The following is a 144,179-nucleotide window of genomic DNA, read 5'->3' as shown; positions in this document are numbered from 1 at the left end:
TTTCGGAGCTCTTGTCGTTTCTGGTGGCTCGTCCTCGTTCTCTCACCAAAAACAAATGTCTTTCGTTAGCATCGGCCCCAGACGTTACCTTCACGCTTGGACGTGATTTCAGGAGTCCTAGCTCAGACAGGCTTTTCTTCGGATATGTCAGCTCGCATCGCCCGATCAATTAGGTCTTTCTCCTCTGCCGCCTTCCAGTCACGCTGGAAGATCTTCTTTGATTGGCGTCAGGAAGATTGATCCGGTCATGGCCTCTGCCCAGCTGATTGCGAGTTTCCTTCTCTGTCTTGTTTAGGGAGCACAATCATGTACTATTGCAGGCTATCACACAGCTATTGCCAGTGTACTTTCTTTCCGTGGTAAACCAGAGGTAGGATCTTCATTTCTTTGTTTTTCATTATTCGGGGGTTCAATCTGGACAGGCCTAACGTACAGTAGTTAGCTCCACAGTGGAACCTAGAACTCGTTTTAGAGTCATAAATGGGGGCTTCGGCTTCTAATGGGCCTTTAGGATCGGACTACATAAAGTTTTTAACTTTTAACTTTTAAGACTGTCTTTCTGCTTGCTGTTGCCTCAGGCCACATGAGAAGTGATAATTATGCATTGTCTTTTCGCTCTTCGCGTATTTCATGGGCAAGAGCTAGCTCTGCCGTTACCCTTCTCACTGATCCTGAAATTTGGGCAAAGAATTGGGAACCAGGTTTTTCGCCCCATTCCATTAGAATTCCTTTCCTGTCAGTCTCTATTGAGTCTGGGGAGAATTATCAGATGCTTTGTTCCTGTCGGGACCTTAAAACAGGGTCAGCAGGATATCTCCTTCCAGTCCATCTCCACATTGATATGTCAGGTGATCAAGATTGCTTATGAGCCGTCTAATGATCAATCTCATGCGGAATGCAAGGTGAGGGCTCATGAGGTTAGAGCCCTTGCGACTTCTTTGGCTCTCCGCAATAGGTCCTTGTACCAGGACATCAATGTCTTCTGCCGTTTGGCGTGGTCAGTCTACTTTCACCTCCGGTCTCTGTCCTTCCACTCTGATGGACTGTTTTCCTTGGGCCCAGTTTCGATGACTCAGTCTGTGACTGTTCCTCCTCAGTATACATTAAATGCATTTATGGTCTTTTAACCTTATGCGAGCAGGTTTCACAATGGTGCACCTCTTTCCACGGAGAGGTATATCCGTTTTTACCTTTGTTCATTCAACCCTGTTTTATATTCTCTGCCTGGGGCCTGTCCCCTACATTTACCATTTGACTGGGCTGCCTGGCTGCGGACTCGCCATTACGGTAAGAAAGACAAATTCGCATACTAAAGTTATAGTAGCGTATTACTGTAAAGAAATTGAGGTTTTTCAATGTAAAACCAATTTACATGATGTAAAACTAACAATGACTTTATGGGGTTCCACTCTTCTGTCCTCCCTCCCTTTCATTCTCAGTCATTTGGCCTCGGGGCTACATAGAGGTGTTTAGGAAGGGACATCATTCTATATACTCTCGTCGAGTACGAAATAAGGTACGGTAGGGAGACGGGTTTCTCAAATATAATGTTTTCAGGGCTATAAAAATTGGTGTATGTAGTGAATTTGAATTATAAAGTTATAGTAAGTATTATATCATGAAAGTGGCTTAACATTGAAAAAAACCCTCTAATTTCCTTATAAAAGACTTCTTCTCTAAAACTAAGCACGATATATAACAACTCATATTGCAAAGGTAGTATCTGTATGGGGCGAGGATACAAAATTATAAAAAGGGTGTGGCTTATCCCCTTGGGCCTGAGGGGCGGGGCCAAAAGGGGTCAATTTGTTTATTTCCATATAAACGACTTTTTCTCTGAAATTAAGTATGGGATCGTACTCATATTGCGATGGTAGCATCCTTAAACGAATTCAAAATTGTAAAAATGCTGGGACTGACTCTCTACCACTATTGATTTGCACTCATAATCATATGATATTGAAAGCATCATTATATGATGGAGATTTAAATTAAGCAAATCGTGAAGCCTGTTTTGCTATTTCCAACTGTAAGAGTTTTTGTGACAATTACTTCATAAAACAGGTGATTCTTCGTGATCTATTTTGTTGACTCACGGAAGGATATTCTTAACCAAGATCAATAGGTACAATATACATGTATATTTCGAAGGCAGTTTTGGTTTATGCTTGCAGTTCGATAAAATGCACATCAATTTAACAAGATATTAAAATATCAGAAAAATATTAATTTGAAATACTCCTTCACATAAAAATAAAAATAAATGGAGAAAAATAATCTGGAAATCTAAATATTTCGATGAAACATTGTTAGATTTAAAATTAAAAATAAAATCCTTTTACCATGGGGATTAGATAAAGATATCTGTAAATATGGCAAGCCAATTTAAAATTTATTGAAGAAGCAAGGTCCATCCAGAATTTGATCGAACTATATAAGATATCATATATTATTATATTCGATATCAGGCCTTCAGGTCCTAGTAGATACTTTAACAATGTTTATAACGGAACTGGAGTCTAGGTGTCAGATCCGTTTAAGGAAACTTGTGTTAAGGAGATTAATTCTGTGCTGTATTATTCATGGAAGCTCTAAGGATTCCTGTATAATAGGTAATTGAACATGCAGTTAGAGATAGGAATCCAATAAACGGAATCCACTCGTTGGCCAGTATGTTTGTTAAACGGAACTCGGGTCTGGTTCCTAGTTCCGTATAAGCTTAAACGGAACTCGGGTCTGGTTCCTGGTTCCGTTTAAGTTAAACGGAACTGAGGTCTAGGTGTCAGATCCGTTTAAGGAAATCTGTGTTATAGAGATTAATTCTGTGTCGTATCGCTGCTGAAAGCTCAGAGTTCGATTCCGATATATAATATGTAATTGAACATTCAATTAGAGGTAGAAATCCTAATAAACGGAACTCGGCTCGTTGGCCAGTACTTTTGTTAAACGGAACTCGGGTCTGGTTCCTAGTTCCGTATAAGCTTAAACGGAACTCGGGTCTGGTTCCTGGTTCCGTTTAAGTTAAACGGAACTGAGGTCTAGGTGTCAGATCCGTTTAAGAAAATCTGTGTTATAGAGATTAATTCTGTGTCGTATCGCTGCTGAAAGCTCAGAGTTCGATTCCGATATATAATATGTAATTGAACATTCAATTAGAGGTAGAAATCCTAATAAACGGAACTCGGCTCGTTGGCCAGTACTTTTGTTAAACGGAACTCGGGTCTGGTTCTGGTTCCGTGGGTTGGTTCTTCCGTTTAAGTTAAACGGAACTGAGGTCTAGGTGTCAGATCCGTTTAAGAAAATCTGTGTTATAGAGATTAATTCTGTGTCGTATCGCTGCTGAAAGCTCAGAGTTCGATTCCGATATATAATATGTAATTGAACATTCAATTAGAGGTAGAAATCCTAATAAACGGAACTCGGCTCGTTGGCCAGTACTTTTGTTAAACGGAACTCGGGTCTGGTTCCTAGTTCCGTATAAGCTTAAACGGAACTCGGGTCTGGTTCCTGGTTCCGTTTAAGTTAAACGGAACTGAGGTCTAGGTGTCAGATCCGTTTAAGAAAATCTGTGTTATAGAGATTAATTCTGTGTCGTATCGCTGCTGAAAGCTCAGAGTTCGATTCCGATATATAATATGTAATTGAACATTCAATTAGAGGTAGAAATCCTAATAAACGGAACTCGGCTCGTTGGCCAGTACTTTTGTTAAACGGAACTCGGGTCTGGTTCCTAGTTCCGTATAAGCTTAAACGGAACTCGGGTCTGGTTCCTGGTTCCGTTTAAGTTAAACGGAACTGAGGTCTAGGTGTCAGATCCGTTTAAGAAAATCTGTGTTATAGAGATTAATTCTGTGTCGTATCGCTGCTGAAAGCTCAGAGTTCGATTCCGATATATAATATGTAATTGAACATTCAATTAGAGGTAGAAATCCTAATAAACGGAACTCGGCTCGTTGGCCAGTACTTTTGTTAAACGGAACTCGGTCTGGTTCTAGTTCCGTTAAGCTACGTTTGTTCTAAAGTTAAACGGAACTCGGGTCTGGTTCCTAGTTCCGTATAAGCTTAAACGGAACTCGGGTCTGGTTCCTAGTTCCGTTTAAGTTAAACGGAACTGGGTCTGGTTCTAGTTGTCAGATCCGTTTAAGGAAATCTGTGTTATAGAGATTAATTCTGTGTCGTATCGCTGCTGAAAGCTCAGAGTTCGATTCCGATATATAATATGTAATTGAACATTCAATTAGAGGTAGAAATCCTAATAAACGGAACTCGGCTCGTTGGCCAGTACTTTTGTTAAACGGAACTCGGGTCTGGTTCCTAGTTCCGTATAAGCTTAAACGGAACTCGGGTCTGGTTCCTAGTTCCGTTTAAGTTAAACGGAACTGGAGTCTAGTTGTCAGATCCGTTTAAGGAAATCTGTGTTATAGAGATTAATTCTGTGTCGTATCGCTGCTGAAAGCTCAGAGTTCGATTCCGATATATAATATGTAATTGAACATTCAATTAGAGGTAGAAATCCTAATAAACGGAACTCGGCTCGTTGGCCAGTACTTTTGTTAACCGGGAACTCGGGTCTGGTTCCTAGTTCCGTATAAGCTTAAACGGAACGGAACTCGGGTCTGGTTCCTGGTTCCGTTTAAGTTAAACGGAACTGAGGTCTAGGTGTCAGATCCGTTTAAGGAAATCTGTGTTATAGAGATTAATTCTGTGTCGTATCGCTGCTGAAAGCTCAGAGTTCGATTCCGATATATAATATGTAATTGAACATTCAATTAGAGGTAGAAATCCTAATAAACGGAACTCGGCTCGTTGGCCAGTACTTTTGTTAAACGGAACTCGGGTCTGGTTCCTAGTTCCGTATAAGCTTAAACGGAACTCGGGTCTGGTTCCTAGTTCCGTTTAAGTTAAACGGAACTGAGGTCTAGGTGTCAGATCCGTTTAAGGAAATCTGTGTTATAGAGATTAATTCTGTGTCGTATCGCTGCTGAAAGCTCAGAGTTCGATTCCGATATATAATATGTAATTGAACATCCAATTAGAGGTAGAAATCCTAATAAACGGAACTCGGCTCGTTGGCCAGTACTTTTGTTAAACGGAACTCGGGTCTGGTTCCTAGTTCCGTATAAGCTTAAACGGAACTCGGGTCTGGTTCCTAGTTCCGTTTAAGTTAAACGGAACTCGGGTCTGGTTATAAGAATAATTATTTCTTGGAATGGGTTTAGAACCTTAGCTGTTTATGCAAAACAGAGACACAAATGTTCCGATTTGCTTACTTACGGTTTAGTTATTCTGTGTTATCCAAATACAGTAAAACTAGTTTTCAGAATAAAAAACAGTCGTATTGAATTAGTTTTTTAATTCTTACAGGGGATATTAATTGTGTTCGGAGTTAAATTTGTTTGAATTCATGGTATGGTTTAGAGGATCCATTTGATATGTTGTCTTTATTGTAATCATTGTTTGGATATGAATTTTTTAATTCTGTTGTTGTGAATAAATATGATGATAATATATTACGTATACAATTCAAAAGATTCATCGATAATGTTTTGTTCAGGTAAAGATAATGTATTTGTAAATATATATAGAATAGTATATACAAATTTCAGATACGTTAAAATGTACGTTTCCATTGATATTTCCCATATCGGAATAATTGTTTCATCAACTGTAAATCAATACACTAGGTTTGTTCTGTCATATTTAGACAAAAGATTCATATAAGTAACTTAAGTCACGGTATTTAGGCATTCGGAATGGTTACGGTAACTCTACTATTTGGACATTCCATGTTAATGTTTATGTAATACCCAATTGGAAAGATCCTAATTAGATGTTTCGTTGTGGAAAAGATAATGATACAATAAAAGTATGTGAATAATAAAATAACATATTTGAATTACTAAATTTCGTAAATATTAATTTATTCATTACGATTGAATCTGATGGTAAGAACTGTAATACAATGTGATTGGATTTAATCAAACAAACTACAATTGTAATTGTTTGTCTACATTATGTGAAATAACTTAATTGCGCTCATGGTTAAAATAATGACGTAACAATTATATTACCCGCAAGGGATGCTAAGTCTGTAATTGTTCCATGTAAAGATTGTCCAATATCTTACAAGTATAACTACCGATGATAATGTACAATTAGTCAAAATATTTGTTTGTAAATTTTAACATCTTACAAAGGAATTTGTCAATGTATAGTGTTAATTTTAATCAAAATTGCTGAAAGATATATGCATAATAAATTTAATCAAACATGCAACATATTTTCATTATTGGTAACATAGGAATCTTGATAAAATAGCATTATTTGTGAATATATAAATGTAATCATATAATGACATGTGAGTTTTTTTGCTCCACATTGGACTGAATATAATAAAGACTGTAAATGAGGAAATAGCTGTTAAACATGTTTTGACAGCTTGTAAATTAATTTATGAATCTGAGTTTTGGTCTTTCAGGAAATAAAGTTAAGGGCAACATCTGTCTGAATATTTAACGGTAACTATTCCATAAAAATGAGAGATAGGAAACCTATTCTATATTTTGAATATCGTTGTGACAAGCATAAAAATACCTAATGTTGTGTCTTTTCTAGACATACTACCCAACAAATTCTTGAGGAATTGTTGAAAAGTTTTTGGCAAAAATTGTTCAACACATTCCATTAAATACTAGTTCACAAAAAACACATTTAATGACAATGTTAATGTTAAATTAAAATACAAAAATGCTATATAAAAATATAAAATATTATTGAATACTGTTCATACACTTTCATATTTTTTCAAAATAACAATTAAATGAAATATTTTATGCATTACCTTACTTAATTGTTCGAATACATAATTGTTAGTAATTTTTTCCAACACTACATTTAATATTGAATTCACTTGGGTTTGTCTATAATTCTAGTATCAAACAAATTTTGCTAAAACTCATTTATTAAAAATTTACATAACGTAACATTGTCTTAAACTCTGTCAATTAAACAATTACCTTCAACCAATCAAAATACATTCCTTGAAGTTAATAATTATACAGTCGCAGACAAACGAAACTTTTGACATATTCCAATATGGAAAGTGATCTTACCCCCCATTTATGTTTTTTTCTGAAATCAGATGTTTTGTTATTCTTCCAGGGACTATGGGTTTGAATATCTGTTTCACATACATGTCTGTCTAGAATTGTGTCAACATAGTTGTTAAAATGCATAACTGTAAAAAAATAATTGATTTTTTAAAATTACTTGTATGTATGTAAATATTACAATTTATTGTGATATTTCTCGGCAATGTTTCATGATACCTGTAACATGAGAGTAATCTCCCTTGATCCACATAGTTGGAGTTATTTCCCGTTTGTGTAAATGTAAAGCAAACGTCATTTTTTACATTGGAATTTTATTAAAAGTGTATTAAATGTTAAACTAATGAACTTGTGTAATACTAAAGTAACAAGTTTTCTGCCTTACAATACGCTATTTATACAAGATCAATTTTTAACAAACATCCAAATTAATTTTCGATGTTAAAATGTAATGTAAATTCCTAAAAATTCCGTATCGGTATGCATCAAATACATTGTACAAATTTTTTTATTTTAAGAAAATTAAAATTTAAATTGATAATTTACGGCATTTATCTCAAGATTAATCGATTTCATGTCCCAATAATTATTAATAAAAGTGACATCAAATATAGATAACTAGATATGAAAGTTACATGGGATTAGTATTTCAGGTATTTACTGCGTGGTAAATTGCAGCTATACAAACATTGCAATAGTGTTATAAGAAACTGGTTTTTTTGGAAACATGTATCAAGATTAATTAGCAATGTAGCAACCATTGTAGGATTGTCTCAGTAACACTAAAAGTTTTCAGTAATGTGACAAAATGATACACAAACACATAAGATCTATCATATAGATATAAATTTCAAATTTCAAGTTTAACTTTATTTCACTGATTTAACATTGTATTATGAATACGGGTGAATTTGTAGAATCCTTAAGACTCGTCGATCTGTGATATAAAATTGTAGTCAAACTCGTTGTCAATTTAAATTAACCTTACATATCACATTCTCCTTAAGTCTTGTCGCATATCAACTTATGTAATTTCCGTTAGTATATGTAAATGGAATTACATAGCCAGCTCATCTGTAAGATCCTCTATTTATCGGATGTTATTGTTTTTGACCCAATAGATTCACTGAGATATTATCTCAATGTTCATAATTAAAAGAATGCAGGTAAATAATATTACTCTTTTAGAATACTGTGCTTATCTCTTTCACATATTCCCAGAAGGTAAATTTTAAGTAGTCTTATCAAAAAACATGTAAATTACAGGTTTTGTTATACATACAGAGTATGAGAGGAAAGTATCGTCATCTGCAAATGCGCATGTAGATTGTCAATCTGAAATTCCCAGTGACATTGATTAATTTCTAAACGAGGAATAAAATTCTTGTTAATACAATGCATAAGTAACCAATCTAGAAAGGAGACTCTAAATCGGATTCATTTTTATGTCGAAATAACAAGGAACCATTGTTTACACAGACAATAAGAAAGAAACTTTTTATGAGGGTTATGTAAAGTTTCGTAAGCATTTAAATAGGATACATATATAAAGAATTGTCTTGTAAATTGTCTCTGTTCCAAACTATTTGATTAATATGTAGGTGAATCAACTTTGACATCAAATATATAAGATCTTCTAGAAGCTTTGTAAACTGTAATGTTGAAACACAGAATTAATAAGATGACCTCCTTGAACACATTTGTTAAATTCGGTAGGTCAAACCGATATTAGGTACATGTTTCATTCGTGGGTATACCTGGACGTTATAAGTTACTTAAATATCATTTTCTCTGCACGATAAACGAAATTCAATATAAATTGGATCAAAGTAAAGCTTTAAGAAAGAAATAATGGAAATTTCTACCATACATATGTGCAATTAATTAAAATTTACTTGTTAAATTCCAATGAAAAGTTTCAAATTACTCACTCATGGATGAGTATAGGGATTATCATTAAGAGTTCAAGCTAAAGAAACAAAACATAATTTTTGAAGGAACTAGCATTACGATTTTAACTCAGTCTCGTATATTTAGGTGCCTCGAACTCACAATATATAGTACGTCACATGACTCTATTATCGGGTAACATAAAAAATTGTTCGTCTCTACATGTATGCACAAACTCTGTGAGGATTGTACACTAAATTCTAATGTGTTAGTTAAATCTAATTAAGAAATAGGCAATTTACCAAGTCTGATCATGTACAATATCATGATTAAAATAAATGTTTTCAATCATTCTTGATACTCGAGCCTAGTATTTTGATTTAGAACGTAAGTCTAAAATTTGTTGCAAGCAACAGATTCCCTTGTCTCATTACATTTTTAAAGTTCTCTACCCTTAAGTTATTTAATTTTGATTATTAGGGTTAAATAACATAGACAAAATCTTTCTATACCTGGTTGTTCCATTCACCATATGTGACCAGTACAATTTTCTCGTAAAACGTCTGCAAAAGCATATTTTAACAATTGAAATGAAAACATGGAATCTTGTTTAATTTTACAAATCTTTTAAGTATGGACCGGATATCATGCTTGATCAAGATTATTTTTTTATCAAAATTTTAATGTAATAACCTATTAGTCCATCTTCTTAAATCACCGGCAGAGGACTTCAGTAAATAACGGAATATATATGGAAAAATATATGAAACTTATAAACTCTGTAACTTCCAGGTCAAAGTAAAATTTTTACCAAAAGATATTTAAAATTGTATATTAGTTATCGAGGTATTGATGATACTGTTAATCAAGCAAAGGTTATGCAGATAGGATATTTAACCAAATACGTTATCATTCAGATGATCTTGTCATTACGCAAAGATCCGATTGAACTATTTATACAAAGGAATCGATGAGATAAATATCAAATTTAATTTCTCTTTAAAAACCTACTATTGCAATATGGATCATGTTCTATAAATATATATACAAAATACTCAAAGGTAATGTTACTCTTTCTATAATCTAGACATTACATACAAAGTATACATTTGCATTCAAAGTGCTTTGTGGTTCATTTTTCAGGAAATATGTTAACTTATTCTGATGGCAAGTTCATATATCATTTTCTAGTAATTACATTTGGACAAATTGGACAAATTATGCATAATAATTTCCCATTTTAAACGGGTCTTTTAGAGATTAATATAAAATGTAAATAATCATTATAACTAAATCCATTATCATGAATTTATCCATCAATACAATAATTCAAATATCTATATACTCTAGAATCAACAAAACTTTATCAAAATGCATCAATTCATTGTTATTTATAAAACTGTTCCTAAAACCACCCTTTACTATAGGAATTGCATTAGTGCAACTCAAAAGCTTTCCACGTTACAAACAAACTTTTTAACGAATTTTTCTTTAATGACTAAGCAATGATATTGAGTGCCTTTAAAATGATCCGATATTTTTACTACAGAAACTTACCCAATAGCAATATGAATCGGAGCATTTAAAAATCCTTGATGATACCCCGCACCATTTTTTTAAACAAGGTTAACACCAGTGACCTATCTCATTCTATTTGTTCAGTGCGTACTTAAACCATTGAATACATTTAATTACATATCTATTCAGACAGTCTTAAGAAATCTTTGTTAAAAACCCATCACTAATGTTTGACATTTTTTAACGTAATTGAATTTTAATATGTGTATTATTGTTGATATCACTCGAAGTTTCAAATTCATGAGTGAAATATATTTCTTTTAACACTTCTGAGAGTATGAGGATTTCAGATCAAATTATCTGCTAAATATTTGAAATGCCTAGAAAAAAAGAGCAATGATCTTATTGTTTGATTTGTTACATGTATTAACGCAAATATAGGGTCACCAACTTCCTTGTATTTCGACTGAATACTTTCGATGCCTGCCATAGGAAAAAGTTTCAACGTTGAATGTTTTATTTATAAAATGATTGGAACCACATCGGACATAGTGAATGTCCATATACTATGTGAGCCACACTAGCTCAACTCTTTCAATTGGCTAAAGATACAGTATTGTACAAGATTCTTATAAACAATTACCATGAAATGTAGCACATAGGTGCATTCGATCTGCCATACATTATTGAAGGACTCGAGACATAGATAAAAATTGTGCTTTCCCAATTTAGATAATCTTTGTGCCATTTTTAACTTTGTACGGTTTACAGTAGAGATATTATAATAAGTGTTACAGTCGGTAATTAATATATTGCAACTCCCTATGATCATTTTTCAATTGTTTGGCGCATTGTATAAATACGGAATTTTTAGTACTTTTTGTTAGTCTGGGTTTTGTTTAAGCTATGGGAGCACAGTTCGGGTCGACAAGATAAGCCAATTTCAGTGAATTCGATAATGTACATTTTAATATGTGTACAATGACATCAAACTACAGATTTGGCTGAGTTTTTTACCCATTTTCAATATATATATCATGTAATCATGAAAAATGTAATCTGTGAAGTCTAATGTATTAGTTTAGCCACTTTACTACTTCCTAATTAGGAAATGCTTAACCTGTAAGTTTGTAACAGTTTGGCGTAATGTTTTTACATGATCGCGCACATGTACAGTCTGTCATTATTGTGATAATCAGTTATTAGTTGATTTGGGAACAGAATTTAAGACGCTGAAATATTAATTGAGTGTAATATAAGACAACTCTATTATTTAGATATCAATCATTTCCTGCCTTGTGAGTTTAGTAAATCTGTCACCATGTATTAAATTCCATAACGTTTACTAAATGCCCATTTACATCGACAATCGTGTATTTCGAGACTTGAAATAAGTTTGCTTTGAAACATCACACATCTTATAAAAAGTTGCATATGCCAACGCATTAAAAGGCTTGCACAGCCATTTTGTGCACTCGATTTTTAGGTAAATATAGTTGACCTAAATAGTATATTTATTAATTTTATACATTGAATGTAAATCAGTGGTTAAATACGTATATTATGACATCAGTCATTATATGCTTACATGTGGACACTTGGATATATTATGGCATTGACGTCCTTTCCAGTTGGTAATTCGTTATAGGCAGTTTATAGGGTTGCATCGAGATTATTTTGAAATTCCTATGGTGGGCGACGTACTATTCTGTACTTCAATGTGTGAATTTGAATAACTGTAGACCTTCAAAGCCGGTGTGGTTGTTTTATGTGAACATTCATTTATGCATTTTATGTCATGCTGATGCCAACGACGCTCAATGAACTTCGACTTTGTTGACTTTGATATGTTGTATGTGATGCTTTTCATCATTTATATCAACGTTTTTTAAAGAATTTATTGTCGTCAATACAGACCGTGGATTTTACAGACACGACAACTCCAGTGATCCTATTGCTGACACGACTGTATTTATTGAATAAGTAATTATATGTAATAAGCTTTTATAGTACTTGAGATGTATGCCAATTGTTACTTTGTGTACATAATGGCAATAATAACATTACATTGGATCTGGTATACTATAAGGTTAAGTATACAAGTTGACATATAAATGTAGTTTAATGTTTAAATAAACCGTAGTATTCATTGTAATTAACAGTCTTAGTAACATTGCTTACCACACTTGCATTGCGAGCTCGTTCAATAATTTAACCATGTAAACAATGTATCCTTCGAGGGATAAATGCATTCACCAAAGAATTTTAAATATATCAAATATCTAAGATATCATGCCTTTCGGCCACATCATATGTTGATAGAAAGTATCTACAAAATTTGGAATCACATTAACATAAATATTGTGTAAAGGATTACATAAATTGAACTATGTTTTGAGACCGAGATTCGGGGTCGTTTGTCTGAGACAAATAACAGCTTAATAAGAATTTCAATGACTTACAAAAACCCCGTAAAAAAAACTGCCCATTGAGTTTTTAAGTTATGCAATGATTCTAAACAATACATTTTCAAATGCATATATGTAAATGCATATATTACAAATTGGTTAAACTGTCAAATCGATCTACCACTTTTTTTCCACGAAATACATCCGACGACTTGTTGATATTTCGCTCAAGTTCATTATTACTGTTTTCTATTTAAATGACAAAATTCAAAAAAAATCATACATGATTGTCAAAACGAAAAAAAAGTTACTGAAGATGTCCTATGTCTAATCCAAGTTGCAGATATCAAGTACAGAACAAAATCAGAACATACTTCCGAATATGTCGTGCTGAGTATATCTCTTTACTTGTATACTGCAGTAACTAAAACGCTTGGTGTGTCAACCGAGATAATGAGGGGGCTAACATTAAACCAGATTTTCAGAAACGTAAGAACTAGGTGTTTAGTGACCTTTAATCGTTGATTTAGCTCACGTGAAGTGTCAAAAGTATTGATCACAGGTAAGTTAGATTGAGACACATGTTATTTGATAGGAAGCCCAGATTAACATGTACAGTAATGATATCAATTTGTTTACACTTATAAATACCTTGAACAAATTGCTTATACAGCAGGAAAAAGATACGTTCACAGATTTCAACATACATAGTCAACAAGTTTATAAATACTTAGAATGTATACATAATTGTATATTTCAGAATGACCAATGTATACATTTTGTCTCGTGTATATTTCTAGTTATATGTATATGTATTTTTTTAACAGAAAACTACAAAATTATTTACAAATGGCATGTCGAGAAAGAACAATGCAAATAAGATGCACAATGACAGAATTTGATATTTCTGGTAGTTGCTAGATTTTGGATATGCAATTCTTTGTGAATTTGGTCAATATCGATCATTATATATAATACTATTCTAATAATGATAATCTATATGACCAATAAATTACTGTTGGTATATAATATTGTTAAAATAACATATGTTCTCATACGTGTTACATGTACATGTAGCTTTAAAAGGAAGATAGACTCGTTACAGCCTATAAGTGAATTATGTATTTTACATTCAATTTCTCAAGTGGTTTATTTTTTTTTTATTTACTCCCCCTCCCAATTTATGTCTATGATATCGTTACGTGTATTGAACTATAAATATACATTAGTAATACACATTTTCTTTTCGTTATGCTGATTCTTGAAATCCATAGGCCTAGTGAATTTTTATTTATACAGACACATATTCAAATGGATTATTATATGACCATCATTTTTCGAATTCGTCTCTTTTTATATGACATTATGAAAATTGAATATTCCCCAGGTTTGATAATTTAGTAAGCTGTTAAAACAGAGATAAGATCTCTACTTAAAAGTTTTTACACAAGGTACACCTGGCTTTTACCAGAAACATAAATAACTTATACATGTTTCCGCTAATCTACTTATGTATTTAGCATGATTTCAGTTGCAATATTTCCTATTTCTATATATAATTAAGTCTTCACCATAACTGTATACTGTATGTATATATGTAAAACTCTCGTAACCCCATTTTAGGAATACGTATATGTCCACCTTTGTGCTATAAACCTCACTGCCGTTGTCCTCGTGACGTCACATCCGGTTAATCCCCAAATCAGCGTGAACGGCCGATTCCCTGATTAGCAGTTGATATACAGGTAAAAATCGAGCACTTCGGAGGGCGGTATCACGGTACTGAAGCGGCCGATTTTGATGCGGTTTTCAACATTCTTGTCAGGAGATCAAACAGAATAACATATCTAAATATTATTTTCCATTCCGTGTACACATAAACAAAGACTACAAAATAATTCATTACGCAAATTCTCGTGTTCGTTCTGTAGCAAGGTAAAGTTGGACAGTTATTCGTTATTCGATAAAAACGAATAACTGTTTAACTTTTACTTCTGGCCGGGTAAAGTAAAGTTAGACAGTTATTCGTTATTCAAGCGTCACCTGTTTTGACGGATGCAGCCAAATTACATAAGTTATTTTTTGTTTAACTCCTTGGAATAACTATATTTTTCGGAGTTACGAATAACGAATCAAACTGTCCAACTACCTTGCTTCAAATTTCTGTACCTAGGTGTGACAATTTTATTTAGACCTGGCTTTAGTTTTAGACAGGAAGTTTAGATAAGGTCGTCATAATTCGGACGGCAAAATATATTTAAGATGACTGAACATGGATAATCAGTGATGTTTTTCGAAAATGGTGTAAAATTCAAATTAGTAGAGAAACTTTCAGGCGCGGGATAAGGAATTATGAGTCCATTGAATCATTTGTCATACACATAGTTGTTCGTCTTGTCGAGATCTAGTAATAGAGTCTACACGTGGTCCTTCAATATTTTGCCTCGGACTCGGTCTCTTCATTTGGCCGTCTCTATAATATTAGACTGATTCTTAGATCCCGTTGCTGAAAATTATACACATTCACTATAAAATTAACTTAAAGAATCATCAATTGTTTAGCGGCTATATCTCGTACGTATACATTTGAGGACCCGGTTGTAAACATTCTTCGACCTCACGCTATATAACGTACCGGGCCGGTGATTGACAGCTCAACTACGCAGTAGCACACTAGGTGTGATGCCCCCGTGGCTAGGTAGGACTGACCCGGGGTCCCCGCTCTGCGCAAGTTTGATTGACACTAAACTCTCGAATTTAAAAGAACACGCTGAATATAATCGGACACGCTGAGTTTTCGGTCTTCTGAATATAACTGCATGAGTTTAATCGGACACGCTGAATATGTTCGGACAGCTGGGTTTTCGGTGAATATAACCGAACATGCTGACCACTGAATATAATCGGACATGCTGAGTTTTCGGTCTTCAGAACATTGAGTTTAATCTGACACGTAATAATAATTGGAACATGCTGAGTTTTCGGTCTTCACTCTGAATATAACCGAACATGCTGAGTTTTAATCTGACACGCTGAATATAATCGGACCAGGCTGAGTTTTCACTGTCGAACTAGTTTAATCTAACACTCTGAATATAATCTTCCAGTCTGAGTTTTCGGTCTACTCTGAATATAAACGAACATGCTGAGTTTAATCTGACACGCTGAATATAATCGGACATTGCTGAGTTTTCGGTCTTCACTCTTGAATATAACCGAACATGCAGAGTTTAATCTGACACGCTGAGTTTAATAGTACACTCTTGAGTTTTCGGTCTTCACTCTGAATATAATGTAACACGCTGAGTTTTCGGTTACAATTCTGAATATAACCTGACCACACTGAATATAATCGTGACACGCTAAAAAAACAAGAGTTGTTGCTTAAAACTACCCAATAAACCGAGGAATTCAGAGTTTTATATTCACCAGTGGATGGTCATGACAACCCACCAACGCCTACACAAAATACCATTATGTACATATCGTATACGTTACAGGATGTTTCAGTCTATTCATTCTAACAAAGAAGGACTTTAAAGAATTTGATTTATTGCTGTCTTTCTTGACAATGTGGGTTGACACAAATGGTTGTTACAAAACTACTGCGAATGAATTCAATCCAATCATTCTAAAAATTCTATATTTCCCCTTTACTTATGTAATTTCCGCACCATTCTCGGATTTCTTTTCATATCAGTTGCGGGGGAGGGGGTAATCGGAGTTTGGCCTGAACTAAAGCATCTTTTGTATTTGTTATTCATTTACACTGCAATTAATTTATAAAAGTTCTGCTTTAGTAGGAATGAAGGATTTTGGTCTAAAGCATCAGTACGGTTATGGTAAATAGTTTTGTATAATGTGTGAGTCTGGGCTCTTTTGGGGTCAGGAGGCCTTTATACCAGTGTGTCCGGACAAAAACAGGCAAATGTTCTAATCGTGGGTGCATATTGTGATGTGTGATTGGGCAGCTGAGCCCATACCCGTTGAAAATGCATCTGGCTCCAGCTATCTTTGTGAAAGGTGAATGCCAAACAACTTTGTCCTTGAAACATCCATACAAATTCTTTGAATTACTTACGTGGGGCAGCAGATGTAACATGGCATCGCCTGATAGAGCGCCCACAGCTAGAGCCACCAGGAATGAAAACAGATGATTGTAAAACGATTTCTTCATAATGGGCACCACAGCCACTCCCAGCAAGCCAACCATACTGATGACAATAGTAGCTATAGTCGAGTAACCCCATACTGTAAGTCAAAATACAACATGCTATATAACTATGGTTTAGTATCCCCTATACTGAAAGTCAAAATACAACACGATATATATTAATATGGTCTCATACCCCTATACTTAAAGTCAAAATACAAGATATAAAATTGTGGTCTAGTAATACCCATACTGAAAGTCAAAATACAACAAGATATATAACTGTGGTCTAGTGCCCCCATACTGAAAGTCAAAATACAACAAGATATATAATGTGGTCTAGTACTCCTATACTGAAAGTTAAAATATGCAACGAGATATATAACTGTGAATATAAATAGGGCATAATATGTCATCCTTGGACCATTCCAAAGCATAACTGAAGGCAGTTCAGGGAAAATCTGTCTAATTACAGAACAGCAGAAACTCCCTTTGAAGATTACAAAGAACGACGTCGAACTTCAAAGCAACACAGAACATCATGGTCCGCTAAACCTGCCTTTATTATTAAAGTCCCCCTAATATATAGTCTGTATATAAAGCAAACCAACCCTAATAATTTAGACAGAGTTATCGAGTTAAGTGTATCACTATTGACTTTATGATGTACATCAAAGAACCAGATTTAAAAGAGACGAAAATGAAAAATCTTAAAAATGGCTGAAATTTACTTTTTTATGAAAACTATATGGAATTACATGTACCAGATTGCTATTTTCTGAGAGTCTAAAAGGTTAAAACCAGCCAATCGGCTGAAGATTTTCATCAATGACTGCATGACTACCTGACCATCCATTGTCACACACATTGCCTTCAGTTTTGCTATAACATAGTCCAGGGATATATATTGCGTACAGTAATTGTAACCCCTGGAATAGCAATGATGATAATATATAATGTCAGCATTTTGAAATATTGATCGACATTGTCATAGAATGTGAAAAACATTATTTTTCAATAAGTGAATACAAAATCATATATCACCGTTCATGATATTTTTACCTTTAGTCGGTATGTCGCTCAAGTTTCCTGCGGAGCGTTGCTGAACTTGACTACCATCACCATTCTCTTCTCGACACTTGGCCCGGGAGAGAGTGGATAATATCCCCGGGCACACCTGAATCAATTCTTCAGTAGTCAATGTCTCGCCTTCGTGGATGTGGAAGTCGATGAAAAGGTCATCACACTGATGAAAAAGTAATAGTATTATGGAAATAAATTCGATTAAATATTTTAAGAACACTTTTTTCGAATATAAGTTTTCATCGCGAATGTGTCTAGACACCGGGGGAAATCAGTAATTGTGAGTATATTTAACCCTTCTTGTTATTTCACAATTTCAGTTAACCTATGGCGTTGGAATATAATTTCATTAAAACTGGTGCGGAATTGCTTTTTTATTTCAGAAAGATGGCTGAATAGCGTAAACATTGCCATCATAAATATCATATTTTTTTTTTTGAAAACGGTTAAAGTATCTTTAAGATAAAACCACCGCTAAAGTACCCCAGTTACGTTATGATCGGAATGAATTGATATCAGCAAGCACAAGATTTTAAATTGATTAATGAGGTAATATGTAAGACAACTGTTAAAGTGTTTACCTTTACTTGATCTCTTGTTGACTTGTCATCACTTATTGTTAACTCGTCATCACTTTTTGTTAACTCGTCATCACTTGTTGTTAACTCGTCATCACTTGTTGTTAAAGTTGTTGAGTTGGCGTGACTAGATCGACGCTTTCTTGTGTCGTGATCAGACTCATCTGTATGTTTGTGAATGTCTGTATGATTATCGTGATTTTCATGATCATGATTGTGTTGATGATCTGTGTCCGGATGATGATGATCTGTGTGTCCGGATGATGATGATCTTCATGGTCTGTGTCCGGATGATGATGATCTTCATGATCTGTGTCCGGTGATGATGATCTTCATGATCTGTGTCCGTATGATTGATGATGATCTTCATGATCTGTGTCCGAATGATGATGATCTTCATGATCTGTGTCCGGATGATGATGATCTTCATGATCTGTGTCCGGATGTTGATGATCTTCATGATCTGTGTCCGGATGATGATGATCTTCATGATCTGTGTCCGGATGATGATGATCTTCATGATCTGTGTCCGGATGATGATGATCTTCATGATCTGTGTCCGGATGATGATGATCTTCATGATCTGTGTCCGGATGATGATGATCTTCATGATCTGTGTCCGAATGTTCATGATCTTCATGATCTGTGTCCGGATGATGATGATGATCTTCATGATCTGTGTCCGGATGATGATGATCTTCATGTATCTGTGTCCGGTGATGATGATCTTCATGTATCTGTGTCCGGATGATGATGATCTTCATGGTCTGTGTCCGGTGTTCATGATGATCTTCATATGTCTGTGTCCGGATGATGATGATCTTCATGGTCTGTGTCCGGATGATGATGATCTTCATGATCTGTGTCCGGATGATGATGATCTTCATGATCTGTGTCCGGATGATGATGATCTTCATGTCTGTGTCCGATGATGATGATCTTCATGATCTGTGTCCGGATGATGATGATCTTCATGATCTGTGTCCGAATGATGATGATCTTCATGATCTGTGTCCGGAATGTTGATGATCTTCATGATCTGTGTCCGGATGATGATGATCTTCATGATCTGTGTCCGAATGATGATGATCTTCATGATCTGTGTCCGGATGATGATGATCTTCATTATCTGTGTCCGAATGTTCATGATCTTCATGATCTGTGTCCGGATGATGATGATCTTCATGATCTGTGTCCGGATGATGATGATCTTCATGATCTGTGTCCGGATGATGATGATCTTCATTATCTGTGTCCGAATGTTCATGATCTTCATGATCTGTGTCCGGATGATGATGATCTTCATGGTCTGTGTCCGGGTGATGATGATCTTCATGTATCTGTGTCCGGATGATGATGATCTTCATGATCTGTGTCCGATTTCATGATCTTCATGATCTGTGTCCGGATGATGATGATCTTCATGGTCTGTGTCCGGGTGATGATGATCTTCATTATCTGGTCCGATGATTCATGATCTTCATTATCTGTGTCCGGGATGATGATCATGGTCTTGTCGGTGATGATGATCTTCATTATCTGTGTCCGGGTGATATGATCTTCATTAATCTGTGTCCGAATGTTCATGATCTTCATGTTTGTGTCCGTATGATGATGATCTTCATGATCTGTGTCCGGATGATGATGATCTACATGATCTGTTTCCGAATGTTCATGATCTTCATGGTTTGTGTCCGGATGATGATGATCTTCATGGTCTGTGTCCGGATGATGATGATCTTCATGATCTGTGTCCGGATGATGATGATCTTCATGATCTGTGTCCGAATGTTCATGATCTTCATGATCTGTGTCCGGATGATGATGATCTTCATGATCTGTGTCCGGATGATGATGATCTTCATGATCTGTGTCCGGATGATGATGATCTTCATGGTCTGTGTCCGGATGATGATGATCTTCATGATCTGTGTCCGGATGATGATGATCTTCATTATCTGTGTCCGAATGTTCATGATCTTCATGGTCTGTATCCGGATGATGATGATCTTCATGATCTGTGTCCGGATGATGATGATCTTCATGGTCTGTGTCCGGATGATGATGATCTTCATTATCTATGTCCGGATGATGATGATCTTCATGGTCTGTGTCCGGATGATGATGATCTTCATGGTCTGTGTCCGGATGATGATGATCTTCATGATCTGTGTCCGGGTGATGATGATCTTCATTATCTGTGTCCGAATGTTCATGATCTTCATGGTCTGTGTCCGGATGATGATGATCTTCATGATCTGTGTCCGGATGATGATGATCTTCATTATCTGTGTCCGGGTGATGATGATCTTCATTATCTGTGTCCGAATGTTCATGATCTTCATGGTCTGTGTCCGGGTGATGATGATCTTTATGATCTGTGTCCGGATGATCATGATCTTCATGATCTGTGTCCGGATGATGATGATCTTCATGGTCTGTGTCCGGATGATGATGATCTTCATGGTCTGTGTCCGGATGATGATGATCTTCATGATCTGTGTCCGGATGATGATGATCTACATGATCTGTGTCTTGATGATTTTTGTCGCGGTCAATATCATGGAGATGTGTCTCATGATCAGCATCGTGACTATGACCAGCATGGCTATCAGATGAATGATGTTGGTGTACTACATCTTTGTGTTTGAGTAGTCTACTTTGGCGGCTGATCCCGAAACTTTCCAACAAGTGAATTATACCATCAAAGTCTATTACGCCATTACCACCGAACCTATCCAATAGATCTTGTAAGTAAAAGTCCCGAGCCTGCTTCATTTCTTCTGTGTGCCTTCCTTTGTGGCCATCATGTCCCGTTTGCACGCTATTGTTTAGTATCACATTGTGTTGAGTTCCTGCACTTTTTGACAGTTGCTGGTTCGGTGTATCATTAGTATGCACGGTATGTAGACAGGTGAGCGCTAGACAGATCACACAAAGCCTACAACACCTTGGTGTGTAACACATTTTGGTGGGGTCAAGACTTGTCTCAATGGCCTTATGACCTGAAAAGACATTTTTTTATGATACATTAATCAAATTGGTCTGAAACACTTGCATTACACAGCATGTCCAATTCCCACCGGTTACTATTATTGCCGTTTTATCAACCCATGGAATATGTCATAGCAAAACTGAAGGCTCTATGTGCGACAGCAAAAGAGAAAATAGTTAGCCCTTTTATGTATAACAAAACTATCAAATGACGGTACATCTCGGCTTGCTCTATGGCTTTAAAGTTGGGTGCCGCTCTCTATTTCAAACAAAAACTAGGTAGGCTGGCAATTGGTCAGGTTTTGTTAACCTTAAATGCTTTCAGTTTTTCTATGAAATAGTCCAGGGGTTGGTATCACGACAGTGATAGTAACCCAAGGAGTATCTATGGTGATAAGCAGCAATTAGCGAAAGTACAGTTCGTTACATTGTTAGTAGATTATTATCCAATTAAAACTTTAATATCTAAACAAACAAGAGGCCATATAGGCCTTAACAGTCATCTGACTGTTAATACAATATACGGTAGAACTGAAATACACAGTAAGTTGTATATTTAACAATTGTAACATATTTTACCCCTGTGACCTTGAATGAAGGTCAATGTCATTCATTTGAACAAACTTGGTAGATCTTTATCCAAGCATGTTACATGCCGATTATCAGTAACTAGGGTCTTAGTTATATACAAAAGGTCATTTAATGATTTGAGCTTGCTTGATCCCTACGACCTTGAAGGAAAATCAAGGTAATTAATTTGAACAAACTTGGTAGCACTTCATCCCAGCATGCCACATGCTCAATATCAGGTCTCTAGGCCAGTTAGTTATTCACAAGAATGCGTTTAATGATTTTAGCCTATTTGACCCCTGTGACCTTGAATGAAGTTCAATATCATTCATTTGAACAAACTTTGAAGCTCTTCATTCCAGCATGTCGCAGGCCTAATATGAGTATCCTGGGCCTTTCGGTTATTGAGAAGAAGTCATTAAATGAAAAGTTTACGCACGGTAAACGGCGGACGGCGCAAGACGACGGACGCTGCATGATGACACTTTTTATAAAGTTGCAGCACTAGAAATAGTTTTAATTATAAAAGTAAAATATCTTTAACGTGTACACGTGAAAAATAGGCTCGAAAGATGCCGAATCATTCCGAACTCTTCCGAACATCGTCGCGACAATCTCGTAGCAACGCGAGAGTTGTGAAACCAAGAGGAAATGTCAACAATGTTTCATCAACAAAACATGTGGTCGACCTCAGCAGACGGGATCGACAAAGAAAATAATGCTCGCACATTCCAATATTTGATACATACAATATTTTACGGCAATGATTGAATTGGACGCTTCAAATACTCATTCTGTGGACATATACCAGCATGATTTGTTCATATTAGACAGAAGGAAAATTAAACAAACACACGTGCGCTTGGCTCACCACATGCAGGTCGTGTCGAACGTCAGTCACGTGATACGATTCGGAATCCGACAAAACCCGAAAACACTGAACATTGCGGTGATTGAAGGCGCTTTATTCAAAACCAAAAATATATGATCCCTAGATTTCGGCTCTCTCATAGGCCAACATAAGCTTTTGGGGAGCTAAACCATCAAGTTACATATCAATGTTCAAATATCAAACGTTTAAGTGACATATCGTTACAGTGAAAATAGTATGCAATATAACTTTAATCAAAGTCAATAATTTTAATGTTTAAACAATTTTGTAGACCTCGGAGAAACAATATCACCCATCAAATATTATATTAGGTCAACGTGTACCTCTCCGTTGTGTAGAACACTCTGTTTAAAGCCGTTTTGTGAGTATTCGACCTCATGGCGTTAAAAGAAGATCAAGGATAATCCCCTGAATAAACTTTGTAGCCCTAAATACCAGCAGGCTACATGACTGATCTTTAAATATCAATAGACTACTTACTCCAGTGATCTTAAAAAGACACATCCACATAAATAAGGTGTCATAAATCTTCTAGTCAAATATATTTAATCCGATATTATCCGAACAGGATACAAATTGTTTTTCCTGAAACGTACATTTTTCGCATATTTTATCAAAATTTACACCACACACTGCACATTACGCGTCAACAGTATGAACTATATATGCATCATCCTCGATACTCCAGGGGTTCCGATCACTTACGATCTCTACATCTCTGGACTATATCAGTGTAAAATTGGAGGCAGCTCAGCGAAAAACATTTGATCACAGGCCAGCAAGGATTTTCTTTGAAGACAACAGAGAGAGCGACGCCCAACTTCAAATCCACAAACATAGTGAACCGTTATATGGCTCTTTTGAAGTACATCAAAGGACTGAATTACCTGTTCTGTTTAGTTGCCTCCAGTTTTACTATGAGATGATTCAGGGGTGTAGAGATCACAAGTGATCGGAATCCCTGGAGTATCGAGGATGTATATGCATATAGCCATGTTTTAGATCAACTAAGTTCTGTTCAACTGCACTAAAAATAATTCATAGGAATTCGAAATATAGGAATTCACAATATCCTTTGTGACAGTCAACGAATGCATGAGCGCCTTCGTCCATTGTCTCTCTATTTTATACGTTAGAAGACATACAGAATAAAGCTTATTTGATCGACTATGTTACAGTAACGTCTTGTTTGATAACATCGATAGTTTGATTAAAATTGTGTTGGATCTAAATTTCATTGGGTGATTTTTATATAGAGACTATACATGGCCCTGTGGTCAGACTATCATAATAAAACTGAACGCAGATAATGAGAAAAAAACTGACCAATCACAGGACTTCCTTTGAAGATTACAGAGAGAGAGAGCGACGCCCAACTTCAAAGCCACACAGTCAACTACATTGTACTATTATACGATTCCTTTGATGTACATTAAATGATCAAATTTCCTGTTAGTGTTGTACTGATGATTGGCAAGAATCGATTAATAGTAGATGAACCTCAACTGATCCGATCATCGATTCAAATATTTCATAATCGATTAATCGGGTGATTAATAAAACTCATTGTAAATAAAGAAAATCCTCTTTAAAACAGTAGAATATAGTCTGATTGAATCACTCATGTCCTTAATTTAATCATTCCCTCAATATCTTGTCAAAATATGGAATGAAAAATTTGGTAAATTTTTTGCACAATCTTTTTACAGCCTAAGACTATGCATGAAGAGCAAAATACAATGAAAATCCAACTGATTAAATGAACCAATTATCGGATCAGATTTGAGTCATCCGATTCCAACTGATGATCGATTATGATTTTTTAGCCGATTATTATACAACACTATTTCCTGTGCATTCTGTTGTCCCCAGTTTTACTACGAGATCGTCAAGGGGCGGGTATTACGTCAGTGGTAGTAACCCCTGCAGTATCGAGGATGGCATATGTGTAATACACGGATTTATTCGTCATCAAACTCCTGTTTGATACAAGGCCCTCCCGGATAAATAACATGTCATATTTTTTCTGTATCATTTACAAAGCGTTCGGATTACATAACCGGTTTCATTTTCAATCACGTGTAAATTTAGTAATTTACCTGGCCAGTAATGTACTTATTTGGTAATTTCTGCTTTGTGACTTTTATTTCACTATTATCACTTTCACTGTAATAATGTGTAATATGTATGTGACTTTCATTTCACATATAAATTAAATTATAATTTAACTGCGAATTAGAAACCACAGTTTAGAAATCGAGGCGGTAGGGTAAAAAAGATGTCCCGTCCTCGGCGATTATGCAAATTTTGTAATGAAATTGAGGATGAAACCCATTTCATTTTTAAGTGTTCCGTTAACTCTACAGTGAGAACATTTTTCTTTAATAGTCATAAAGATGTAATTAACCACCATCTATAAACAGATTTTGAAAATTGTAAACTTCTTATACTTTGTTCTTACAACAAACATATTTCTGACAATGCAGGTTAAAAAGTATTTAATTGAATTTAAAAAAAAAAAAATAATACAGTACCCTTGTATTTCAATACTTGTGTATGTGACATGGAGACTTGATAACAGAAAAAAATGAAATATTGCTATTGTGAACTAATACATAGACCAACAAACTTTTAGCAATAATAAAAATATATACTTTAATTACTATAAAAATCTATTTTTTAACATAATTAAGCAGTATATTGTGTCAGATCAGGATCAACGCCTTCCATCAAAATCAATTTATGGAATGATTTACCTTTTTAAATGGTTCTCGTGTGCAAAAGCTGAAAATGTGATTCAAATATGGCGACTGGTTTCAGGATCCACGTGTGTTCTGATCGCAATGAGTCATTGTAGTAACTGGTCCACGTGGTACAACTAGTGTCCGTTAATTCTGGGTGGGTATTGAATCAAGTGGGAGGGATAATAGCGGGTATTGTTACTCTATTGTGAAGTTTTAGTTCATGGTCGGCTTTATGAAACTTAAAAAAAAAAGTTTTTGACTGGTCGGCGACGTACCAGGCCCGTATAGCATGTCTGTCGTCACTAGTCACACACATGTACGGGAGATTTTACTACGCATGTTTAGTTCTCATATCCCCATAGGAACAAACATAATAGTTGGTTCAAAGACATAAACGTATCTAGATATGTTAACATGTGTATATACATAATTATTTATTTCATTATTTACTCAAAATATTAGCTAGCCAAAATAATTTAATCACATAACAGATACGTGAATGGAATTTCCATTGATATTACAGAAATGAACCGGAGACCACGTTATCGATAATATAGCATGCTTATGTATAGTTTCAAGTTGGCATCAGACATCCCTGTAAGTAATTAGTTTTATAATAAACATTAGTGTTATCAATGATCTACATGTACATGTATGATTAATCCATTTCAATTAGCTTTAGTCTTAAGCTACATGTAAATTCATTACTGTATAATAACAAAAGGCCCCAGCAGTCACAAAGGTATAGCTCGCTCATTTCCAATTGAAACTTTAACTATTCATAGTTTTCTTAAAAGTACGTAAAGACATTAACACCTACAGACATTTCCTACATACACATTCGTAAACTACGTAGCCTAAACGCACGTTGATACTACAGTTATTATATATAGATCCGTCTCATCGAAAGTATTCGATATACAATGATGAGACACGTATCATTCATGGTATCCTATTTATCTACAGCATTACCAATAACAATACATTTAGTCTACTTTCACATTTAGTCTATAATGAACCTTTGTAGTGCCGTGTGCAAAGGATGAAATGTGATTCAAGTATGCATATGGCTGCCGGTTTCACGCTTCGTGTACGTGTGTGGGTTACCACGTGTGTACGAAGCAGTCATTCGGAACGGAAGAACTGACTTTCCCTTAAAGGTCTATAGATTAGCAATGCATAAATCAACTGTTTTTAGCTCATTTTATGATTGAAAATATGGGATTGTCAAAAACGTGTTTCACAAATTTAAAAAAAAGTACATTTTTCGCATATTTTATCAAAATTTACACCACACACTGCACATTACGCGTCAACAGTATGAACTATATATGCATCATCCTCGATACTCCAGGGGTTCCGATCACTTACGATCTCTACATCTCTGGACTATCTCAGTGTAAAATTGGAGGCAGCTCAGCGAAAAACATTTGATCACAGGCCAGCAAGGATTTTCTTTGAAGACAACAGAGAGAGCGACGCCCAACTTCAAATCCACAAACATAGTGAACCGTTATATGGCTCTTTTGAAGTACATCAAAGGACTGAATTACCTGTTCTGTTTAGTTGCCTCCAGTTTTACTATGAGATGATCCTGTAGTGTAGAGATCATTAGTGATCGGAATCCCTGGAGTATCGAGGATGTATATGCATATAGCCATGTTTTAGATCAACTAAGTTCTATTCAACTGCCCTAAAAATAATTCATAGGAATTCGAAATAGAGGAATTCACAATATCACTTGTGACAGTCAACGAATGCATGAACGCCTTCGTCCATTGTCTCTCTATTTCGTTAGAAGACATACAGAAACAGTAACGTTTGTTTGATAACATCGATAGTTTGATTAAAATTGTGTTGGATCTAAATTTCATTGGGTGATTTATACATATGTACATCCTGGATACTCCAGGGGCTACTATCCACCCCTGTCAGACCACAGGGCCATGTATAGTATCTATATGGAAAAATAGCCAGAATTACATATTAGTGTGTTATATTTATATGTATTTCTGGCTATTTTTTCATATAGAGACTATACATGGCCCTGTGGTCAGACTATCATAATAAAACTGAACGCAGATAATGAGAAAAAAACTGACCAATCACAGGACTTCATTTGAAGATTACAGAGAGAGAGAGCGACGCCCAACTTCACAGCCACACAGTCAACTACATTGTACTATTATACGATTCCTTTGATGTACATTAAATGATCAAATTTCCTGTTAGTGTTGTACTGATGATTGGCAAGAATCGATTAATTAGTAGATGAACCTCAACTGATCCGATCATCGATTCAAATATTTCATAATCGATTAATCGGGTGATTAATAAAACTCATTGTAAATAAAGAAAATCCTCTTTAAAACAGTAAAATATAGTCTGATTGAATCACTCATGTCCTTAATTTAATCATTCCCTCAATATCTTGTCAAAATATGGAATGAAAAATTTGGTAAATTTTTTGCACAATCTTTTTACAGCCTAAGACTATGCCATGAAGAGCAAAATAAAATGAAAATCCAACTGATTAAATGAACCAATTATCGGATCAGATAAGTCATCCGATTCCAACTGATGATCGATTATGATTTTTTAGCCGATTATACAACACTATTTCCTGTGCATTCTGTTGTCCCCAGTTTTACTACGAGATCGTCAAGGGGCGGGTATTACGTCAGTGGTAGTAACCCCTGCAGTATCGAGGATGGCATATGTGTAATACACGGATTTATTCGTCATCAAACTCCTGTTTGATACAAGGCCCTCCCGGATAAATAACATGTCACACTTTTTCTGTATCATATTTACAAAGCGTTCGGATTACATAACCGGTTTCATTTTCAATCACGTGTAAATTTACCTGGCCAGTAATGTACTAATTTGGTAATTTCTACTTTGCTACTTTTATTTCGCTATAATCAGTTTCACTGTAATAATGTGTAATATGTATGTGACTTTCATTTCACATATAAATTAAATTATAATTTAACTGCGAATTAGAAACCACAGTTTAGAAATCGAGGCGGTAGGGTAAAAAAGATGTCCCGTCCTCGGCGATTATGCAAATTTTGTAATGAAATTGAGGATGAAACCCATTTCATTTTTAAGTGTTCCGTTAACTCTACAGTGAGAACATTTTTCTTTAATAGTCATGAAGATGTAATTAACCACCATCTAACAGATTTTGAAAATTGTAAACTTTTTATATATTGTTCTTACAACAAACATATTTCTGACAATGTAGGTTAAAAAGTATTTAATTGAAATTTAAAAAAAAAATGCAGTACCCTTGTATTTCAATACTTGTGTATGTGACATGGAGATTTGATAACAAAAAAAATGAAATATTACTATTGTGAACTAATATATAGACCAACAAACTTTTAGCAATAATAAATATATACTTTAATTACTATAAAAATGTATATTTTAACCTAATTAAGCAGTACATTGTGTCAGATCAGGATCAACACCTTCCATCAAAATCAAGTTAAGGAATGATTTACCTTTTTAATTGGTCTCGTGTGCAAAAGCTGAAAATGTGATTCAAATATGGCGACTGGTTTCAGGATCCACGTGTGTTCTGATCGCAATGAGTCATTGTAGTAACTGGTCCACGTGGTACAACTAGTGTCCGTTAATTCTGGGTGGGTATTGAATCAAGTGGGAGGAATAATAGCGGGTATTGTTACTCTATTGTGAAGTTGTAGTTCGTGGTCGGCTTTATGAAACTTAAAAAAAAAAGTTTTTGACTGGTCGGCGACGTACCAGGCCCGTATAGCATGTCTGTCGTCACTAGTCACACACATGTACGGGAGATTTTACTACGCATGTTTAGTTCTCATATCCCCATAGGAACAAACATAATAGTTGGTTCAAAGACATAAATATACATAAGTATTTATTTCATTATTTACTCAAAATTAGCTAGCCAAAATAATTTAATCACATAACAGATGCGTGAATGGAATTTCCATTGATATTATAGAAACGAACCTGAGACCATGCTTATGTATAGTTTCAAGTTGGCATCAGACATCCCTGTAAATAGTTACACGTAGTTTATAATAAATATTAGTGTTATCAATGATCTAAATGTACATGTATGATTAATCCATTTTAATTAGCTTTAGTCTTAAAGGCCCACTACCTTTCCGGAGGAAAACATAAAGGTTTCTTAAAAACATTAATAACATCAGAAAATATATACCAATGGCCTAAGCTGAGGTTAGAAAACCAAACATATGCAAGATTTCCTGCGTAATGTTTGATAACAGTGGAGAGTTATTTCGCTGTTTTGCCGTCTGGTGCAGTGATAGTCAACTACCGCGCGGTATTTAGGACGACGGCGGGAAACATAAGACGACCCGCGTTATGAAAATTTACATTTTATTTATTTCAATAAAATTGTTCAGAATGTGATGACACGTGTAGCGTTAATGATAAGTTAATAACTTTAGCGACTCTACAAAAATATAGATCTCGTTTTACTTTCCCATTTTAAAAATTAAAAGCCGTTTCGGAAAGGTAGTGGGCCTTTAAGCTACATGTAAATTCATTACTGTAATAACAAAAGGCCCCAGCAGTCACAAAGGTATACATTATCTAAATGTACTTTTAACTTAGCACGCTCATTTCCAATTGAAACTTTAACTATTCATAGTTTTCTTTAAGTACGTAAAGACATTAACACCTACAGACATTTCCTACATACACATTCGTAAACTACGTAGCCTAAACGCACGTTGATACTACAGTTATTATATATAGATCCGTCTCATCGAAAGTATTCGATATACAATGATGAGACATGTATCATCCATGGTATCCTATTTATCTACAGCATTACCAATAACAATACATTTAGTCTACTTTCACATTTAGTCTATAATGAACCTTTGTAGTGCCGTGTGCAAAGGATGAAATGTGATTCAAGTATGCATATGGCTGCCGGTTTCACGCTTCGTGTACGTGTGTACGAAGCAGTCATTCGGAAACGGGAAGAACTGACTTTCCCTTAAAGGTCTATAGATTAGCAATGCATAAATCAACTGTTTTTTCAGCTCATTTTATGATTGAAAATATGGGATGATCAAAAACGTGTTTCACAAATTAAATATAATATAATTATCTATACAAGTGATTATTTTTCAAAGTGTTGTTCGCTTTCCAATTTTACCTGGAACATTTAAGTTGTTAAATAAAGTCTTAAAAATACTTGTGAAAATGAGATGACTATACACTAGCCCAGGATTTCTTTGGTATCTAAATAACTACTGTATTTTTCATTAACTAAAATATTCGTTAGGTTATGTACATTACAGAATCAAATATTACAAAAACATTATGGGACTTAAGGACATTCCATGAAAAATAATCAAGTAGACTTTTACTGTAACTGTAAAAGCACGTGGAGACTACAGTTACAATATATTTAAACAAGTCATTATCAAAAGTAGTCGACAAACAATGATGAATGAACGTCTAAAAGTACTTAAAACAATACATCAATCTCTCTTCACATTTGTTCTATTTACCTCCAATGGCGAAACCTCGTAGTGCCGTGTGCAAAGGTTGAAATGTGATTCAAGTACGGCTGCCGGTTTCACGATTCAATGTGTGTGGCTTGGTTACCACGTGTGTACGCAGGAGTCATTCGGTACGTTCTGGAGTTTTCGCTATTATGTGCGAGTAAGCCTCGGTCAGCATTAAATGAACTATTTTTAGCCCACACCTGTAGGGTACCTTGCGACTGGTAACACATACCATTGTCGATATGGAGATGGAAAAAATCTGTCACAAATAAATAACAAAAAATGCCAGACAAGTTTCAAACTGGGATCGGCATATCGTTACTAGGGTAATTTAAATGCCTTACATTTTTATCAACAATAAAACAACGAAAAAAGGTCGACAATATAAAACTGTCAAACTTTTTCAATATATGTTGATACATGTATATGTAATTCAATACCAGGATTAAATATTTTAGATTCAAAGGTTAAAGGAAATTGTATTTTGAAAGCCTGACCACTATAGTTGATTGTGAAATTAGAGAATACCCTTCAGATGTCACTAAGACGGGCGCGTGTACATGGCTATTATATACATGTACAATGTACGTGTACTTTAACTGTGATGCGTGCATGTTAAATAAGTCAGAGACACGTGATTAATATACATATACTTATATTAAAAATTAATTAACTTTACACGGCAAATCAGCGAATCTAAGTTGATAAATTGTAAAGGATTTTGAATATTTGTAAAATTAAGATAACAGTTTTTAATCATACATATTTATACGGAATGCGCAACATTATCTAGGGATTTCTTTAGTATTTAAATGTCCGTCCTAATTACTGCCAGATTAACTATTGTATTTTTCATTATTGATTACGGCATTAGGTTATTATCTCTAACTATAGGCAAATTTGTTAGATACAAAAACAAATATCATAAAACAAAAAACTGGGATTTAGAGTTCAGTAACATTCAAAACTTTTACAATAATTAAACGCACATGGAGACTACATGTACAGTTACTATATATATATAGCCCATCTCTATCAAAAGTATTCGATCTACAATGTGGTGCACACATATATTAATGCATGATATAGTCTATTACCTGCAATGACGAAACTTCGTAGTGCCGTGTGCAAAGGTTGAAACGTGATTCCAGTATGGCTGCCGGTTTCACGATTCCAGGGTTACCACGTGTGTACGAAGGGGTCATTCGGTACGCTCTGGCTTTTTCGCTGTGTGGATATTTTTAGCTCACACAAGGGTGTCTGGCGATCGGTAGAATAATGTATAGGCCTGGGGTCTACCAGAAATTGAAAAGTTTAAACACATTTTTATTGTAAAAAAAATAACAACAAGGATTAGACACAAGTTTTCACAGATTCTAAGAAAGTATTTTCCACACAAATAATTATTTACATAAATATACATGTACAATACCATGTATTATATTAATATTTTCATGTCTAAACGTAGGGACATGGATAGGACTACATTTTCCTGCTGAACAGCTACTTAAAGTTTTTTCATGCTGCTACCTCTGTCATAATGGTCTTCATTCTGCATGTCTTATAACTAAAAACCACGCCTACCATTCGGTAAGGTTTTAGCGAATCACAATTAAGAGCTAATGATGAGGGAAGAATGCATTAATGAAGTGTCGTCAGCGAATTGGCGATTAAAATTATCAACAATATTATATATAAAATAAGAGGGGTTCCAATTCACATCCTTGTGGTACAACCGTATTTGTGTAACATTGGTCGGAATGCACATTCTTTAAAGATCACTATCCAAAACCAGGAACAGACGATTGAGTACTTTTCTTCAGTTACTTACTTTACACCATTACCACCATTGAAAAGTTTGAGCTTCTAATTTTAATTCAAGTTAAAAATATATTTAAAAAAAATTAGTTGCCTCCCGGAAAAAAATCGTTGCACTATATCCTATATGGAATGAAATACTGATTGCGCAAGCACCAAAGGCAAACTATATTATTTTAAAATATTCTTTTTGTGTTAATTAAACATATATATATACACGATTAAACACCAATTATTGTTCAAATGATGAATATCATTTATGCTCTGTCGGTGGTGGAGCATCTTTAATAAGACCTTTTGTTTGCGCTCAGAAATATAATTTTTTAGTCATTTCAAAAGATTGCTTCTAATACCATAAGCTTCTAGCTGTGCCAAACACGGTCAAAGCCTTTAGTACTAATGTAAAAGTTTTTATTTATGCATAACGGAAGCCCACAGCCTAATGTCATGTTAGTAAAATAATGACATCTAATTTTCTTTAATTTTGATATAAATTATAGCCGAAGCAGCAATGAAAATCAATGCAAATAATGATAAAGCAAATTTTGTTCTAACGTTTTGTTTATTTGTTTGTTGTTGGGGATTTTTAAAATAGTTTTCACACTATCGTAAAATATTTTGCCGGAATTTCTTTTTTCGAAAAAAATATCGGTCAGTTTTTGCAAACTCGAATAAATATGCCTAATATTTTTGATTTATATTTGTGATGAAAATTTTGTCCGCCATCGGAAAATGTGCAATACCCGGTAACTATATAACGTTTCGACAAGTTCAAGACACCAAGAAACGTGTTGGTACAGGGCATGAAAAGTCATCTAAGTCATTCTTATTGATTACTATAATTTATATGTGGCGGTCATGTGGAAGTAATTGATTATTTGAACTATAATATTACTAGATTATGTGATTGGCGATTACAAGCTTGTTTGTTTGTTTGTTTGATTAATTAACGTCCTATTAACAGCTATGGTCATGTAAGGACGGCCTCCCATGTATGCGATGTGTTGCGTGTATGTTGTACAAGGTAACCAAGCTAACTGTAAAACAAAAATTAATGTCTAAGATTTGAAAAATAGAAAAAAAATATATATATATAAAGAATGGCAGTGGTTGACAACATGGTTAATGATAAAAGTTTGGTTTGTTTATTTTTACGTCCTATTAACAGCCAGGGTCATGTAAGGACGTGCCAGGTTTGTTGGTGGACGAAAGCCGGAGTACCCGGAGAAAAACCACCGACCAACGGTCAGTACCTGGCAACTGCCCCACATGGGATTCGAACGAACTCCGAATAACAGCCAATTCAAAAAGAACCTTGAAATATAGAGGATTTATCATGAGTTTCCCTTCCTATTTAATTTATTATACGAGTTTACAATGTTTCAATTTTGTAAGCAAAAACTGTAAAATTCGAAACCATGAATTTGTATGATAATTGTCAACTCCCTCACCCTAGCTACTACGATAACCGTGAGTTTATTTTTCTTATGGATCTGATCTGGTTTTTTTAGTGATGCAATTTATTATTTTTAATATTTTTATCTTTAAGTAAAACTAGAAGCTCAAACTTTCCAATTTGGTAACGGTGTAAAGTAAGTAATTTTAGAAACTGAAGAAAAATACTAATCCATCTGCTTCTGTTTTTGATAGGGAAAAAATACCATTTGTCAGCGGTGGAGCATCTTTAAAGATAGCTATTTGACGTAAATTGTGATTTTACTGGACTTTCCCTGTTTTGAGCATACACACAACGAACTGAAGCAATATTTTGCAAGTTAGTTGTCTTATCAGTATAAATATTTGCAAAATTGGTAAAAACAATGTTTTCTTTAAGAAAATAATAATATCACACATTTAACCCATCATTTTTGCTCAGAACAGCAGTATGTTTTACCCCTACCCCCTAAATTTTGAAGATGTAAATACCCTGTTTTTTACAAATTTTGGCAGATTCAACGCTTCACAGAAAAAAGTCTTGACTTCTTACTTTTTCCTTAAAAATGCAGTTAAAAAGAAAACGAGTTCCTCTTTCTAAAACTATCATCATAATAGGGGGTCAGTGTGATTGATTCTTTGTCCCGATGCAAAATTGGTTATTTTTTTAGCATTTCTTGCTAAAAATTCAAACAATTTTATTCTCACTAAAATGTAAAAATAAAAAGGCAATAGGTTAGGATTACAACCATAAATGGTTATCATTTTCATCTCGGTGAACCTAAAAGGGTTTACAGAAAAAGTTAATTTGATATAGCTAAAATAAAAATGTCGTAGCAACCACGTGTTATTAAAAATATTGAAGCAAAAAGGGGTGAAATTTCACCTCTAGGTTTTCAAAACGGCCGCCAAATTGGTAATTTCTTAAAATTAATGTAACATTTCTTAAAATTAATGTAACATTCTACAAGCAATAGAAGTATAATGTTTTGACATATTTTCTATATTGCACCTTGTGACAAAATTAAGACAATAAGGTTTTGAAAATTTGAAAAAGTCTTTGATTAATGTTGAAACGAAACTTCAAGGAGACTGAAACCTCACCAGAACAGATCCTTAACAGCCTTTTCACTAAGGTCCTCTTTCAAGCAGATTTTGTTTAAGATAAAACACTTAAAACATTTATTAACCGTCATAATAGGTTTGCTATCCCCTCTTTTAAGAAAACAAAAGACTCCCACTGAGCCTGTTGATGTCGGATATTACGAGGCATTGATGGAACTGTAAATAATGCTACGATGACGGTAAACTCTTGTGTGGTGTATTACAATGTACATGAATGCCAACACAAAGCATACAATGACGTTTCTTTCCACCATCCTTTTCATTAATTGATTAATTTTGGTTACAATGTTTATGAATTCATCAGACTGGGGACTAATTTCGATGTTCAGTTATGAAAAGTAGCAAGGGTTTCGATTGTTACGCAAAGGCGATTCTTATGTGGATAGCAAACATACAAACAAAAAACATCATATTCAAACACTTTCATATGCAGTCCGATGTTCAAAAGATATTCAAATTGCTTTCGGGAAATATTTTGATGAACTTCGTAACGTAATCTATGAATCAATAAACTATTTACATATCAAGAGCAAATGTATTGAGGTCTCTATCGGTATGATCTACTGTTGTATCATAAACCGTGTCTGACGATTGTGGATGCGCTCGACATCATAGGACGATCAAAATTTCTGTCCTTTACCCAAATATCTTTTGGGTGTGTCCATGTTTCTCTTGGAAATGCAGTGGATGGTAAAATGTCTCTGAAGTGTATGTAGCCTTCACTCTGCCCTGTTTATGTCGATCTTTTGTTGACTCACAAACTGTCTGAGTAGTGTGGGTGTGCTCGATTTGACTCACAAACTGTCTGAGTAGTGTGGGTGTGCTCGATTTGACTCACAAACTGTCTGAGTAGTGTGGGTGTGCTCGATTTGACTCACAAACTGTCTGAGCAGTGTGCACGAATTCGACCGCGGCCATAACTTTCAGATTTGTGCATATATCTACCAGGAGGAAAATGCAATGGATCATGGTATTTCTCTTTGGCGTATGTGGCCTACATGCTGCTTCGTATGGGACTTACGAGGACGTCAAGACACTCCTCAATGACAAACTAAATGGTTACAATGCCGAGATTCGTCCGATAAACAACCAGAGTATGCCGGTTGATATAAATATAATATTTAATCTCATGAACATAGAAAGTTTTGATGAGATTGCTGGTGTAATTACAGTGACCCACGTGATGGACGTTACATGGAGAGATGAGGAACTTGTTTGGGATCCACATAGTTACGGAAACTTGACCCAAATGTCGGTGTCCTCAGACAAGATATGGAATCCCAAGCTGTTTTCTATTGACCCTACCACTAACACCGCCCTTATTGGTGATAACAACTTCCGGGTGGCAATAAATGCAATGGGTGACGTTTATTGGAATCCTGGAGGGATTCTTAGGGGCCATTGTGTCGCTAACGTTAGCAAGTTTCCGTTTGACCAGCACGAGTGTGTTATCAAAATACTACCTGTGGGGTACACAGATGCAGAGGTTTCGTTTGAATTGCCGAATATTGAACTATCATTTTTCAGTCAAAACACCGAATACGAACTCGTACAGCACACTGATGTGACATCTTTTGTTTCGCCTGTAACTGCATTTTACCTAACTGTTAAGAGGAGACCACTTCATCATCTGATAAGTCTGATATTCCCAATCACAATGCTCGGTCTTGCCATCCCTTTGGTGTTTGTCCTGCCGTTCACGTCCGGAGAAAGTTCGTCTTACAGCATCACCATGTAATTGGCCTTCACAGTGTATACGACCGTGGTGAGTGACAAAATGCCGGAATCATCAGACCCAATATCATATCTGTCTTACTACATCCTCATTGTCCTCGCCATCAGTACGCTGGTCGTCGCCACTAACAACGTCCAAATCAGACTGTATAACAAAGACGACCAAAAGGATCCCGTGCCGACCTGGATTCGTATCCGAAAGACAAGCAAACGACAAAAAGTAAATCCCGAAAAACAATCGGCCACAGAGGAGGTTTTGAATGAAACCAATGATCAAGATCCAGTAAAAAACCAGACGTCGATTGAAGCGAATTGACGTGGTACAGTGTAGCGAAAGGTTTAGATAAAATCTTCTCTGTTGTGTTTCTACTTCTCGTTGTCATATCGACCACAAACCTATATACATATGTATCTTCACGGCTTTATAGATGCAAAGGACGATTCTGAGACCAAACCAATCCTATCATTAGTCTAAGATGTGGCTATTCAAGTTCTAGTAAGTGATGAACGATAGTTCGCTCGCTCTCATAGGAAAAGTTGAGCGAGAAAAATATATTTCTCACGTGATTCAATGTCTTTTAAATTGTTTGACAATAGCTCACAAATTCACATCGGATACCACTACGTGTGTCGATGAGCATTGTTTTATTCTCACTAGCGGCATTTTGCAGAAGTTATAGCATGTAAGATGTTATTTTGTTTTTCTACACAAGTTTTGCATTTTTTTATTGTATATTATGTAATGAGCCTTCGTTTTTTTACCAAATTCACTAAGTAAGAGCCGTTTAAACAAATTCAGTGTATTTCATATTGAGAAAAAAAATCCAATTTGTTTGGAAGCAAATGATACTCCAGAAATTATTTTCATAAGACAACTAATCACACAAGTGTATAATGTTTGCTGTCACTTTAAATGGTGTAATCACGTGACAAAAATGATACCAAACGCTTCACAGATTAACATTTTTTTCTTTGTTTTCATATTAAATCTGGCTTTCTGATCGCCAACTCTTTCATACCACTATGAAAAAATCAGAGAATGGCGCAAAAACCCGACGCTATCTTGACTTCACAATGGAAACATCGACGTTGCATATTAAAGTGGAAAAATAACCCTTAGCAAAATCAATATAATCGTACTATTAACGTATTTATTTTGATCAGTAGTCCGGAAAATTAATTATAAACATTGATGTCACTATTTGTTTTAATTTCATTGGGCTATAAAATAAAATTTGTTTACAAACCTTTGTGAAAATCAGCTTCATTTGTAAACGTATCGACACAGTATGCAAAAAAAATCTTTCATACCCCGATGAAATTTAAAAAAATAGTGACACCAATGATTAAATGGATCCGACAAATTTCTCATCGATTCCACTTACGATTTCTGAAGTTGATTAGGGATTGTATTTCCTATCATAATGAAAAAGACTTAGGTCAAGTCATTTCTTTTAAGAACAGGTACCACATAGTGAAAAGATGGAAAGTTACTCTGTTATACCCGAATGGTGTAGAAATATGCAGAAATATCTTTGTTTTTCAAACAACTACAGCGGAATATACTTTATGTGCACCTTTTGGACAGTTATATTGAAATACTGCTTAAAGCCGACAATGCAAGTTAAAAAATATACATTTGAGTTTAAAAAAAAAGATTTTTTTTTCTTCAAAATTCATTTTTTAAACATTCCCTTGCGTTTCTCAGGACGGCCAGACGCCATTTTGTTTGTTTGGAAAAGCGCGTGAATCGACAAACGTGCGCTCAGTCATGTACATATACACCTAGCACTTGTCCACAATATATCACCTACTAATACTGTTACATAAACAAATCCCTTACCTGATATATTCGCAGAGCTTGTTTTAGTAAGCAAACATGTCAACTCCTCTAAGCTGTCATTTAAATATTTCACAAATTGAATTTTTCACACAAATGAATATAAATCCCAATAATAATCCGTCCACAAATCTCCACGTATACTATCGTACCCGATGTACTCGACTGGCCACGTGCACATGACCACCTGTCCCGAACAAGTGACGCTTCCATAAATAAACTACCGAAGGTACACACGTGTACATGTGCGTGTAATATGTAATGTATACTAAAGTGTTTTTAGCTCGTTTTTGACATATTTTGGGATATAGCTGACAATATTACTTCAATGAAACCTTTTCATGTGAGTGCAGTGTTTATGTCTAGCTTGACAATGTTATCTGCCGTTACATTTCTGAGTTTGTTTACATTATAATCAAAATGGATCTCGCACGTGGAAACAATGTATGGATTCATTCAATTCTTTTTATTCAACTGTAGAGATCTTATATAATTCTTAGAAACTTTATTTGAGAAAACATTGAACGTACTAGCTAATTTATTCTCATGGCACGGTCTCAGGTTACACGTAAATACGTCTTGGGTATATAGTACAGTAGATCTAGAGCAGGTCAGGTGTTAGTTGTTACACTTTGAACAACGAGCGTTTGACTGATTGCACGTGTGTGTGGTTCACGCGCTTTATATAGGGGTCGGTACCCGGTGTTGTATCCAAGCAGAGTTAAAACAAAATGGCGACTGCCTGTCCTTAGAAACGCAAGGGATTGTCTCAGAAACGAATTGAAAAAAATATTGAATAAAAACCTTTTATCATTTTTTTTAATCTCAAATGTATACTTTTTGACTTGCATTGTCAGGTTTAATTTAAAATGAAATATAAGCTGTCCACACGCGTTCATTTTGCCTTTTTTTATAATGAAAATTAGAGTATCCGAAGACTTCAACATAACCATGTCCAATTGCTATATACAAAGAGAAGACTACTCTCTATCAGATAAGCGAACAAAGCAGCAATTGTTTGTACAATAGAAAAGCTGTGCGAAAAATACCGAGAAAGACAGTAGGACAAATGATGCATCTGTAATATGACACGAAGAATATTAATATGGAACGGATATCGGCGATATTGAGCAAGGCTGCAACTAAACATGTAATTGAAAATTGATTCGAACAATAGAAACATTGTCGTTAATCAACTGTTTTGAAGCTGTTTTGAATGAGAATGTACAGTATTATGCATCCGGTATTGTAAACAATACTGTAATATTGTAAATTTGTTGTGTTTGGATACATCCAAAGGACAAGTATACTGTTAAAAAGGTGGGGTTTATTTTTTAATAATATTCAATTATCAATTCAGATTTACTGAGCTGTTTTGAGTCATATTTATCGGACCACAAGGCAGAGTAGATTTGTTTTTAATGTTAAGGCCTGTAAAATCATGAAAAAGGAAATTATCTGCCAACATATCTGTAAAAAACATCTGACCCTTTCTGTTACCATTTCCCCTAGAAACAGTTTGTCAATATTGCGATTACGATTCCATTGATATTTGGCGAATGCTGGAAAAAGGGGGCAATCATTAACTTACTTTGTTGAAATGATATGATGGAGGCAATGCTGTTTTGTTTATTTCCTGGGGTTCTTTTTCATTTCATTCTCAAATATTCAGAAAGCACTTAATCCATTTTCGGTATGCTAGGTGAACTATATACACTAGCGTTATATAATATATATATATGATCAGTCATGAGTTTCCCTTAGATTTATGATACGAATTTTTGCGAGCCTTTGGCAGTTGCAATTCGTCATGCCATTTTTTCATGAATTATGCACAAGCGAGACCTCTACTGCAATCTCATTGGTTGACTGAAATGAAAAGTTGTCATGCATCTATCGGGATACCTTGTAATTCACTTTTGGCGTAACTCGCACACCAGAAACATTGGTAAAAATGTGCCATGATGAATTTCCAGAGGATATATGCGTGTTATTGTTGTTGAAACGGGACTGTTATCGCCTTAGTGACTGCACTTTGTGTAGTTGTGTAGAATGATTTTGAAAGGATGATTATCGCTCTTTCCAGAGGTAGTAACCGTTTTTGTGAAGACTTGCTAGACATGTGATTTTTAGCCGTTAAAGCTAGGTGGGGTAGACGTTTTGTCTCGAGGAGCTTCCCACCTTTTTACGTGTATAGTACAATGTATAATATATTTTTTACCGATTTTTGATCTAGGACCCTAAAACGTCTAAAATGGACTATAGGCGTAACTAATTTCATATCTTTGTGAGTCCTGGCGGGTGTTGATGCTGTATCCTCACAGTTGGAAGTTGGAAGGAGTTGGAAAATTAAGTTCTTCATTTAAATTTTGCTCGTTGAAATTGCAACCTTATGTTGACGAATTATTCCTAAATGCCCAAAGGATATAAATAAAAACTGGGGTTTTTTTTTTGTAAACTTAATAAAATCACGATCCTTTCCTGCACAGAAACGTGGCCTGATCAATGAGCGACAACCTTTAGAGTTTTCCTGGTTATTGTACTCTTATATTGCATTAACTGCATCAATTTAATGTACTTAGTTGCAGTTGAATATTTCTGGTAGATGAGATATAAATATTGCCGTAATGCTATCTATTTATCTGATATTATTTAGTACTGGTTACTTCAATGAACTTAGTGATATCATTTAAAGATGCTCCACCGGTGACAAATGGGATTTTTTCACTATCAAAAACAGGAGCAGAATATTGGGTATTTTTCTTCAGTTACAAAAGTTACTTACTTTACACCATTACCACCATTGAAAAGTTTGAACTTCTAATTTTACTTCAAGTTAAAAATATGAAAAATAATTAATTGCATCCCGAAAAAATTCCGTGACAATATATCCTATATGGAATGAAGTACTGATTGCGCATGCACCAAAAGCGAAATAAATTATTTTATATTATTTTTTAGGCATATATACACACGATTAAACACATATTATTGTTAAAATGATGAATATCATTTATGCTCTGTCGGCGGTGGAGCATCTTTAAGAAATAAATTTAAATGATTTTCGAATTATTTACATAATCATTGGTAATACGGGTTTTTCTAATAGATAAAGATCACTGCTAATCTTCTATACAAATCAATTCCTAATTAATGTCTAATAATTAAATATCGTTTCATTGAACTCTGCGTAATTTTCAAATTGACGATAATAATTTCATATTAATTTTGAATTCGCAGTATTGATTTCAATAAATAATTGCAACTTCTATAAATAATCCTCAAAAATAACAAAAACTACTGAAAAAACACGACTTTCGATTCAATTGATTTTTTTTTTTCATCGCAGCATTTCATTAAAAAAATCTACAATTTTATTGAAAAACTCGATTATTGAATCCATTTATATACGCCGTGCATATTATTATCGATTATTGCAATGAATCTTCATTTAGTTTATGTTTACTAATATTCGCAAAAAAAAACAAGACAAAAATGAGACGGTGACTATTGATCTATACTGAGTATACATAAAAAATTGTTGAAGACAAATAACGTAACATACAATGTAGTTTAGCAATATCCACTGAAATCTTTAGCAATTAGAATGATATATATCTATATCAGTTTCCTATGAAACATAATGAAAATGATGACAAGTAGATGTATTTCTTCTTCAATGAAAACAATAAGATAAAACTTCACATGAGGTATATGTCAGATATTAGCAAGATATTCCGGTTTTCCTCTACTACTCAAATCTTATATCTTGATTGTTCCCTATGTGTTATATTCGGACATAAAACTGATCACACATAAACATACTTCAATATATTTTGTTCTGTGCATATTTACACAAGCTACAATACATGTAAAGCAGCTATCTAAAATCTTGAAATTTAAGAATATTTATAAGAAATCTGTTGCGAATTCGAAAGTCGTAACCAATCGAATAACGTATCAAAACTAACCGGTGACTGTATTCACTGCGCCACCTGGAAAACGAGAACGAGGCGACCGATAAAGTTCTCAGGTATGTTTTCTATCGACTTTTGTAAATTCGATTTTCCTTTCATGATTATAGATTAGAATGTCAAAAATGGTTGTTATAAAGTTATTTTGTAATGATATTTCAGAGGTAATCTTACTAAAAAGTATCAGACAAAGTCTTTGGATGTTAAGTCTATATGTTGATGGCCATAGCAACAGCAGGTAAAGTAGATTGACAAGGTAAGTAAACTTGAATTGAACTCAACCGTTCTGAGAACATAATAAGGTACTTCGTGATATAAAGAAGGGGTTCGTCTGTTTTAGCACAACATTCTGCAGGATGAGCTAATATTTTAGATAAATACAAAGATATATTGCTTGTTTGGTACTAGTATACTATGAGAACAAGAGTTTACATTGTGGAGGAAGTACTAGGTTATGTGTTCATCTTGGCCCAAGCAACATCAAAAAGACAAAGGTAAATCAACGTATTTGCTCATTTTCCACCAAATGTTAGCAACGATTTCTTTAAAATTTTGAAATTTTTTAAAAATCCTATCTGTTGTAGGATTACCACTTAATAATTATCTTTCTTTGTTTTCATACTAAATCTGGCTTTCTGATTGGACAAAACTCTGTCATACCACTATGAAAAAAATCGTGACGTCACAAAAGAAACATTGACGTTGCGAATTAAACCAATAAAAGCATGCGTTGAAACGTGTTTTATTTTAACAAATTGTCTAAAAAATAATAATAAGCATTCAGTATTTTTTTAATTTTTTATTGGGTTAATAAAAATTGTTTGCAAACTTTTGTGGGAATCCCTCTAACGTCAATGTCTTTGTTCAAATTACAATTTTGTTAGGTTACAAAACATATAAAACAACCATCTGGATTAAATTAAATGGTTGTTATATAGATACGTTCGTTGTTTACGTCGTTGCTGTGAAACCATAAATATAAAAACAACTTTTGGTTTTTATATTATCACTATTGACTCATCGGCTAACCACGAAAATAAATCAAATCCCCGAACCACGAAAGAAAGTACACACGAATATTTCCTGTTATACGGTAACTGACATTTTAACAGTGAATATATTATTAGTGTTCAGTCTAAGGTTCAGTCTTACTGTGGATGTGCATAGTAACGTGACTTATGTGTGTAATGTACGTGGACGAGATAGGTAAACTTAGACCTCACACGATAAGACGCTTCTTGGTATTAGATTGGGGTTCGTCCATATATGGTGATCGTTTTTCTCGCCACACGAAATCAAGCCAATATTTTTTGCAAAGGTCAATGGTCCCTTTAAATCATTGATCGCTGATCTGTATTAGAAAAGCATTCCGTTTAGTTGCGTCTTGACTTTAGATAACGCACAGACATTACCACGACATGCTTATTGATTACTAGTATTTACAATAAGAAATCACGAAAAGAGTTTACATTGCCAAGAAGTATTCTGTTATGTGTTATATATATATGATTTGATATCAAATACAGTTTTTGTATTTGATAGACCACATGTGATCACATAATGGATATATACATGTAATTTTAATCGACAGCCTCATTTAACTTGATTAAATTTTTTTTTTTTGTAAAATAATTTGATTGTAAATAGGCTTTTTGGTATTCTTCAAATATGTGAGTTTAGTAAAGAAAGTGAATTTCATACTCATGCATTAATGAAATACTATTGAATATTTTGATATATTATATGTTAGACAAGAATTGCAATCACATATTAACAACTTTTATTATAAATTCATACCTTTGTATTACAGAAAGATTTAAGTTAAGGCGCCCTGTATCACTTTGCTTGTCGAATGTTTAAAACTGTCAGCATGGCCCAAGCAGCTCTCACAGAAACACAGGTAAATCAACATTTTCCCTCATTTTCCCCACATTTCACCGACGAGTTCACTGAAGATTATGATATAGAAATTTATTTATAATAGTATATAACAATTTATGATAAAAATTTCATTGACTATTATTCTTCCTATGAGTATTATTGATACTGATTTTTATTATCCTGTGTTGTATCTAGTTCCAACGAAAGCTGAAACAACTACTAGAGGAAGATGCCAGAGAGTGTGAACAACTTGTCTTTCTTTACAACAACTTTGCGTCAATTGCAGAAAAGACCCCAATGGCCAAGGAAAATGTCCTGCAATTTGATCCTACATTTTTTGACCGTGTGCATCAAATCGTAACTGATCTAAAAGAAACCTCCAGACCTATTCTTGTTATTGGTAACTACTGTAATTATCTACCCTCTCAATAAAAGGATAGAGTAATTTTATTGAAATATACATATTTAGAAATACTAACTTAAACAACTTCTTTCATTCTTTTTCATTACAAATAAACAATATTTTGTAAACGCGTGTAGTAATTTAAATTAACCAGTACGTTAGTAAAGAAGTTTCTATTCATATGCATTCGATAACTCAGGATAACCCCATCAAATATAACATTTCATTGTTTATTTTTATCAATTTCAGTGCCTTGTTCAATTGATGGATTGTGTTTCGAAGTTATTTCAACTATTTTTTTTCATGATAATCTTATATGCTTTTTAATCTTTAAAGGAGAAACCAGTGCTGGGAAAAGTAGTTTCCTGAATCTACTGATAGGACGAAAAATCTTACCAGAATTAGCTGCCCCGTGTACCCACTGCATGTGTTGTATCAAGAAAGGCAGGAAACTTGAGGCACACGTCACCTCATTTGATGGCTCTAAATCGAGCGAACCCCAAATCATCAGCGCAGATGGAAAATCTGATAAGGAGTTCCGAGACGAATTAAAAGAGTTGGTGAATAGAAACAATTGCGAAGAGGCTCTTAACAGATGTATTGATGTTTTTGTGCCCGGTTCCATGCTAGAGGTAAGAGGCATGTTTTTATCAAATTTATTTATAAATAAAAACATTAAATACAAAATAAATGAAAAAAATACCAATAATCCTTATAAAGGAAAATAGACACACTTTAAATTTCACAAAAAACTGAAGATATTTGTTTAAAAAAGAAATAAAAAGAAAACACACAAAATGCAAAAAGTCTAATTACATATTGCGGAAGGACATTAAGTAGTTCCCAAAGAACAACATAAACAATATTATATTTATCTACAAATACCTATATCATAATTTCATTACCATAGAACCAACAATATTTAAATTACGCCAGCATTTACATATTTCATTCTATTTAAACAGGTCACTGTCATTTCGTGCCTAGATTACGTGTTTCCTTTGTTATTATGGAGTCATTTTGTATTGATCACAGTGTTTACCTTCATTCTTAAAAATTATGACATTATTGATATGCAGGGTTTTAGTGGTATTAATCTTCTCCGAAAGGTGCTGTTGCAGAAATGCCCTAAAACCGCCCACTAAGAAAATAAACCCTTTACCTACCATCTATTCATTTGTGTAATCCATGAAAAAAATTGCGCCTCAGAAGGAAACAGATAAACAAATGCCTCGTTTTTGCAACTTCTACAGATCAAAGTGTTGCCAGTGAAGACATTTCGTCCAGACAAGAAATACGTTATAATATTATAGAAAACGAAGATTGGACGAATTCGACTTTAAGCACCAGTAGAAACAGAGATGTTGTGAGTGAAACATTCCTGTAACTCCATGGGCTGATACTTTCTGAAACTGGTTAAGATCACATGACCAGCAGAATCAGAGATGCTGAGAGTTGGATGAATTCGTTGAACGAAATAAGCACTCGCATCGGCAGCAAAAACGAAGAAGACGAGACAGAGCCATATCCTGAAACTCAAGCAGACGAACTTAGCTGACACTATTTACGACCGCATCTGCAACTGAAAAAAAAGATGCCAAGACTCAAAACTGCCATATCGGCACGGAAAACAATAAACTTCTTTGGACCGCATCACCAGCAGAAAAGTGATGTTGAAAGTGAAATTATTTCGTAAAACGCATTATGTTCGCATCGCCAACAGAAATATAGATTCTGAAAGTGAAATAATTGCGTTGACATCATTAAGCATGTATCTCCAGTAGAAACACAGATGATGTGAGTGAAACTTGTTTGTAACTCCATCAGCATATATTTGCTGAAACTCTTTAAGACTGCATCTCCAGCAGAAACAGAAATGCTGAGAGTGGGATGATTTCGTTGAAATTGATAAGAACACATCGCCAGTAGAAACACAGACGGTTAGACTGAGCCATATCCTGAAGCTCAATCAATGAAAATATTTGCTGAAATTCGTTCATAATGCATCACCAGTAGAAAGAGTGATGCTTAGAACTCCATCAGGCAATATTTGAGATTCTGAGAATGAGATGATTTCGTTGAACTTATTAAGCCGGCATCGCCAAGGGAAACAATGATGTGAATGAGATATTTCCCAGAACTCGTTAAGGCTGCATGACGACAGAACCAACGATGCTGGCAGTGAGATGATTTCGTGGAAATCGTTAAACGCTAATTGACAAAGGAAGTATTGGGGCTCAAACTGAGATGATTTCATAAAACTCATCAAGCCCGCATCGTCAGGCGAAACAGCGATGTTTTAATGAGAGATTTCCTATAACTCCTCAGTATTCGTCGCCAGAAGAAACATATACGGACTGGGATCTAAATAGTTTCATAGAACTTATTGAGCCTATATCGCTAGGAGAAACACATGCGCATCGCCGACAATAAATATGAATGTTGAGAATGAGATGGTTTGTGGAAGTCATTCCTTCAGTATTGCCAGGAGAAACAGAGATGCTGAGATGATTTCATTGATCGTAATAAGTCCGTGATTGCAAATATTTCGCTTAGTCAGAAGATATGTTGCTAATAAACTATAGTATGATGATAAACGATATTCAATATTTCATACATTACACCAGAGTGTTCACTTATCTAAGTTATCCAGAAAATGCTAATTGGTGCAGGTAAATATTCAACACAACTGAGGATAGAGAATAAATTTGTATGAGGTAGATAAACTCATCTGTTTAATTTACAGATGAACCTCATTAACTAGAACTGGAAATAGGTTTGTTTTTGTTGTTTTTTCCAGCAAACCAAATTAACATTACAGCCATACACATGATTATTATACAATTAGAACCTCTCAAAATTCTGGGTCGAGCAATTTTATTGAAATATGTGGACAGTGCATCTCATGTACAACTTTATCGTGATTAACAACAACGAAAGAGACCTAAAATGACATTTCAGACAAGCTTAAACCTTGGCGTGAAAAGTGTTCAAATGAAATGGTATATGATTTGGATATATGAACATAACTACAGAGAAAAGTTTAAAAAAAAAAAAAAAAGTACTTAAAACCTTATTGGGATGAAACTCTAACATTGCTACATAATGAAATGCAGCAAAAACATGAAATCTCAGTTTACTGAAATTGATAAGTCAAGTGAGTTAGATCAGATCTTATTTTGGCAGCTTTACAAACGCGAAAGTAGTAAAAACAAAGGTTCAGCAAACCGAATTAAAATTAGAAGGAAAAATGTTAAGGGATACTGACGAAATTTTAAACTGGTTGGTCCTTGCACTTTCAAAATATCTTTAAAGACCATGGTGCAGTTGAATTTGTCAACTGTTTCAGCATTGTGATAAAAAATCAAGTTGAAATTATTAAAACGAATATCTGATAATCTGATAAAGATATGTTTTTATATGGGAAAAATTTCGTCAAAAGAAATTAGAGTGATCTGTAAAAGTTTAAATGCGAATAAAGCAGGTGGTCATGAAAGTCTTGTATATGAACATGTGAAATATGCTGGACAATCTGTGATTGACCACATACAGAAATTATTTAACCTTGTTGTAAAATATGAAAATATCCCCAAGAGTTGGAAACAGGGTATAATAGTTACATTACATAAAGGTTGTGGAAAGTCAAAAGACGATCCTAACAGCTACAGAGGGATACCAATATTACCAGTATTTTTAAGATATTTTAAATGACTATAGCCAATAGAATTAACAAATAATTTATTCTGATGTATTTCCTAGTATCATGATAATGGAGCACGTGTAAATTATTGTAACCCCCGCAAGAATATCGTTGATAAGCTTATGATACAGGATCATCTCAGTAAACCATTGACTTTCAAAATAAAGCGAGTAATATCCAAATACTACTTTATTAAGTGCCCATTCTTTGAAAGTTGAATATTTTGGTTGATACATCGGTATCCCTCGACAACAAAGGTTGTGTACTTGTTGTGATGGCCATGAGGTTGAAGATGAAGCCCATTTTATTTTATTATGTCCAAGATTTTTAGATTTAAGGGTAAAATATTTAAAACCATATTTTTATCATCGACCATCTGTTTTCAAGATGATTGAATTGTTTTGTAGTACCCATGTAAAAACTTTAAGAAATTTTGGTAAATATTTAATTCGGGCAACGACTAGAAGAAAGGTACTATTAAATAGTTAAGCATAATATTGATATAATACATGTATTGAACACAAATTTCTCTTGGCAAATTGCACACAAGATGTCTCATTACCAGTGCCTATTTTCTTTTCTATGTTAGTAATGCATGTAGTTTGAAAACTGCAATTGTAAATTAAGTGTAACTGTATGATACACATATATTTTGTTTCTTGTTTTCTTATGGCAAACTTATTAATATTTCAACATGTTTTTTGTAACGTATATCATATTTTGTGTTGTATTACATTGGCTGTGTTCTCCGTCATCTTGCACATGTTTAATATGTTGTCATATGTGTGTTAATTGTAATCCTATATGCTGTTTACATTCGGAATAAAATGAATTGAATTGAATCATTATACCACGGTTTATCCAATATTTCATACATTACACCAGAGTATTCACTCATCTAAGCTATCCAGAAAATACTAATTGATGCAGGTAAATATGCAACATACACTCATAGTTTACAAGCGTGTTTACACCATCTTTACTGAAACCGGAGATGGACTGGGACTGCAACGTCTAAAGTGACATCTATTTTAGCGATAATGGGACGAAAAATAAATTCCCGTATCAGGTAGATACACAGTTTAATTTACATGCGAACCTCATTAAATAGAACTGGGAACAGTTTTTTTCGCAGCAACCCAAATTTACATTACATCCATACACATGATTATTATAAAATTAGAACCTTTCCAAATTCCGGGTCAGGCAATTTTATTGAAACATGTAGACAGTGCAACCTATGTACAACTTTATCGTAATTAACAACAACGAAAAGATATAAAATAATATTTCAGACAAGCTTAAATCTCGGCGTGAAAAGTGTTCAGATGAAATAGTATATGATTTGGATATAAGAACATAATTATATACTAGATGCATGTCTGATTGTTATAAGTTGTTTATTCCGCAAAATTTGCCAACTGAAGTATGGTTGTTTACTGTGGCTACAAAATAGCGGACTTACGTTTCTTCCAAAGTATGTGAAGATGCCACGAGGAGAAGAAAAATAACCAAACCATTTCAAACAATTCTTAAAAATAACTTTTATATAAATAATGTTAAAGTACAGGACATATTTGCACACAGCGAAAAAAAACACCGGTGTAATAATTGGCTGCTCACTTGCACACGAGTGACATATAACGTCAGTTTGGCCTGGTAACGGTGTCTGGTAACGGTGTCGCTACGTAAATTAGCTTAAAACGGTCCATATACGTTGTCGTTTGTAGACAGCGATAACACGATGTTATCAAGCACACAAATTATGAATATTCAGTCATTAATTATATATAAGTTATTTTCTGTGAGTATGTCTACAATAGGGTTTGGCCTGGTAGCGGTGCCGCTATATATCGTCGCTACCAGAGAAGTGACCCTTCAAACATCGTTTACCCAGGCATCGCGATATATCGTATCGGCGTGGTAGCGGAAGCGGCATCGCTTCAATGAAGCGACCTGCAGTGGTGAACATTAACTCATGAACGAAGGACAAATCCGCTACATGGTCACTGCCTAGAGCAGCAGCCTACCAAACACTTTCAGACAGTGACGTAGCGATGTCAATAAACCATTGCTTCATTAACATAACGAAAGTAACAATGCAAGATAATTATTCTATTCCAATATATATATATATCTAGCAATGAGATCATACAATCAAAACCAATAATCACAAGGAGTCCATTGCTAAATGAACAAAAATAGCCAAAAATCTCACCGAAGGTATATAAAACAGAATCTTGTGATTTTCTGTTTTATTTTGAGCATCAATTACTAGCAATATATACTAATATGGCTTGTGTGATAAATGGTCATTTTTGCGGAATTATATTTTCGCAATTTTGCATTATATTCGTTTATCGCAAATCTGATCATGAAAATAAACTGTTTAATTATATAGTTTGTTAAAGTAACAAAATCGAGAAGTTTTAGTGGTTTTTTTTCATTTGAAGTGGAAGTTGCGAAATTTTACCCCGCAAAAAATAACCGGCAAAAATAATCACTGCTCATCAATTTTTTCGGTAACAAGCCATAACACTATTTGAATAATGCAATTTCAACTTACGAATCCTTTTGACTTGAGGTCTTTAGACTGCCAAGGTTCCGGTTTGTTGGACCATCAGACCGATCGTCTGCCTTCCAAGTACGAGTCTTCATAGCTAAGGACAGGAAGTGGTCAGCCCCTAACGAAATCAGACACAATGCATTAATGCAAGTACATCAATGGTCCAGGGGAGATAACCTTACATGTACCAAGTGTAAAGATTGCTTTATAGAAAATCAATACGCGGAACAAGAGTCCTGAACTAGAATACTTGATTTCCTGTAAGTGTTTTGTTAAAAGTCATGCTAGTAGCAGATTACACTGGAAAGTATAAAGTCCATGAAAATTGAATATATTAAATAAAATATTGTTTGAGGAAAATGTCTATATTTAGTGTATAACATATCCGATATGTATATTGTATTTCACCAAAATTGTAATAAGCGGGATGTATTTCATCAGAATTATGTGATATACATTTTCTATAAAAGTTGCCAATGAATGTGATGATATAGTCTTTCAAGAGGGATAGCATAACTGCTGTTAGTTCTAAAATCATAGTTGTTAGTATTGACGACTTTTGGAGGAAGATGTGAATGGAGATAGTTTGGTGCTAAATTATTCTCGATTTTGTAGATAAGAAAAAGTTTTCTACATTTGCGTCTCTCGAAAAGTGCTTCAAGGCCTGTTTCCTAATATACATGTAAAGCTGAAACAGTTACATATGAAGTAAGTCAATAATAATTCGTGCTGTGTCACGTTGAGCTATTTCTAATTTCATAGAATCTGATACCAAACAACCGCCACAAAGCTCACATACAAAATCTATATACGGAGTAGACATCTGTTTTTTAAATTAATAAAATTCCTTCACATTTTAATTATTTCCATAGCTGAATCACAGGCGTTTGGCTCTATAGACCATTTTCTCTGTATATATGTAATACTGTGTCGACACAGTTTTAGATATATATAGAGAGAAAAAATCATAGAGCCAAACGCCTGTGCATAGAGTTCATGTGATCCCCACTTTTAACATTTGAACTAATGATTAACCCAATGTGTTTCTATGTTTGTAGGTAAAATATAAAAATTAAACATTAAAAATGATATTAAAATTCTCGTCAAATTGTTCCAATTTATAATAAAATCCTTTCAGTTGTGCCAGGATTAAAAGTCACTAACCAAGATTTAACCCAAGCGTTCAAAGATCCTTAGTCTCTGTTTACAAATTGTTCAACATCTATGGCAGGAATACGAAGAAGAAAGGAGATGGGTATCGTCAGCGAAGAGTCGTGAAACTGATTCTAGAGTGTCTGCAACATCAGTTATATAAAAAAAAAAAAAAAAAAAAAAAAAAAGGAAGGCCCCAGAATCGAGCCTTGATGCACTCCTCAGATTTGCTTTTAATTTTACAAGAAATATCACAGAATGTTATTCAAATGTGCTTTCTTTCTTCGAGGGACATGCTAATGTTATATGATACAATTAAATTAGTTGAAATACTGTATAAAGCCCCAGCATGAAACCAAACTGATGGTGATAAAACTTGGATTTTCAAAACAAAAAATATAACTCTCTCAAAGATATTGGTCTATTACTAGATGGAGAATACCTATTATTTTTCTAGTATAATGACAAAACGTTAGCATTATATAAACTGTAACTAATACTCAAATTCCTGTGATTGAGATAGCCTTGAAACATGGAGTGCACGCTCTTATATTCAAGTGATAATTGGAATTTCTCTTAGGTCCGGATTGGGAAAAGATTTGGGATTTAAATCGACATACATCGTAAAATCAGGATAAAAACTACCAGTTCTAATTGTGGACACAAGATACAATGTGTCGCAAGAAAAATGCAAATGCAAAAAATGTAATTGGCTATAAAAAAAATATTTCTAATTCAGAATTTTTACTAATATTCAGAAGAAAAAAAAGCAAAATTTGATTTAACTTACAAAAGCATATGCTTTGGAGTAAAACATCGATCGCCATATAATGATTCTCATGTTAGTTAGTAAAAAACTTACGTAGATGATCAGTAGTAAATTCAGACAATCGTGCAGTTCAGTAATAGATAGAAAAAAGGTCTATGGTCACTCCCCCTCCCAAAAAGATTAATTTATGTTTAATATATATATATATATATATATATATATTATGAATGGTAACATAATCTTAGATTAGAACATTGTCCAGCTGTTTTATGTTTGCAAATATGAAATTTTGAAATGTAGGTTGAAATCTTGGTGCTTACTGTCTACCTTGAACAAAATATGAAATTTTGATAATGCAACATAATTTATGGGGCACCCTGTATACATAAAATATACTACAGGGATCTGAGAATTAGATACAGTTTATACATGTTGTAGACTCATCAGAGTGGTCCAAAGACCATTATTTAGAAATTAGGTAAATGTATATATATTGGTATAAGTTTTGTTGATTTTTCTTAAAACGCATAAAATGGTCACTGGTGGTAAGATATAAACTGTAAATAATTCTCAGACCCCTGTGCTACTGACCATTAGTTTGGACACGGAACTCGTCCATGCGTAAAGTGATTGGGAGTTCATCGCGATCGAACTCGAATACATATGCAATATCTATACTTACACATATATACAGATGATTTAAAATTTTAGTAACATGGATATAAGTGTATATATATAAAATACTATGGAAGATATTTTCTGTTACATTATGTCTGAACATTACTAGACAAGAGACTACCATTCATATGTGTATGGTCCTTTTTGGTGTACTAGTTATTAATTCTCAATCTATTTTCTAATTTCAATTACCCGTATAACTAATATCAGAAACGCAGATCTATTCTACAAATTGGAACAAATTTAATGTTAAGTTCATTTATAATTAAAAACAATTGAGAAACAGACTTACATGATCTCGATCTCTCTAACGGGTTCGTCCGTGGCACAAAGAACCTATATATAGCTACATTGTACTACCTTTGGTCAAGCCGTGTGCAAATTACCGGTAAATAAAATATAAACGACCAATGAAAGAAGAGATCTACTATAACGTGACTTTGACCACTAGGACATTTCGGACAAAAACATCTAGTATATTATATATAACGATAACTCATCACTGATACAAATGTAAATTAGTAAAATGACCCTTACAGACGCCAAGTAATAAAATGACATACGTATGGCTATAATTATAGAAAAGGGACCTTTTTACATCCCACACTCAGGCAAATAAACTGACCAGGGGAAATAAGCAAAAAAAATGAAGAAAAAAAAAAAAAAAAAAAACATTTGTAAAAAATACGTGCCGTAACTAGGTGAAAATTTTGACATGCTATTTTTTCTTCATCAATCTTTTGAAAGCCATAAGGTTTGATGAATTAAGTCGTGAAAATCACTTACATGACTTCATATGCCTTATGGTGTTAGTTACAACACCGAATATATGTACTGTCAAATTGTTGTTTTTATGCCTTATATATGTTTATATGGAAACATACCTGCATAAATCATCTGACAATTACTAATAACACGGTAAAAATGTTAATTGAAATTGTAGACTACAATTTTGTTTCATGGCCTGACCGTATATATTCATTTTACTTCACTATAGATGTAAATATAATGATTTTTGGCAGTACTGTCATTTGTTGGTTAAATGTTGTTAACTTTTGTTAGTGAATATAACATATTAAAAGCTCATCGTGCGCATGAAAAATACGGCGCATATAACTTTAAGAGGATCCTTCTAACCATATCGATATTTAAGGGTTCAAATATATCCAATAACGGCTCTGTGGAACGTGCAACAGTATTAATGTTAGAAGGAAGTGACGTGCAGAACTATATACATACAGATGTTCTTTCTTGTGCTCACTCTTAATTATCTCTCCATGTTCCGTTTGAAATTGTATTGATGTAATCCACGTCTCAGGTCTGAGTCAAACCATACTTTGTCATTTTGTCTAATTAATATAATTTTGGATTGAATGCATATTTCTGCTACGCTTTTAAAAACATTTATCTGAAAAAAAACCTTCACACAAAATAGCAGATTTTATATTGTTAATTTTTTAGAAAATGGTTGTTCTACACCAGTCGCCTGATGGTCGGCGATGTTACGACCTACACCCATCCGATATAGTCAAGCGAGTGTGACTACACGTGTCAGAGAAAGTATGTAACTTCAAGGAGTGTGTCGCACGTGCACCCTATTCTTGACGGTCTGTCTATTGCATTGGCGAGGTGAATGTGATTCATTATGTCTAGAAAGGCTGATTTTTGTGTTTTGTGAAACTGTCAACATTTACATCGCCTACAATGAGCTGATGAAGATTCTAAGGAGACTCGGAAGGAGTTCCAAAAAGCGTGTGTGCAATTCAGAGGTATATTGATGGTACAGAAATGTATTTCTATTTGAAAACTGGATCTCGATCCACACAACTTCACCAATATGAAATTCAAAGTAGACTCTACGACGAGTGCACAGGACATTGAAAGTGTAAAGTGTATACAGCATCACGGTCTTTACGGGGCATATACCAATCTAGATGATTGTCGTCGTCAGCTGTCGATAAATCAAGGTGAGTTTCAGTAACACAAACTTTATTCTCTAGATATGCCAATTTTGAATATAAAGATGATATAGGTATATCTTTGAAATGAGGAACAGGTCAAGGCTTTTGAAGAACACCATCACTGTTGATAATTAATAGCTGAACCTGGTAAACAAGAGTGGATAGAGAGAGCTAGACATCACAGCTGTAACAAGTATTAATCTGTTAGCATAGTGCTTCAGATAAGATCAAAGTTTAGTACTGTACATAATCTCAGGAGATTCATGTGTAGAATACATATGTAGAATGTCTTGTCAAAAATTATTGCGATCAAACACGACTTTGACAAATACCTAGATGTTAACAGAGGATGCTCTTCTAGCTGAAGACTTCAAGTTTTTAACTTTATCACCAGTATTTCAATTACCCTTGTAAATAGATGCGTTTGAATCTAATGTTGACAATTTCTCTGCTAAAATCGACCGAAATTTTGTAAACATCCGCCGCGCAATTCCGCGTGGTCATTTACTCACCCAAAATCAAATACCACGGGTTTAATGTACATAAATGTACGCCGACATCCGCAAAGAATGTTTCCAGAAAATTTACTTCCGGAACCACCACCTTTATCGCATCAAACCATCATAAATATATATTCAGAAAATCATAAATAATGATATACAATTTTTTAATTAAATGAAGAAAAAAGTCAAATACCAAGAGTTGAATGTACACCCGACGTAGACCACGTCTCTAACGGAACTTACAATAACGTACCATGGAAATGACTTCCGGCATCACCTATATCTCCTTAACAAATATGGCCTGGATATTTTAATTGGTTATATTCAAGCGTTTTTAAGGTGGTTCGATACAGTTAGGCCTAAAAAATTTCCCCTCGTTTAATTTTCTTTAAAATTTGCTCACTGAAAGATTGGTTAATAAACTGTTTATTAAGGCTTTTATTTGAAATTTGACCGTGCGGTTTTGGAAATATTGTACTCTCAATAACCCTACTTTACCGTCTGTTTTTCTCAAAATACAATTTTACACACATATTTTCAAAGCTTGGTAATTGACTGAAATATTACAAACAACAACATTTTTTATCTTTAATGTGTAAGTTTATATGGCTATCAATGACCTCAATGTCGTTACCACTCTTAAAAATACAATAATTGTAAATTTTTCACGCGAATGCGTGTAAATGAGGCCTAAAAAGGCCCAATTTTTGCATTTGAATTTCAACTTAAAAACCTAATTTCAAAAAATTGTGTCGTTTAATTTTCTTTATTTTTTGTCCACATAATAAGACAGGTGTTTGGGTTATGATGAAAGAATATTAAAAAAATTGACCGCGGAATTTTTGAGTAATTAGCCTTTCTATACCCCTACCCCCTAAAAAATGACTTTTTTCACAATAATATTATTTGACCGAAATCGAGCGGTAATATTTTTATAAAGAACATCTTATATATTGAATATTAAAAGGTGTAATAGTCTGATAATATAAAGTGTTATACCAGTTAATTTTATGTGACGATGCCACCGATTTGATGCTATACAAAGCTAAGAAATGGCACAAATAAGCCATTATTTTGCCTGGATATAATATCTGAAAAAAATGAATATGGGAAATTCCGTGTAAAGATTCTACTTTAATTACCCTTTAGACAATTCATGATTTTATATTGTTTTAACGGAAAAATATTTTATCAAAATCTATCTTTCTATCGTCAAGATATCTTAGCTTCAATAGTCGTTTGAGGCAGATATTTAAGCATGAATTTGAATTTCGCCAAAATTGTAACGATGAAAAGCGTCTATGTGACAACGACAACGATCCAAGTTGATAACTTAAACTTATCACACTTGTGAACAATGTCGATAAAACCGATGTCATCATACACAACTGTATGTCTTTGTATGTTTTTTGAGGAGATATCTGCATATCTAATAAATGTAGATATATATTTATTATCCGAAGTAAACTAAAACAGATTTTTGGAGCCTCGATATAAACTATACGGCAAGTGTACGCCTAAGAAAAAAATCTCTTATTCTGAATCCTCGATCTACGTTCAGCTGATTACTGTAGACAGGAAAATAATTAGTCTATGCCTACATGTACATGTTTAGTTTCTATATCACAGATATATACTGATGTTGACACTAGCTTACATATAGTATTTGATCAACTTAATTAGAGTACTTCCATGCATTTTCTCAAAACGGGAAATACACGCATCATCTAATTACAGTAGGTAGTTAGGCCAATGTCTTATCGTACATGTATACAGTAAATAAAATGTTGTTTCCCGAACGTGTTAGTGCTTATTGAGGATCATATTAGCTAAACATGATACATGTAGACATCTACATACGCAATATTCATGAAATATACTAGCTTGTACAAATTGAATGAAAAGCAGGGTTGGGCGATGGAGAGATGAAAATATTTCTGTATCTGTAGTTTTATACTAGAGGATTACTCGGCAAAATTGGAATATTTTGATTTAATTATGCATCTCCCTTAAAACACATGTATATTAAGTGTCAAATAGAATCTATTCACAGATTAACGGAGTTGAACAGAAAATGTTTTACAAATACAATAATTTTGCTGTCTAGTAAACTTCAGTTACATCATAAATATCCTATATTAAGATTAAGGAAGTCTTATGAAAGTAGACACCACGTTGTCGTTTCCCGGTGGCTAGCATCGCTTTTAGTTTTTATATATTGAAACATTAAATTTAGATATGTAAAACTAAGTAAATATCTGTTAAATCAGGTCCATAGAGGTCATAAGTCTTAAACTCACTGAAAAAAATATCAAAATTTTTTTTGTGTAGACTAATAGATTAATGTAAAATTTCATTAAAATGACAAGGGTCATTAACTTTCTTTGAAAAGAGTTGATCTTAGTTATGTCAAATTTGTCAACAAATTCATAGTAGAAAAATAAATTAACAAAAATATCTTGAAATATTTTGAAAACAATTGATTCAATGTAATATTAATTTCATTATAGAAATACAAAAAACCAGAACAAATCAAAAACAAAGCTCATAGAAAATTATCGGATTAAAATGGCATAAAAGAATACATATTGTGAAACAGGTATACAAATTAAAAAATGAAAAGAAAAAAGCAAACAAGAAATTTGATTTTTGTAACTGGAAGCCCGACAAAGTGACACAAAATTAATCAATCATTAGTCCTATGATTTTGCGTTTTAAAAAGATGATGATCGATGTGAAATTTATGAAGTGATACCCACACTACCAGTGGTTGTACTATTTTTCTTTGTGAAGTTGGCCGTCGCTCTCTTGTAGTCTTCAAAGGAACTCTTTGCAGGCCTGTGATTCATCATTGGTTCATAATTGTATTCCTGAGCTGTCTTCAGTTTTACTATGAGATAGTCCGGGGGTTGATATAACATCAATTATAGTAACTCATGGAGTATGGAGGATGAAGACGGTCCTAATGATAGCAAAATTGTAAGTCACGACCAACTCAATGAAGACTAAATATATAAATATGAAATATTTTAACGACTTTTTGTGAATACCTAAGAGGCCTAGAGACTTGATTTTGGGCCTGTGACATGCTGGGATAAATGGCTACCAAGTTTGTTCAAATGAATGACCTTGACTTTCATTTAAGGTCACAGGTGTCAAATAAACTAAAATCTTTTAACGACTTCTTATGAATAACTCAGAGGTCTAGAGACCTGATATTGGGCCTGTGACATGCTTGGACGAATGGCTACCAAGATTGTTCAAGTGGATGAACTTGACCTTCATTCAAGGTCACAGGGGTCAAATAGGCTAAAATTTTAAAACGACTTCTGCTTAATAAACCAGTGGCCAAGCACCTGATATTGGGCCGGTGACATGCTTGGATGTACATTTATGTAGGGCTACCAAGTTTGTTCAAATGAATGACATTGACCTTCATCCAAGGTCACAGGGGTCAAATAGGCTAAAATATCTAAACGACTTCTCGTACATAACAAATACTCCTAGAGACTATATATTGGACTTGTAGTCTGGTCGAGATCGAGGGACATTCATTCACGGTCTATATTCATCAAATATATCAGTACCTGAACTTCTTCTATTAAAAGAGTTCTTTATATTGCCTTAATTGTTTGTCGCTACTATATTCTTTGAGGTGTTGTATTGTGCCAATAGTTAGATGACCGTTAAGGCCCTGGGCCTCTTGTTAAATTCTTGTAGGCCCAAAGACCTAATATTTAGCCTGTTGCATGCTGATATATATAAGGCTACCAAGCTTTTTAATATGAATGATCTTGACCTTCATTCAAGGACACAGAGGCCAAGACATTTAAAACCTTTAAGCGGCATGCTGAAATGTTTGTAAATATAATTGGCCTTAACCTTCATTGAAGTTCAATTGGGCCAAATAACCTTAAATCTTTAAAAACAGTTGTTGTGTCTAGGTCGTGGCAGGCGAAAAGTGACCATACCTCTTTCAAAACTAACTAGGTCTATGCGCCTTAGTAAAAGACTGTTTGTTTCATCATCAATTATTTCACAATGAGTTAAGGGGCTCCCCTTTCTTTCACATCCCTTCCTACTAAAGGCGCCTCTCCCTCTCTAGTTTTATGAAGTCGTTATCGTGATTTCACAGTAGGAAGATTAATCAGCCTTGGAAACATTGAATAAATCAACGAAAACATATAATAAAATGTGTTAATTATAATTTCTACTACAATATTTTACTCCAGAAACGAGAAATACATAGTCAGTAATGGAACACAATAAATATTCGAAGTCAAGCACCTTTATCAATTGAAGTCTCAGCACCAAAATCTAAATTTTTTTTAAATCAAGATAATAAGCCGTAGCTTTTCTTTTATTCTTTTCTTTTTTTAGAAAATCCTAGACTTATATTCGAAACTGACCTATTTTCAAATCCGTCTTATTTTCGAAGTCATATATCATGTAAGTCATGGCAAGCTTACTTAAAGGATGAGCTTAGTTTTGTTACATTTCATCATTGTTTAAATCTAAACAAAAATAACTTAAGTACATGAAAATATTTGGTAATTCAAATTTGAATGATCAGTAACCAGGATTTTATTTATACACGTACAAGAACAATATGTCAATTTTGTATTGTTCACAATTCCAATAACGTTAGCTTATTTTTTTAGATAATTTTCTTGGAAGGAATCAGTTTTAATTTCAAGTGCGGCCTGTTTTCAAAGCCGGCATATTTACAAGACACATATGACAAACAAACAAAAATAAAAAAAATCAAAGGCTTACTTTCAAGATAGGCCTATTTTTGGTTCAGACTTATTACCGCGATTTTAGGTTATACAAGATTGGCTATGAACTTTCTTGAAATTCCTCCTTTTGCCTCTTAAATATACAGTACTTAGCAGATACATACAATGGTAAGACACTAGGAAAGTCTAAAGTCAGCGGCTATCTCTCGTGAATTCAGCCATCTTAGTGTAGAGAAAAGGATAATTAAGTACATACATTAACATATTTTTGTTTGATATGTTGAACATTTAAAGGCACATAAAATCAAATTCAGGTTGGAAATTTAGTTGAACAAGATTAAACAGAAGAACTACCTTGTTCCAATTCGTTTGCTTCTATTTCGTGACATTTTCATTGCGGCCCAGAAAAAAAGAACCAAGAGCCTAAACATTATCAAAGAATGACAAAACATAGTTCAGAGGAACTAACACTCTGTCTCGTCGGGTAATCTAATACCGGTCAAATGTGTCAGTATCTTCGGTGGAATATTCGGGAAATGCGTTAATAACGATAACTTTGGTTATACATGTACAGTACGAGTCTAGCCAAGCAGGTGTAAATACACTGCCTTACAAAAGTTCTATTACATGTACAATATCACATAAAGTACGGAAACATGTAAACCTTGTTATTACAGGCATCAGTATATATTATTCATCAATTTATTTATCTTCTCTAACTCATTTATTGCATTTTTGAGAGTTTCCTTAGAGATAAATTGGCAGCAAAATTTAACGTAGGTAACAGAACGTTTGGAGGGCAGTGTATAAAATTTGAAATTGCACTATAGGGGAAAACATTGTGAAGGGAAGAGTGCCAAGAATAAACGAGAATTTTGTTTAAAAATATAGATATTATAGTTACCACAGACTTTGACCTCAAATGCCGCTATATTCATAATCAATACCAGCATCAATAACATGTTAAAAATAAATAAAAGTGCAATAAATCATTCGGAAAGAGAATACCCATTCCAACACCTTCGGGTTATAAGGGGGTAAACATTTTCTTATCGCGAATTCTATATTGATTCTCTCGCAATAGCATTACACCCCGTAACAAATATTATACAAGTGATGATACCAAAAATATTTTTATACTATTGTCCTATCAGCAAGTGCCCGAAAGTCAGCGGAGGAATGTACCTACACTTACATTCATACATGGTAAATTATGTCTGTATTGCGAATCACAACAAAAGTACAGAACGGTTTTTAAGTTTCACACCATTGCTTTTAGTTTACAATGCGAATTGTCGTAGTCGTTTGGGACACAGTTCGTTTTGAAGTTTTTGAAAAAGTATTTCATTTAGGATTGTTTTGTCTATTTAGTTTTTCATCCATCCGATCAGTGAGATCTCTTATCTCATAATATCCTTCAGGTACTTCATCTGTTTTCACATTCTTCGCCAGGTGACGACACAAGTTACCGAGCTCTGCATTTGACTTTTGCATGATATTCATTCCTGCAGTAATATGAATTGTTAATCTTCGAAACATCATGTTTTTCAGATTTTCTTTTGAATATTCGTTTCTGATGATTTCATCTGACCATCTATCAAGGTATTCTCTTGGGTTAGCCTTGTAACCGGCCATCTTATATTTATATTTTATCGTATTTATAGAAGCTGAAATTGGAAGAACTGTCACCGCCCCGACTAGCCCTAAAGGTATCCAAAGAGGTGCTGTTATTACTAGTGCAGCAATTTCACCACCACTTAACTCGTTGTCATCTTGTCCAAACTGTATTGTCTTTGTGTTGTCAACATCAGGGCACGATGTTTCACCGCTGGGTCCCTCCAGAATGCTTTCGATCTTTTTCTTGATGGTACTGAGCTTCGCAGTGAGAGTAGACATTCTGTCTTCCATATCCTGTATCATTTGCTGAGACAATGCAATTCTTTCAGAGAAAGATTCTGTGATGAAGGCCCTGATGGTGACGAAAGCTTTCTCTTTAACCGCATTATAGTCAGTTCCTTTAGGCATGTTACTTTTTTTCCAAGGGAAAATGTGCTGCCTGTTTTCTATGTTATTCAAGTATTGATAAAAGTCCTCTACTACCTTGTTTTGGATATGAACAGCCATTGTAACGATATTTGCCTTTCCCTACAACATAAAATATAAAGATTGTAATTAATTGACACAAAGTTTGTTTGTTTTATTTGTTTGTTTGATTGATTAATTAACGTCCTATTAACAGCTATGGTCATGTAAGGACGGTCTCCCATGTATGCGGTGTGTTGCGTGTATGTTGTACGAGGTGCGTGTTTTGGGAGACTGCTGTATATTCGTGTTGCGTCTTCTTATATAGTGGAACTGTTGCCCTTTTAATAGTGCTATATCACTGAAGCATGCCGCCGAAGACACCAAGCATCACACCCCAGTAACCACTCTATAGTCGCGCCGTGTGATCACAATATATTTGGTTTTATTCTTGAAAGTAAGAATCATGAAACTGAAACAGTTCGTTAAATTTTACGTCATATTAACAGCTAGGGTCATGTAAGGACTTGCATGGTTAGATGATGGAGGAAAACCAGAGTACCCACAGAAAAACCACCGATCAGCGGTCAGTACCTTGCACCTTCCCCACATGGGATTTGAACACGCACAAGCCCTGGTAATATTCCGGGACATCTTAACCACTCGGCCACCGCGACTCTTCAAACACGTTCAAACGTTAATGTTTGATTGTTAAAGTGTTGAGTGAATCCTATATTTGAATCATATTTTAATTCATCCTTTGCATTGATGTTGAGGTTACACTAAGGCTGGTATGGAATTCTTTCCGCACGAGTGAGTTGATTCTTAAAGTTTAAATAACACACGATCCTTAGCGAGTGATGGATATTACTGTATTTAAGAAGCCAATTAAACTGCATCATTGTGTGCATTAAATATTTCATTTATGAGTTAGATATTTTTTATATATTTTATCTTATATTATTTGTTTATATATCTGGTATATTTATGTACAATGTAGTATCTAGTCTAGTACAATGTACGATATTGCAACACATATTTTATACTTTGAAACAAGATTAAATACCATTCCCACAAAATCCCTCCAGTAGCTCCAGAAAATTTTGTCAAAGAATAGTCAACCAATTGTCGTATTGTAAACACTCAAGATGATCGAATGCAAGTATTATGTACACGATGATAATGTATATATATTGCTTAGGAGGACTCTTTAGCTTCATCACACAACTAAATATTCAGTTGTTCATGATAAGTAACTACATGTAGTTCCGGCTAACATGCACAACATAATTTTGACTGAGGACGCCATTTATTTTGGTCTGGAAAGTCACGTGTTTGTCTACTGATTAAAAATGACGCGGTGTGCATATTCAAACACTATTATTTTATCATTTATTTGTTTTGAACTTGGGACCTCTTTGGTGGGTAATTAGGGGAATTTATTAAATTTTTATAATAGATGTATCCTAATTTTGTTTTGTTGATTTATGGATCAACAAGATACGGATTATACGGCTTTAATATATATAGGCCATTAGTTTAGTTTGGCCAATAACTGTACCACTTTTAAAATTTCCCGCGAAAATTTTCCTCGCGTACGACTTCATCATACTCAAATTTCTAACCATACAAATGGGTGTAACAGAATAAGATTAGCGACACATAACGCAAACTTTTAACTAATTTTAATTCATCATAACCTGAAATAATGAGCATAAAATGAACTGATCTGACATATAGTTATTATTTTTTTTTTATTAAAATGCTATCAATATCAAACATACAAATACCTTTTCGTATATCGATACCATTTCATCGGCAAGGCCTTGTAGACTTTTAACTTTCGCTTGTTTCTCCTCGACCGACAATAATGCGTGGGTTACCGTTGCATCTACGAAGGTTTTCATATGTTTAAACACGCTGAGCAGCAACCTTTAACACAAAGAAGATAACTAAAGGTACATGACTTAATCATTTGATATAAAATTGTACAATTGTATTTGCATTTGCAAACCTTACTTTTTATTTTCTGCAAGCCTTGAAATGAACCAAATTTCTTATATAGATATTTCGCATAACTCAACGGGAACCTGCTTTATGGAGAACATTAAAGTCAAACATGACGTAAAATCGTAGTTCATTTTATGATGTAAAATTGTCATATTATACTTGTTGTGTCACATGCTAAAATATTGCAAAGTCATTGAAAATCATTCATTTTCTTATATACGAGTACGAGATAGTTTTATACCATACTTTTTTTGCAATGTATGCGTCATTAGTGTACTATTACGCTATCACCGTGTGTTCCGATAGGTGGGCGGGGGAAACTACATAATAGACAATAGTCGCACGGAGGTAACGGTACTGTCAATAGGGGCATGTATCATATTAAATTATCATTACAAATGTACATATGTACATATTTAAGCTCATTGAATAATGAGTTTAAAAAATTACAAACACATTTCCTTTTCACAATCTGTTTGTAATTCCTCCATATTGTAAAAATGGTAGATAGTAGATAGGTCTATTTATGGATTGATAGAATCTTTCACTACCTAGAGGGTGTAACAACGAAATCACAACCCGAGGGGTTATTCATGAATGTCTTACCCGAGGCTTGACGCATTATGAACATGGTTCCGTCGTTTGCACGTCAATATTGATGACGTCATTGTAACGGGCAATACGTTCAATAACAACTCCAATCAAACAAATGGGCTATACGGTAAGCTCTTACATCCTAAAAGCGGTTAAATACTCAATAATGAGTGCTCTACTTGAGATCACGGAGGAGAGTAGTGAATATAATCGGGTATCCTAAATATATACTGTACTTAACTTACATACCTCTTGTGGACTTTCGACCTGGCGCTGCAACAGTGTTCAACAATTTCGCGAATCCTGTCCAGGACTGTTTCGTAATCTTTGATCGCTGACTTGTAGTCTTCCGGGATACTAGTTGTGTTTTGCCATCTTAAAACCTGTGAACAAATTTATCTCTACCGTTGTTTATGTAATAAATTTTCATAAAGAAGAAAATCACACGTTATCGTCGATGTTATTGAAATATCAAGTACGATATTGTGACTTAAATGCTAGTTTTATTAGAGAGCATTAAATCGCACTTGCATTTATTTTCTTATATAAATATTACATAGCACATAAGTTGTTCTAGGGAAACATGATATACAAGACGTCGTCATCGACGTCTTCAAATATCAATTATGCTAACGTTTTAGTGATGTGCGACGCCAACAGCGAAAACTCGAAAAAGGACTAATCGATTGCGTATGAATAACCTTATCTAAACATTGATACTTGGACTGAATTATTATCATACCCAACATTATTACGATTGGTTTTTAAAAAAGCTTCATAGTCTCGTATAAAGCACTGTATTCATCACAACTTGTGATTTACTTACATATTTTACGCTAAGAGGAACGAATTGGTCCTCATGAAACTTTGGCCAGACCGTCTTCATTTTCCTGATGATTTTCTGGCGATGGTCATGTCTTTCTTCCTCCGGAATTTGATCCCATTTGTTACCGATGAATAGTATTTTTGTGGGGTCAAATGAAGGGATTTTGCCTTCTTCACGTAGCTGTTTTATTTCGTCTAGTATCAAAACGCCCTTGTGAAAAAAGAAGTATTTGTATTACGTAATATTGTCGCTTGATGAAGTTATATAAGTCTAATATCGATTTGTTCGATATTACTTAATAACTTTGTGAATACGAGTATCACTCAGGCAAATTCTTTTACATAACCAATAAGCAAAATATAGCATAAATGTATTGTTCTACATTTCTTATGAAACATATAACGTAAAACATTGACAAATTCCACAACATTGTTAAGTATTTTAATTAATATCGTTGAAATATCAAATCGTTGATCAATACGATTAAGCAGGTACAATATTAACTCTGTACCCATACCCGAGCCAAAGTCACGCACGTTAAACAAATGAACTACATAACCACTGAGAAGGTGATAAAATGATTTTTAGGCAAGACAATTCACCTAATAAGGTAAACACACTACTGTCAGAGCGATTTGAGCAGTTCTAGCCAAAAGTTGCATTACTTTACGAGCAAGGGACAGGGTTCGGCATACAAGAAGTTCGACCACAGTGTGTAATGGCGGAGAGCGAGCAAGTTTGAATATTTCACACACGTGTCACCACCATAGGCGTTTCAGGCATATCACAGTAAAACTGACTGATGTAATTTCCATTAGAAGTTGTTTTATCTGATATATATACAAATTTTAATGTTCTCTTAGAATGAATTGTCCCTTTAATAACTTTGTGAATACGAGTATACCCTTTGTTACTTTTGACCCAAACCGCAGCATTACTGACGTGATATGGCTGTTTCTATCACCCCAAACGCTGTACGATTCCTGTTCCAGACCATTGACATTTTAAACCAAAAATTTGCATCCAGAGAGTTCAAAATGAAAGGGAACTTAGTAAGGAGAGGAAATGTGAGTTGGGTTTTAGCTTTAGCTTGATAATGGTTCGAAATTTGATAGTCTGATTTTATATTTCATAGATATATTTACTTACTCTGTCTTCAGCTATTCCTATTGAAACTGTGGTATTGAGAATAAAGATGATCCCCATAGCTTTGGGTAGGTACTTCACCAGTGACTTCGTAACTTGTTCATTTTCACCGAATCCAGGTGTGTCCACCAGGTACACATTGTCCTTAAATGTTATGATTTTATTAAGCATTTCAAAAGTGAAACATTGGTTGACTCATTATATTTTATATTTAGGTACTGGAAATCTTTTGAACTTTCCTTTTTACCATCATATTAATCAGTACAAATAAAAAAAATAATCGACTAAGAAATATATAGACTTTCAACACGATTTATATTTCCATGTTTGATGTTTTGCTCACACGTTTTGCCCATCATCAACTTTTCGTTCGTGGTCCGTGGTCCGTCTCAAAGTCCATAGGTAGGTTTTCTAGGTTTTAAGGACCCTAGTTGTGCATATTGCATTTTGAGACAGCCATCTTTGATTTTGATAATTGAAGTTTATTACTTATATTTGTCAGAACGTACTGAAGGGATCTATCTTAAATTTACTATGTACACACCCCATGGACCTTGGTTGTGCATAATGGATTTTGAGACCGATAGGTCAACAAGATGGCCGATAGGCCGCCATCTTTGATTTTGATAGATGAATATCGTTACCTCTATTTCTGGAAGTACTGAAGGGATCTATCTCAAATTTTATATGTAGTTTATAGCCACAGTGTGGAAACTTGTCGAACGTAGATCAATCTTTGGTCGGCACCAAGATCACCCTGGGATCTCTCAGTTTGATTACATGTTGGATTCAATCTTGCATCACAAGGTTTTAAGATACGCTATGGGTACTTGGTACTGTGCGAAAAAGTGCTTAAGTTCATACCCATGTCTAAAAATACGGAAACGAAAAGCGAATCTTAATCTAAAGGATGTATTAGTGAACTTAAAAAAGTTGTATATTTTAATTATTTCAAAGCAATATATGTAAGTACTGGGTTACCTCCAATATAGAACTAGGTACAAAGATCTCAATACATCTGTCAAGGGCCTCATCACAGTTGTCTTCGTTCACCAGTTCCTGTAATTCGTCTTGGAACTCCTTATCAGATTTTCCATCTGCGCTGATGATCTTGGTCCCAAACAAGTCAGAGCCACCAAACGAGCTGACGCGTGCTTCAAGTTTCCTTCCTTTCTTTATACAACACATGCAGTGAGTACAAGGGGCAGCTAACTCTGGTAAGACTTTTCGACCGATCAGTAGATTCAGGAAGCTGCTTTTCCCAGCACTAGTTTCCCCTTAAACAGTGAAATGTAAACATACTCAGATGTTATTATTAATCACTATCAAATAAGAAAAAAATATATTATAAATACAGAAATGAAGTTTCTCATTCTAATATGACGTGATCTAGACTAACTAAATATAATTATAAAAAAAATTAAATTGAAATTCATTAAACGAGTTTTATCGTTAATACAGTCCAATTATATATTAGATGATAATTTCGTATCACACGTCATAAAGAGAAAAGCAAGAAAGAAAAGGGAAAGAATGGAAAGCGTAAACATGCATTTATATATTATTTTTGTCCAAAAGAAACATGACGACCATTCTTAATACAAATGTATCTACTTTACCACTCATAAGACGTCAAATACATAATTTGTAGACTTGCCGTATTATTTTCCTTCGAAAAGACCATCATATTTATATGTGAAAAAAAATAATGTCTCGGTGTGAATTTGATATTTTATACGGTTCAGTTTTATTAAGTATGAGGTAAGTGATATCAAACAAGCAAGATAAAATGCATACAGAAGTTTTAATAATGGTTTGCACAAACATTTCTTTGCTCCATTAGCAGTAATAGGCACCAATTGTAGCTGTAAAGTGGACACCATTATCTGTCTAAAAGTCTTTTGAGCTACAATATTGCAGTTAATTTAAAACATGATGCCATATATATTGCTTTGTTCATATTTTTTCTCCGTACCACCTTTTATCGAAAACTTTTCCGTCCTATAACGTGAGTAGCTTCTATAGGTATGTTCTAGTTTGAAAGACTTTTGAATTGTTTTTCCAATCTTGTTGTAAATAATTGTAATAAAATAGGTTTGTTAGTCAAGGCTATATACAGCTGAGCTACGTTTTTGAAAAAAAGCAGTAGGGAGCTTGTAAATTTAACCAAGTAAGTATTATATCGTGTAAATGAAAATACAATAATACAAAATACATAACATGTGTATTAATCTGCTTTAAATCTGACAGACATGGTAAATTAGTCATTAAAATGTCTTGTGATAGCTATTGTTATTTTCCTTTATGTCAATATCACCTTTGTGTATTAAATTTTCTTGCAAACCATGTCCCACACTCATCGTTATTCCTGTTCCCATATTATCATTAAACAGCAGTACTAGGCCTAACAAGGACGAAACAAGTTATTTGTATTGTCTGTATTATTTGTATTATCCCCGAGTCAAACCTTCTACGTCCATGTTACACATCAGAAACAAAATATCAAAATCAGAGTCTGAGAGACATTGTAAATTAGTCGTTAAAATGTCTTGTGATAGCTACTGTTATTTTCCTTTACGTCACCTTTGTGTATTAAATTTTCTTTGCTGTTTTAATTAATGTTATACTCATATTTCAAAGGTATGTCAATAAATTACCGATAACAAGAATTGGACGATCGGCTTCTCTCAGGTCCGTTATTCCTTGTTTCACATGTTCAAAAAAATCAGGATCGTGCTGTAGGACAAGGTCCTTGACCAATGCGCTGTTCTCTGTACAAGTTTTGACGTCGTTGTAAACGTCAACTAGTAGTGCGCAGTCTCTGTCATCTTTGGCAGTTAACAGTTTCAGCTTATCCTGAAACTAGACATAACACGAAATGAAATACATGTACATTCCAACCATTTTGAAATAGTTCATTTAGACGACGTAGTATTTATAGAGTTTAATTGATTATTTAATGTTGATGTATTTTGATTACATATTAAGATATACGGTCTTACTTTAAGATAATTGGCTTACCTGCGTCCTTGAGATTGCTACTTGAGCCATGCTTAGAGTTCTATCCAGTTAAGTATAAATGTGCATGTCTGTCTGTTATTTCAAGTAAAAAAATGAATAATCAATTATCACATAAATATAGCTAACACATGTGAAATTTGATAACACCAAAACTGTTTCGTTATTAGAGTGTAATTTCGAGGAAAAACAAAGGGGTTGGAGTATAAAAGGGTAGTGATTATCTTTTTCAATTTGAATGTTCAAACTGGTTTTCCATTTGTGTTTGGGCACAAAAGTTCGTTTCATTGTTCCTTTATTTGCCTGTTATTTACAAACAGAATCAAGGTTTAAGATCCAGCTTAAACTAGTGATATTTTGTGCGTCTATATATCACCTCTTAGGTATACTTGAACATAACTAAGTTGATAAAAAGTGTGTATGCATCACGCCTAACATAAGGTATAACTGTTGAGTCGTGGATTGTTGAAAAAGTTGCTTGACAAAATGTGTAAAAATTGTAGAGACTTAGAGAGAAAAGGAACATATCAATTTTACAATCATGAAAGTTTAGATTGGAAAGATAAAGTACAATTTTTCGATTATAAAGCAGCCATCCTAGATTAAGAACAATGATTTCGTATACTGTATAATATATGAAGTGTCTTACCTATGCATCTACAGGGAGTGTAGAAGACTTAACTTAGTCCCGGAACAGAACAAAGCTTTTCTAAAGTGAGTTTGGCGTAGAAGACTTTAGATAGTCCTGAGACAGAACAAATCTTACCAGACAGAAAACACTTATCTATCCTATATGACCTTGGTTTTATCAACATCTCGTTTTCCTATCTTAAGTATCCCGGAAAGTCTATATATAGCGTACGTATGATATTATCCACATGGATCTGAGAATTAGTTACAGTTTATATAATCATGGACCCATCAGAGTGCCCATAGACCATTTCTACACGTTTTAGGGATCTAGTAAAAAAATCGGTAAAAAACCTCTTCTACAATGCACTATACACGTGGAAGAGGATTTTAATAGATTTTTTTTACAGAGACCTCTAAAACGTCTAGTAACTGGTGGGTCCATGCTTATATGAACTGTAACTAATTCTCAGATCCCTGTGATATTAGCATATGGTTGTAGGGAGGTTCAGGCTAAACAGATATGGTGGCTTCAGGACTTTAGTCTGTACATTCCGGTTTGATCTGGTGGCGTACGTAACCTTGATACGAGCTTAAAACAACTGATAAAAGGCCAATTCATTGAATGTAACCGTTACCTAGTATTTACATAAACATAAACAAACATAAGTCCCTGGGGGCCGCGGTGGCCGAGTGGTTAAGATGTACCGACATATTACCACATGCCCTCCACCTCTGGGTCGCGAGTTCGAATCCAATGTGGGGCAGTTGCCAGGTACTGACCGCTGGTCGGTGGTTTTTCTCCGGGTACTCCGGCTTTCCTCCACCAACAAACCTGGCACGTCCTGGCTGTTAATAGGACGTTAAACTAATCAAACCAAACCTGGCTGTTAATAGGACGTTAAACTAATCAAACCAAACCAAACCAAACATAAGTCCATCTACATGTATGTTTCTGGTGTATAACTTGGACCTAGTAGTTTTGACTCCGGGATAAGACAAATAACTTGTTTCGTCCTTGTTAGGCCTTGTACTGCTGTTTAATAATAATATGGGATCAGGAATAACGATGAAAGTGTGGGACATGATTTGCAAGATAGCTGATATAGACTTATAAGATAGGCAACCTTCACGTCAAATGATTGACAACATGAACAAATAGTCTATACCCTCGTAAACGCAGTTACTAGAGCTTCAAAATGAGACCTTATATACAAATATACTGTATGGCTTTGATATAGGACTTGATAATGTGTTGTGATATATGCATGATTTTTCTTCACAGAGAGCAGACTACAATGTACATGTGGGTGTAGGCCTTGACTACCTAGCATTTCTCGTCGTTAATCTGGTCAAATTCATCCCTTGACTACCTAGCATTTCTCGTCGTTAATCTGGTCAAATTCATCCCTAACAAAATAGATAAATTTAGTTTCCTTGTGTCAAATTGGGTGTATAAAATGAAATATTCCCATTAAAACAATTCACGTGGCGGTTTGTTTGCCCACCCTCGGGTCGTTGCGAAATCTTCAAGCTTAGCCCTTGGATGACATAACGACTCTCGGCTGGTAAAATCGTGATTATACACTGTGTATTATCTTCCTACTGTACGATAGCGCAGCGCATTTCTCCGAAATGTGATCGTCTTTGGCCACGTGACCCGGTCTTCTTGATAAACCGTTTAACCTGAAATTTTCTGGAGTGTATGCATTGATCGCAAATAGATATTACTATAAAAACAAATCTACTTTAAATGGCCACCGTTTTTTAATTGTTTTTTATTGCAGAGGGGAAAATTTGAAGCATCATTTGCGTATGTCCCATAAATGCTAGATATACGTATATATACAGTGACTTATATTTTCGGATTTCTAACTGTTACCCTTCTTTGTATACTTATCACAAAAACTAAATGATCGTATCGATTGCCACTCGATTTATTCAAGAAGTTTTAGTAGTGAGTACATATTTAAGCATTAAACTAACTTCCTGTGGCATCTATGGTCTATATAGATGCCATAGGAAGATAGTTTAATGCTTATATTTACATTATCAACTCATTTTAGGGTCTCTGCATTAACTTTGTTTAAGCTAGACTATGGAAACCGTTTATCAACGACGATTTAATCCACAAGATGGAACAGCCATTTTGACGGTGATCAGTTGACGTCACCACGTCAACATCAGTGACGTCATAAAGCTCACGTTTTGGGTGTCGGTTATACCTTCATATCCTTCAATTTGCCTTGGTCAGTTTATATAGTAGAAATTACAAGTAAATGTAAATATTGAGATAAACACTTTTATGCGTAAATCAAATCAAAATGAATTTTGTCATGGTGTATCTCTGATCACCTTCTCAAACGACGTTTTGCAAAGTACGATTACAAAGGCAGCAAATGTTACTCGGCGGTAAACTGTATTACTGTAAAATCGTTAATTGTCGTTGGGGTTTAATTTTCGTGGATTTTGTTTCCTGACCAAAATCAACGATTTACGTCCCTACTAAAAGATGATAATTTTAATGAATTTATACCAATGTCAGAGTAAGCATATGTGTCCTTAGGATATTTTAGGAGTACAATAAAAAGTTCAAAGCGTCAGTTGAAAAGTATTGTTCAAACAAAGATTATTTTCACAATTTTGTAGGCTAAATCTACCAACGAATAATTGGATTATGAAATAATCAACGCTGACACAATAGTTGTTTCGTGGGACACCTGTAAAACACTGGTCAAGTACAAACTCTAGGTAATGATTGTAACCGTGTTGTTTGGGAGATCTTAGTTCCGATCGAGTGAACACAAAGTTCGACTGTGATGTACTGTAAGATCTTCTCCGTGAATTTAAGTGCCAAAGAAATTGTAAAATTTTATTATCTGCGAAAAATGAACCCAACGAAAATAAATGATTTCACAGTATTTAAGTTCATTCTTTTACTTCAAATATTCAATAATGATTGTATTGACACACAGTGGACTCTCCTCTCTCCGTGTCAATGTTATCAATACAAAAGCATGATAACCTAATTCGACTGTACACGCAAGGAACATAAAAAATAAGAAAAAAATAAAAAATTTTGTTACTATCTCACATACGGTAAATCTCGTCCGATATAGATTCTAATCAGGTTGTACGTACCTAGGTATGATAACGTAATATCAATCAGCGTAGGATTAAATTTGTTATATTTGTAGGTGAATGTCATCAAACAAAGCAGTAAAATCGATATTTAGGATTCTATCTTTCCACGATACTTTTAGGGAAAAGATTTCTCCGACAAACATGATGATACATGTATTTTATGTGCGAGTTACTTTTATGATAATTTTTACTTGGGCAGTAATTCAAATAATACGGGAAAAAAATTCCAGTAGTTTGTCTCGGAAGTATGGTCTCATACAGTAAGCATAAGATGCTAACACTTTTAAACCCCCTGGTCGAGATATGTTTTAGAGGGTTTGGTATAGTTAACATTTTCGTAATCATGAATCATTTTGATTAAATCTGTCAATCCGTAAATTAGATATTATTAAGCTGTGTAATTTTGTATCCATTAAATAAAAAACATAAGTGTTAAAGTTGCTTTTTGTTTAATTACTTCTAATATTGATTCCATTACATTAGTAAATGGGACGTTAAAGGTAGTTTTGAAGTGCTGTTTCCTTGAGACTTTATCGCACGAATTGCAACATTTCTTTGGCATATTTTTTCAGGCTGTAAAGTTTAAATCTTTAGGACAATTTCAGTTGCATGCGATAAATTTAAAGTTAACATTATATATTATTTTGATCCAGGTAATTGACACCAGAGACTCCAGTAAATACACATATATGTATAAATAGTATAAGTATGTTTATACGTCTCTATCTGTCTAAAGTAGATGATATGGTGTAAACTGTATTTACCTCACATTGATAATTTAGTAGGAAAGTTACCATTAAAAAAAGGAAGTCTCCTGTATTAATGTCACGTTCACCCTTTTCATTGTGCTTTTTGATATATGTAACTTAATAACCACATTGTCGTCAACATATTTGATGAACTTTGCTGCAATCTCGGAGTAGACGTAAATAATTTAAAAAATCAAGAAGTCCCACGCTTCGCTCCTTACTCAACTCATCGTCTGAATCTTCGGCTGAGTTCGCTTCGCTTTCGTACTCATTCCGTTTTCCTTTTCATTAATTCGTTTGTCGGAAAAGCTGATTTCTCTTTGCTTTATACTGAACTCATCTACGAAAACTCTGGGTGTTTTCATTTCGCCAGAAACTTCGATTTTCAATTATCTTATCGTTGAAAACTCAGATTTCGCTTCGCTTCTCAATTAACCCACCGTCAGAATCTCCTGCTGATTTCGCATGGCTACTCACTCAATCCATCGTCGGAAATCTTGGGTAAAATAAGACTTCATTCGATAGGTTCAGCAATGATACTTTTTTTTGTGCGTCATGTGCAGTTTATTTCCAATACAAATTTTAAAAATCTAGATTTATCGGCACAGTAAATATACAAATGAATCATAATACCAATCTTTTACATGTTAGCAGGTATAAGCATCATAATATACATATACCTGCCTACAGAATAGTGTATATTGCACATTGTACATGCATTAGAATACCGAACATTTTAATACATGTTTATCAGTTAACATCGAGAAGAAAAAAACTCCTATTTGTGGTAATACTTATAACTATAATATGTATAAACTGGATAATAATATATATATATATGGACATCAGATAATTCATCTTTGTATCATTATAACAAAACACAGAACATATGTATTTTTAGGTCATCTGACCCGAAGGGTCAGGATGACCTATAGTCATCATGCTTCGTCCGTCGTCGTGCGCCGTGCGCCGTCCGCCGTCCGTAAACTTTTCACATTTCAATCTTCTTCTCAAGTTTGACCAGTGGGATTGAGCTGAAACTTACATGAAATGATCCTGACATGGTCCCGACAAAGTGTTGTTATTTTTCGGGTCGATCCGAAATCCAAGATGGCCGCCACAGCCGCCATCTTGAAAACACATTTTGAACTTCTTCTCAAGTTCTACCAGTGCGATTTGGCTGAGACTTGCATGAAATGATCCTGACATGGTCCCGACAAAGTGTTGTTATTTTTTGGGTCGATCCGAAATCCAAGATGGCCGCCACAGCCGCCATCTTGAAAACACATTTTGAACTTCTTCTCAAGTTCTACCGGTGCGATTTGGCTGAAACTTGCATAAAAATGATCCTGACATAGTCCCGACAAAGTGTTGTTATTTTTCGGGTTGATCCGAAATCCAAGATGGCCGCCACAGCCGCCATCTTGAAAACACATTTTGAACTTCTTCTCAAGTTCTACTAGTGCGATTTGGCTGAAACTTGCATGAAATGATCCTGACATAGTCCCGACAAAGTGTTGTTATTTTTCGGGTTGATCCGAAATCCAAGCCGCCATCTTGAAAACACATTTTGAACTTCTTCTCAAGTTGTACCGGTGTAATTTGGCTGAAACTTGCATGAAATGATCCTGACATGGTCCCGACAAAGTGTTGCTTATTTCCGGGTCGATCCAAAATCCAAGATGGCCGCCACAGCCGCCATCTTGAAAACACATTTTGAACTTCTTCTCAAGTTCTACCGGTGCGATTTGGCTGAGACTTGCATGAAATGATCCTGACATGGTCCCCGACAAAGTGTTCTTATTTTTCGGGTTGATCCGAAATCCAAGATGGCCGCCACAGCTGCCATCTTGAAAACACATTTTGAACTTCTTCTCAAGTTCTACCGGTTCGATTTGGCTGAAACTTGCATGAAAGGAGCCTGACATGGTCCCAACAAAGTGTTGTTACATCTCTGGTTGATCCCCAATCGAAGATGGCAACCATGACACTATATCTAATTAATTTCCTATATGATTATTGCCAAGGTACTCAGATGACCGTTAAGGCCCATGGGCCTCTTGTTGCATATATGATCAATTTTATCAAAACATATACACATAATCACTGTACATATAAAATCATATATCAATTTTATTATTGATTACATTTTTTAAATGCAATTTGTAGACTATAATGAGCATATATTTTTATTTTTAAAATAAAATGAAAAAAAAAAACAATTACCCAAATGTACAACATAACTGTTATCTAGTATTTTACTTAGTTTAAATAAAACCAATACATATGTATTTTGTTTACTTGTTTGTTCATCCTTGTCTTCATAATCGATTTAGGTTATCATGTATTTGTGCGCATGACAGTTACAGGGAAAGTAGAGAGCATAGTCCATTTTATGTCAATGCGTTCATCATTGACTATTGAAAGTAAAAGGATGAGCTGAAATAATATAGTTCACGGCCGTGTAACATTTGCTTCGTGCCTTTGTAACCGTACTATGTAAATCACCGTTGGAGAAGGTGAGTATAACGTTTGAAAGTATATATATATGTTCTCACTACAAACGGTAATCCGCTAAACCTGCCTATATTATGAGTTTCATTTTTTAATCAGTTTGCTTAATATATATTAGCCAAAAAAAGAATAAAAAACAAACATATAAGCAGGTTTAGTGGACTATCCAAAAGGTACTTGAATTAATGTAGAGGTGGCAATGGGTACCATCATACAGTTATTTTGAGATAGATATGTATATAAAGGTTGTGTTAAGTTAAAGGCAATACAACAGAAATAAGAAAACATGAGCTAACGTTTATGCTTCTATTATTTATGGGGCATACGCAAGCAATGCTTAAAAAATCAACCTAGAAACAGTTGTTTGTGTCTGACATTTTGGTAATATGAATCGTTGAGAAGAACAACTATGGTCACCTAAAGTAGATAAGGCTTTAATAGTAATACAGCTGTTATTTACATGTATATGTAACATGATAATGCGAGATGTTCGATGCATGCACTGCAATACATTTCATGTTGAATAGTTTATCCAGGAGACAGAGTCACGTGTCCAGAGACGAGCACTTTTCGGAGAAACGCGCTTCGCTATAGTGCAATAGGAAGATAATATAAAACCTTTGCCCTCATGATAGGATGACATCACGTACAATTTGACTACGATTCGAGGGTGGACAAACCGCCATGTTAATTGTTTAATAGAAATATTTTATTTTTACCCAATTTGACTCAAGGATATTTAACATGTCTTTTATATAGGCACGTGTTTTACCAGACAACATGCCGAAAATGCTTGGTAGCAAGACCTACATCCACATGTACGTTGTACAACAAAGCCTGCTGCAAAGAAAAACTATGCACTTATCACGACACATTATGAAGTACCTATTTCTAAGCCTAAAAACTGTCAGTAAATCTAGATCACCAATCAAGAAAATCATGCTTTTTATTTTCACCGTTATTACTGATCCAATCTTATCGTTTGATAAGATGTACTAGGTCTTACGAACACAACTGACAAAATAGAGTTGAATTTATGGTATATACTGGTATCTATCAGTAACATTCAATGAATGCTGATTGACCTTTAATCAGTTGTTAAAATTTATCTCATATTAAGGTTACGATCACTATAGGAGGAAACCGAAATACAGAGGTTGCAAAATCCTGACGCCGCCATATTTGTTTTACCCGGGACCTCCATTCGACTATATGATAATATCATACGTTAAACTGTAGACTTCACTAGAGAGGCCCACGAAAGGATCACCAGACGTTGACAAAACAGGGACAATATATTTAGATACAAATGTATAATTACATGAACATTTTGATATCATACCCCTCATCAGTCCGAGGGTCCAAATATCAGTCTTTCTATCCTCGGGCTGATATTTAGACCCTCGGGTGGATAAGGGGAGTGATACTTACTGTCATGTCATAAATTTTTTATCAAATGTTTTTCCTATGAAAGAAATTTAAATCATTATATTGTCAATGAATGTCATATTTAGATAAGATCAGAACAGGTCACGTCATATTGACTGCATGTTATTCATGAAATGTTAGTGTATAAAAAAAAGATCTTAAAAAAAAATAAGACGTATTTAACTACGAAATTGTGGTAAAAGTCATGAATAGTAATGAACAAAATTCTTAAATTCCTTCAAAATAAATGTTTGACCACTACTATAACTCGGAACATGGTATATCGCAAATCAAAAAGGGTAATATCAGTGCTAAACATATGATTTATAAATATATGTGAGTTAGAAGTTGAACCAATGTTGCGTGATTTTAGATGGTACAAAGATTACTGTGTATTACATGATATTGTGTTGACTGGTCAGAAACGATAATACATTGATTAGGTGTAGAATCACATATAAATCTATCAGTTTTGTTCTGTCACAGGACTATCTACAGTCCTCTACGCCAAACTCAATGTAAATACGTAGGTAAGGTATTTTCAAATGTCACACAGTATACAAAATCACGGTTCTTTGTACATGATTGCTGCTTTATTATTAAAAATATGGTCTTGAATTTCCCATCTAAACATTCATTATTGTAAATTAGACATGTTATTATTCTCAGATTCTCTAGAATACAAGCTTTGGTAGTTTAAGTTTCTTCAATCATTCTTGGTAGTGCAGCTTCTTCATCCCTACCGGTTGCGTTGTAAGTCACATCTTCATCCGCCATTTTCTTTGTAGACATTTTACTCATACAAGATTTGCTTAGTAGAACTGTTGACTAATGAAACATTTATATAGCGAATGAAATAATCTCCTTTTCTCCTTTCTATTATATGCTGCTTTAGTGCAGTGCCTGCTTTGTAATAATGATTTGACTCTAGCCATCCTCAATACTCCTGGGGTTACTATAACTGTCGTTATATCCTTCCCTGGACTATCTCATAGTAAAAACTGGAGGCAACAGAACAGAACAGTTAATTTTAGTCCTTTGATGTAAAATCAAAAGAGCCGTATGGCTTTGACTTCAAAAGAATTCTTTGCAGACCTGTGATTGGCTCAGATTTTTTTCTGCTGAGATGTTTTCAATTTCAATGTTACTATAAGATAGTCCATAGGTGAATGTAACGACAGTTATAGTAATCGCTGGAGTATAGAGGATGGACTCTAGGTAGCATACGCCTATGATTATAAATATTATAGCAAAAAGTTCACGTTAAAATGTGACCTTTCGTCATATCATTTATTATTGACATTTAAAAAGTGGTGCAAGATGGTTTCAAAGCAGTTGACTATGAATGTCCTTGTTTGTTTTATGAATACCTGACAGATATATTAAAAGTTTTAATGCAACTTAAGACCAAAACTTTGATTGTCTTTTCCACCTAAAATTTTACATTATCAACTAATTACATATCTTAGGCAGTTATACTGTTTTAGTTCAATGTTACATAAAAAAAATCGATTTTTTATTTGAATTTCAAACTTCTAGTTGTTAAATTTTGCGGGTGTAAAATAACATTTTACTAGTAATACTTAACTAAACTAATATTTCAATCAACGTCATAACATTACTAGTATAATTATAGTATATATTATAGTATAGATTCAATAACTAAGAGGCATAGAGACGTGATATTCGGCCTGCAACATGCTAAAAGGAAGGGCTGACAAAGTTTGTTCAATCAAATGAATGACATTGACCGCCAATCAAGGTATCACACTGGTCAAATAGTCTAAATTATTTAAACAACTAGTACTTCTTGTGAATAACTAAAAGGCATATAGACCTGATATTAGGCCTGCAGCGTGCTAAAAGGAAGGGCTACCATGTTTGTTCAAATTAATGACCTTGTCCGCTATTCAAGGCCACATTAAGGGTCAAATAGGCTAATATCTTTAAGTTACTGTGAATAACTAAGAGTTCTAGAGTACTGATAATTAGTCTGTAGCATACTAGGATGAAGGGCTACCAGGCTTGTTCAAGTGAATGACCTTTATGTAATTTTAAGGTCAATGTCATCAAATATTTTGGAAACTTGCAGTTTCATGTATTGTCTTAATTATAAGTCACAACGGTATACTATTGACTATGTTATTTTGTGCCAAGACCATAAAATCTTGTTTTTAGATATTCTTTTTATTTGTAAGTTGAAAAAACAGACAGACATGCACATTTAAACTCAACTGGATGGAACTATAAGCATGGCTCAAGTAGCAATCACAAGAACTCAGGTAAGCCAATACAATATCTTTAAATAAGACTATATCTTAAGATGTATTGTTACTTTTAAAAAACAAAAAATATTCTAATATTCTAAATAACTCTATAAATACTTTGTTGTCTAAATGAATCATTTCAAAATGGTTTGATTGTACATATATTTCATTTCGTGTTGTGTCTAGTTTCAAGAAAAGCTGAAACAGTTAATTGCCAAAGATGACAGAGACTGCGAACTACTAGTAGACGTTTACAACGACGTCAAAACTTGTGCAGAGAACAGCTCATTAGTCAAGGGACTTGTCCTACAGCACGATCCTGATTTTTTTGAACATGTGAAACAAGGATTAACGGACCTGAGAGAAGCCGATCGTCCAATTCTTGTTATCGGTAATTTATTGACATACCTTTGAAATAATAGTATAGAATTAATCAATACAACAAAAAGCTTATATAAAGATGATATGAACGTAAAGGAAAATAACAATATCTATCACAATAACGTTGATATTTTTAACGACTGTCGTTGCCAACCATACTCTTCCATGGAATTCAGGCTGAAAAGAAACAAATCGTCGTAATATATGAATAGGAAACCTTTCTCTTCCTTTCTGGTTACGTATCGCTTTCAGTTGATTTTCCTTAAACTTCCTCACTCTACTTTTCCGTCTTTTTTAGGACGTGTGATTTGAGGTTAGGATAGACACATGTAATATGAAACTTGACTGAATTAAACCAATGTATTCATGATTAAATCCTTTTAATGAAATTTCAGTTTAAATAAAATTTAGTTAGTCTCGATCACGACATATCAAAATGGGAAACTTTGTTTATAAAAAGCAGATTCCTTATGGATGTACAATAACTTTTTTCTTATTTAATAGTGATTGTTAATAAAATCTTAGTATGTTTGCATTTCACTGTTTAAGGAGAAACTAGTGCTGGGAAAAGCAGCTTCCTGAATCTACTGATAGGACGAAAAGTCCTCCCAGAGTTAGCTGCTCCATGTACTCACTGTATGTGCTGTATCAAGAAAGGCAGGAAACTTGAAGCACACGTCAGTTCGTTTGATGGCTCTGACTTGTTTGGGACCGAGATCATCAGCGCAGATGGAAAATCTGATAAGGAGTTCCGAGACGAATTACAGGAGCTGGTGAACGAAGACAATTGTGATGAGGCCCTTGATAGATATATTGAGATCTTTGTACCTAGTTCTATATTAGAGGTAACCTAGTACTTATATTAATTGCTTTAAAATGATTATCAACATACAACTTTTAAAAGTTCACTTATATAGCCTTTAAATTTAGTAGACGTGCCTATATTCGCTAATAAGCACTATTTTGCACAGAACCAATGGCGTATTATACAAGAATTGTGATGCTAGATCATTTTTGGCCAAACTAACATGTAATCAATCAATCAATCAATCAATCAATCAATGACATATTAAATCGTGTTGAAATTATACATATTGTTAAGCGATTAATCTCTGAATTTGTCCTGATTATTATAATGATAAAAAAGAAAGTTCAACATATTTCCAGTACCTAAATATGAAATATAATGAGTTAAACCCATATTTCACTTTTGACACTGTTTAATGCGATCAAAACATTTCAGGACAATGTGTACCTGGTGGACACACCTGGATTCGGTGAAAATGAACAAGTTACGAAGTCACTGATGAAGTACCTACCAAATGCTATAGGGATTATCTTTATTCTCAATACGACAGTTTCAATAGGAATAGCTGAAGACAGAGTAAGTAAATTTATCTCTGAAATATGAAATCAGGCTATTAAATCCCGAACCATCAAAAAAAAACCAACCCACATTTCCCCTCCTTACTAAATCTCCCTTTTATTTTGTACAAACTTCTATGAATGCAAATTTCTGGTAAAAAAGGGAAGAAGAAAACACTATCGTGTCAATTGTCTGGAACAGCAATTTGAGCGTGTGATAGAACAGCCAAATTACGTCAGTGATGCCGCTGTAGCTGGGGGCCGCGGTGGCCGACTGGTTAAGATGTCCCGACATATCATCACAGGCCTCCACCTCCGAATCCCATGTGGGGCAGATGCCAGGTACTGACCGATGGTCGGTGTTTTTTTCTCCGGGTACTCCGGCTTTCCTCCACCAACATACCTGGTTCGTCCTTAAATGACCTTGGCTGTTAATAGGACGTTAAACTAATAAAAACAAAAACACAAAAAAACATGTAGGTGTCAAAAGTAGCAACGGTATATAAAATACTTCAATAAGGAAGTAGACATTTTATACATTTATTTGAGTTTTACTTTTACATAGTATAAAGCGATACAATATTACATCGCGCCGTTGGCTATGACGCGACCAGCCGTCGTTATAACACGGCGTCAACAGCGTTAAGGCGTAGAATTTCTTAATTGTTTTTTTTTTCAAGTTAGTTACTGGTTTATCGCCTACATAACACGGCTATTATTAAGCTTTGTCTCATCAATTAAAGTCAGTGTTCTGTCGGCTTGCACTCCCTTTGTCATAGATACTTATTTAAAGTGTTCTATATATGTTTCTCCGACTCTCAAGATTTTCATTTTCCATATTTATCAACTTTTGTAAAATGTGTACTCACAAAGTTATTAATTGAAATGAAATAATAATAATAAAGGGTAATATCGAATATATTGACATTGGACTCATATAACTTCATCACGCGACAATGAAATGTAATGTAACTATGTCTTTTTTCACAAGGGTGTTTTGATACTGGATGAAATAAAACAGTTACGTGAAGAAGGCAAAATCCCTTCATTTGACCCCACAAAAATCCTATTCATCGGTAACAAGTGGGATCAAATTCCGGAGGAAGAAAGACATGACCATCGCCTGAAAATCATCAGGAAAATGAAGACAGTCTGGCCAAAGTTTCATGAGAACCAATTTGTGCCTCTTAGCGTAATCTATGTAAGTAAAACCCAAGCTGTGATGACTACAGTGCTTTAATCGAGACTATGATGCTATTTTCTTAGAACCAATCATCGTAATAATTTTGGGTATGATAATAATTCAGTTCAAATATCAATGTTTAGTTTTGTTAATGCCACTTCCTTTTTTCGAGTTTTCGCTTTTGGCTCCGCACATCACCAAACGTTAGCATCACTGGCAAAACACGTTTTGTATACATGAAAAGAATACAAAATGATGACAAATTCAAAACTTATATCCAAACACTTTACCATAACAGACACATTCCAGCAAGAAATATACATTGGATCCATACATTTTTTGGCAATCATTTTCTTCCTTGACTCACATTATTTCTATGTAGTTTGTGTATAATCCCAGAAATATTGATAGTAACAATCATGTCCGCATATTACACACCATTGTATGTATACAATCTGTAGTGAAATCGTTCCACAAATTTTGATTGTATTATCTATTTGATTTGATTTCAAACAGAAATTAGGTCCATAATTCAATTATATCAATCACATTTCCATTTTAATGTGAAAATATTTTTCCATTACTGCTGTGATGAAAATCCTTCTTCATCCACTGTTGACGTTTTGGCAGCTGAAACTAAAATGACTTCGCCCATGTTTTCACACACCTTTAGCACACGCAAATTTGCGACTATTTGTAGACTACTTTTAAGGATTACTTGGGTATTGGTTTCTCTGCTTCATTGTAGTTTCAAATATACGGACAGTCCATTTAGTCTTGTTTTAAATGTTTTAGCACTATCTAAAATATCAGGAAAAAAGACACCTTAATGTTGAAATAGCTGTTTTACTGTATTTTCCATGTTGAGAATTTGACATAAAATCCCATCACTGTCATTTTCTCGACTGTTAACCTGATAACTTGACTATACCTCATCGCTGTCTGAAGACATGGCGTAGAATAAAATAATTTGAAAAACAGATGAATTGCGTGTCTTTAATGCACAGTCTTTTGAACAACAGGTAATATGTACACGAAAGATAATAGGGGTTAAGGTCCAAAGTGTCACTTTACCTATAGTTGTCCAATATGTTAACAAAGAAATGTGTTTGTACAACTAGCAGTCCAATATTAACACATAGGGTGGATATGTTTTAACAGGTGTTAAGATTGCAATACACAGCCAGTGTCCAGGAAGACTACAAATCAGCGACAACAGATTACGAAACAGTCCTGGACAGGATTCGCCAAGTAGTTGAACACTGTTGCAGCGCCAGGTCGAAAGTCCACAAGAGGTATGTAAGTTAAGTGTATATTTAGGATACCCGATTATGTTCACTACTCTCCTCCGTGATCTCAAGTAGAAATAACAACAACCATTATTGAGTATTTTAACCGCTTTTAGGGTATATAAGAACTTACTAGTATCCTATTTGTGCTTCAACATCGGTACTGGTTTCGTTTGCGCGTTTACTGCTGGAAAAATGACGACGAGACCGCGCGAGTGTAGCTCACAATCAAAATTTTATAAAGGCACTGTTTTATAATTTAATATCTATGAACTACTTTATTGTTTATGATAATATTTAGAATTGTTTTGATCAAAGGTGCATTATTTACGATGTTTGCATTTATTACTCACATATGTAGGCGGATGTATAGATAATGAAGAAATGGTTAGTATCTTATAATACAAGATGTATTTTAATGCGAGACTTAGGAAAGTCGAGATGGCGAGGTTTTGCCGAATCTTCTCGGCTTTCCGTGTCGAGCACCAATGTAGTTGACATTCAAAACGAAAGCAAATTGCCGCTTATTTACACGCTTCTTACTACCGTGGGAAATATAAAACAGTTCCAGTAATTCATTTCAGTGTGAAATATCATTGAAGCAATATGTAAATACTTAAAAACAATAATTATCCATCAAAGAATTACTTTACAATACATACCTTTGCCATGAGGCAAGAAAAGGAAAAGACACTGCAATACGATGTTTGGATATCGTAAAATTGACGTCATTCCGGTAAATGTGACGTTAGTGTTTAGCGGAACTGAATAACGTTTTATTCACTCCAAAAAAACCAGACGTCACTGGAAGGTAAAAATTCGGGGTGAAATCATCAAATTTAGAATTGAGAATCAAAATAAAGAAGTTAAACATTTATTTCCTGAAATTCATCATACATGTATCTTCTGTTGCAACTGTTAAATGATATTGTAATTATGTGGTACTGAGCTCTATGGCCAACTAATGTCACCTTAAGAGCTGAAAATGAATTGTTTATTAATGTTCTTCCGCTTCTTTTGTTGAGTTTAAATTTGCACAATGAAATAAACTCTGTGAAGGACATATCAGAACGCTTATTTTCAACGGGAAATAACGATACCTTATAAGTATGGCGACAGTGAATATTTTCATCGGGTAAACAGGGACACAAAAAGTTACTTTCTCCAAAAGCAAGAAAGCTGCAATGTTATATTGACTGGTACACTTAAAAAATCATTCTGATTTCAGAACAGTCAATGACATTATGTCGGGATTCCCCTGGTATTTCCCCGTGTTAATTACAATCCTGATTAATTATTGCATTTTTCATTAAGTGACATCGTCATTCGGAAATCAGTAGGAATCAGTAAGCAAACATTAGTATTTCTTAACGATAAAAGTATTACAAAAACAATTCGGGGCTTTAACAATTAAAATGTTATAAAACACGATTGGACTTTAACCAGATCTAATGACCTCCCTTACACTCACTCACACCGTTGTTAATTGTCAAATGACATTAGCGTGGCATAGTCTAGGAAACTTTTTTAAGAAATGAAAACAAAAAGTTTTCGATAATAAATGTATCATAATTGAATTACTTTCCAGCAATTAAAAAAGACTTTGTCACGTGTGTATGTGTATATGTGGGAGTGGAGTTGTGTTTATTAAGTAGTTTCCTCTGTTTACCGATCGGAACACTTGGTGAGAGTGAAGCAGTACTCCAATGTCGCATATACATCCTCTTTGCAAAAACATGTATGATCTAACACTATCTCGTACTCGTAGATAAGATAAGGAATAGTTTCAAATAACTTCGCAATATTTTAGCATGTGACAAGTGTAATATGACATTGTTACATCATAAAATGAACTACGATTTTACGTCAGGCTTGAATTCTCCATACAGCAGGTTCCTATAGAGCTGTGCGAGATATCTTTATTAGAATTTTTGTTTCAATTCAAGGCTTGCAAAAAAAAAAAAAAACAGAAGGTTTGTATTATACAATTATATATCAAATGAGCTCATGTCCTTTATTGATCTACTTTGTGTTAAAGGTTGCTGCTCAGCGTGTTTAAACATATGAAAACCTTCGTAGATGCAACGGTGACCCACATATTATTGTCGGTCGAGGAGAAACAGGCGAAAGTTAAACGTCTACAAGGCCTTGTCAAAAACATGGTATCCACATACAACGAGGTATTTATATTTGATATCAATAGGCTTTAAAAAAAAAACTGTACACATCAGATAACAATTAATGTTGACTGTTTCAAGGTATCAATGCATATTTTCGTTATGTGAATTAAAGTTAGTTAAAAGTTTTTGTTACTTGTCATCAACTTAATTTATTTGTTACACTCATTTTTATTGGTTAGAAATTTGAGTATTATGAAGTCATATGCGAGGAAAATTTATGGACAGTTATTGGCAAAACTAAATCAATGGCCTGTAGATATCAATGCGCCAAAACTAAATTTGATGTATTGTAAAAGTAAGTAAAAGCACAAAAAATAGGCTTAATTAGTACCTCACTAATTTATTAAAATAAATTTTAAACATTATTCTCAATATCGTTTAGGCTTTTGAAGTCATAGACAAACAACCGAAGGATATTCTCTTAAGGCTAATACTAGAATAGTACAAAGAAACATGCAAATACCAAAATAGATACAGGGTGATATGATAGGTTGTGATAATACCTGAATAAGTGTGTGTAATTCAAATATCAAATAAACATTTCAGTTGTTAATACTGATTGACTGACACGGTGAACTGTGACCGAATTACGTTTTTTCGACTGTCATGTCACCCGTTTGTAGATGTCATTAATAATCGTATGACGTCATAATGCTATGCAGACATGTCGTGGTGTCGTAACCCGTCACATTTTCCGTCTGTATTCAGTGGTATGAAATCGTTCAGAAATACTGATAATTATTATCATGTCTTGTCGTCCAAGGATTCGGCCGACATACAATATGTAGGTTTGGTAGATTTAACGAACATTGATGCATTGGACTTTAATTTGAACAAAGTGGCTTGATGATTGTTTGTATTTAGTTCGAAAATGATTACTATATTGCTCAAGCAACAGAAGATAAGTAATAGGTAACCTATAAGTACTTCTAATTAAAAAGAATTTGACATCAACGATTTCTTTCTCAAATTATGACATAATGTCTTTTTGCCGATGAAAATATCACCATTCCTTAGTTCATATTACGCCAAATATATAGAGGTTACACAAAGAGTGGTCATTGAATATGGTATCTATTTCACACGAGTGAGTTATTTTTTAAAGCTGCTTATGGCTGAGCCAAGCGGCTTTATTAAGATAGGTGCGTGTTGGACCCATCTCCGGTTGATGCGTGCGCGTCTGCTGACTTCCGGTATTGACAGTAGCGATAGCCATGTCACCAACCTGTTCATATCATTATATTTGCAATTGCACTGTTTCTGTATCGATAAACTAAGTTGGAGTTGATCTGTTTATTTCCCAATAACTTGAGTGCAGAACGTGACCCGACTCAGTGCGTATGGATACATGTAAACATTGGCGGACTTTTTTGACATCCCACAAAATCACGTGTCAATGTTTACAAATAACACATGTACGAGACAATCGGAGACATACAATAAAACAAATTTAATTTTCTAATGTGTTATTGCTATATGACCTGAATAAAATAACTGAAATATAAGAACTATTTTTTGTGACGTCATAGAAGAAACTGTCAGTCAACGGCGAGCTTTTTCTGAATGGCTGTTGTGCACGGTTAAACATGACGGCAGTATAATTTTGACGGCGAATAACACACGGTAAATGATTGTGTCTGGTGTTCTGGTTGATTTTGTTGTTCAAAGAAAATATTGTAAATATAAGGATTAACCTCTTAGTCTGCTGCTTAGTTTATGAGATGATAAACCCAATGGAACAGTCGGTAAATTGTACGTAAACGCTTCGCGTTTTCGCAATTTACCTCGTGCTCCATTGGGTTTATCATCTCATAAACTAATCAAAGTAAGAGGTTAATCCTTAAATAATCATTACTTGATATTTTTGCAGTTCACAAATAGAAATGGGATTTTGGTGATTCATTTTTCTGTATTATTAGCGTGTTTCCCGGTCGGTGTGTGGCTTCAGACGATAACCTAGATTTGGTCGCTGGCAGTCGGGTTGAAGCCATGCTTCCACATTTTCACATCGAGTCGTGTTTGGTAATTCGATTGGTATTGCTATTGATACGACAATAGTTTGATAATATTTCAGATATTAATCCAAGTATTAACTGCATTAAAACATCGTAGCAAGTATTTTTGTATCCAGAGTAAAATACGAAACTTTGCGGCTAATCATATTATACTGACTGCGTAAACAAAAACATGGCGGCCGAAAAGTAAAACATGGTTTCTCCAACTGATCGTGAACTACAGGTACGTTACGTTCACAAATAAACATATTTGAAACTGTAAATACCTTAAGTAGATGTTTTATGTAATGATTGTATTGAATTAGAATCCACGACTGCAGAAACGATGCGCATCAATGAAGAATATCTTTGCCGATTCATGTCAAAAATGACAAGCCGTACGAACACTAAAACGTGTTGACCATGCCGGTTTGAAGTGAAAACAATGTACATGGAAACATTTATCGGCGAATTTGGTCGAAAATAACCTTCAGTAAGATATGAGCACTGTCCATAATTCCTAATTCTTAATAATTAAAATAAATCACCCGTGAATTAACTTGAACTAAATGACAGAAATAACAAACAGAAACAGTTGTTTACTACGTTATTTTTTTTTGCCGATAAAACAAACAGAAAACAGTCCCTGTACACAATCATTTCGGTGACATTTCTAATTGCCCATTGCTCAAATTCATCCTCCAGTAAATGGAAAAATAGGTGGGGGTCTTATTTTATGAATTAGCAATCAAAATTTTGTTGTTGCAGCGGCTTTTCATGTCATACTGACATAATTCTAGTTTAAAAGTTACAAACGACACGAGCTTTAGCGAGTGTCTTTTGTGACTTTTAAAAATAACTTACGAGTGTGAAATAAACTCCATATCCAATAACCCAGAGTTGTGTGGCATGTTTCTGCCACAATGAAATCATCTGCAAGAAGGCCAAAATAAGATAACGTAATTCGCTAACATATGCAAATAAATTGTAGTGATATCATCATCAGCAAATATCCACTCATTAATGTTCAAAAATCTTAGATGCATAAAGAATGTATTAATAACAAATCATTTTAAATTTGAACAACTGTTGCATTCATTCCTACTCACCGAACGTCTTTTTGAATGCTACGAATGGGGAAAAAAATTCCGACGCCGTCACATATCCGGTTTCAACAGCGGTTTGTTCTGCAATCATCGATCGGAGTACAGCAGCATGACGTCATTCGATGATCGACAGCAACATGACGTAATCCGATGATCGATGACGTTAACGATTTGTGACGTGACAATGAGAAAAATGCAGTTTAGTTCAAAGTTTAAAATCTCAACCAATCAAAAGACCGGAAGGTGTTATGCCACTAGTGGAATATCGCTATATTTATCCAATACCCATTACATTTATATTTAATGACCTGAGAGTGGAATAACACGACGTATTATGGTAGAAACATTTTTCTCTCATACCTACACGTGTAATATTGGCTGGTCTAGGGCAATACACTCATTCTTGGTACAATTTTAACATTTTTTTTCATGAACTAGGCTGGATTTTCTTTAAAAGATACTAGCGTTTCATTTATGGAGAACTGACTTGCAGTCGTGTTTTTTTTTCGAAATTAATTTCAAAATAGCGGAAAATCATAGTAGTAAAATTGCAATAAAACGTCGAGGTATGAGGGGAAAAGCCTCATGTTTTATAACATTTTGTGACCCTCTGGTAGAATATCCCTATCCTTCATATCCACGTATGAAAGAAGAGTCTTAAAGTCTGAACCTTCATCATTTTCTATCAAATAAACATGCCACACGATTCGTGGTTGCTGGATTTGGAATCTACCCCATACTCGTAAGTGTTTTTTAAATACTTTTTTAAAGTAAGAGTCTTTTAGAAACTTTTAAAAATAACTCACTGGTGTGGAAAGAATTCCAAACCCAGCAACCAATCTTTGTATAACCTCTACAGATAATACAAAAAGTTGTTTCAAACATACAATTTATTTAACACTTTCGTATACAATGTCGTTTGAACGTATTGTGATCACAACAGCGCAACTATAAAGTGACGTCTTTATGTCAATTGATAATAATCTTTATGATTTGTGATAAAGGGAAAGGCAAAGATGGTTACATTGGCTGATCATATCCAAATCTCGGTAGTGGAGGAATTTCATCAATATTTGAATAACATGGAAAACAGACAGCACATTTTCCCATGGAAAAAAAGTAACATGCCTAAAGGAACTGACTATAATGCGGTAAAAGAGAAAGCTTTCGTCACCATCAGGGCCTTCATCACAGAAGCTGTTGTAAGTCAATATCTGTGTCGTAAGTCTGTCCGAACTGCCGGATATGAGAGGTCGTAATAAAAAGGGTAGTATAAAAAACATTTTTAAACTATTATCAACAAATTTTAATTCTAGGTTAGAAAATGTGATGAAAACAAGTAATATTTTATATATATTTATATTTAAATATTTTTCGGCATCTTTTACGACATGCCGCAAACCGGCGCAGCTGTCAAGCAATGTAAACACAGGCCGAGAGAGATCAAGAACGCTCGCTGATATTTTGTAAACATTGACCGCCATACACTCATGCATGGGTAAGATAAGATTGAAGTCTGGCTTTAAAACTCAGAAACAATTGAAAAGGCTGCGTAGTGTTAGCGAGGGTGCCAAATTACGTTTTTATAAGGAACCCGGGGCCGGAGCAGACGACGATCACAAATCGTCTTCACCAGTGATCACTGACCACTCGTACGCTGTACGTGTAGCAGGTGGGGATGGTCAAGAAGAAATATCCAGTTGGAGACATGGGAGACGAGTTGTCGAGCTAGGGGTTTTGGCCGATGGCTTGTCAGCATGCAAGAAGTGTCATCAGCCACTTCATCTATTGAATACCACCTCCATTAACACGTATGGCCTATCTGCTATACTGAAGGTAGGCACAATGTTACAGAGTAAACATATACGGGTCGTATACTATAATTTCCGCTTCCACATTAAAAATTAGTTAAGATTTCAGTCGAATCCCCCTCATAATATTTCTATACTGGGAATACTAGATGTACTACATCTGTATTTTATCAAGGATTTATAAGTCTCATATACGTCCTTGATTTTATCATTGAAAATTTTATAAAATGACCCATGATGCAGAACTGCCAAAAAAAATGTACAGCTGTAAATGTACAAAAATGTAAAAGTTAAAATCAAACTTTTAGCGGTTGATGAGGATACTATTTCAAGTAAAAAAGGTATAATATTTTTTCTTCATATTTTGTTTTCATATCCAACAGGTACAATGCACCTCATGTCAATTCATGAACAATATCCCGACAGGAAAACAACATGGAAGGATCTGGGATGCTAACACAAAACTTGCATCAGGTATTATAATACACCGAATGTATACATATACTAAACAATTTGTATATAAAATACTGTACAAGCATATGTCTGTATACATGTATCGAGAGAATATGTACAATACAATATGCGCAATACTGTACATGCATGTATGGATTCTACATGTGCATGCATGTACATCTGGTACATGTATACATGTAGATCAGGCAAAAAAAAAATGCATGTCTGTATCTCAAATTCCGGTTGCGGCCATTATTTTAGAGTGTAAGACACTAAAAAAAATCCTCCCGACCCAATTTTTTTGCCAATGTAACCCTAAACAGACATTTTTTTTTGGCCTGATATATCTTTATGCATGTACAGTGTATGATTTTTACATAATTGTATGTCTGATAAAAAGTCTTTCCACATATGTGCACTGTTAATTTTCCCAACTGAATGCGATCTGCAGATAAATGATTGTTTTCACTTTATTGCACGATTTAATTTGTTATAAATCTGGCTGCTGAAAACACCCAAGGTGAGGAATTTTTTGGTTATTGGTTATTTTGACATTGTTTGACCATTGATTTTAGAAATACTTTTTGATGAACGCACGTTCATAATCTTGTATTACAATGCAAAGATTATGAACTACACACAGAACTATAATAATAACTATTTTCTTTTTCAGCAATGATTAATGCTGGTGTAGGAGGAAGACAGATTAATAGTATTCTTACGTCACTCAACATACCACCCGTTAGTGAACCAACGTTAAGATCCCGTCAAAAAGAAATTGGACCAGTAATTGAGCTTGTGGCAGAGGATTCCATAGAAAATTCTATCGCTGAAGAGATCAGATTGACTGAGTATGTTGAAATAACAATATCTTTTCCTGCCTGTATAAGCAATTTGTTCAACTATTAGTATTATTAGTAAGTTGATCTTTGCGCTTGATATCAGGGTCTACTGTACATGTTAATCTTGGGGCTGATAAATAACATTGCTCGCAATCAAATAAAGCAAATATTTACCCTTCAGGAAGATAAATTTCCCATTAAATGATTTGTCTAGTTTTGTTTCTGAAAATAAAATTTTGTTAAGAAAATAGTAATTTTGTTGACACAGCCATGTAATACAACTTCAGATGACATGAGTGTATACATATATTGCTTGGGACAAACTAGTATATATATATACTCTCGTAGGTACACTGTACATTGTATAAGAAAAATGGGCATACTAATGAGCTAGGTAACTATAAATTGAACAATCATGTATGATTTGTCTTACAGGGAAAACAGTGGTGATGGAAGGCTTACAGTCAGTGTGGATGGAGCGTGGCAAAAGAGAGGAAGTGGTAGATCCTTTGACAGTTTATCCGGTTTGTAATTATATGCATTTTAAGTTTTAAGCATTTGTGTGTGTATCAATTTAGAAGAAGCCAGACCACTGATTAAACTCATCCTTTTGTTCGTACGTCCTTCTGTCCATTAACAATTCTTATTACTGTTATTTCTCAGAAAATCTGAAGGGATCTGTCTCAGATTTCATATGTAGGTTTCCCTAGGACCTTAAGTTTGGCATGTGGCATTTTGGGACTGATCTATCAACAAGATGGCCGAAAGGCAGCCATCTTAGATTTTGATATTTAAAGTTCTTTGGTGGGTGCCAAGATCCCTCAAGGATAGCTTGTTTATGTTAAATTATTGAAATATACCAAACAAAGCTGAGTGTACCCCAAATAAAGCATAAAGTGGTTTAATTACAATGAAGCGGTTTATTTAAACATTAAACATTATATGGTCTGTATATATACATTATAGATACCAGATCTGTATGTAACGGTAGATATTTCCATTATGTAACCTAACCAAGCACAGTTGGCATCCATCAGTCTATAAACTCCTATCTGCTTATTTTGACTTTACAAATGTCGTGTCAGCAATCACAGGAGATGACTGTTAAAATGGCTGTCCTGTATTCGACGACAATAAATTCTTTATTCGTTATAAATTGATGAAAAATCTCCTAAAATTGTTATTAAATGTAAATATAAGCATTGAGCGTCTTTCAGTTGGCATTCATAGCCAAAATGAATGCTAACTGGACAGAGGCAAATTCAACATGAAGTGCTAGCGTGCACCATAGAATTTCCCTCTGTGCATTTATATTGCCTATGAATGCCAACTGGAAAGACGCTCAATGCTTAATTATAAGTGTCCACGTAAGCATTAGTGATGTCATAATGATCTCATGTTTGATTACATTATATATATCAGATATCTTATATTTCAGGTCACTGTTCTATGATTGGTGCACAAACTGGCAAAGTAGTCGGATACAGCGTACGCAGCAAGTTTTGCAAGATGTGTGATGTTTCAAGCAAACAGGGCCAAGTCTCGAAATCCCACGATTGTCGATGTAACTGGGATGGCAGTAGTAAGTCTATGGAATCTGACATGGTGATAGAGATGGTTACTAAACATCACAAGGCAGGACATGAGATATCTACTATAATAGCTGATGATGACACTACAACCTTTCAGCGGTTAAACAAATCACTTCAAACTGATTTCACCAAGAAATCAGACTGTAATCATGTCAGGAAAAACATTACTTCACAACTGTACAAACTTCAGGTTAAGCATAAATCACTGACAAGTAAAGTGATTAAATACATACAAAAGTGTATTAATTACATGCTCAGCCAGAATCAGGGAAATTCCAAGGGAATTAGCAAAGGCTTTGATGTCATAATTAAACATGTGTTTGGAAATCATTCTGAATGTGACCCGAACTGGTGCTCCCATAGAGAAAACCCAAACAAAAAGTACAGAGCTTTGCCTTATGGCCAACAGTTGAAAGACCAGGGATTGCAATCATCTTTGACTGCACTATTTGATACACTGAAACATCAAAGTGACAAACTATCTACATTGGGAAGCACTCAGGGAAACGAGTCCTTCAATAAAACAGTGGCATCGAAGGCACCTAAAGCACATTTCTATAGTGGAACAGCCAGTCTTAATCACAGAGTTGCAGCTAGTGTGGCACACAAGAATATTGGACATTCCTATGTAACCAATGTGAGTAAATTTAATTCCTTTAATTTCCATGGCCCCTAATTGTATCGCTTAATTCTGTTGGTGAATATATTTTACAAAAACAATCAAACAACATTTATTTTTTTTAGGCATTTTATTTAGCAGATAATTTGATTGAAAATTCTGTGATCAGTGGAGAAATATGGCCTCAGAATTCCTGCGAGTGATATCCTAATTAAAAATGACTACCAGGTAAAAAACTGAACATTAGTGATTAGCTTATCTTCATGTATGTGTGTCTGAAATGAATAGATTCGTGAAATATTACAGTTCTTGTATGTAATTTGTAATCACAGACACATAGACAAGTTGGATTGTCACCTGGTGGACACACTTTTAAACTTGCCTGTCTGCGGGATCTTCAAGCACGAAAACGTAAGGCATGTAGCATCACAAGAAAAAAGCCAAAATACGACGCCTAGAGTTGCATGCAAGAAGGTATGATATATTTTATAATACAAAATAATTCTGCATTTGAAAATGGAATAGAGCTTATAGATATTTGAATTATTGTATTTGAATTTCATAAATGGATTTAGTTTAATGATTCTTTACATTTTACTTAACTCTGTAAAGAAGTTTAAAATGGGAAATTATTATGTAAATTTAATGTCAAGGTAATTACTAAAATGATGGTGAAACTTCATCAGATTACTACAATTCTCCTTATAATGGCAGTCACTTTGACATGAAGTACCTGGTTGTGCAATTTTACTTTATTATATATGTTGGTATTTTGTTTTCATTTTTAACAGGATCCAGGCCAATACAACAAAAGAGATTAGAGAAGGTACCTCATATTCCTCTTGTATAGATACAACGGACATACCAGTTGATTCCATTCAGGAAATTCCTAATCCAGAACCTTTGCCTAGTCTCAATACCTCGCCAATACCAACAAAAGTCCAAACAAGTTTACTTTGACCTGGAAAGTACAGGGTTAGGTAAGTTTCTATAGCAGATATATATTCCGTTATTAGTCCTCTGCCGGTGAAACAAGATGGACTATAATTTTTGTCCCCATCAATCTGTCTATCCGGCCATTTCTCCATCTGTATGTCAGGATGTGTTTTCATTTCACAAATTTTACTTTACAGACGATAACTTGGTGGTCACATAGGTGGTGATGCAGCTTGGGATTTTTTTATGTGTTATCTGGTAAAAATAATAACTTGCCATCTATAGATTAGAAAATGTAATCGACGACAAGGGATATCTGTTGCTTGCAACACTTACTATTAGCTTGTTCCATATTCATACTCTCACTAGTATCGGCTCATCCTCCAATTCATCTAGCTATCCATTGATGCACTTGGTTAACTTTGCTCAGTCTAAATAAGATCTCTCAGAAATTTTGCAGGAATAATCTTTTTAATCGCAGGAGTTTGGCACAATATCTGAGGAGGCAAGGTTTTTTATTTACCATAATAGAGTTTGTTTGCCCCTCATATATTGTGACAATCTCCAGTGCATCAAATATAGAGATTACAGTACATGTATATTCCCTTCAAAAATGAGTTTTTATTTTAGCCACTAACAAGAAATCCGATACACATCCAATGAACAATTTTTTTATTATTAAGCAATTGCAAGTAATGTTTCCCGATATCTTTTACAGCTAGAACTTCCCATATCACGCAAGTGGCAGCAGTGTGCGAAGATGATAAATTTAGCACATACGTAACTCCAGGTACAGCTATATCCCCTGCTGCCTCCTCAGTCACTGGTTTGACATGTAGGAATGGAAAGTTGTTTAAAGGAGGTCATCTTATTGATTCTGTATCAGTGTCCAAAGCTTTAGAAGATCTTATAGCCTTCTTGAAGCAATATCCACCTCCATTGTACCTTGTTGGACACAATATCAAGACATTTGACTGTCCCCTCCTAATGAATGCTTTGGAGTCTGTGGGTAAACAAGAAGAGTTTCTGGGCTGTGTATCAGGGTTCCTGGACACGAAAATACTCTTTAGGACGGGGATGCCTGGATTAAAGTCTTACTCCCAGCCAAATCTTGTGAAACATGTCACTGGAAGTTCAGACTACAATGCACATGATGCATTAGCAGATGTGCTTTCACTGCAAACTCTTGTTTTAGAGAGCAAACTAAATGTTTTTGATAGTGCCTATGAAAATGCTACCTTCTCTACAGAATATGTGAAAGAGATGCACAGATATTCTAAAAGAGTGCGGGCAAACCTGCCTTCTTTTACAACCCTTGATAGACAGAAAGATCTTGAGTGAATCTATGGCAAGGAAAGTAGCAGGCAGTGGTTTGAATTGTAGTTGCCTGGCATTAGCGTACAGAAGGAATGGAGTTGATGGCATAAGGAAAGTGTTTGGAGAGAAGTGTGGTATGAAAGGTGTAAGAGTGACAAAGTCATCTAAAATTGTTAGCACTGTCGGGGATTACTTTTCACAATTGCAAATTTGTGTGAGTGAAATGTAAAAGTTTGATGTTTACAACTTTTATCTGCAGTGTTAGATCTGTATCATATCTTTGACACATTACTGACCTTGTATTGTTGTTGAGCAACTACAATTGTTGCTACATGTAGCTGGTGTTTGATCTTTGTTCCAACTTCTAGCTTTCTTAGTCTTTAGCATTCTAATGCATGTATATGTAGTCCCCAGGGACCTGGCTCGAATTTGTAACCAGCAGTATATATACATGTATATAGTAATGGTATAGTATTATATTATAGTTTTAAGCATTGATGTCACTTTTATTAATTTCAGTGGGACATGAAAGAATTTTTTCTTGTAAACGATGAATCAGCCTATCAAGCCATTTTCTAAAGACAATATACAGTACTGTTCATTTTGTAACCTACTAGGTAATATATAGCTTACACCATGTTCTGTTGTGACATTATTGATTGGATGTATTGTTATAAAATTGATCTTGTATAAATAGAATAAGCAGACAAAACTTGTTAGGTACGAACGTCAGTTGTTTGACCATTTATTTTGATGTTTAAAAATTAATGTAAGACTACTTTGCTTTCACTATGGGAAATAAGAGAACAAGGGAGATAACTCTCAAACTTGAACAATGCGAAGAAAACACTTGAATAGCTGATTTGTTCATACAGTAATTTTAAAATCAATTATTTTTTATTGTTCATAGCATTTTAACAACAATTTTGAACCCTTTCTTTATTCCTTATATGAAAATAGATATGCAAAAATGAAGAAACTGGGTGAAAAAAATGGATTTGAAATGGGGGTAGGGTGGGGGGGGTAGGTAAATTAATGTTGGAATATCTCAAAATTTTCATCAGCGACCTATCATTATTTTTTCAAATTTTGATTGTTGAAGGTTAATTGTTTAATTTGACAGAGTTTAAGAAAAAGTTAAATATTATAAATATTTTTTTTTTTTATGATTTAGTCTAGATTTTGCAGGCATGGAAGTGAAATCTCTAGTTTAAATGAGGATGGAGTGAAAGGCTAAAATTATGATATATTAGATAATGAATGCTAATATTTCTTGTTTTTATTTTGTAAAAGTATGAAAGTTATGACAGTAAAACCAATGTTATATGTGATTTTATTATTTTTTTTTTTTTTTTTTAACATTGTCATTAAACATGTGTTTTTCAAGGGATTCAGATTTGAAGGTGGTATCACATTACATGCCATTTTCAAAGTGCTCTAGAGCAAAAACAAGCACAGCAACATATTGTTTTCTTTCCAGAATTGAATCGGGCATCATCTCCTCTCTCTGAATAACCATGGTAGAGCAAAAGTTAAATATTCCAAAATTTTGACCTCTGACTTTCATACATCCTTAAGTTGTGATTAACAATACAGATATATTCTTCCATGCTGTTTCACAGGATTCATGCCAAAAAAGGCAAACATATGGAACAATTTGTTGTAAAATCATTCTGACTTTGACAAAATAGATGTCTATTGAAACGTGTTCTGCTCTATCATATAAACGCATTACGAAGAGAGATTTTTATATAATCAGTGGTATATAAACAATGCCTCCTAAATGTTTCTTAGAAATATACAATCACGGCGTCTATCGCAGCAACCAAAGTTCTCGTCGCCATGAAAGGTACACTGCAAGATAGCGTTATAAGAGACATTTGAATATCAGGAGCAGAGGCGAACAACTTTGAAACCGTCGTTTGAGTGACAGAAAGCATACAAAACTATTTTCTAGCATCTGATGGATACCTTTTCAATGCTTGTTCAATATTCAGTTGATGACATTATAATGTAATCTGACAAAACACATGTGATTCCAATTGTGACAAAAAAAATCACTAGATAATAAGATAGTATAAGTTAATAACTAGATACTCCTACAGAGCTCATCTTGTGTGATGTAGATATCTTTTAGCGACTACGGGATAGCTCATTGCTGATTCTACTTCTAATGCTTGTTAATCACGATATTGATACTGAAACACTAAATATGGTTGGTACCTGCACAGCTGTTTTCCTTAATAATTCATTACACTTTTGACGTGTTTATGCTCTTGTGTTTATGATATTTTGTGCAAAACATACTTTTGGTATTATCACCTGTATAGAATCTGTTACGGGCTGTAATGTTATCGGAAGCGAATGGTAAATCTCTCTCCGAATGATTAAGTACGCTTTTTATGATTTTTACATGTAATTGATACGGTAATTGTCAATCCTGAGTAGCTGCAGTCGAGCTATGATATCTGTATTTTCAATCTTGTGTATTCTTGGCACGCCTTCTTCCCTTCACAATATTGTCCCCTATAGCGCGTTAATAAATTGTGTATGTACACCTGCTTGGCAGAACCCGTACTAAATGACTTGTATTTACTTGAGTTGTACATATCGTTATTGACGTATTTCTCGAGTAATCCACGAACGATACGGATATAGTTTGTTGGTATTATATTACCAAACTTACATGTGTATGTTATGTCACACTGTGCTATATTTTGCTTTTCTTTTATACTTTTATGCTCTTGTCCCTTCTGTCTAGGGCCGCGGTAATCGAGTGTTAAGATGTCGCGAAATATTACCACAAACCCGTCTCCTCTTCGCGAGTTCGATTTAAATATGGGACAGTTGCCAGTTACCGACCGCTGGCTGGTGGCTGTCCACGTCCTAAACATGACACGTCCTGAAATGATCCTAGCTGCCTATAGGACGTCTTACTAATCCCACCCATTCATAGAATTATAGAATCTGTTACGGGCTGTAATGTTATCGGAAGCGAATATTCACGGAATTCACGATAACTGATTACCCCTTGCGAAAGCCAACGGTATTAGAATGGGTAATCTCTCCGAATGATTTAGTACACTTTTTATGATTTTTTACATGTAATTGATACGGTAATTATCAATCCTGAGTAGCTGCAGTCGAGCTATGATATCTGTATTTTCAATCTTGTGTATTCTTGGCACGCCTTCTTCCCTTCACAATATTGTCCCCTATAGCGCGTTAATAAATTGTGTATGTACACCTGCTTGGCAGAACCCGTACTAAATGACTTGTATTTACTTGAGTTGTACATATCGTTATTGACGTATTTCTCGAGTAATCCACGAACGATACGGATATACTTTGTTGGTATTATATTACCAAACTTACATGTGTATGATATGTCACACACTGTGCTATATTTTGCTTTTCTTTTTTAACACATACACGAAAATATAAGGAAAAAACACAATCTTCAAAATTCAATCCTACACACTAACAGCTTCAGTTTGCGGCCGCCTTTTTGTCATACATATGGGGAGGTTGTGTGTTTGCTCCGGTACTGCTCTCCCCAGTAAATTTATATTTAGCTAATGCAAATGCATAACAGGAGTAATTAAACATTTTTTATTTTTGAAATAATAATAATAACACTTTGAAAATTAAAAGCTATGGAATGCAGTCAAAATATCCACCAAGATGAAGATGAGCACAAGGAATCATGACGTCACATATTATACAGTCAAGAAATGGCGCGAAATCATAGGATTCGCATACGCGGCACTACAGGCCTTGAATGGACACAGAGAAATCCAATCTTTGAGTTTTATTCTAGACAATTATTACATCATATACTTCTATAGGTAAAAGTGCGTCCTTTTATTTCTAATTTATGTCTCCTACATGAAATAGAAAATAAAATAAATAAGTAGGGCTTCACTTTTCCCATGCTATATATGCCGTGCATTATTCATATTAATAATTAAAAACATCTGGCTGCGCCCTTTAAGGCCTTGCCTTCAGTTATATTACTTTTAGGCTCTTGTCCCTTCTGTCTGGGGTCGCGGTAATCGAGTATTAAGATGTCGCGAAATATTATCACAAATCCTTCTCCTCTTCGCGAGTTCGAATTAAATATGGGACAGTTGCCAGTTACCGACCGCTGGCTGGTGGCTGTCCACGTCCTGAAATGATCCTGGCTGCCCTATAGGAACGTCTTACTAACCACACCCATTCAACTAGTCCTTCATTGTTAATGAAGATGCCAAAGTTATATGTGCAGTATTTTTATACTAACGAGAGATTTTAATATGTTAGTCACCACCAAAAATACTACGAACATTTTTATAATTACAATGCTTACAGTGCATATGTTTTAATTTTACAAGTACAAATAAAAGCTGAAAATGATATTGGCAGTACTGACAATAATCATTATATGTACATCTACAGCGCAGTGAAATGAGTACATAAGGTGAGACCATGAAGCCAGGGTTTGGTCTACGATTTCATTTAACATTTTACAGTTTTATTGGAAAGTGTTAAGTGGTTTCTTCAGTTATATTTCTAAACATACATAATGCATAAAATAAGAATTTTACATTGCACAAAACCCGTGTTGTAACATAGTTTATAAAGCATCATACATGAATGTCTGTCCATTGAATGATTTTTATAGCTTAATTCATGAAACCTGATGGTATTTGATAAATTGAAGAAAAAATAGCATGTCAAAATTTTCGCCTAGTTACGGCACAAATTACTTTAAGATACATCTGGAGCAAGAGAATTTGATCAATTTGTTCAACTTAATTTAAAATCTAAATTCGACTAATATTTTACGTGCCTTTAAATGGACAACAAAAACATTTTAATGAACTTAATGATCCTCTTCTCTACAGTAAGTTTATTTCACGAGAGATTGCCGCTGAGTGAGACATTCCCAGTGTCTTAGCATTACATGTATATGTACTGTAGAATTAAGAGGCAAAAGAGAGGAGTTTCAAGAAATTTCATAGCCAATTGTACAGACCCTAAATCTCGTAATAAGCCTTAATCGAAAATAGGTCGATCTTGAAAGTAAGCCTTGGATTTTTTGTTTTTGGTCAAATGTCTCTAGCAAATATATCGGCTTTGAAACTAAGCCGCACTTGAAATTAAGCCTTATATTCCTTGCAAGGGAATTAACTAAATAAAATAAGTCGACTTTATCTGCAGAGTGAACAATACAAAATCGGCATATTGTTTTGTGGTTTTGCTGTGCGTGTATAAATCCTGATTACTGAACATTCATATTTGCATTATCAAATATGCTCCTGTACTTTATGTATTTTTGTTTTAATTTGAACAAGGATGAAATGTTACAAAAGAAAGCCGAACCTGAAGTAAACAAGACAAACTTGAAAATAGACCGGTCTCGAAAATAAGTCTATGTTTCCTACTAATAAGAAAGTAAGTTGCGGCTTATTATCGAGATTTTAGGGTATTTAACTTTTGGTGCTGGTACATATCTGATGTTAACATTTCTTGGTACTTCAATAGATAAAGGTGCTTGATTTCGAATATTTATTGTATGCTATTATTGACTATGTATTTTTCGTTTTTGGAGTAAAATAGTGTAGAAATAAAAAATCAAACATTTTATTGTCTAATTTGTTGGTTTGTTCAATATTTCCAATGATAATCAGTACTGTGAAGTCACGATAACGTCTTCATAAAGGCATGAAGGAATCCACCTATTCTGTATATAAAAAAACGTACTTACTGTAAAAGTGCTTTTTGGTGGAAACTAATTCATTTTGGACAGGCGATATGATGAATTTCTGCATTCGTAGTAAATGTACGCTTGCATGCGACATACAGAAAAATATTAACGAAATGCTATTTTAGCCCAAAAGTTTTGACGCAAATAGCGTATCTGATTGATTACAGCTAAATTATGTACATTTACAGTGCTATGTGGAGCTTGGGTCGAACATTGTGTTCTATAGAGGCATAAGAAAAACAACCAATCAGACTTTTGTGCTTCCAAAAAACGCGATAGTAAAGTAAATGTGCTTATTTTGGTGAAATTTAATTAATTTTAGCGCCATAATGAATCATCGAAATGGTAGTAAATATTATACTTACTATATACAGAAAAATATAACGCAATAATAGTTCAGTTCAAAATGTTTGACGCAAAAAAAACGCAAGATCATGAATACGACTAAAATATGTACATTTACAATACATTGATGAGTTTGAATCGGATAATGTTTTCTGTAGGTCTGCCACAAAACTTTCGTTACGTTTTATTTCCTGAAAAAATAAAATAAATTCCATTCAACATGTAAACATATAGACATGGAGGCTTTTTTTTCGGTTTTACTATATCATATTGAAAGTACCGAGTATACTCACTTTTATTTTCACGTCATTGTGATAGGAAAGCTATTCGTGAATTCCTGTTCTTCTCGGTAGGTGTTCACGAAAAGAAATGTCCAAGTTGATTATGACTTTGTTGAAAATTCTTGGGAATACAAAAGAAACAGTAAGCTCGGAAACGATATTTAAAAAAATTATCAGAAATATTCAATGAAATAAAACTCTTATTTATTAGAAAAGTTTTATTTTGATCGAATTGATTGAGGATGTTATAGCAGTATAATTATACAATGTAGAAAGATAGCGGACAATTTAAGCTCATTTTTTTTTTATTGCGAAATGGATTTTTCTGCGACAAAATAAACTGTACTGTTGAAAGTTCGAGAATTTTGTGAAATTGCACTTACAATTTGTTTGAATAAAGTCATCTGCAAACCTTTTGCAATATATGTTGTAAATAATATTCATGAATATCTGAGGTATGCATCCATTTGCATCATATACATTGCCACAGCTGCCATCTTGAAATCACATTTTGAACTTCATTTCTCCAGGTTAGGAAAAATTGTCTGTGTACTGGTGCAATTTGACTGAAACTTACCTGAAATGATCCTTACATAGCCCCTAACAAGTGTTGTTATTTTTTTTTAGTTTAATCCGAAATTCAAGATGGCCGCCATAGCCGCCATTGAAACCACATTTTGAACTTCTTCTCAAGTTCTACCAGTACGATTTGGCTGAATCTGGCCTGAGATGATCCTGATATGGTTCCGACTAAGTGTTGTTACATCTCGGGTTGATCCTTAATCCAAGATAGCCACCATTATACAGTTGTTTCATGCCTTTTTAGTCAACAGTCAAAAATCTTTTCCCCAAGATGTTGGGGCCAACCCGATGAATTGTTTCCCGTGGCCGAGGCCAAGGGAAACAGTTTATAGGGTTGGTCCAAACACCGAGGGGAAATAGTTTTTGACTTTTGACTGAAAAGCCATGAAACAACTGTTTTGCTACCTGAACAGCCATCTTATACGAATCACAAATTGTGGCGAGAACGACTTTTGCCGAAAAAATACCTGTATTTTGGTCTGGCGCGCCGATGTTTATGACGTCAACAATATAAAGCGCGTGCAAACGTTTCGCGCCGGTCAACAGTCAAACTATTGACCGGTCGATAGGCGAAATTACTTCATTTACATTTATATAGAGAGTCAGATAACAATACAAAATATCTAATAAATGTCCTATACGACTATTGCCTAGGTTGTTAGATGGCCGTTAAGGGCCTTGGGCCTCTTGTTGCATAAAGTGATGGTTTATAAACTGTCTTGAGCAGGACTGGCTTGTCCCCAACTAATGGTTAAAAAGTGTTACTGTAAACAGTATTAAGTAGTATTTGAATGATATTACTTCCGTATTCGAGTGTTGTAACTGTACCTAGACTGCGTTGAGTATATTGTGTAATAAGCCTTCATATTATTTCAAGATTCCAGGAACACGTCTTCGCTTTTTGTATCAATTGTTGGAATAGTTTTAATGAACATCTAAATGTTTCCAGTAATTTAAGTTTGTAAAATATGCTTTTGGAATAATCACGATTTATTGTGAACTTGACCTTTGAGCGAACCGGTTCTTTACATTTAGATTTATCTGGCGCCTGGCTTTCTGTCGTTGCGAAATGCATTTCTGTATAATTATGTGTCATTTATCTTAGTGGATATTATAAGAGGGAGATAATTGCACCCTTTTGACGTAGGCTATGCGCTACATAAAACTGGGGTGGTGGTTATGTAGCGTGACGGCACAGGTAGTGGCAGGCGAACGGTTTTGTTATTTACTTATGTTTTTTTTTGTGATATATGAATTTTGAATACAGGTATATATTTGCATCCCGTTGTTATGGTAAATTAGTTTAATCAAAACGTCGTATGTTGTATGTCCTATTATGGTATAAATTGTTCTTTGATATGAAAGTGATTGATGGTTTCAAAGTAATTGGTGTCTATAATTGTTTTATTAATATGATACGGAAGTACAAGACGACAAAGGAGACCAATATAATGATATATAATTCTTTGGGCTTGTTTTCCAATCCCAATTATTTCAAGTTCTGTGTGTACATATATCGATATGTGAATAAATACTGTTTAACCATGTATAATAACAAAGTTGACTGCGATAACCCTGCTATTATATATTGCAATGATTACATGTGTATTGGTATGTTTCTAAAGACGTTTGATATGAACAACCGATTATCATAACAATATGTAATAACCGGTGACTGCGATTGAGACGCCGCCTGGAAAACGGGAACGAGGCTAGACTTAGAGCAGGTACAGCAAGATCCCAAGGTATGTTTCAAATTGGGTTTTGTAATTTCGATATTATATATGTCTTTGTAATCTTTTACTGGGGTAAGATCCTAATGTAACTTTTGCAAGTACATATCGCAATGATAATTGATTTGTGAGGTACAGTGGAACACACTTAATTTGAAATCGGTTATATTGAAATACTGCTTAATTTGAAACGATTTATAATCCCTGTTCACACATATTCGTTGGTTTTTTCCTTGGTAACACTGAAATTTGGATAAATTGAAGAGATTTCTCATCCCCCAAGAACTTTAATATAACCGGGGTCCACTGTATATTAAGAGAGAGAAGACCTTTCATTATAATGAAGCATATTTACAGTTGAACCCACTTATTATGGTTACCGGTACATTGAAGTACTGCTTAATTTGAAATGTATTTTAATCCAATGTTCACACATATCCATTGTCTTTCTCCTTGGTTATATTGAAATCTGGATAATATGAAGAGATTTCTCATTCCCCCAAGATTTCAATATGACCGGGTTCCACTGTAATTTAGCTAAAAAAAAACTCATAATATTTGACAAATTTCTAAATGTGTTCTGCTTTAATCTAAGTCCTAGTACAAATGTGCATAATCACAGGAGGTAATTGAATGACTTAAGTACACCAGGTAGGTAAATCTTAACTTCGTGGTTCTGAAAAATCGATATGGCGCTTTGATAAGACATTTCTCGGTATTGGGGGTTTGTCCATATAAAGTGGTCTTTCTTGTCATGCCAAGCAAAACATTTCTGAATTAGTTTAAATATAACACAATAGTCAACGCAGTTGAAGTTAAATTTTGGATCAATGCACAAACATACGGACTACGTGTTTGTGTATTATACATTGTAAAGGAAACACTAGTATGTTCATCTTGTAAAAAATCTTAAACCAGAAATAGCCTGAATACAATGAGTGTATTTGATAAAGTACATGTTACACTAAAATGAATAAATACATGCACATGTTGTTTATTTGGACAATCCAAATTAAGCTGATTGAATGATTGATTTAATAGTTGTATAGTTAAAAAACAAATGTGCCATAAAATATGAGTTTAGGAACAACTTTTTTCATAAACGGTGCTGTCTGGACTGAAGAAACCCAAACTACCATCCCTGGTCGTCTAGAGAATACTAGCTTGTCAAATTTACCAACCATGAATGACTAGATGGAAAATTAAAAAAATGTTTGTCAATAATAAGACAGCCATCACAGACAAAGAACCATAATTTTGTAGACTGTATAAATATCTAAAGTTCCATCTACCTGTGCTTCTTCTGTGAGTCGATGTAAATAGACTAATGCTGGCGTCACACTGTCCCGCGAGTTGACACATGGATTTACACACGAAAAAAAAACTTCCAAATTCGGCACTGAAGCGTGGAGCGCATCGGGCCATTCGCGAGGCCATCTTAAGCCATCTTAAGATCGACGGGGAACTTTCTTATGCTCTATCCGGCAGTAACTTCGTGAGTGACAGCCAGGTCTATATGTCTCTCGCTGCTCTCTGCTCAACAGACAAAGTTTGCAGCCCGGCGCCAACTATCACTCACACAAGAGAGATCGTCATCTTCAATCTTTGCGTGTTGCGAATTCGTGTGTCCACACTCTTGCCTTCTCGTAAGTCCCTCTCATGCGACACGCTTAGAGACATCATCGGCGAATTCGTGGTACATCAATATTCGTCTTACCATCCGTGTAATCCATCGGCGACAATGGACACATTTATAACCACGAACGCAATACGAATGGGAAACAACGATGTTTATTCGAATGCGTCATGAAGAAGGTCCACACGACTACGTTAAAGCCCTCGAAGACCTCCTTGAAGACATGGTATCCTAGTACACATGGCTATCACGATAGGAAATCTACGATTTCCTAACGACAGCATACTTGACAACACAATAATCACTACAACAAAAATCTGCTCAATATGATAGTAGCTTGTGTCTAAACAATCTACCAGAGTAATACATCACACTCAGTCATCACTGGTGGAAACAGCATAAACAATACAGACTCTATTATTGATGATAATAAACACATGCGGAAACATAGCAGACTTATTTACTTTGGATGTAATTCAGTTGACAATAAAATTATACAATCTCCTGATATCATTTTCTCTCTATTTATTTCAACTCTCTGAGAAGCAAGCACTGAACAACCCTTTGCAGGCACAGAAACTGTTTTTCTATTTTTTTTGATATATCTACGATTTTTTTTTGCAAGATGTGTCTTATAATTAACATTGATAGATCCCTACAGTACAAATTTCAGACTCTGTATGCGGAGCTATACCTTGAAGACTATGGAAAATAGAGGGGGCTTGGGATAATATTATAAATGCGACGAAATATTGGATCATACACACTGAATCACTAGAAGATATGTTTAGAGATCACAAGCACTTAAAGTTATCAATTATTTCGTATTATTTACAATGGCATAGGATTAAATGTGTCTATAAAGTTAAATTAAAAGCTCAAAATGAATTTTGGACTATATCTGCAAAAATCATGATATTTAGGTCCTAAAATGCAATGAAATGATTAACTTTTTATTAAACGTAAGATAGCCAGGTTTTTGTCTAAAATTTTCAATTCACATTTTACAGTGATATTAATAATTATAACGTGACTTCTTATAGATATGGTTTTTCATCTAAACATACATCATAAAAATAATCAAAGCATAAAACAAGAATTATTACAGTGCATAAATTTGTGATGTTGCATCATATATGTTTCCCCCATGCCTTTGTTTTGATTTTTGAAAATGAATTTCTCAAAAGTTTTGGTTTTCAAAAATTACTGAAGTAAAAACATGTCAAAATGCTCACCCAGTAATGACACATCTCAAACTTTAACCATGTCCGAATATTTTTTTACTTCAAATTCTACAACATTAATTTCTTAAATATTCAATTTGAATATAATTAAAATTAATTTAGATAATGTGCTTAATAAAACGGATATATTTGTTTTGGGCTTTAACGATATATGAATGAATTTTTTTATATAATGTATTTGCATTTAACACTCTATATATCTGCCTAGAACGGGGGGGGGGGGTCGTGTTCGATGCCCCTCTTCGTACAAGAGACCGCGCTTCGTATTTACAACACAACGCCGTTATACGAGGCACATCGTGAGCGCCTTCATTCAATATCTCAGTGTGTCCTTCTTTCCAAGCTTTCAATTCGTACCTTCATTCCTCACAAAAAACAACAAATTATTCGCGTTGACCGTTCAGCTGTTTGAAAATTCGAATTACAATCCTGAAGCCTTCTATTAGAGTCACGCGTATCAGTATTTTCGATCCGGCATATCCGCTTCGGTGAAGGACGGTCCGGGTAAAGACCAATCGCTCGGGACTAATTTCACCGAAAAATCAAAATTATCATCTTCGTTTTAGCAATCGGCATAATCAATATAGGAACAGTGAGACTGCTGGCAATAAGAGATACGACTTTTCTCTGTCACAGAACAAATTCTACCGTACCAGAAGGAAAGTTTATCAAATACTGTGTTTTTCCTATACAAATGTTAATGCATTATGTAATGCACTTTAAGATAAACAATACGCGATATCAAAAATACATGGTTCTTTGCAGAGCATTGCGATTGCTGTTTTAATTGAAAAGTTATGAATTCTGTTGAATTACCGTCCAAAACAATCTTATTATTTCTTCCAAAAATGTAAAAACTTCATAAAATCACTTTTGTTTCACACGTAAGATAATGTTCAGGACGCCAATGTTGGTTCATGTAGATACCGTGTAATAATGTATCAATTATATATTCTAATTTTCACTGAGGTTAGACTCAATGAAAAAACTTAAAAATCCGGTTTTCATTTGCTCATGAACTTGGGGTATGAACTTGGTATGAACTTGGGGTATCCTTATATCATCGAGACATATCTAGACCTACTTTTGAAACAAATTCAACATGAACTGCTTCACAGTTACATTCAAATTGTTTTCAAGAGCAACTCAATCCATCACCCCCCCCATGAAATCGACCAAAGCCAGATTCAATCCTTAAAATACATTTTTGAGGTCCATATGGCGTTATAATACCATACAAACCGAATCAAAGGTCATTCATTTCTATATTAGATATGTAGTTCCTTTGACAAATGTCCAAATAATTATTTAATATTTATACATTAATTACAGGAAGAACGATGACTGCAGGACGTCACCCTGAAGAACTCAACGTTTGGGTAATGCCGTCACTGAAGGTATATTGACGTCTAAAATGAAAACACCGAGTCAATATGCTATATATTGAACGTCACGTGACCATGTATAGCTAAGGAAAATAGTGGAAAATCAGAGCATATCTAAATATATTGTAAAGTCTTTGTTTTGTGGACCGGTTCGCGTTTTCGCGGTCCATTCCAAATATAGACAGCATACTCAATTTTATCCGTCGATACAACATTTTATAACAAAGTACATTACCAAAGTGCTGTTCATTGCATATGGTAGGTATGTATTCCATATTTTGTCAGTAAGGAAGCCACCAATAATAACACTTTATATGATTCCATTAGCCAATCATGGCAGAGAAATGATTTATTTTTTGTATCGGTTGGTGGCTTTTTGTCGAGTATTTCAGTTTTTCTATTTAAAAAATGCAAATTGGCGCTCCTATATTAGTTTGTTTGTAACTAAGACGTAAATAAATTAATAAAGAAACTTGTGTGCATAAAAAAATGGAAAATCGGTTGGAGCTTTTACACTGAAAAGACAATCAATACCTTTCATAATAAAAACCCTTTGTTATTTCCTAAAATTACTCTCTATTAATGAAAACTGTTTTTACTGTTATCAAATAGTACATGTAGTACCCATGTTATGTGATTATTGTCTGTTTTAGATGATCCTTTTTATTTGTAAGCTGTAAGAACAGACAGACATGCAAAAACCGAATGGGACTGTAAACATGGCTCAGGAAGCAATCACAAGGACGCAGGTAAGCCAATTACATTATCTTTAAATAACACTTGTAAACAGATGTAAAGATTATTGTTTACTTTAAGAAAACAAAATTCATCAAACAATAAACATCAAAACATTCATTCAACCTTTAGGAATACTACGTCGTCTAAATAAACCATTTCAGTATGCTTAGAATGTACATGTCTTTAATTTCGTGTTATGTTTAGTTTCAGGAAAAGCTGAAACTTTTACTTGCCAAAGATGACAGTGACTGCGAACTACTTGTCGACGTTTACAACGACGTCAAAACTTGTGTAGAGGACAACACATTAGTCAGGGGACTTGTCCTACAGCACGATCCTGATTTTTTTTGAACATGTGAAACAAGGAATAACGGACTTGAAAGAAGTCGAATCGTCCGATTCTTGTTATCGGTAGTTTATTGCCATACCTTTGAAATGAGAGTAAAGCAATACAACAAAAAACGTAGACAAAGACGATATTAACGTAAAAGCAATAGTTATCACACTATAGCATTTTAATGGCTAGTTAAAACTCTGAAAACAGATTAATATACATTTTTACATGATATAGAGTTTATTTGATGTCCCTACTGCATTTTCTCTGAAACCTCTACTGTTTCAAGGGCTTCATACTAAAAAGGAACAAATCGTCGTGGTATATGTTTAAAAATATTCTTTATTTTTTCTCAAACCTCCTCAATTTTCCGGGTGGTTTTTTTTTTCTTGCTTCCTTTTTTCTTTAGGAAATTATCATGTAATATGATACGTGATTGGATTAATCTAATAAATGATTAAACTCTTTTCAATGAATTGCAGTTTACACTTTAGTTATAGTGGGTAACATTATATAAATACTACCTCCATTAGAGCGTCACTGGATATGATATCACTGTCACCCTCTAAATATATTATGCAGGTAGTATTTATTTTTATAATATCTAAAGCCTAGAAAAACCAGCTATTTGCAATCTTTTGAATATCATTTTAGCCAAGTCGAAAACCCGTCGGCAGTAAAATAACATATCAGCCTCCATACTGTAACGCTTACAATCATTGCAGTGTAAAAGAAGAATACTCACAATAAGCATTCAGTAAAAATGTAGTAGTTTGTCTTTATCAATGTCAATGAATTTTGGTTTCGTCCCGTCTTTAGTTTACAATATTAGCAACGTCATGAAGACGCTTGTAATTGCATGTCTTCCGTTCACCTAATCACGGGTATAAATAAAAATCAACATATAAATGTTTGGATGGTAAGCGGAAATGTGTAAATGGAAAGCTCCGGACTTAATTTGAAAAAAATGACAATGATCGACAGACTAATTTGGCAAAACTATTTATAAATTCATTTAAACCAGATTTGTAAGCGTCGCTTAAGAAACCAAGATAGCGTCGAAAAAGAAACGAAATGCTCAACTTTTTCGGATGGTTATTTTCCACTGTCGAAAATACACTATCATGATTTGCTAGGTGGTTGCAACGAGCGTGTCTATTTTCTCCTATTGTTCTAATGTTAACTGCCATGTGACAGTGTTAAATGCCAAATATCTCTCGACCAATCAGAATACAAGATTCTCGCTTGAAGTATAATAATAGCAAATGAAAACGACCGTATTGGAAGTTCTCAATCACGCTATAATTTATCAATATATAACAGTGGCGTAGGAAGATGAAACGTTAATGGGGGGGGGGGGGGGTGGGGGGGGGGGGGGGTAAAGGGGGGGGGGGGGGGGGGGGGGGGGGGGGGGGGGGGGGGGGGGGGTATTTTGTAACCCCCCCCCCCCCCGCCGCCGCCGCACCTACAGGAGGAGATTAATTCAACACACAACCATATATACTTTATATACTTTTTTCATATATCATTAAATATAATCCTTGTACACATTTATAGACAGTGGGGTCGCTAAAAGGAAATTAACGAAAACTGGCCAAATTAGCGTGTGAGCGCCGAAGGCGCGAGATTTTGGGGTCTGGGGTCGACCCCGGGAAAAATATTACGATTTAGAATGGCTGAGATGAATTTTACAGTGTATTTTGATGATTTTGCGAGCGCCCGAAAGTGCGAGATTTTGGTGTTATGGGGGTCTTTCCCGGGAAAAAAAATATTACGATTTAGAATGGCTAAGATGAGTTTTACAATGCATTTTGATGAATTTGCGAGCGTCCGAAGGCGCGAGATTTTGGAGTTTGGGGGGTCCGGGGGTCTCCCCCGGGAAAAAAATTATGATTTTAGAATGTTTAACGATGTATTTTAATGATATTAAAGCGTTCTTACCATGGTAATTTTTCGATTTAAAGTAACCTGCATTTAAAAATGATAATTGTGATAATTGTGTCGTCATATCATTGTGCATCCCTGCTCGATCTGAACATACCGGCTTCACACCATCGGCACATTGTTTTGTAACTCAAAATAATAATGAATTAATTGTCTTGCTAAGACATATAAACAAAGTAATCTTTTAAGAGACATTTTTGAAATACAAATGCAGAACGTAGAATCCCTTAATGGACATTTTTAGTGTAGTTCATGTGTATTGAATTACTACTATTAAAGGTTTGAACATTATGTGGAAATGCGCCGTGCAGCGGAATTTTTTTTAGAATGAAGTACGAAAATTGTGCAGGAGGACTCTTTTTTTCTTTCAAATTTGCATTTTTAGAACATTACAGTCGGCGAAAATGGGAGGGGGGGGGGGGCAAAAAGACATGTTTGCCCCCCCGTCCTGGGGAACGGGGGGCAGTTGCCCCCCTGCCCCCCCCCCCGCTTCCTACGCCCCTGTATAATCTTAGATATAAGATTCCTTATAGACGTATAATAACATTTTTTTATTTGATAGTGAGAGTTGAAAGCATCTTATTGTGTTTACATTTCACTGTTTAAGGAGAAAGCAGCGCTGGGAAAAGCAGCTTCCTTAATCTACTGATCGGAAGAAACGTCTACCAGAGTTAGCACGTCCCTGTACACACTGCATGTGTTGCATTAAGCAAGGTCCGAACCTTGAAGCACACGTCAGCTCGTTTGATGGCTCTAACTCGTGCGAGCCCCAAATCATAAGCGCAGATGCATTATCTGATGAGGAGTTCCAAGAGAAAGTACAGGACCTGGTGAATAAAGGCAATTGTGAAAATGCCTCTGACAGATGTATTGAGATCTTTGTACCTAGTACTTTATTAGAGGTAGAACATAGTACTCATTTTTATTACTATCTGGTTATCATAATATTTTCAGCAATCATACACATTCACTGAAAATGTCATTCTTTGAGTGAACATATTCTCCACTACATTACATATTTCATTTTGCTAGTTTTATACCCGTGTCGATCGAAACCTGAAAATAAGCATTTTCTGCATAGAATAAACAACGCTATTACTTCTGACCAAGCTTAGAAAATTGACCCTACATGTAGGGCGTTTACTTTCATTTTTCCATACGTCTCCCTTGACACCACCTAACTTTTGGCCTTTAGTTGAGCGTTCACCCATGTGGGAAAGACCCTGGGTTCTGTCCCTGGTTGAGACACGTTATATTATAGTCTTGCTGAGCGCTCAGCAAAAAGGCGTAGGACAGCTGGGTTTTCCGATGTTGCTGTCAGTGTGACTGGGTGGTTTGTGCTTGTTCTGTGTCTTTGCCAGCATGCTACAGTAGGATAACATTATAAAGATGGAAAATGTTCACCAATATTATTAACAGACACAACACGAACATACTGTAATCTACCCATCGGCACTTCCGGTGAGGCTACGATTTCTCTGTCTTACCCAGTACAATACAGTCTGCACGCGTAGAACGTATTCACGTAATAAACCTGAAGTTGTAAAATGTTCGACTCGTTAATAAAAATATGTATTATTATTATTATTATTATGTAAAACGTCATTTGCAAATTAATATTAAACCTGTGCTGTCAAATTGGACAATTGTCCAATCATCTTTGACCCCAAGCTCGTGCTCCACGCGCGTGCTGAACTTTGTCCGTATGATCATCGTAATCGGAAATCCAAATAAGTTAACATATTACGTTGACGTTTACCCGATAAAAAGACGATTGAAATGGTTTTGATACAATATGTGTTTATATTTCTTTGACTTTTTATATTTCAAAACTATTTATATTCTAGTTATTAAATACTTAAGAAGTGCTAAAACTTATCTTTAGGTGAGAATGAGTTGAGTGTCTCAGTACATATTTCTTGGTGGACACATGTATTTGTATATCAGATTTCCATTGGCTTAAAATGAAATATTTTTTATAAAGATGAGCCTATACCTGTGTTTAACATTGTCGACTCTTAATATTTCAGGACAATATTTGCCTTGTAGACACACCTGGATTCGGTGAAAATAAACGCTTGACGAGGTCACTGGTGAAGTACCTTCCCAAAGCTATAGGGATCATCTTTATTCTCAACACTACAGTGTCCCTCGGGATCGCTGACGACAGGGTGAGTTAAGTTCGAACTATTTATTATCGATAAATGTCTGACATGAAAACATGATTATCATTGCTTTTTTCGGTGTACAAGAACTGGAAGCATGTGAAATACTTTCGTTAAAACTCTGTTTGGCTTAAAAATCTTCTAATAGCCGTTTTGGGTTTTAAATTATTGTTTTCTTAAATGCACTAAATAATAACGTTTCAGCGCCCAAAATTATCAAGAATTCATTCTATTAATGAAAACATGTAACGTTAAAGGGAACCTAAAAAAGCCATGTAAATTTGAGTAAAATACATATTTAAGGCGTGTCAGATACCTTACTAAGTAATATATATCAGTTATTGTGCAAATGTGTCAAATAAAATAATTATAATGGAAATTCCATCTTTCTGTATTTTTAATCGGACCGGTCGAATGAGTAGTGTTGAACTTTAGTTACCTCCCACAATGCACTACGCAAATTAAATGAATGTAAACAAAATGGTGGGTTAAAAACGTGCGTAAAGCGAACGCAAACGAACTCCGATAGGGGCCGCGGTGGCCGAGTGGTTAAGATGTCCCGACATATTACCACAAGCCCTCCACCTCTGGGATGCGGGTTCGAATCCCATGTGGGGCAGTTGCCAGGTACTGACCGCTGGCCGGTGGTTTTTCTCCGGGTACTCCGGCTTTCCTCCACCAACAAACCTGGCACGTCCTTACATGACCCTGGCTGTTAATAGGACGTAAAACTAAACAAACCAAAAAACAAAACAAAAAAAGAATTCCGATAGAAAACAGAGTACGTCAAGAGTCAGTAACGTGCGCTATTGGGAAAGTAGGTAAATATAAATGGATCGCCGAAATACAAAAGACGGGAACAACTTCCCACTTTATACTTGCGTGATGTACATAATTATGTGCAATAAGTCAAGAACCTTCCTTCGCGGTGCCCTGTCGAATGTTTGACTTTTGACTTATCATTCTTACGCTAAATACAAATTGTTTTTTAACAAACATTAACAAATATGGCTTAAACTTCATTTGTCAACCATCGTAAATTAGAAAATAATCTTAAAATTTGGAAAACTAATTCCTTGTCATGTCACCAAGTTTGTTGTTCAAAATAACCTCGCTTTCGGCCAGCTTTCGTGTTCCAAAAATAGAATATGACGGTCTATTTTCATCATTTTTGGGGTAGGTATTCCCCACGTTTTCCTGTCGTTTTAGATAACCAATCACGGTATTAAAATATTCAATAAACATGTGAAAAACATATCTAAGCATACAGAACAACTTATTTATGGAAGGTCCATACTTTTGAAAACCGCGCCAGTTCATATGACGCGAAACCGGAAGCTGCCGAAGTTGTTTCGAATTCCAGAATGGTTTCCGATTAGACTGGTTCCCTTCCCTTAGTTCTCTACTCTCCGCCAGGCTGCGCTCCGCTCACTAGGGACCGGTAGACTGGTTCCCTTCCCTTAGTTCTCTACTCTCCGCCAGGCTGCGCTCCGCTCACTAGGGACCGGTAGCGGGTAACCATGATGATTTTTTTGATTGGTCAATCTACATATCCGGTTCGCTGGTACCACTTTTTTTAGACGTGGGAAACCCCTTTACGCACGAAGCGACGGAACTTAACGTAAAGAATAAATAATTTATTTGAACGATATATAAACAAAATTAAATAAGATCTTAAGTTTTGAAATCATTTCGTGCTAACAGAGTTTAGAGTGTTCATAGGAACGACGTTAATGACGTTATTTTCTCTTAACGGAAGTAGCCGTCTCCATGATGACATATCATGCTCAGAAATGATGCGCACTACTCTGGAGTTGGAATTCCCACTCAAGATGGCTACCCGCTACCGGTCCTCAGTGAAGCGTACGCAAGGGAGGTAACTGAGGCGGGAACCAGTCTACCGGTAGCGGGTAACCATGATGATTTTTTTGATTGGTCAATCTACATATCCGGTTCGCTGGCATCACTTTTTTTAGGCGTGGGAAACCCCTTTACGCACGAAGCGACGGATCTTAACGTAAAGAATAAATAATTTATTTGAACGATATATAAACAAAATTAAATAAGATCTTAAGTTTTGAAATCATTTCGTGCTAACAGAGTTTAGAGTGTTCATAGGAACGACGTTAATGACGTTATTTTCTCTTAACGGAAGTAGCCGTCTCCATGATGACATATCATGCTCAGAAATGATGCGCACTACTCTGGAGTTGGAATTCCCACTCAAGATGGCTACCCGCTACCGGTCCTCAGTGAAGCGTACGCAAGGGAGGTAACTGAGGCGGGAACCAGTCTAGGTTTCCGATACGCTACGACATTCCACTTGGATATTTTTTTTCAATAGGTGAAAATTGTCTACATATAATATCGAATGTTTAAAATCATTAGATAAATCAAATAAAAGCAATGAAATGAATATTAGATGATATCTCTGAGGTTTTTGCGGTCCCTGTCGTAAATGGGGATGGATTTTCAAACACCGGATGTAACGTTCGTCGCTATAAATGATAAGAGGGGACCCGTCCGGACCGAACTTCCGGAATTCTTAAAAAAATCGCCTACGGATTTCATGAAAAAAACACAAAATTTGGAGAAAAAAAAATAAGCAGACGTTAACCAGATACGATAACACAAAAACGAATGACCTGATGTGTAATGTTTTTTTTTATTGCATGATTTTAAAAAGATAGTCAAATATGACCCTGGATGAAATTGGGTTAGGGTTGTGAGTTACAAACTTCAAGCTTACAAAATTGTTAAAATTTGATCGAGGACCCCATGTTTTATATAATATTTGAAAAAATATATTACCTTGGGTATATCATATAAAACTTATGTAAAATTGACAATGATTTTCATTTCCTTTTTTGCCTATTCATCGATTTTTCAGGGGCGAAAATATGGCAAAACATGTTAATTACGTATAGAAACGGTCCTCGGTAATAACGAAAAATTACTAAGCATTTGTAAAAATACAATAGTTTTTTATATTGTTCTATCGTTAGAAATTAAGGACAAAACATCACCAGGATTGAGACTACATTCACCCTAATATTCCGGAAAACATATTTCAAGAATTTTTCTATTTTCGGCCAGCAAATGTGTACGGATGGTATATTTCAAACTCAAATCAGTCAAACCTCGATGATTCGAATTTCGATGAATCGAATTTCTCGCTGTATCGAACTTTATGTCTGGTCCCGAATTTCTTCACTATATAACATTACTAACTAACCCATGTATGAATCGAAGTTTTATGAATCGAAGTTCTCGATGTATCGAACTTTTTTCATGGACCATTTGTTATAGAATCATAGGTAACTGACACTCGATGATTCGAATAAAAAATTACCTGTACAGATCAGGTGTTCGCCCATACCCCGCGGCATGCTGTCACACCTAGCTGTCTCGCGACGGCCCTTCGCCGGACAATAGGGATTATGACAGCTTGTGTTGCTAGCTTGATATCATCCAGATAATCAATATCACTAATCCGGCCGATACCCGATGCTTGTGTTTTTACAAGCTGCGTTATTAAATCATTAGTACGGCAAAGATACGGTTAGTCGTTTTTGATGTTCGCCGCCGCCATTGGTGTGAGCGGTTTGTAGAATTTACGGAACGGTAAAAAGCGAGCCACATTCTTTAGTAACTCATACTCAAAACTGTTACATTTGCACAACTTTGGCATAAAATATTGGAGCAAATCGATCATTCTAAATCGAAGTATTTTGTAGGTGTTGTAGCGCTTTCGGTTCCTCCTTTTTAGTTTCGTTTTTACAACGTGTTTTCCGTTTTTATATTCATTCCGTAATATTAACCATCGCTTAAATAGTCACCAAACGAACACTTGTACATGGGTTAGGCCTAGTACACGTAAGTCTTGTTTATAATATAACGTATGTATTGCTAACGATAGCAATACATGTGATTAATTGCATACTTTCGTTTTTATTTTATTTTGCTTGTGGTAAATACAATGATGATAAAGTTTACGGAACGGAGACGACATGTACACAGTTGGTCATGGTAAAAAAAACATCGGTCTTATTTCAACCACGAATAATTCGAAGTCTCGATGTTTCGAAGTTTCTCTGACGGTCCCTTGAACTTCGATACATCGAGGTTTGACTGTATCTCAAAAAGTAGTTCAAGAATACCCATTTTCTATACAGATTTGAAATCTGCATGAAAAATGCAAGAAAATAATAACTGTTAGAAAAAAAATGACATGGTTTTCCCAAAAGTATAGAGCTACCTTAAGGTTCATGTCCCTTTACTAGAAATATAATACTTTGCATCCTTTGATTTATCATTATATGAGCAATATAAGGATATATCATTTTTCTTCATAAAACTATCCTACGGTAAGTTACCTTTCAGTTGACAACTTTACCTGTCATAGATAAACAAAATGCTAGCCAGTTAGAGTTTTTAAAGTAAAATCATGGTCGACATACACGACATGTTGTCAAATATTCAAATTGAACACGACTATTGCTGGTACCGCATCTACATGTAGCATATACACGGTAGAATTTTGTTTATCTTTCAACTACACGTGGTTTTTTAAAAATAAAACCGGAAGCGAAGTTGATTGGCTGCCGTTTGCTCTACTAAATGTGTATACGGCGGCCATTACAAATGTGTGAAATAGAAGGGTCTCGGAAGTATTTCATTGTACACAGTTGTTTAATTTCATAAATGGGATGTAACATGGGGGCAAAGGAGTACATAAGATCCTAATATAAAGGTATGTGTACGTTTTCCCGGCATTGCATGGACGATATATTAGAAATATGCCGCTGACGTAGCGTAGGCCAAATCTGGCCTACGATTTCACATTTTTAAGAGGTACCGCGAGCTGACTATATATTAGGCAAAAAAAAAACAAAAAAAAATTAAAAAAAGCCTAATAATATAGGCAGATTTAGCGGACTAATGCCCCTGGGGCCTTTTGAATTTTTAAAGATATCTTACAGGTTCACAGTCGCATTACTACAAAATGCACCTGGGTTTTGTTAAATTGGTTCATGGGCAAAAGTAAATGGTAGGTGTAACAGGTCTTTCTTTTGTATTTGATTTATTTAAATTCATTTACTATAAATATTTTTATTTTTATTATTTTTTTAAATGAATTCACACCAATGTTCTAAAAATATGATACTGTTGCCATTTTTTATAAACGTGATTAAGAGATCCTGAAATTGTATACTAATCCGAAATAAATAATTAATATAAATGTTTTTTCTTGCGAATCACAAACAGTCATGATCATATGATCGGCAGCTTTCATTTTGCAAAACAATTTTCGTCCCATATTAAGCCCTGGCAGTAATTCCCTGAAGGATTGAATAGATGTCTTGATATTACTTAGCATAAATTATATCAAGTTGAACCAGAATTAGATAAACAACAAGACAATATTAAAGTTTTCCCTTGTAATGGATGTCGTCGATATAAGTATAATCTTGGTGTCTCTCTGAGGGTCATTTATCGCGGTCAAGGTGCCCTTTTCTAAACCAAGCATCGTGTTCTTTTTCCTGTGAGAAACACTATTGAAGTGACTGTATCTGCTAAGGAACTTAATGTGAAGTTTCCCAATAAACATTCGATATTTGAAAGGAAGAGGGAAAACAAGAGAAAAGCAGAGACAAAATCCCTCTTTCCATTGTCATATATTGCAACGAAAATAATGTGTTCTTAAAGAGGATAATATGCTTGATACATTGTTTTTTTGATATTTTGAAAGGGTGTTCTCATCATTGATGAAATTAAACGGCTACATGAAGAGGGCAAAATTCCTTCTTTTGACACAACAAAAATGTTATTCATCGTTAACAAATGGGACCAAATTAAAGTAAAAGAACGAAAAGTCCACAGGAGTGAAATCATCGGGAAAATGAAGACAGTCTGGCCACATTTTCAAGAAGAGCAATTGTTGCCACTTAGCGTACAATACGTAAGTAAAACCCAATTTGTGACAACAAAAATATCAATGTTTTATTGTTTATATACAATGTAGATCATTTAACGCGTATTTTGTTTAAATACGTTTGTAACACCTTTGGGGCTTTAAACTGAATGTTTAAAATCAAATATTAAAACTAAACAGTACATACCCTTTAAACATAGTCTCTTGAAAAGCTATTTAGCGTCTTGTGGGTAGGTATCTACTCTAATGTCACATTTTTTAGCGAATCTGACGTTGTATATACGTGTATGTCGTTTTCATAAAAGCCATTTATTCCGTGTTGTTGATACACATACCAAATTAGTTTTCAAATTGGCGAAAAATATATAAGCGACTGATCATATTTCTTCATACCATTTTAGGTTTTTTCAATATTTACTTCAGGAAATAGCATAAAGCATAAGTGTGTTTTTATGCCCACATTAACAAATCTCATTTTATCACGTTATCGTAAAGGTTGTCCCATAAATAATGTTTCACTTTTAAAGTTCATTCTATTTTCATTTTTTTATGCATTATTTTGGAGTTTGAATATCAAATTGCCAGTATGAAATGGAGAGATAGAACGACAACTCTGTTACAACAGAGTTTTCGTTCTAGAACGAAATGTTAACACGGCTAAATAAACCTATCAACCCGCTTATTTTTCGCGATTTGGGTAATAAGGAAACTAACCGATATATTTTGCTGAAATCTTTAATGTTAGTTAATCTCAGCGTGATCTATCGATTGAATTAATCGTGTCAGCAACGAAAATTCATTAAAGGTGATATTTTTTAGGTCAAACAGGCAAAAATCGTCATTTTGACCACTGGTTTCTGTTAAATTCGTCCTAGTGAAATAACTGATAAACTTAACAATCTGAAACTCTACACATAAATAGTCCTTGTAATTCTGAAGAAAACCGTATTTCTGATTTTTGGAAATGTGACATACAACGACCACAATACAGCCTTGAATAATGGTAGTATTTTGCAGGTTCTCGGCAGTCCGCCTAGAGAAACTTTTTCATTCAAAGGAAAGACCCAAGGTACGGATATTTGGCCTGTAGCATGCTGGGATGAATGGCTATAAAGTTGAAGTTGAAGTGAATGACCTTGACTTTCATTCAAGGTCACAGTGGTCAAAAAGGCTAAAATCTTTAAATGAATTCTTACAGTACTTAATGCGTGTAACATTCCCTCGAAACGAGCGCGAAACGCAAAACGCAAACGAAATGTTAAACGAAAACGAACGAAAACGCAAACGAAAAACGAAAAACGCAAACGAAAAACGAATAGCGTAAAACGAAAAACGCGTTTCGTCAAGCACTAAACGCAAAACGAAAAACGCAAACGAAAAACGAAAAACGTAAACGAAGTGAAAGCGTGACCGGAAGACCAGAATGCAATCATAAATGTCGATCAGGACTACGGTAGCTTAGTGATCCGGATTCTGAAAGCGATATCTATTTTACGTTCGCAATTTTGATTTAGTACGATTTATCATTATGAAAAATATATCGTGTCTTAGAAAATATACAATTGTTATAAATATATTACCAATAAGTATGTGATTACGCATATATATCCAAGCATCAATACATTTTTTAACTTATAAAGCGAGATTTTAAAAATAATTATAAAACATGCATGTGTACAAATAGTCTTCAATTAATGCTAGTATCTATAAGTCTGCTCTGAATTCGTCACACATATTGTTTTATAGAAATTATCAGTTTCAGAAAAGAAAACACTTCAGAAGAATTTCTTATTTTAGTGTACATGTAGGTATTGTGTACATGTGTACATGTACGTTTGACTACTGCAAGTATAAACACTAGGTCTAGCGGTTAGGTAGTTATGTATTACATGTATACATATGACTCCAGAGGAGGTCCCCGGACCTGTTATATAGATATCAATGTGGACACTCACCTGTAGCATTTACCCGACCCATTGGGAGGTCTTATATATATTTGCTTTATAATTCACGGACAACACAACACCCTACCCCTCCCCATCCCCACTCCCCCTCTCGATTTACCTGCTGTCATTTATACCATTTGTTATTTGACAGCGGCATATTTTGATTTTGTGTCAACTTGTATCACACCTGGTCAAGTGCAGTCACCCATGAACAATGGCTCACTGATAACCTCAGACGCGCACGGCCCCTCACATGTTTGTGTAGGCAACGATATATAATACGTGACCCTGTACATGTACAATTGTACCAAAGCATACAACGAAAACAACAATGTTGTGTTATTCTAGTCATTACAGAAAACCAGGTCTATGGTGATTTTAATTTATTCCTCATGTGTTTTGTTACATCAGCATATCAATAATATATATATATACATGATCAATTATATCAATGACGAATACGTGTAAATACAAAGATGCAGTTGAATGTATCAACTGTCAGTTCGTGTTGGACGATTATGTATATATATATATGTCAATTATGATTTGATATCTATTGACTTCGGTACGTTTAATTTTACATAAAATATGTAAAAAAAAGTATTCGTTTTAAATACTGTATTAAGCGATGGTTGAGATATTATTAATTGTGTTATTTTATTATTAGAATAGTGTGTATCACTAGAAAATAACGTGATTCAATGCTAACAGTGATGAGTCGGATATATTTTTTTTATAATGCATGCACCAGTGATGACATGAGTTATGACCAGCAGTACGGCGTCCTGTGGTGTGAGTTCACACCTGTCTGTAATCCTTCAGTCCACTTTATCGAGCCCCGCGGGTGTTACAAGTGTACATTGTACCTGTCCCCCTGTAGCACATGCACGTGTATAGCTAGTGCTATACAAGTCCTTGCAGAAAGGTATACAAATGATCCTTACTATCAAACAATGTGTGTACGTTACACGTACTAAATGTAATTAATGTCTAGATACAAAAGGATTAAAAAAAATATTTGTGTATGTTTGCTACATTGTTTTGAACACGTAAATTTATCGGCCTACACCGTCATTTGACTCCACTTTTAGTTTAGCCAACACATGCGCAGTCAACCATTCTTAATCAAATATCAATGAATAACATCCGGTAAACGAATTGGAACGCAAACGCACGCAAACGAAAACGAACGAAAGCCAAAACGAATCAAAACGCAAACGAACGCAAACGAAATCGAATCAAAACGCAAACGAACGAAAACGCGAAACGCAAACGAAAAACGCTCGACGAAACAAAACGCAAACGAAACTAAACGAAAGAAACGCAAACGAATCTAAAACGCGTTTGAGGGAATGTTAGACGCATTAAGTACTGTACAACAATCCGGATGTCATTACAATATTGGTTCAAATTGGGTTTGCGGCATGCTGGGATAAAGGTCTGCCTAGTTTGTTCAAATAAATGACATTGACCTTCATTCAAGGTCACAGGGGTCAAATAGGCTAAAAGATTTTAAACAACTTCTTGTGAATAATTAATTAAGAAAACCTAGAGACCTGATATTGGGTCTGTGGCATGCTTAAATAAATGATTACCAATTTGTTCAAATAAATGACCTTGACTTTCATTCAAGGTCACAGGGGTCAAATAGGCTAAAATCTTTAAACGACTTCATGTGAACACGTAAGAGGCCTAGAGACCCGATATTGGGCCCGTGGCATGCAGAGATGAATGGCTACAAAGTATCGTCAAATGAAGGACATTGACCTTCATTCAAGGTCACAGAGGTCAAATAGGCTTAAAGATTTTAAACAACTTCTTGTGAATAACTGAGAGGCCTTGAGATCTGTTATTGGTTCTGTGGCAAGCTAGAATGAATGGCTACCAAATTTGTTGAAATAAATAACATCGACTTTCATTCAAGGTCACAGGGGTCAAATACGCTACAATCTTTAAACGACTTCATGTGAATAAGTAAGTGGCCTAGAGACCTGATATTGGGCCGATGGCATGCAGAGATGAATGACTACCAAGTTTGTTCAAATGAAGGACCTTGACCTTCATTCAAGGCCCAGGAGTCAAATTGGCTAAAATCTTTAAACGACTTCATGTGAACACGTAAGAGGCCTAGAGACCCGATATTGGGCCCGTGGCATGCAGAGATGAATGGCTACAAAGTATCGTCAAATGAAGGACATTGACCTTCATTCAAGGTCACAGGGGTCAAATAGGCTTAAAGATTTTAAACAACTTCTTGTGAATAACTGAGAGGCCTTGAGATCTGTTATTGGTTCTGTGGCAAGCTAGAATGAATGGCTACCAAATTTGTTCAAATAAATAACATTGACTTTCATTCAAGGTCACAGGGGTCAAATAGGCTAAAATCTTTAAACGACTTCATGTGAATAAGTAAGTGGCCTAGAGACCTGATATTGGGCCGTGGTAGCAGAGATGAATGACTACCAAGTTTGTTCAAATGAAGGACATTGACCTTCATTCAAGGTCACAGGGGTCAAATATATATGTAGGCTGAAATCTTTAAACGACCTCTTGTGAATAACTAAGAGGCCTAGAGACCTGATATTGGGTCTGTGGCATGCTGGAATGAATGGCTACCAAGTTTGTTCAAATGAATGACCTTGACCTTCATTCAAGGTCACAGGGGTCAAATAGGCTAAAATCTTTAAATGACATCTTCTCAAGAACCAAAAGGCCCAGGGTGCTCATATTGGGCCTGCGGCATGCTTGGATAAAGGGCTACCAAGTTTGTTCAAATAAATTATCTTGACCTTCATTCAGATCAAATAGGCTAAAATCTTTTAAAAGACCTCTTGTGAATAACTGAGACCCCTAGAGACCTGATATTGGGCCTGTGGCATGCTGGGATGAAGGACCCAAGTTTGTGCAAATGAAGGACATTGACCTTCAATCAAGGTCACAGGGGTCAAAAAGGCTATAATCTTTAAACAACGTCTTTTGAATAACTAAGAGGCCTAGAGACCTGGTATTGGTCTTGTGACATGCTGGAATGAATGGCTACCAAGTTTATTAAAACAAATGACCTTGACGTTCATTCAAGGTCCAGGGGTCAAATTAGCTTAAATCTTTTGAACGACTTCGTGTGAATAACATAAAGGCCTAGAGACCTAATATTGAGCCTGTAACATAAATGACTACCTTGAGACTGGATATTGGATTTGCAGCATAGTGGGGATCAAGGGACCTTCATTTATGGTCTAATTCATTTAATATATCTGGACCTGGACTTCTAATGAAATAGGTTTTTTGTATTGCCTTAACTGTGTGCCATAACTTTATTCTTTGAGGTGTTGTATTGTGCCAATAGAAGGATGACCATTAAGGCCCATCGGCCTCTTGTTCATAACCTAATGGAATTGGTCCCAGTTAAGAGTAACAACAAGAGTTATCTTCCCTTTCTCTTCTCTCTTCATTTATCCGCAACACTCCTTCAAGTGTCGCCCCTACTAGTATTTGAAATGTTTTTGGATTAATGTAAATATATATTACAAAGATGTTCGATCATTATTGCCATTAGTAACAGTTTTCATGGAGCGTGACATTTTCAAAAAATGTGCTCCTGGTCCTTTCTGTTTATATCACTGTCGCAAACCCTTGTCTTGCAACAACTGCTGCGCACATGTCTCTGAGAATGCCGATGATTTTCTTTTTGATTGCTATTTTGAGGTCATCAGTATTTGTTGGCATAGGTTGAATGCAGGACTATCCTTCAGATAGCTCCACCTCAGAGAGAAGTCCCAAATGGCTAAGGTCTAGAGAATGCTGTTGCCATACAAATGCGTTCTTGTAAGATATATACCGATCCGTGAAATGTTGAGGCCACTTTAATGACACAGCGAGCCGTATTTTGTGTTGACACCATACTGTTGGAACCATACTGAATTGATATCTCTTCAAAGCAGGCAGATATCAGTAGCCTCAGGAAGCGTTCTTAGTGAACAGAGGCATCATCATCAAAGAAAATGGACCAATAATTCCAGATGAGTCCAGGGCTGCCCAAACAGTAATCTTCTTATCATAAAAGGGTTTTACATATGCAGTATTTGGTATTAGATTTATTCGGTTAGTTAACCTGAATACAGTGTTGGTGTTACTTATCGATATTTGTGCCTATTTGTAATGTTAATGCAACCTCATGGTGCTATGTAATAAACATGGCCGAAGTCGAAGCAGACGTGTTTGTTCTATGTCACATGAAAACAGAAAAGGGTCAGTAAATACAACAACATGGTCAAATTTTGGTTTTCAGAACTCAAAAATCGACAATTTTGTTTATTTACCACATTTCATTAAGTAACTGAACTTCGTCTGAAAACTCAATATTACCAAAAACGTCATCTGGCTGCCGAGAGATCCAGTTTGCAAATTCAAATCTATTATCAATATCTGATTGTTTCAAATGCTGCATAACACTAACCTTGCATGGCTTCAATTTCAAATCAAATTGAAGCATGCGGTATACACTCATCCGGCTAACTGTTCCAATTAAATCCTTCATGACATTTCGTACTGACCTTCTGGTGTTTTCGTAATCACAATCTGAACAGCGTCAATATTTTCATTATTGCACACACATTTAGGCCTACCAGTATTCCGATTCCCTAAAATTCCATTTCCTTCAATCCTCTTGATAATTCTGTATAGCTTCATTCTATATAATTTTCCAATTTCTGGTTGTCTCTTCTTCCTGATGACTTGTGTTTCTGATTTTGTTTCATAAAAAACATTTTACTACATCTACCTGATACTGTTTTCTTTGTGTGATGGTACCTTCAATGACTAATAGTAGTAATATATTGATGACATCATTGATGACGTTATCATTTTGCCAAATGACGTCAAATATTTTCACGTGATTTTTTCAAACAAAACTTCCTATTGTATGCCTTTAAATTCCAAATTATTTTTGAAAAATTATGTACAGGTCAAAAGTTATATCATTTTAAAAGTGTAACATAACTTATGTACGTATTTCAGTGATCGCATCGACCATAACAACTTGCTAATTATTTACTGAAATCTTCTTTGTGAAAAAAGTACGTAACTCATGAAAATAAGTAGTTGGGAAAAGGTAGGCTAAAGTCGGTACAATGAAGTTAATATATCCAGTTTACTTTCTTATGAAATGAAAAAAAAAATTCCCGTCAGAATCAAATTTCACGTCAGATTCAAATTTCCCGTCAGAATCGCTCTGCATGAGAAGAGGTTAATTTATATGATAGGAATCCTAAAATGTTCTGCCGGCTGACTATATTCGTGTTGACATTTCCACGCAGCCTCGCTTTCAGAGAGGTAGGCAAATTCATTTTCAGAAAAAATCTAAATACTAAACTTACATGGGGCTTTTCCATAATTTCAATGGTCAAAAGTGGACAAAGTAAGCAGAACTTGACCATCTTTTTTTATATGAAGGGACTTTTGGAAAGCAAATGAACGCATTTAGACTGGTTTTCTTTGCCTCACTATTTACTTCAACGAAAACATATTTTACAGGTTTTAAAGCTGCAAAACACAAACACTATACCTGAAGACTACAAATCAGCGGCAGAAGATTACCAAGCCGTCCTTAACAAGATTCACGAAACAGTTGAGCACTGTGGCAACGCACGGTCGGAAGTCCACAGAAGGTACATATACTAGTGTATAGTATTTAGGATATGATTTGTAATGATAATAAAGTCAATATCGTACGCAGTGAGAAATGAGAGCAATCTTTAGTGACTCGTTATTTGTTTTTTGTTTTTTTTTCAAATTACGAAGCAGCTAAAATATCCTAAATTTGTCTGATGGGAAAATGCCAAGGACTTCGAAATGTCTAGAAACGAAACTAAAAACCAAAAATAAAAAGGTTTGACAATAATTAAGTAATTATAATTTAGTTTAAGGATTATAATAACCTATAGTCATCATGCTTCCTCCGTCGTTGTTCGCTATGTGCAGTTAATTTTCACATTTTATACCTCTCCTAAAGTTCCACCCTTGGGATTCTGCTGAAACTTGCCTGATAAGGTCCAGACATGGTACCGACATAGTGTTGTTATTTATTGGGTTAATCCGATATTCGAAATGACCGCCACAGCCGTCATCTGAAAAACACATTTTGAGTTTTTTTTTATCAAATAAAAAATCATCATCTTAAAATGTATTTACTTCTTTTCGCATTTAACTGATGTCAATTTTCTAGTTGATGACTGTTTAGCCCACCATCATCAGATAGTGCGCTATTCAAATCGGGGCCGCAGTACTGGTACTGACTGCTCTTCGTTGGTTTTTCTCCGGTTACTCTGGCTTTCCTCCATTAACAAAGCTGGCATGTCCTTACATGACCCTCACTGTTAATAGGACGTTAAACTAATAAAACCATTCAAGTCGCCTTTCGACCATGGTCCAACGTTCGTCCGTCATTCCGTTCCTCCGTCCGTTAACAGTTCTTGTTATCACTATTTTTCTGAAAGTACTGCAGGGATTTTTCTCAAATTTCATATGCATGTTTTACTAGGAACGTAGTTGACCGATCGGTCAACAAGATGGCCGAGAGACAGCCATCTTGGATTTTGATAGTTGAAGTTTAAGAATCTTGAAAGTCTTGAAATGAGCATAGATAATTATGATATCACAATGGAAAACATTGGTAAAAAATATTTGTGTTACAATAAATATAATGATTTAAAAAAAAAACAATTTTTGGCTTTATACATATGTTTTCATAGCAAACCTATCATTATTTTTAGACTTGTCTCCAACTTTGGTCCTAGGATGACTAAAACACAATATCAAAAAAATATTTCTCTTCAAGAACACTTTCTATTTTGTGCTGAAGGTTCCTGTTCAAGTTGCTGAAACATATGAAAACCTTCGTATATGCAACGGTAGCCAACACAATATTATCGCTTGAGGAGAAACAGAAGAAAGTTGAAATTATAAAAGGCCTTATCACTGACATGGAATCCACATACGAAAAGGTATGTATGTTAGATATCGACACGCTTTCAATATTTTATTGCATATACACCGCATGTAAAATTCTTGTTTATTCGATATGATGACGTGTTTGCGACATGACATATCTATGACGTTAACATATTACAAAGAAAATTTAAAAACTAAAACAATAGTCGGATGATATTCTGAATCAGATGGAGTTGTGTTTCAAACTGATAGCAAATAATATGCCTGTATTTCAAATAAAGGATGTCCTTAAACCCAATACCTTTTCACTTCAAAAGTTGAATATTTCTTTAAAACAATAATAACATAAGAAAAATTTATGTCGATGACCTAAGAATGAGGTTGAAAACACCAATTTATTTTAGGTTTAAAACACCAATTAAATGCAAGATTTTCTGCGTAATATTTGTTAAAAATGAATATTTATTTTGCTGTTTTGCCGTCGGCCGCAGTGATAGTAAACTACTGTACAGAATTAGGACGACGGCGGTAAACATAAGGCGATCCGTGTTATGAAATAGAGGATCTTACATAAGTGGCTACGTGATATGAAATTTATCAAACAACACATCACATAGTCACGGATGTAAGATTATAATTTTTTTATCAACACATAATTTTTATTAAAAGAAATATAAGGAAAACTTATAAAAAAAAGTAGGAACCCGGCTCGGATGTGACATTTCCGTCTACTGAGACAATCATGCGACGTCATATAAAGATTATGACGTCAGAACTACGTGTGACGTCATAAAAATGTTATTACACCTGTGTCGTACGATATTTTTGACATGTCCGTATGACATGGCTGGACAGGCTAGTTATGCGATAAAAATGTTTATTTGAAAATAATATGCATAAATGTGCTTTTTCTGGTTTATTAATTTCAATTTACTGGTTGAATGTTATAAGGGGCGATATATGTATGCCTAGTATACATGTCTAGTTTCATTTTTGATCAAATCACTTGGCATTGACGCATGTATATATCGATACAAAAACATGAACTTTATGTATATAACGGTGAAGATTCAGGCGCGTATGTACCAAGACTCCAGTACTCCAGTGCATACACATGGTTTTTTCTGTTCAATCGCAAATAGTGCCAATGAAAATTAATTAATGCGTCCGCTAAAAGTTGTACATGTACTTCGATCGCCAAAATGTCTCTAATGTGGTACAGTGTATAATTTCCCACGGATTTATTTTGACTTCATTTTTGCCAAAATACATAGAAGATTAAAATTAAACTTTTAATTAGCATTAAATTATGATATTCTACTAGAAACAAAAATAAAATTTCACTTGTAATTACCAAACTTAATGCAGATTACATTTTCAATACGAAGTATGTAACTTTAAATTTGCTCTCGGATACCAGGAAGTTGCTAGAGAAAGGATTCATATGTAACATTCCTAATTCGCTAGGGAAATGTACATGTGTTCGGCAGGTAATAAGATTCATGCATGTGCCCCTTAGATTGTCGGTATTCACAGTTTGTGTCTGGGCATCGGGCGAAACCAGTATACGTTTAAGTATTCAATAAGAACTTTGATTGATAAGCTTTGAGGAATTCAGTACTACTATAAATAACAATATAATTCATAGTGATTTTTAGTTTCAAGTTCTATTGATTTTATGACATAATGATACACCATTCTGTTGTTTGTTTGACATTCTTTTTAATTAAAATCCCAACATAAAATAAATAATTTCATAATAAAGAAAGTATTTAAGACTTATATTCATTAAAATTAATTTTAGTCCTACACTCTTGACTTTTGTGTTTTGTATACTTATGTAGGTTAAACCATGCACACATGAGGACAGTCTTATCAACAATCATTTAAAAACATTATTTTAATGTAAACAGAAAGTAACTCTGATTGGTTTACTTTTAAAACTCTGAGGTCTATAAGCCTTAGATAGTAAATCCAATTTGTATTATTATCTACATATAGTATGTAAGTTTGACAGATGAGTCACCAGCGTGTATAGATTGTATGTATACACATGTACAGACAGTCAGGGAGTAGATATGTGTGTATTCTACACACAGACTGCGAATTCTACCAATCAATAGGCAGGCTTCCCATGACTGCCTACACAGTTATGCAGTAAAGGGAAGGCCACCTTTTGATTGGTCCAAAGGAATATTATGAATTGAAAATTTATAAATGGAAGTTTATGAATGAAATGCTTCAAAAGGTCACCACTAGATTTCATTGTAGGGCAAGTCCTACACATATAGTATACCAGATAGCTATAATACAAGCGCTACGCGTTGTATTAATAAAAACACATTAATAATAGAATAATAAGCAGAGTGATCCTTGTTTTTATATAAACATTTTCTTCCTTATTTGGCCACCTGAGACGAAGTCTCAAGCGACCTATTCCAATCGCATTTTGTCCGTCGTCGTCCGTCGTGCGTCGTGCGTCGTATGTCCATAAACAATTTACATTTTCGACTTCCTCTCCAAAACTGCTAATGCAATTTAAATGAAATTTTGCACAAATCTTCTAAGGCATAAGGCCAATCAAATTTGTGAATTATATGACCCTGGGGTCTCTCGTTTCCCCCTGGGGAGGGGGTCACCTTTACTATATTTTATTTAGGGAAAACACATTTATGAGCATTATTTGCTCAATTTTCATAGGAAATGATTCAAACTTCGTTATAATTATTAGCCTGAGATAGCATTTTTACATCATATCCATATTGGTCCTGGCCGCCCTCTGGGAGCAGTGGGGGGGGGGGGGCAAAAAAGGTCAAATAGACTTAAAACATCAAAAATCTTCTTCTAAAATTCTGGAAATGGTAGAATCAAATGCACTTTATAGATGAAAAGGTCTTAAGGTGTTTTATAAAAATTGTGAATTATATGACCCTGGGGTCTCACATTTCCCCCTGGGGAAGACGTCAAGTTTACTACAGTTTATATAGGAAAATATGAAATGAGTCAAACTTGGTTAGAATTATTAACCTGAGATAGCATTTTAATATCGATATCATATCTATATTGGTCCTGGCCGACCCCCTGGAGGCAGAGGAGCGGGGCTGAAAAGGTTCAAATAGGCTAAAACTCTTGAAATGGTAGAATCAAATACTCTCTATAAATGAGAAGGTAGTTAGGTGGGGTTTTTTTTTTTACAAAAATTGTTAATTATATGACCCTAGGGAGGGGTTCAAGTTTACTTTATGTAGGAAAAAACACATTTATGAACATTTTCTCAATTTTTATAGGAAATGAGTCAAACTTGATTAGAATTATAAGCCTGAGATATAGCATTTTAACATCCATATCTGTCATCGCTGACCCCCTGGGGGACTAGAGGGGCGGAATCAAACAGGGTCAAAATGACTAAAAATCTTCTAAGTTCACAGGTTTGGAAGCAAATACTCTTCATAGACTAAAACGTCAAATTTTTAAAATCACTGACCAACTTCAAGTTCAAGGCCCAGTATATAGTGTTTATATGTCTTTAATTTATTTCATTATATATTCAAACTCAGGTGACCGTTAAGGCCCATGGGCCTCTTCTTTGTAATTTTATATCATTTGTGCATTCTCCCGTTTTTCCAATAGTCATTACACAATATATTATTGTACATCCAGTTGTAATATTTTATACATATAGTAATCAATCTGCAATACATTTGAAATGAAATGCAATTTAGGTTTTATTGGAATTACTCGATGGATGTACATATCAGGGACCGTTGGGTTATCAGTTGATACAGAAGGCTCCGTGTTTAGAATAAACAAATATACAATAAGCACAGTTTGAATTGTGAAATATATGTCAGGTGGGCATTAGGATCGCCTAGGCTTAAAGTTGACTTTGCTAGGCAAAGGTATTTACTTCTTCCTGTTTCAGAAATAAATATCGTGTATTCAGATAGATCGTGCATGCCTCGTGAGGACATTTTTCGAAAGAAATTTTGCATGTTTACTTAACTTAATATCAGATATAAATCAATGATTTAAAATTTCTATTTGCATTACAAAGGATTTCTATTTAATATCAAATAATAAAAAATTACAATCAAACAACGACAAAAAACAACAAAAAACATGATAGTGAGCTGTATTCTAAATATTCCTATCGGTGTACATCTGCGGTGGCTTAACTTGCACTATACATATATATATACAAACATGAAACTGAATAATGTCACTGTTTTCATTTATACAGTCTCGCTGATATTGAAATACGGTACAATGTCTTATCAACTAAGTTGATCTCGTTAAGTGCAACCACATCGAAAGAACATTTTTAGGAACACGATTTCCAATGTGTTATTTTATTACATTGAAAGGATGTTCAATTGTAAAAGTTGATCCTCCGATATGCGCTTTATTAAAAAACGTCGGGAAAACCCCCACCAAAATTCACAAATTGCTCGACTATGTAACGTCGCTGTCGTGTAATAGATTATCTATTGCATTTTACAAACTACTTTTTCACAAATTCATCGACGGTACTTTACATATTAGATGTGAAATATATTAACATATGCATTTAGAAACCTCATATTTGATATTTACGAGACGGGCCGATATAAGTGAAACCATGCCTCTTTATAGATATCAACGTTTGTTTTCTTGATATTTTTTTTAATTTCCTGTTGGAAGTTCATATACACTTCAGCTTCAAAATATGCAGATAGGTGGCGTATTTTTGTCTGCTAATCAATTTCAGTTTTTTTATTTCATGGACCTACTGTACATAGTGTACTGAAGACTAGCTGTGTTTAGCTGGTTCAGTTTATATGTTAGTTTTAAAGGTAGGTTTCGCCCAATGAAATATAAAGACTACGAAATTGAAATTTATCCCTGTACATAGATATAATCTTCAGATCATTTTCAATGCATATATCGTAAAATATCGGTGGTCAGTTGCTTAGCTTGACCAGGAAATAACTCCTCTAAAAATAGAGCATAATCAAGCTTTACATAGAACATGACGTATTTTTTTTCCAAAACGAGGCCGCATCAACAAACGGAAGCGTGCAACAAAATGTCAAATAGCAGTGACAGTCTTGGCACGGTATGTTAGTAGAAAAAAACAACAACAACAAATCGAAGTGTGATAGATTGTTTATACATATCAAATAATCTAAAACACTTCATGTTACTGACATACGCTCGCTAAAACAAACATATATGTAGTAGTCTCCCACTGCATGTCCGCTGGCATAACATTATGTGTTGAAATTTATCTCATCACGTGCAACACGAGTCCCAACAGAATCCGGGCAAGTTCCTCTTAAGATGTGGCTTCTTTTTCTTATATTGCTACATGCCATCTCTGAATTTCATTCCCTAGATATATCCTAGGGTGCTACCGATTCCATTCTTATTTCCTCCTCTTTGTTGCCGATTCAGATACATTATTTTTCTCATACCCTTTGGTTCAGCCATTTTTGTTACTTTTAGTACGCAACAATGCACATGCGCGAAACTTCAACAACACAATCCATCGCAGCTTCATTTGCATATTATTATGTCAGCCTGACATCGTAATAAATCAAGAATTTCCCTTCAATTTTGTATTCAAGGCACTTTTGTTCAATGCAATACGCATACAGAAAATCATTGGGGTGTTTTTAAAATGTTTTTTTTTTTTTCATTTTTTCATTTTTTCTTCCGGTTGGGCGAAACCTACCTTTAAATAAATCATACTATTTAACCACATTACTGATTTGTGTTGTGATTATGACGCTGACTATTCAAGAAATTAAATGGCATATCTCATTATTAAAGTAAAAAACTAATCGTATTTCATAGAAGTAAGCACTTCTTATGATATATCCGTTTCAGTAACTTGTCCGGTTGTTCCGGTTGCCGCTTAGGTGAAAATCGCTTACAACAATGAGAACTAAACACTATTTATGTTTTGTTTTATGTTTTGTTATAAGGAAAGCATAGAGATCGGTGCATTAGCTGATGGTATTGTAAACAAGATAGTGAAGGGCTTACATCAATATTTGAATAGCCTGGAACAAAAGGAGCATATGTTTCCTTGGGAAGACCATGTCATACCTGACGGTAAACGGTATGATTCCATTAAATCTACAGCTCGTGTCCTCATCAGAGGCTTCATCAGAAACGCTTTTACAGAACATATTGCAATGAATCAGCAAGCAATACAAGATTTGGAAGACAGAATGTCCACTTTGAAAATCTACAACGTCCTGGAAAGGATCGAAAACCTTCTGCAAGGTGAAACATCATCACCAGAACCAGATGAGTTACCGTTTGGACAACATCCCAGGGAGGTATATTGGAAATATATTGGCACATTTATGTTGGCACTCCCTATTTGGATGCCTTTACGTGTATTTGGGTTGTTGTCATATGTTGTAGTTGCAGCAAATGAACAATTAGACTTGGTATTATACAGGGAAAACCCAAAATATTACCTGGATAGATGGTCTAAAGAAATCATCCGTAAAGAGTTCTCAGAAAGTTCGCTAAGAGAAAATCTACATAAGAACTTAATTATGAACTGTGTAGTGAAAGAAATGGATCGAATCAAAAAGTCAATCGATGATATCAAATACTTGTGCCGTAATCTCGAGGTTACAGATAACGTACCCGTTGGATTTTACAAGGTACGTGATCTCTGTCATCAGATGAATGAAAAACTAAATACAATAGAGCAATCCTAGAAAAAACATTTTATCTACTCTGTTGCATTGTTACTTTCCTAGCCTCTGAAGTTGTGATCGACATAATCTACCATTCTGCTTCACCGAGTTCAAGCTGAAAAAGTGAAGCAAATGGAACAATTGGCTGCAACAACATTAAAGTTTTGACAAAATTGATGTCTATTTAATTGTTTCCTACTTTCTTTACCATATAGACTTATTTGGAAGAGACATCTTTTATACGATCAATGGTGATATAGAAAATGACTTTTGACCGGAAAGTAGACCAGACCGTTTATAAACAATGTATCGTTTAGAGGTTTCTTAGAAATGTACAATTACGGCGCCGATTGAAACAACCAAAGTACACCATGAACAGGATAGCGTAATATATCCGGACTTCACACTCACAACTTTGAAGCCGTATGTGGTGTGACAAAAGAACAAACAACTGTAATTTCTTGCATATATTGGTAACAAAATACCATGTGCTGTTTGTGACATCATAATACAACATGTTTAACCACACGTAATTTAGGAAGGAATTACGATCATTTAAACCATAGCTTATTGATGCTATTATTAAAGCAGCTACATTCAGTAAAATATTTGAGGTAGACATTCCTGTTTTATCTGAAGAACTATATATATATATATATATATATATATATATATAAGTAAAAAAGAACCGTGTCCATGTGTTGGTTTCCATATACATAAAAAGAAAACTGCAACTGTCCCACATACTGACCGATTACTACTGCCGGATAAACTTGTGCTTTATCCGTCAATACGAAATGCTTTATCCGTCAATACTATCACGTGAATCCGTTCCATATCTGACGGAACTTTTTCTAACTTGACCCAGAACTTGAACCTTCCAGTGAATGAAACGTCATTCAGTCCCGCTAAAACGTGACGTCACATTCACCGAAATGACGTCATTTTTACGATATCGAAAATCTCGTATGGCGGTGTCGTCTTTTTCTTGGCTCATGGCAAAGGTATGTATTGTGAAGTAATTCTTTACTGGGTATTTATTGTTATATGAGTATTTTCATTTCCTTTCAGTGATATATCACACTGAATAGAATTACGGTTACTGTTCGTGATTGCGCTTATTTATTTCCCACGGCAGTAAAAAGGAGTACACTCTCATTCGGTTATTGAATGAATCTGTACCTCCGCATCAAAGAAGCGTCTCGCTTCGAGCGAAACAAAGAAAATAACTGTCAATTTGCTTTCGTTTTGAATGTCATAATGGTTGCAGGATAAACAGAATACACGGTTAGTATCTTACAATACAAGTTTTATTTTGGTGCTCGACACGGAAAGCCGAGATGACTCGGCAAAGCCTCGTCATCTCGGCTTTCCTAAGTCTCGCACCAAAATAAACCTTGTATTGTAAGATACTAACCATGTATTCTCTATGTACCATGTCATGACGTAATCTTACTATGACGTCATTGTACTATGACGTCATGTTTTACAAATAAAAGAATTCAATCCCCTGAAGACCGGCATGAGCCGAGAAAGCGCTAGGGAGGAAAAAACTGTTTTATAGTTGTGTTTTCTTTTTATGTATATATATATGTATTCAATTTCCTTTTTGTAGCTTACCTTGGTACATAAAGAATATACAAAAAGCATGTTCATACCTTCAGTAGAGAACAACCAACTAAATAAATGATAGATAATATCAAAATAAAATAATATTAGATTAGAGCCTATAATATATTTTGTTGTAAAATCTGTGTAATGTTGGTAATGAGACTAGTTTTTGTATTAACTCAAGAGTGTTTTCACACTGTCAAATTTCAGATGAAAGTGTTTGCCCCTTGTGAAATTCGAAATCCGAATAAATTTAATGGCAAGTTCATGCTTTAACTTACTTTGATTTGCTTTCTCTATAATAATAACCAAATCTAAATTTACACACATAAATCGTAAAAATTCAAACTTTTTAACAAAAACTTGTCGCATATAGATTTATTGAAATATAAGCTAGGTAGTTCGGGCTTTACCTTTACAAAATAAATTCTGCATGAGGATATACATTGTATCTGGGTTTGGATATCATCTTCTTCCCTTAAAGGACACCGCCATATTGTATAGTCAAGCAGCAATAGTTAGCTTGCTTTCCCCCTTTTCTTTATAACAATGCTGAACGCTCGATATTCTTTCAGGCTACATTCGTTTTCGAGTCACAGGAAATAACTTTATGTGTATTAATATTTACATTCCAAATATTTTGCTTATCACTGAGTCTGCGTAAAACGGCCCATAGTGATACCCCTCCTTTATTTTAGAAAAAATTACATGTTATGAATTCAGGCACTTGCACTAACAACCATAATAATGCAACACTTTAGCACAAAATATTTGGAACGAACAACGCTTAAATATGAATGTTCATAGTGTATTTGTGTGAGAAAACAAGAAATTTCATTTTGATTCAACTTATTACGCTAGTTTATCATGATATTTGTATTGTACAGAGATCTTTATTCTATTTACAATTATATTGATTATTCCACTTTTAATGTGTTTCTTTTCTTATGATTATTATATATTTTGTTGTAAAATCTGTGTAATGTTTGTAATGAGACTAGTTTTTTTATTAACTTAAGAGTGTTTTCACACTGTCGAATTTCAGATGAAAGTGTTTTGCCCCTTGTGAAATTCGAAATCCGAATATATTTAATGGCAAGTTCATGCTTTAACTTACTTTGATTTGCTTTCTCTATAATAATTACCAAAAAGTTATGTTGTTAATATTTTCTTGTTCATATTTTGCACGTCCTTTTGATCCCTATTTCTGTAGATGTTAAAAGCAACTCTGGACCAAGCTAGTTAAAACACCTTCTGTAACCTAACAACTTGTTTTGTTCTTTTGTGCACTTCAATACTCAAAGCATTAAACAAAAACACTGTATAGTTATCTTGATAATATAACAACCTTCTCCTGAAACCAAGCCTTGTCCGTGACAGCTGAATTTTGGAACCTGGCCTTGTCCATGAAAAGTGACCTCTGAGTTAGTCTTGTCCGGTTTTGTATCATAATTTTTTTCTACTACAGATCAATTAGACAAGAAGAAAAACTTCTGAACATGTCAGGAAGGTAACTTCCTCAGTAATTCCTTAGTTTAATGTTTGCTTCAGTTAGGTAAAGCTTTCTGAAGGCCCCCAGATAATAAGTTTTCTTAAGGATAATCATGGTCCGTTCTATAGATTTTGCTGAAATGAGGATTTATCTGATGTCATCATTACTGGGGAATTCCTTGAGCATTGAGTTTAGTTGTAAAGGTAAGACGATTTGAATAATTGATTGTTATTTGTTTTCATACTAAATTCGACTTCCTGATTTGCAGATACTTCATACCACTATGTAGAAAAAAATCCGAGAATGGCGTGAAAGCACGACGTTATCATGACGTCACAATAGAGACGTCGACGTTGTGTATTCATTTAGAAAAAAAATATTCCATTTGAAAACCAATGGATTGTTAAATTTAAACGTATAATATATTACCAAGTACTCTGAGAAATTAATTATAAGCTTTGATGTTACTATGTTTTAACTACATCAACAATATAGTTTGTTAGCAAGCTTTTGAGAGAATCCGCTACGCAGATTAACACAGTTTGCAACCAAAATTTCTTTCATACCACAATGGAGTTAAAAATAGTGACATCAATGCTTAAATGATTTACATATTCGGTGTCAATGCATTGCTATTAATGGAGAAAATCACGTGAACAGGAAGAAAACGCATAATTGATTCATAAGTCGGCTTGTAAACGTAGACAATGGCAGTTAATAAAACCACGACAAACGTATTCCCCTTCATATTCCTATCACATATCTATCACCCCATATCCCATTGTTTTTGTGTGTTTTTTTTTCTTTTTGTTTGGGTTTTTTATTCTATTATTGACTGTGTACTTTTCATGTCTGAATTGAAATATTGTTTGAACTAAATTAAAGCACATTTTATTCTATATGTTTGTTGATTTATCAATGTTTCCCTCACAAATACATGTTCCTATTGTAAAGGCAAAATTACGTCATCAACGGACTTTTCATAGAGGCATACAAACCAACTAATATCGATAAGATTTCATCAAGGCGAAATGAAGACTGTGTCCAGGTTTATTATGACATCAATGAAAACTCTTGGGAATACAACTGAAATAGTAAGATAGAAAACGATATAGAAGAATGATCAGAAGAATAGTCAATGAACAAATAATTATACTTATGAAATCCAACTAATATATACTAAGAAGATTATCACGTTATGTTTTGATCTAATTAACTGACGAATTGTTTTTGTTCTCCAATACTTTGATAATCAAGCATACACTTCTTTGATGGGTTATTTCTCTTGTAACATCATATACAGAAAATCTCACTTTTTAATATATAAGAGTTAAGATCATTTTATAGGTCCAACCAATTACGTTTGACGTTTACCCGAATGTGTAGTAAAACAAATTGGAAATCTGATCTATACATTTAGAAAGTTTGAATATGCTGGATTTGCACACAATAATATAGACCAGGTAAGTAAGTAGTACACATCATGTCTGGGAAAATAGTCTAAATTTGTGGAATTTCAAACAAAGGATACTGTAAACAAATTTTCGATCGCGTGCGATTTATTTTTTCGAATTTCGCGATTAAGATAAATTCGGGAAAATCTTTCTACGCAACCCAATATCTTCTATAATTCAATTCAAAGACATTTCCATTCAATTTGAAATCCGTGAAGCGTAATCTTCGCGAAATTGCTTTGAAACAGAAATCGCGAAATTTAGTAGCCGCGAAATAAAATTGGTTTACGGTATTCATTATATTTCATTATCAAAGTATTTTTGAAACACCTTAATCGATTATATATCTCAATAAGATATAGAAAGTATATGTAAAGAACAGATAAGTATAACTACAATATTTAAAGAGCGTTTGATGGGGTTAAAGAACATAAAAACTTAAAAACTTGTTCCATTGATAATGACATTAATTCAACCGATAAGATTGTCTTTCACATAAAATCTTGTTACATGGATCATGGCATTAATTCAACCGATAAGATTGTCTTTCACATAAAATCTTGTTACATGGATCATGGCATTAATTCAACCGATAAGATTGTCTTTCACATAAAATCTTGTTACATGGATAATGACCTTAATTCAAATGATAGGATTGTCTTTCACATAAAATCTTGTTACGTGGATAATGACCTTAATTCAAATGATAAGATTGTCTTTCACATAAAATCTTGTTACGTGGATAATGACCTTAATTCAAATGATAAGATTGTCTTACACATCAAAT

The 144,179-nt window shown here is 34.6% G+C and overlaps 4 protein-coding genes and 2 pseudogenes across 4 annotated transcripts; 5 read left to right on the top strand and 1 right to left on the bottom strand.

Moving 5' to 3' along the window:
* The first annotated feature begins 36,823 nt into the window (after window positions 1–36,823).
* LOC138322301 (acetylcholine receptor subunit delta-like) lies at window positions 36,824–37,594 on the top strand. The gene has a single exon (XM_069266337.1). It carries the CDS (start codon window positions 36,824–36,826, stop codon window positions 37,592–37,594), a length of 771 nt encoding a protein of 256 aa, XP_069122438.1.
* A 5,929-nt stretch (window positions 37,595–43,523) lies between these two features.
* On the top strand, window positions 43,524–46,833 carry LOC138322300 (uncharacterized). The gene is made up of 5 exons (XM_069266336.1): window positions 43,524–43,660; window positions 45,215–45,304; window positions 45,481–45,685; window positions 46,025–46,320; window positions 46,768–46,833. The coding sequence occupies exons 2-5, from the start codon at window positions 45,257–45,259 to the stop codon at window positions 46,831–46,833; spliced, it is 615 nt and encodes a 204-aa protein (XP_069122437.1). The 5' UTR covers window positions 43,524–43,660; window positions 45,215–45,256.
* Window positions 46,834–61,205: 14,372 nt separating this feature from the next.
* Window positions 61,206–72,452, bottom strand: LOC138321700 (dynamin-like protein 2). Its single transcript, XM_069265593.1, has 9 exons — window positions 72,022–72,452; window positions 71,376–71,447; window positions 71,012–71,216; window positions 69,336–69,631; window positions 68,358–68,498; window positions 67,209–67,418; window positions 66,632–66,765; window positions 65,569–65,710; window positions 61,206–63,901 (listed from the first exon to the last, which is right to left on the bottom strand). Exons 2-9 carry the CDS (start codon window positions 71,403–71,405, stop codon window positions 63,101–63,103), a joined length of 1,959 nt encoding a protein of 652 aa, XP_069121694.1. The 5' UTR covers window positions 71,406–71,447; window positions 72,022–72,452; the 3' UTR covers window positions 61,206–63,100.
* Window positions 72,453–80,906: 8,454 nt separating this feature from the next.
* LOC138322299 (bacterial dynamin-like protein) lies at window positions 80,907–92,861 on the top strand. Its single transcript, XM_069266335.1, has 8 exons — window positions 80,907–82,119; window positions 82,291–82,495; window positions 83,035–83,330; window positions 83,729–83,869; window positions 84,842–85,051; window positions 86,195–86,328; window positions 88,361–88,502; window positions 92,607–92,861. The coding sequence occupies exons 1-8, from the start codon at window positions 82,090–82,092 to the stop codon at window positions 92,859–92,861; spliced, it is 1,413 nt and encodes a 470-aa protein (XP_069122436.1). The 5' UTR covers window positions 80,907–82,089.
* On the top strand, window positions 92,850–100,503 carry LOC138321701 (uncharacterized; annotated as a pseudogene).
* Window positions 100,504–106,982: 6,479 nt separating this feature from the next.
* Window positions 106,983–139,471, top strand: LOC138321699 (uncharacterized; annotated as a pseudogene).
* The last annotated feature ends 4,708 nt before the right edge of the window (window positions 139,472–144,179 follow it).

Source organism: Argopecten irradians, chromosome 4, assembly GCF_041381155.1.
Source record: "Argopecten irradians isolate NY chromosome 4, Ai_NY, whole genome shotgun sequence".
NCBI classification, from domain to species: Eukaryota; Metazoa; Mollusca; class Bivalvia; order Pectinida; family Pectinidae; genus Argopecten; species Argopecten irradians.
Note: the sequence above shows the minus strand (reverse complement) of the source record. Positions and strands in the feature narration are given on the sequence as shown.

Bases quoted from the DNA above. Each gene is read 5' to 3' on its own strand.
- LOC138322301 (XM_069266337.1), top strand. From the start codon at position 36,824: ATGGTATTTCTCTTTGGCGTATGTGGCCTACATGCTGCTTCGTATGGG.
- LOC138322300 (XM_069266336.1), top strand. From the start codon at position 45,257: ATGTTTAAAACTGTCAGCATGGCCCAAGCAGCTCTCACAGAAACACAG. The intron at 45,305-45,480 runs GTAAATCAACAT...TGTTGTATCTAG, and splicing joins CAGCTCTCACAGAAACACAG to TTCCAACGAAAGCTGAAACA. The intron at 46,321-46,767 runs GTAAGAGGCATG...ATTGATATGCAG, and splicing joins TGCCCGGTTCCATGCTAGAG to GGTTTTAGTGGTATTAATCT.
- LOC138321700 (XM_069265593.1), bottom strand. From the start codon at position 71,405: ATGGCTCAAGTAGCAATCTCAAGGACGCAG. The intron at 67,419-68,357 runs GTAAGTAAATAT...TTTTTTCACAAG, and splicing joins TAGGAATAGCTGAAGACAGA to GGCGTTTTGATACTAGACGA. The intron at 63,902-65,568 runs GTATTTGTATGT...TTTATGTTGTAG, and splicing joins TGGTATCGATATACGAAAAG to GGAAAGGCAAATATCGTTAC.
- LOC138322299 (XM_069266335.1), top strand. From the start codon at position 82,090: ATGGCTCAAGTAGCAATCACAAGAACTCAG. The intron at 82,120-82,290 runs GTAAGCCAATAC...TGTTGTGTCTAG, and splicing joins TAGCAATCACAAGAACTCAG to TTTCAAGAAAAGCTGAAACA. The intron at 85,052-86,194 runs GTAAGTAAAACC...ATGTTTTAACAG, and splicing joins TGCCTCTTAGCGTAATCTAT to GTGTTAAGATTGCAATACAC.